Below are 107,511 nucleotides of genomic sequence, written 5' to 3' on the forward strand. Positions count from 1 at the left end.
ACATAAGATAATTTTGTTAATTAAAGTTCTGGCTGGGTGTGGTAGCTCATGCCAAGGCAGGCCGATCACTTGAAGTCAGGAGTTCAAGACAAGCCTGGCCAACATGCTGAGACCCCCCATCTCTACTAAAAATAAAAAATTAGCCAGGCATGGTGGTGCATGCCTGTAGTCCCAGTTACTCGGGAGTCTGAGGCAGGAGAATTGCTTGAACCTGGGAGGCAGAGGTTGACACGAGCAGAAGTCATGCCCCTGCACTCCAGACTGGGTGACAGAGTAAGACTCCATCTTAAAAAACAAACAAACAACAAACAAAAACAAGTAATAAAACGAAGCAATGAAAAAAGATACTTTCACTTTAAAGGCTGATCAATATTCAGAATTCCTGTGGCACTTTATAACAAGAAAATATTACTTGGATGAAACTGCAATTTGTTAAAAATATTTAAAAATAAAATAACTTAGGTTTTCCTAAATAGACATTGAGAGAAAAGATGCAATGAAGCAAGTATAAACTTTTTAATCATAGTTTGTAATGCTCTCTAATCCAATTAGTGAAGAAAGGGCAAGCAGCAATAACTTAAGTTCCTATTTCCCTTCCCTGGTCCCCTTGGCTTTCATTAATGAGTATGTAACAAAGAACCATACATAGGTTTGGTACTTGAAAAGTAATATTCTTCAGCAGTTTTAAGTTTGTCCTCAGTATCTCATCGTTGTTTGCACAGAAGGGCTGCAGTCCATTCTTGGCCAAAGCTGCACAGTTTGCTTCCATAAGACTATAGGCACTTCAATGTCATTACAGTATGTTTTCCTGGAAATGATAGTGCCATGCCTCATCATGCTCAGCATGCTTCACTTTGCAGCACATGGTACAGAAAGAAATGCAATGCTGTTTGCTACACATACAAAATCTATATTTTTTTTACAATACTTAAATGGTGATAACTTTGATGGCTGGAAGTTTGGGTAAAGGGTAATTTAGAAGCTTCTCTTTTTTTTTTTTTTCCAAATCAGCTTCTAAAAAACAGATGAGTTTCAATAATAAGTATATTTCAGAGATGCACACATTTTCTACTTTCTATGTTATAGTGCAATCCTCTGTGCTGTTAGCAGAGCTGAGGTCTTCCAAAAGACAACACTACAGAATAAGGTGAACCATCTGCTTATGTAAGAAACTTTGTGTGATGGACAAACCCAGGACAGATACAGAGATGCAGAAAGAGAAGATGTAAGACATACAAATGGACCACAACAGAGAATTCTATTCAGAGAACTGTTTGCCTAAATGTCATAGCATTTTTTCATAATTCAAAATACATAGATATTTACATTACGGATATATTTATGAATGATTGTAAATAATCTAATGACATATTGTCAGATATGATTTGCTAAATATTTATCTGTGACTATAGTATGTGTGTATATATATTCATGAATATATATATTCATATAAGTTCACATATTTATAAATGAGACTCGGGTATAAGTTTCCTTTCTCAAAATGTCCTTGTCAGGTTTTAGTATCAAAGTTATACGGGCATCATTAAAAAGTTGTTGAATGTCTCTAATTTTCTCAAAGAGTTTGTAAATTGGTGTCTTAGCTTATTGGCTGCATGCAGTTGATTTATTTAGGAAGTGATCTCAGGTAACAGAAGAAACGGAAAAATGAAACTAGGAAATAACAAAAGCAAACAGAAATGTGATGGGGACAACTGAGGCTTAATTCTTCTGGAATCTCTCTTATAGTGATATAGAATGGACTACACTGTCCAATCAAAAGAAAGAAAGGAGCAGCAACCAGTTTCATGCAGGCGTAACGTGACAGCACCTCCCCGCATATATTTCACTGTCTACCCCATGGCTTCTCTGACCTGTGGGAACCTCCTTACCAATACCCACTTAGACATTTACAACCTGAAAATGCAAGGGAGTTAACACCCCAAAGACAAATATTTATCAGCAGAAGACAGGAAACTGTAGATAAATTCTTCCCTGCCCTGGATTAAAAGGCAAACTGGCAGAATGTGTGTTTGAGCATAAAATTGTTACAACTGGCAATTGTTTTTTCTTCAATTGTTTGGCACAAGTCACTGGTAAAACATGAACAGTACATAATTTGCCTATGTTCTTCTTGTGGGAAGATTTTAATTACAAATGCAATTTATTTAAAAGATACAGGTCTATTCAGATTTCTATTTCTTCTCGTGTACGTTTTAATACATTGTATTTTTCTAGGAATTTGCTCATTTTATCTGTTATATTTTGGTACTATAAACTATCTTATTGTTATTAATTGAATTATAACATATATACAGAAAAATGAACAGATTATAATTTACAGCTTGATGAGCAATTCTCCTGCCTCAGCCTCCTGAGCATCTGGGACTTCAGGTACATGCCACCACACCCAGCTAATTTTTCTATTTTTAGTAGAGATGTGGTGTTACTATGTCTGCCGGGCTGGTCTCAAACTCCTGACCTCAAGTGATCCGCCCATCTCTGCCTTTCAGAGTGCTGGGATTACAGGCGTGATCCCCCATGCCCAGCCTCTCCACATGGTTTTGGTTTGCTTCCCTAATAATTAGTGATAGTGAGCATCTTTTTATCTGCTGATTGGCCATTTGCATCTCTTATTTGGAGGTCTGTCTATTCACGTCCTTTGTGCATTTTTGAACTGCCTTAGTTGGGTTTTGTTGTTGCACTGTGAGAGTGCTTTATCTATTCTACATGGGAACTCTTTCACATGTAATTTGCACATCTGTCCTGTCATTCCGTAGGTTGCCTTTTCACTCTGTTAATAGTATCCTTCGATGCAATCCAATTTGTCTACTTTTCCTTTTGTTGTTTGGGCCTTTGGTGTCATATCCAAGAAATCATTGCCAAAGGAAGCTCTCCTTCTATGTTTTAATCGTTGGCAGCTGGGAACGGTGGCTCACACCTATGATCCCAGCACATGGGAAGGCTGAAGCAGGTGAATCATGAGGTCAGGAGTTCAAGACCAGCCTGATCAAGATGCCCCGTGTCTACTCACTCCCAGGTACTGGGATGGGGTTTAATTTCCAGTGACTGGCCCAGAGCCTTCCCAGAGGAAGATCTCAAGGGAGGCTATTGAAGGAACAGCATGCAACTTGCCTGCCTGCACTCGTTCACACAGAAGGTGGTGGGGGTTTGAGAAGGTGGGGGGGGCGGTTGTGTGGATCAGCTTCATTCACAGCTGTCTGGTTTCCTATGGGATGTGACCATATAACGGTCAGGCAAGAAGATGACTTAATTTATCTTCTTGGAATCACTGCTTTTATCCTCCCACCGTTGTCACTGGATAAAAGGCTGGGCCATAGGAGGCTGGATGAACTTCGTTTTGGCCAGGTAAGCAGAATGGAAAGTAAGGAGGAAAGTAAGCAGTGAAGTTATGCTCACCTGAGCGGGGAGGGGGGTCACGAACATCGCTGGCCTGCCCCAGCTCTGCCTTTGGCCCTGTGGTTACAAAGCTGCCCCACCAGGAGCAGCCCCCCACTGGCAGCTCTGGCCCTGGGGACTTGTGAGTGTTTGGCAGGGGCAGAGTGTGGAAAGGCCAAGTCCACACTGTTATCTAACCCTAGTTCAGCTCAGGATTCAGCTTTCCCCAGCCCCTTCTTCTCAGGGTCTCAGCTTGGGCCCTCAAGGCAGCAGGAAAATGGGCTTTCCTCACCCCCTAGGTCCCCTGTCCTTCTTTACCCCCTACTTCAGACACAGCTTCACCTAATCCAGCCACAAGGAGAAAAGAAGGCAAATCACTCAGGAAGGGAGGCACCTGAGCCCCTGCTCTACCCAGACAAGGCACCCTGTGCGTCTCCCACGACTTACCACATCTACCTGGGACTCGAGGAAAGGGCCAGAGAGCCGAAGGTGACACCGGAGTCTCCAGCACCACCTTCCAGAGCCCCCAGGGAATCTCTCGCTCTGTGGGGTTGGAAGACTGGCTCCCCTGGGGATGTGTGTGAGTGTGTGCTCCGCAGGGCACGCAGAGGTCAGGGTCCTCTACATTCAGGACAGCAAGGAGAGAATGGCCTGGAGTGAGAGGCCCTAGGGTTGGGGGCTAAAGCAGTACAGGTAGGGAAACAGGGTGCCGGGGTGGTTAGAGGGAACCGGTAGGGAAGACTTGGAGTCTTGCATGTGCCTAGGGGAGCTGCGGTGGGGAGGCAGCAGGGGGCCTCTCCTGCCGGATGGGGTTTTCTGAGGCCGCGATCCCTGAGGGTTCCTTGCTCTAGCGTTGCCTCCTACAATTGCGGTGGTGGAGGGGGTCGAGTGAGTAGGGCACAGTGAGGCGGCCGTGGCACGGTGGGAGCCTCGTGTTCAACGGCTCTACCCGTGGGACCAGACCCCTGAAGCTCCCCAGCCAGCAGGGCCAGGACTTGCCTCGGGAATCTGAGTGCTCCCCAGGGCCCGGGGCATTCGGGGGCGACGTGCCTTCCAGTGTCTGAGCTCCAGCCCCAGTCCGGGAGACCAGACCGGCGCACCTGGGTCCAGGTACACCCGCCCGCCCTGACTACTGTCCCAGTGGGGCCAGGGAGCCAGGGCCTCGTGTATGCCAGGCTCCGACGCATCTTTGTATTTCATATCTTCCCGCCGCTCCGTGTCTCCGGGAAGCGTTTCCCGCCCCAGTAACCCAACAGAGGGTGAGGCGAAGTGAGTGGTTGGGGGGCGTGTCCCGCAGGCTCAGGTGAGTGCGCGTGCTCTGGGTAGAGGCGGCCCTGCGCGCTTGCCGTATGTCGCTTCCGGGACGCGCCCAGTGGCTACTCTGGTGCAGAAAGCGTGTGCGGCTCGGTGCGGACTCGCTGGGCAGGTCGGCTTCGCGGACGCAGTGGGCTGCGACTCCGTGGGACGGGAGCGCGCTGGAGCAGCCCCGCGTCCTGGCCAGGTAAGCTGCAGGACCCGGGCTGCCTGACTCGCTGGTGGCAGCCTGCGACCTCACGGGGCGCCGCAGGGACCGGGACGAGTGGAGGGAGGCGCGTAGGTGGCTGCCCTTGTGCCCGGAGCCCTACCCTCGCTCTCGGAGCGCTGCCCTCTGGACTCCACGGGGTTGCGGGACGGCTGTTGCTGGGATCTAGGGGTGCAGCCCGGCGGCCCCACTCCTCTCCTACGGCCACTTCCTCCTCCCAAGATCCACAAGCGGGTGCAGCGAGGACAAGGCTGCAGCTGTCGCGTCCCGCGCGGGGGGGCTCTGCAGTGACAGGCCACTTGGCTGCGGCTACAGGCGCTGTCTGGTGGGGGTGGGGGTAGGGGTAGGGGAGGGAGGGTGTCCTCTCCGGTCCCACCAGGCTGGCCGTGCCGCTGGTGCGTTCCGTGGCCGGAGAACCCGAGCCCGGATCTTGTCCCATTTCCCCTTTCATTTTATAGTAAGGTCCAGAGGGAAAACCTTCTCAATTAAAAATCCCAAACCCTGTTGCTCCTGGGCCACAGGCTCCGGGTTGGGTGTGTGCGGCTGGGCACGGGCTCACTGAGGAGCTCGGCTTCGCAGCCGGGCGGGCGGCGGCGGAGTGGGGACTGAAGCGCGCTGAAGCAGCCCCTCGCCCTGGCCAGGTAAGCTGGAAGGCTTGGGCTGCCTGACTCGCCGGCGGTGGCAACCTGGGGCCTCCCGCGGCTCTGCAGGGACCCGGATGCGTGTTGGGGGAGGGGCGGCCGGAGGTTGCGGCCCCAGTATTCCAGAGCGCTGCGCTTTGGACTCGGCTGGGCTGCGGGGAGGCTGTTGCTGGGATCTGGGTTTCAGCGAGCGGCCCCATTCTCTTCCTACCGGCCACTTCCCTCTCCCACGACCAGTTGGTGGGTGCAGCGGGTACTAGGCGGCGGCTGTCGCATCCCCAGGTTGGGTCAGGGTGGGGTCTCACAGCCAGTGGCCACTAAGCACCGGCTAGAGGCGCTGTCTGAGGGTGGAGGGGCACTGGGGTCCCGCCACCGGGCTGGGCGGGCTGCTGGTGCGTTACCCCCATGCGTTCCCCCGTCCTCACTTGGCGCTGGCAACAAGTCCTGGTGCCGGGCAGCAACTGGGTTGGGGTCACCTCTGGGTTAGCTGTCCCCAGATATCCCGAGCCTGGATCTTTGCCCCCTTCCCTTTCCCTTTATAATAAGACCCAGAGGGAAAAAATTCTCAATTAAATACCCCACACCCCATTGCCCCTGGGCTACAGGTGCCAGGTTGGGGAAACGGAAGGGACCTGCCCCTGGGCGAGGCCCCTTCCCCAAGGCAGGCACTGCCTGGAAAGGCTGCTGGTGGTAGATCTGTCTGCAGATGGTGAAGGAGAACATTGAAGACAGTTCCCCCGACTCTTGGCTGTGCTGAGCCCATCTGGAGTGTTTTTGGTTCAGTTTCAGTACAGCTTATAGGTTCATGTTAGTGATGAACTTGGGTGGAGATGGTGACACAGTTTGTTCTCTCCTCCTAGGCTTTTAGTGTGCTGTATTGGGATGCGAGATTAAAATAATTCACCAAGACAAAAGTATGCCAAATTGCAGGGTCTTTATTGCCCTCGAACATGGAGGACTCACGTCTCTCTAACCGGCGACCCCGAAGGGAGGGTGCCAAGACTTTTTATACCCGAAAAACCACCTTGGGAGTGGTATGAAGGGGCTTGAGACATTCCGAGGGCTGGTGGATTCTGTAAACCACCTCCTGGGCAGGGACGAGGGTGGGGGCCTCCAGACATTCCGAGGGCTCCGGGGCTTATTGTCACTCTAATTGCTACCTAAGTGATTTGCAGAAGTGAAGAAAAACGTTAGTTTACACATTGTCTGGGTAGCGGTGGAATTTAGAGATCTTAGTTCACAGGGGCCAAGATGAAATTAGCTTGGGCCACGTATCCTGATAAGCAAAAACCAAAGTCAGCAGTTATTGCAAGGAGAATGGGGCAGTTATTATAACCCATTTTTGGAGACACAGCTTTGTCTTACAAAATGGCATTGCTCAGGTTCTGGCTCTAGGCCAGCTGTAGCACATTCCACCCTGTTCTTTTTGTGCGACCCCGGTTGTGGGACCCCGACCCACGGAGGCAGGCAGGCACTCGACCGACACGAGGCAGGAAGCGTGGTGACCAGTACCGACTTTATTGGGATCTCCGGGCGACTCCGGCGGGCAGGGAGGAATCGCGCGCGCTTTCTTTGTTCAATCTGTTTTATAGGGGCAGAGGGCCTGGGGCGGTGGGAGAGCTGATCTGGCAGGTAGTGATAGGCTAGGGGGAGTTGACCTGGCGGGTAGTGATTGGCCAGGTTGGTTGCTAGGCAGGAAACCTGCCGGGCGGGAGTTTGTGGGAGGGGAGGTTACGGGAGAGCTGATGGGGTGGATGGTGATTGGTTCAGTGACCGGCTGGGCGGGAAGGTTGCTGGTCTTGGGCCGGGCCTGGATGGAATGAGATAAGGGCCCCTCCCTGCAGGGGAGGAAGGGCTACCTTTGTCGGGAATTAGGCCCTTTCCACATGGCTGGGGAACGGGGCCAAAAGTCCCCTACCAGACATTCCCAACTCCTTAAAGAGGGAAAAGGGGCGGCGGCTGTCCTTCTGGCTACTTCCTGCTGACTTTGGGGCGGCGAAAGGGTGGGGGGTAGGAGTTTAGGCTGTCTGGAGAGGAGTATGGTGATATTCCGGCCAATGGAGGTTAGGCATTGGCTGGAGCATCATCTGGTGAATGGTAACACGTGTAAGCTCCTGGAAGCGCTGCCGCAGGTACTGCAGGAAACAAGGAGCAATGAGTAAAATTAAACAGACGATTACCAGGGGCCCGATTAATGGGGATAAGAGGGTATACATAGAGGAAGACCACCACGCTGTGGCGTCAGCTGAACAGGGGAGGTACCCTCCTAAGGGAGCGGCGTCAGGAGGTGGAGGGGTTGAGAGCAGGAAAGGACGGCCGTACAGCAGCTCAAACGGGCTGAGCTGTGAGGGGCCCCGAGGGGCTGCTCTTAGTCAGGCGAGGGCAATGGGAAGCAAGGTTACCCAAGACTGGCGAAGTTCTAGCATGAGTTTCGTTAGCTGCTCTTTGATGAGGCCATTGGCCCGCTCTACCTTACCGGAGGACTGTGGGTGGTAGGCGGTGTGTAATTTCCACTGGATTCCTAGGGCGGTAGAGACAGCATTAGTAACTTTGGAGACAAAGGCCGGACCGTTATCAGACTGGATGGTGGCTGGGAGTCCGAAGCGAGGTATGATGTCCTGGATTAGATGGGTGGTAACTGTTTCTGCAGACTCAGACGCGGTAGGGTAAGCCTCAATCCAGCCTGAAAAGGTATCCACAATGGTTAAAAGATATCAGTACTGCTTGTGTTCAGAAGGCCTGGGTAACCGTGCCCTGGGAAGAGAGCGGTCCTGTGGGGGTGTCGGATGCAGCCTGATACAGAGGTTTGGCTAGGGCCGCATAATTAGGTACCCAGTGGTGGAAAAACCCAACCAAGCCCAAAAAGGAGGGTATTTCCTGGGCTGGCTGCAGGGGCTGGAGAGTTTTAAGAGCCTGTAGCCAATCAACCGTGATGGACTTTTTCCAGGGTGTTAACTGTAACCCCAAGTAGGTGACTGAGGATGAGGCTATTTGGGCCTTACTAGGGGACACCCGGTACCCCTTGCCCCCTAGAAAGTTCAGGAGAGCAGTGGTGGCCCATATACACTCGGGGCGGTTGGGGGAACAAACTAGCAGGTCGTCCACATATTGGAGAACTGACGAGGGTGTAAGGTCACAATTGAGTAGGTCATGGGCTAGTGCCTGTCCAAACAAGTGGGGGCTGTCCCGAAACCCCTGAGGGAGGACCGTCCACGCGAGTTGCTGGGAGATTCCCGTAAGGGGATCTTCCCAGGTGAAGGCAAAGATGAAGTATGAGCTTGGGTCAAGAGGAATGGTGAAGAATGCATCTTTAAGGTCTAACACCGAGAAGTAGGCAGTGTCCAGGGGGATGTGTGAGAGTAATGTGTAGGGGTTGGGAACAACTGGGTGTATGGGAATAACTGCCACGTTGACAAGACGTAAGTCCTGGACTAACCTATACTGCCCTGAAGGTTTGCGGACAGGAAGGATAGGGGTGTTACAGGGGGAGTTTATAGGGATTAAGAAGCCACGGCTTTTAAGCTGCTCAATGATGGGTCTGAGGCCAATGCGGTGAGCCTTAGAGATGGGGAATTGAGGACGGCAAAGGAACCTAGGGGAGTGTTCTTGGAGGAGGATTTTAATGGGTTGGTGGTGTGTTGCCACCGTGGGACTGTCTATATTCCAGACCTGGGGATTAATCTCGGGGAGGAGGGCACGTAGACTGTCTACGGATTGTGGATGTTCGGGAGCATAGGCCAGTAAGAGGAAATCACCCTGAACGGTTGGGGAGAAGGCAATGCTGGCGTTTAGTTTGGAGAGGATATCTCAGCCCAGTAAAGGCACCGGGCAAGATGGAATTACCAAGAAGGAGTGAGTAAACTGGGTAGGGCCATATGAGCATGTAAGTGGCAAGGTTTGGCCTGGTCAATCCCCATAATAGAGACCTGGGAAGGAATGATTTGTCCAGAAAAAAGTGGGGAGCACAGAATAGGTAGTAGCCCCCGTGTCGAGCAAGAAGGAGACACTTTTACCCGCTACCTTGAGTATAACCCTGGGCTCGGCAAGGGTAACCGGAGTTGGGGAGCCAGGGCCCCACTATTCGTCCAACAGCCCCAGTAATTCCGGGAACGGGGAATTCTGGGTGCCTGCGTCTTGGGTTGCATGACCAGGTTCCAGGCTCCCAGCGGCTGCCCCCTGCTGTCCAGTGCGCCGACCTGGAGGGGCCGGGACCCTGGGCAAGTTGGGGCAGTCCGACTTCCAGTGTCCCATGAGCTGGCAAATAGGGCAAGGCTTAGTGGGCAGATGAGGCTGGGGGCAGGTCGAGGACCAGTGTCCCTCCTTGCCACACTTAAAGCATGCTCCAGGAGGAGGACAGGAGTTGCTTTTTAGCTTTGGGTTCCCTGGCTTTGGGTTTCCTGTCGGCCTCAGGGCGGCAGCAAGCAAGGTGACCTTCTGCTTCATTTGGGCTTGGCGGGCTGCCTCAGCTGTGTCCTCCCTGGCATTAAAAACTTTAAAGGCCATGTTTACCAGGTCTTGTATGGGGGTTTCCGGACCCTCCTCTACCTTTTTAGTTTCTTCCTGATATCAGGGGCAGACTGGGAAATGAAATGGGAAGCTAGGACTGTGGCATTGGAATTAGGCAGAAAGAAAGAAGGATAGGATTAAAAGTATAAAGCAGTCACCATCTTAAGGGCGAGGCACAGGATAGGATTAAAAGTGTAAGGCGGCCACCATCTTAAGGGCGAGGCACAGGATAGGATTAAAAGTGTAAGGCGGCCACCATCTCAAGGGCGAGGCACAGGATAGGATTAAAAGTGTAGGGCGGCCACCATCTCAAGGGCGAGGCACAGGATAGGATTAAAAGTGTAAGGCGGCCACCATCTTAAGGGCGAGGCACAGGATAGGATTAAAAGTGTAAGGCGGCCACCATCTTAAGGGCGAGGCACAGGATAGGATTAAAAGTGTAAGGCGGCCACCATCTTAAGGGCGTGATACGGCCACCATTTTGGGATATAGGGTCTAGTCGAGTATATCGGACTAGAGCTTCTTGTAGGCGGCCTAGGAAAAGAGCGGGACTTTCATCTGGGAATTGGGTGACCTCTCTTAATTTATCATAATTGACTACCTTGTTCGATACGGCCTCCATTCCCCGAAGGAGGTACCGTATCATGCGGTCCCGCCTGGGTATATCAGAGCCCCGTCCTGCCTGATAATCCCACCGCGGGTCCTCATTGGGGACAACTTCAGGGCCTAAAGGAATTTGATTGTCTATGGCATGATCTTTGTCTGCCTGGTGTTGGGTGGCGGCCAGAATACGCTCGTGTTCCTCGGCCGTTAGGGTAGAGGTGCAGATGACCCTAATGTCATGCCAGGTGAGGTCATAAGCTTGAGTGAGGTACTTAAACTCTTTTATGTATGTAGATGGATCGGCGGAAAAGGATTCTAAGCACTTTTCTATTTGTGCTAGATCTTGAAGGGAGAAAGGGACGTGTACCCTAACCAAACCTTCCGCCCTGGCCACCTCTCGAAGCAGAGCCAGGAGTGTGGGCTGCTACCGGGGAGGTAAGGCAGGGTGCGGTCTCCAAAGGAGGAGGCACAGAGGGAGTGGAGGAAGGGCGAGGCGAGGCCTCTGAGGCAGGAAGTGCGGGGGGAGGAGACAGATGTTCAGGCAGCTCTTCCTGTGTTGAGTAAGGTGGGGGAGAGGTAATGGAGATGGTGGAGGAGGTGTTGCGAGGGACCTGGGCTAAAAGAACCTGATGAGTAGAGCAAGTGGAACAAAGGTCCGGGTGGGTACAGAGATCCCAAAAAGCCTTCACATAAGGCACCTCGCGTTCTTTGCCGGTGCGGCGGCAGAAATTATCAAGATCACGAAGGATGTTGAAATCGAAAGTACCAGTCGGGGGCCAATGTGACTGGTTATCGAGCTGGTACTGAGGCCATGCCACTTGAGACAAGAAAATAAGTTTCTTTTGCCTCAAGGTTTGCGAGTATCCCAATTTGGAAAAATTTCACAACAAACACCCAAGAGGAGTGTTAAGGGGTATTTTGGACTCTGCATTCCCCATGGGTGGCGCGGCAGTGGTTCCCTACCAACTACCGAGTAAATGTAGGAAGAGGCGTCCCCCAAACACTACAAATACCCGGAGAATTGGAGAGAGGAAGAGTCAGAGAGGGCGTCCCCTGTCCGGCGCTTCCAAAAGGCTCCTGGAGCCTGGTTGGAGGATCGTACTCGGGCCGGCTGGCGCTTGGCGAGAGATCCGTGGAGTTGGAGTTGGGAGGGACTGCCGTGCACCCCACGGGGAAGGAAAGGTAAGGCAGGGAAAGAGTAATAAAATCGGTCCTACTTTACTCAGAGCGTAGATCAGCCAGATCCAGAGAGGTCGCCGGGGGAGGGGGGCTGTGGGGAGCCCAGCAGCCCGAACCTCCCGGGTTTCGGCACCAGATGTGCGACCCGGTTGTGGGACCCCGACCCACGGAGGCAGGCAGGCACTCGACCAACACGAGGCAGGAAGCGTGGTGACCAGTACCGACTTTATTGGGATCTCCGGGTGACTCCGGCGGGCAGGGAGGAATCGCGCGCGCTTTCTTTGTTCAATCTGTTTTATAGGGACAGAGGGCCTGGGGCGGCGGGAGAGCTGATCTGGCAGGTAGTGATAGGCTAGGGGGAGTTGACCTGGCGGGTAGTGATTGGCCAGGTTGGTTGCTAGGCAGGAAACCTGCCGGGCAGGAGTTTGTGGGAGGGGAGGTTACGGGAGAGCTGATGGGGTGGATGGTGATTGGTTCAGTGACCGACTGGGCGGGAAGGTTGCTGGTCTTGGGCCAGGCCTGGATGGAATGAGATAAGGGCCCCTCCCTGCAGGGGAGGAAGGGCTACCTTTGTCGGGAATTAGGCCCTTTCCACATGGCTGGGGAACGGGGCCAAAAGTCCCCTACCAGACACTTTTAACATGTATTAAATCTTTAATAGGTTTCCTCCTCTTGACACAAGGGCCCATAGTTGGATCTTAGGACCATTAACTTTACCGAATCTATTCTTTCCTGGGTAAATTTGAGGAGGATGTTTAAAAGGCATGGTCCAAATATTAACCCTAGGACCATTAGCACCAAAGGTCCTGCTAATCCAGTGAGCAGGGATGTTAGCCAGGGGGACCAAGAGAACAGTGTTTGATACCAACTTTCTGAGGTTTCTCTAAGGCACTTTCTTGTTTCTACATTTTGTCTAACCATTGCAAGGCTGTCTCGGATGATTCCAGAATTATTTGCATAGAAACAACATTGTTCACCGAGAGCCACACACAGTCCTCCTTCCTTCAAGAACAATAAGTATAACCCCCTTCTATTTTGTAATACCATCTCAGCCAATGAGTCCACTTGTTCAGCTAATTTAGCGATGGAATTCTCCAGATGGGTAATATCTGTATCTATTTGGTGTGACAGAGTTTTATAATTTTGGTCCCCAGCGACTAAGGCAGATATTCCTATAGCTGTGGACCCTGATATTCCAAGTCCCACTAACAGGGGTATAATTATGGGGGCCCATTTCCAACATTTGTCGGTATCGGGCGCTATGAGAATCTCACCTTGGGGTCCATCATAAACATTTACCCGGGGCAATATATATACGGGGGTACAAAGAATGGGTTTTGAGGAGTTGCTGAACTGGTAGGTGCATATGCAGCTCATCAGGCCAAAAGTACAGGTGAACCAAGCAGAGTCTGGTGCAGTGTAGTAAAAACTGGTCTGGCTATAACTCAAAATGAGGGTGTTTTTGCAAAAATGTCAGTATGGGGAGCTGGCACGATTATAGTTAGGGGAATGGTAACATCTGCCTTCTCCCTCTAAATCCCCTAGGATTATGTGGAACTATCTCTCAGTACGTGAAGTACTTGAGGGGGCTATATTGGGTTGTGCTGCTAGGCCTATGTAAAACGGTGGCTGTGGATTTAGGCATAGCCAGCAGTCTTTATCTAGGTCTGGGTTTGTCTGGTTGAGCAGGTGGTGTGTGGAGGACATGTTCAGAAGGTTCAAGCCTTCTGTGTCTAGGGGGGGCTTCTGTGAACAGGTTAGGAATGGAGGTAGTAGAGCTAGGAGTGGAGGGTAGGTTGGGAGTAGGGGTAGTCGAGCTAAGAGTGGGAGCTATTTGGATCTTGGGGAAGGTTTGTGGGGGTTTTAGGACCTCTGCTACGGGCCCCACTGGGCGGTCGGGTCTGGGCAACGGTATACACTAGATGGTAAAGATGTTTCCCATGTCCTACCCACTCATATATACTCTGAGGCCCACGTGCGTCCTGTAGCCCACCTCCCATCTGGATACAGGACTGTTATCTTAAGTGGGTTACAAGAACCAGTGGAGCAAGTGTTTAGGGGAGAGCCTAGGGTGAACGAAATGAAAGAATCCCTTTTTATAGTATATCCTGATATAGTGGAGACAGACTCACAGCCCCAATAGGGGCAGAAGAACTCATGCAAGTCATTACAATTCCATCTTTTATCTGGTGTGGACCCTGGGCACAAATGTCTCATCCTCTGAAGTTGTCGCTCTGCCCCTGAACTGCTGCACCCAGCTATATCTCCACTTGTTCTGAAATTTAGGTTGGGGCCCAGGAGGGCACAGAGGTCTAGGGAGAAGGTAATGGGGATCTCTGGAGTGTACTCCAGGGTTAGGTTGACTAGGGTGGATCCCTTTCCAGTTAGGGAACTAACATGTGCTCCAGTGGAGCCCTTGATGATGGCCCATCGGCAGTAGGTGGGTGCCAAGGAGGGTCCCTTTTGGAGGGTGGTTGCAGGAATCAGGGAGATTAGGATGATGACTGAGAACAGCGCAATAGTCTTAGCTTTAGGAGGTCCATTGAGGATGGAGCCGCTTCCCATCTTGCATTGGGGTGGGGGGGCAGTCCTGACATGTGAGTGGTGAATCCAGGCAGTCAGTCCATCCACCTTGACTGCCGTGGGGGTGACCAGGATCACGGTGTAGGGTCCTTTCCAGTGAGAAGTTAGGCTGGAAGCGGTGAATCTCTTTACCAGGACTTTGTCCCCGGGCTGGAAGGGGTGTACTGGCTGGTCAGTGAGGTCCACTGGGGTAGGCTGAGTCTCCCTGATGAGCGTGTGCACCTGGGACTGAACAGACTGGAGTGCCTGCAAGAACTTAAGGAGTGTATGGTTATGGACTTTAGCATGTATGGCGTCCGCAAGTTTGGGGAGTAAGGGAGGGGGTCTCCCAAACATAATCTCAAAAGGAATGAAGCCTTTTTTTTTATAGAGAGTACATCGGGTATGGAGGAGAACAAAAGGAAGCAGGTTGACCCAGTTTTCACAGGTCTGTAGAATGAATTTTGTTAAAGTTTCCTTTATGGTCCGGTTCATCCTTTCAACCTGCCCTGAACTCTGGAGGCAATAGGCACAGTGTAGTTTCCAGGATATGCCCAGGGCCTTGGCCAGGCCCTGAGAAACCTGTGCTGTAAATGCAGGGCCATTATCTGATCCCAGTGGCAGGGGCAAGCCAAATTGAGGAACCAGGTCCTGTAACAATCTTTTTGTTACTACTAATGCAGTTTCTGACCTAGTGGGAAAAGCCTCGACCCATCCCAAAAAAGTGTCTATGAACACAAGGAGGTATATGTAGCCACACGCTGGGGGCTTTATTTTAGTAAAATTTGCTTCCCAGAGTTCCCCTGGGCTAGATCCCCTAAGCCTTATCCCTGCCTGACTAGACCTACTGCCTCCTGGATTTACCCAGGCACATACACTATAACGAGTAGTAGTTTTCCTAACAATCTCGTATAAATGTGGAATGTAGTATTTGGCCCTCAGCAGCTCAGTTAGTTTTGTTTGCCCTAAGTGTGTGGCCTGGTGTGTGTCCTTAACTAGAGTCCATCCTAGAGCCTGGGGGAGCACAATCTTTGAGTCTGGTAGAATCCACCATCCTGTGGAATCTTGTTGTCCCCCCTGTTCTTTAGCAAAGTTTTCCTCATCAGGTGAGTATATAGGGGTAGAGGGCAGGGTTGGGGCCGGCAAGGTCACGAGAAGAGTTAGAGGTTTCACCGGTCCTAAGGCTGCCTGTCTGGCTTATAGGTCCCCTGCCCTATTTTCCCTTGCCTCTGGTGCATCTCCTTTCTGGTGTCCTTTGCAGTGTATTACTGCCACTGCTTTGGGCTTCCATATAGCTTCTAGTAGAGCAAGGATTTCTTCTCTGTTTTTGATAATTTTTCCTTCTGAGGTAAGCAACCCTCTTTCTCTATAAATGGCTCCATGTATATGGGCCGTAGCAAAGGCATACCGGCTATCAGTATATATGTTGACAGTTTTTCCCTCTGCCCAGCTCAAGGCCTTTATCAGAGCTATGAGTTCTGCCTTTTGAGCTGAGGTTCCATGTGGAAGAGCCTGAGCCCAAATAACCCGCTCTAGGGTGACCACATCTGCCCCGGTGTACCTGACTCCATCGACCATGAAACTGCTGCCATCTGTATACAGTACCTCTCTGGGTTCTGCAGGGGGACTTCGGTGAGATCCGGCCATGCAGCATGGAGGACATCTATTGTCTGTTGGCAGTTGTGTAAGGGGTCCTCTGGCTCGCTGTCAGGTAGCAATGTGGCGGGGTTTAAAACTGTGGTTTTTGAAAATTTTATGCGGGCTGGTCCAAAAGTAAGGCTTGGTATTGGACTACGTGGGCATTAGACATCCATTTTCCCGGAGCTCCATGGAGTAGTGACTCCACCGCATGGGCTGCCACTAAGTTTAACCCCTGCCCCAAAGTCAGCTTTGACTAATAGGGCTGTGGCTGCCACTGCTCTCAGGCACACTGGCCATCCGGAGGCTACTGGATCAAGTACGTTCGTTTTTCCAGTGTCCCTTTCGTCAGCAGAGTGCACATTGGTTGTGCCCTAATCTGGGCCTTTGTTCCCCGAGGCCTCTCTGCTGGTCTCCTGGTCCTCGTGAGATAACTCCGGTGTCCTGGAGTGCTGCTATCATTGCCTTAGTAACTCTCTTATCTTGTTTAGCCTCTAAGGTGTCTCTATTGTTAAAGACTTTTTGGGCAATCTCCAACAACTGAGTTAAATTCATTCCCTGGAACCCTTTTAATTTTTGCAATTTTCTTTTTATGTCTGGGGCAGATTGGGAAATGAAAGCCAAGTTGATGGCCTGCTGATTCTCCAGGGCCTCAGGGTCTATGGGGGTGTAGGTACAGTAGGCATCCTATAGGCACGCTAGGAAAGTGGCTGGGGACTCCTGCGGACCTTGGGTCACGGTCCCTACCTTGGAAAGGTTGGTAGGTTTCTGGTCTGCCCCTCTAACCCCCTCCAACAAGTACCGGTGAAAATTGTTCAAAGCCTGCAGGCCCTCTGAGGTGTTTGGGTCCCATTGGGGCCTGGTGGAAGGGAAAATTTCATTAATTTGCTCCTCACGGTCTTCTACTGACCCTCCCCCCATCCCAAGTATTGCTTTATGGGTTTCTTGTCTAATTCTACTTCTCTCCTCTGTGGTGAACAGAATCAGTAATAATTGTTGGCAGTTGTCTTAAGTGGGGCGATGAATCTAGAGTACAGACTCTAAGAGCCATGTCAAAGCCTGCGGCTTCTCAGAGAATGGGGGATGTTGAGCCTTCTGATGGAACTTACTCTATTGTAAAACCCCGACACCGCCTTAAGTTCCCCAGCCTCCTAGCACAACCCCCTCCCAGGGAACATTTCATCTCAGCAGGTTTCTAACCCTCCCCCTCTCGCCATCTTAGCAGTTCCCCAGCATGAACCCCTCCCAGGAACTATTAAACTCAGCAGTTCCCCAGCACCTCCCCCCCTGCACAGCCTCTCACACTGGAGGCATCTGCTGGCTTGCAGGCCATAAAAATCCCCTTTGCCACGCCACGGGTGCCGTGCACCAATTTTTGGTGCAGCCTGGCAGCTTTTCCCTTACTCTTAATAAAGCTTGTGCCAGCACTTGGTGTTTGGCCCTTTCTTTGATTTCTATCACTTTCCAGTTATACAAATCACTACAGGAAAAAGGGATATGAACAAAGAAGGGGCTGCCCCAGCTGCTGCCATCTGCGGGAGGTGCTTCCTGGAGGGGCAGCAGCTTTGGGGGGTGTGGGGTCCCGCTTCGAGTGTGGAGAGGAGACAAGGGCCGATCATTAGTACTGTCCGGAGAGGGGTGTCGGGACCCCATCCCCAAGGGCTTAGAATATGGTGGAGGCATCTCTTGGTCCTTGGCAAGGGCTGGAAGAATAGCTGGTGCTGAGGGGCTCTTCTTTGGGCTTGCTAACATGAAGTCCAGCCCGTTTTGTACATTTTTAAGCCAAGGAGGAGGGTGTTGGATCAATTCTAGCCATTGATTAATGTATGGAAATTGATCGGGGTGGCCCAGGGACCCTGTCACGATGTCTCAGACAGCCTGAGTTATTTTGGGGTCGTATGTCCCCGTATCTGGCCAGCCTACCCCAAAGGCTGGCCACTCTAACTCACAGAGGGTCCGAAGCCTCTGTAGGGTTAGCTTAACACCATACTGGCTAGAGAATGCTGTTTTAAATTTTTCCATCATGCATCAGAGAGGGGCATGGTCGGGACTGTTAGGAGCCCATTTTGGTCTTTCTCGGGGTCCTGGAACCTGTTTTAATTATTCTTTGTTGGTTTGTTTGTTTGTTTAAGCTAATTTAGATGGAAAAGTTTTGTTGTAGAGAGCCAATTTTAAGTAAGACAAATTATGCTAAACATAAAGTCCTGTAGCCTTTAGCTTTTGAATTTTTCAAGAGGCTTTTTCCTTTTTGTTAGGCTGGCTCCACTGAGGATTTGACACAGCAACCTTGCCGTTGCGGGCCCCGCACCTTAATGACTGTGCTAACAAGTCACTTGCTTTACATAGGGTTAGAAAGCCACTAGGCCAGCTGAGAGATTCCCGCCCCTGAGGCTTTTTGGTCGCCTTCACACAGGGACCCTAAAAAACATTTTCCCTTCTCTCTCTCTCTCCTCTCCTCTCTTTCTCCTTTCTCTCTCTCTCCTCTTCTCTCTCCTCTCTCTCTCCTCTCCCCTCTCTCTCCTCTTCTCTCTCCTCTCTCTCTCCTCTCCTCTCTCCCTCCTCTCCTCTCTCCTCTCTCTCCTCTCCTCTCCTCTCTTTCTCCTTTCTCTCTCCTCTCTCCTCTCTCTTTCCTCTCCTGTCTCCTTTCTTTCTCTCTTCTGTCTCTTCTCTTTTTCCCCTCTCTTACTTTCTTGTCCTTTCTCCTCTCTCTTCTGTCTACTTTCTCTCTTTCTCTCTCTTCTGTCTTCTTTCTCTCTTTCTCTCTCTTCTGTCTACTCTCCTCTCCTCTCTCTTCTCTCTCTGTGATGCACCGTTGGGCACTGCCCATAACAACATTGGACACTTTTCTGGCAGGATAGGCAGTTACCAGTTTTTCCACCCCAGCCTGAGAAAGAACACTCATAGACTCTGATCTAGGGCTTTGTTTCCTACGACCCCAAAGAAACTACTTCCGAGGTGTCAAGGGCACAACTGCCTCCCCGACATGGAATCAGACCCAGCATGGGTACAGGTACTCTTTTCCTGGGGGAGGTGGCTGGGAGAATTTACAGGCCACAATGATTATAACAAGGAAGAGAATAAAGACAACTAGAGTTAGGTCTATCTGCCACATGGTGAAAGAAGAAAGAGTGAGGCCTCAGTCATAGAAGAAGATGAGGAAGAAGGAAAAAAGAGTAATTTCTGCTGGGGTGTAATTAATAAAAGTTCCCTGCATCCAGAGGTCCATCAACCACTGTAAAACATCCTCTACCTCAAGGGAAGATGGCCTAAACCAGTGTATGTCTGCTAGCAGGAGTCTAATAAAACTGACAAACTTACAGACAGGACAGGACCACATACAAGAGCGACAGACAAAGGGTGGGTGCCCCCCAGATGGGAGACCAGTCAGATGCCTGCCCGGCCACGTTCCCAGAGGAATGTTTCAGGGGTGTCTTAGCGAAAGATGTACCTGTATAATCCCTAGGCCTGGTCACCTCAGGATGAAAGTCCGAGTAGGACAGCTCTGAGGTGAATCACTGTTATGCCTTATGACACCCCTGTGGAACCACAGGTGAAGGCCCACACAAGCCCCGTAGCTTTTCAGCCATGGGACTACATATATACACACTCACTCTTTCACTCACACAGAGGTTATGGAAAACAATCAAATGCTGATACCCACTATATCAGCTACCAGAAGGCTGATACCCACTGCACCAGCCACCCGAAGGCTGACACCCACTATGCCAGCTACCAAAAGGCTGATACCCCCTGCACCAGCCACCTGAAGGCTGACACCCACTGTGCCAGCTACCAAAAGGCTGATACCCCCGCACCAGCCACACGAAGGCTGCCACCCACTGTGCCAGCTACCAAAAGGCTGATAGCCCCTGCACCAGCCACACGAAGGCTGACACCCACTGTGCCAGCTACCAAAAGGCTGATACCCCCTGCACCAGCCACCAGAAGGCTGCCACCCAATATGACAACCACCAGAAGGCTGGCACCCACTGTACCAGCTACCAGAAGCCTCAAGCAACATCTCGGTGAGGCTTGCCAGGTCAGAGTTGCAATGACTTGTCAGTCCCCTGACTCAGGCCCTTACTTTGAACTAGTGCCCAGACCAAACTTAACCTCCGGACGTTTTTAGGACCCTGAGGAATTTTGGGTGAATGTCGGCTGGGTGGTCGCTTTGCCTCCTCGGTGGCACTCCGGGGCCCTGAGAGAGCTCCGGGGCGCCTCCCCTAGAGGTCCCCGAGGCAGGAACGGCCACCCGGGTGAGACTCTGAGATGGTTTTTGTCTGGTGATGAGAGAATATCTCGCTGGGGCCTCCAGAATGCTGTATTGGGATGCAAAATTAAAATAATTCACCAAGACAAAAGTATGCCAAATTGCAGGGTCTTTATTGCCGGTGACCACGGAGGACTCACGTCTCTCTAACCGGCGGCCCCGAAGGGAGGGTGCCAAGACTTTTTATACCCGAAAAACCACCTTGGGAGTGGGGGTGATGAACGGGGAGGGGGATGAAGGGGCTTGAGACATTCCGAGGGCTGGTGGATTCTGTAAATCACCTCCTGGGCAGGGACGAGGGTGGGGGCCTCCAGACATTCCGAGGGCTCGGGGGCTTATTGTCACTCTAATTGCTACCTAAGTGATTTACAGAAGTGAAGATAAACGTTAGTTTACACATTGTCTGGGTAGCGGTGGAATTTACAGATCTTAGTTCTCAGGGGCCAAGATGAAATTAGCTTGGGCCGCGTATCCTGATAAGCAAAAACCAAAGTCAGCAGTTATTGCAAGGAGAATGGGGCAGTTATTACAACTCATTTTTGGAGACACAGCTTTGTCTTATAAAATGGCATTGCTCAGGTTCTGGCTCCAGGCCAGCTATAGCACAAGTGCATCCAGGATCCTGAGCTGCCAGGGGCCTGGCCACTCCCACTCGAAGCCCTGCCTTGGCTGAGCTGGTCACCGCTGTGTTTCCCGGACTGGGCCTGCCTGTCCTCTGCAGTGCACAGGTATGCATGTGTGCACATATGTACCCATACCACACACATTCCATGCCCACCTCTCACACACCACACACATACCCCATACACACCACACACAACAAACATATCTATCCACCTCACACACCACAGACTACATATATGCTATGCCCACCTCACACACTCCACACCCTTAACCCACATGTAGCACACACACCACACACATACCATGCCCACCTCACAGATACCACACCCATACCCCATACACACCATGCACAACACACATATACCCACCTCACACACCATACACTACATTATACACCAGGCCCACCTTACACATCCCACACATTGAATTTGTATGGATACACCACATATATCACAAACATACTGTAACCACCTCACACACACCATACACATACCATACCCACCTGACACACCAGGAACATGTCATATCCACCTCACACACACCATACACATACCCCATACACACCACACACAACACACATATCATACACACCTCACACACCACATAACATTTATAAAACATGCCCACCTCACACACCCCACACATTTAACCCATATACACCACACACACATCATTCCTACCTCACACACATATCCCATACACAACACACATACCCACCTCACACACCACATATATACCATGCCCACCTCACATACACCACACACTTAACCCATATATGGCATACACACCACACATATACATCATACCCACCTCACACACACCACACACTTAACCCATATAGGCTACACACACACTACACTGATGTCATACCCATCTCACATCCACTACACACATACCACACCCACCTCTCACACACCAGACTTAACCCATATACACTACATACACACCACACACATGATACCTCACGCATACCACACACACCCCATATACACCACACAGACACCACACACATATACCCATCTCGCACAACACACACCATATATATGCCATGCCCAGCTCACACACACCACACACTTAACCCATATACACCACACACATCATACCCACCTCACACACCACATACATATCATACCCACCTCACACACACCACACATGTATTATACTCACCTCACACACACCACACATATCATACCCACCTCACACACACCACACACGTATTATACCCACCCCACACATGCCACACACATATCATACCCACCTCACATACACCATACACATATCATACCCACCTCACATGCCACACACATATCATATCCACCTCACACGCATACCCCATACACACCACATGCATATTATAACCACCTCACACACACCACATAGATACCATGCCCACCTTATACACACCATGCACTTAACTCATATACACCACAGACACCATACACATATTATACCCACCTCACACACACCACACACTTCACACCACATGTACACCATGCCCACCTCACACACTGCACACAATGAACCCATATATACCACACCCACAACACACATACCCCATACACACCACATGCATATAATCCTCACACACACACCATATATATTACCATGCCCACCTCACACACACCATGCACTTAACCCATATACACCACAGACACCACACACATATTAAACCCACTTCACAGACACCACACACAACCCTTATACACCACACACATATCATGTCCACCTCACAAACATTACACACATGCTTCGTACACATCATGCACTCTTCACACATACCACACATATAGCACATACACACCACACACATATACACACAACACACACCACACTCACCACATACCATACATACACCATATACATTTCATACACACCACACACCGCATACATGCCACACACACACAGACACTTCATAAATACCACATACACAGCACACCACACTCCACATACATATTACATCACCCATACAACACACCACATTCCACACAGACAACTTATTCACACTACACAAATAACACACACCACACAATATCATACATACATACACCATACACACCTCATGTACACCACACACACCCCATGCACAGCACATATACTACACACACCTCATACAACCACAGTTACACACACCCCATACATACCACACACCGCAAACACTACACCATGCACATAAAACATACATACATACTCAACACTACATCATACTCCACACATATATCACATTCACATCACACATATCCCATACCACACACCATACACAGTACACTCCACACACCACACCCTCCAGGACTCCCTGCCACCATACACACACACACACAGAGCACACTCCCTACTCACCACACCACACACACTGTATCTCATGCATACACCACACACCCCCGCCACACACATTTGTATGCAAACTACTCGTTTTGCATTCAAAGTATTGAACTGAACGATTTAGTTTTTCCCAAATTAATACTGCCTGTCTATGTGCCCCAGCTATGCTGGCTGGCACATCCCCTGGTCCTGCCCTCCCTTGGGTCAGCACCCCCTCCTGTGTTTTGGGTGTCTCTGGCTGTGCCCTGTGGAGTACTCATGTCTGGATCTCATGGGAGGCTGGCCCCTCTACTCCGACTGCTTTCCTGGAGGAAACTGGCCTGTTTGCCACCTCTGCTGATGCCCAGAGCAGCAGCTGGTGCAGGAGGTCCCACTTCCTTCCCTTGGTGTCTGCCCTTCCCCATGGGACATTCTATCTCAGTTCTGACATCTCTGCAGCTAGAAGAGAGACCCTCAAAGGTGTGCAGGTCGATTTGATTATAATGCTGGTGAACAATCAATGCATTTTGGTAAAACACTCAACCAGTACATGCATCTTTAATAAAGTAAAATGTGCACAGCCCCTCTTCTCCCACCTCTCTCCCCCTCGCCTCCCCTCCCCTCCCCTCCCCAGAGGACATGGCTGACAAGCCATTGGGGTCTCCCCCTTTCTGTGTGCCTTTGCGTCTGCGTATGGGCTGGGGAGTGTGTGTGTATTCTCTAGCCATCTTGACAGAGCTGGAACTGGGATCTACACACGTGTGCTCGCTGTAGCTCACTTGCCATTTTCCATCCAAAACAGGCCTTTAAGATCCCTCACTGTAGTGTATGTTGTCCTGCCTCTTTAAAAATGCCATCGACTCTTAGAGCGCGCAAACTCTGCCATCATTTATTTAACCATTCTTTTATTTATGGGTACTTAGGTCATTTCCAGTTTTTTAAAAGAATGCTGCAGCGAAAATCTCAGCTGTCATTTTTCCCATTGCTGTGGGAGAATGTGGTAGGAGGCACCATGGGGGTGAGTGACCCCATGTATGACCAGGCTTTGTGAGGTTTTGACTCTGTCCTTCCCAATGTTCCTCCTACAGTGGTTGCCCCTGGGTGATGATAGCTGCATGAGTGCCTGCCATGGCCCACTGGAAATGTGAGCGCATGGGGAGCAGCATGTTGAACCACAGGGTGAGGCCAGGCCATGTCTCCCACGGCCAGGAGTGAGAACATGGAGCTACCCTAGGAGGGCTGTGTGCCCGAGGGCCAGGAGCTGGCTGTCCTATGGCCAGCGATCCCCAAGCCCAAGGAGCAGGAGTGCCACTACCACAGCCCCGATGGGGACTCCAGCTCCGACTACATGAATAACACCTCTGAGGAGGAGGAGGACTATGACAAGGGCCTGTCCGAGGAAGAGGGCATCACCTACTATATCCACTACTGCCCTGAGGATGACAGCTACCTGAAGAGCATGGACTACAACTGGGAGGAGTACCTGGCCCATGGTGTGCACCCTGTGGACACCGACGAGTGCCAGGAGGCAGTGGAGGAGTGAGCAGAGGGTGGACTCCGTGGGCCTGCACCCTTATGGCCACGGGGCTGAGGGAAGCCAGGATTACCTGGGCAGCCACCTGCCCATCCTGGAGGATGAGCCCTCTGTCCTGGAGGCCCATGGCCAGGAAGAAGATGGCCACTACTGTCACAGCAAAGAGGGCTACCAGGACTGCTACCCCATGGAGGCCAATGGGAACACCAGTGCCTCCCCCTACCACTTGAGGTGTGGGGATGGGGACTTGGAGGACCAGGAGGAGGACATCAACCAGATCATGACCCTGAGCATGACCAGCATCACTAGCACTAGTGAGGCCAGCATGGGCTTGAGCTGGGACCTGGGGAGTTGCAGAGGCCTGCCTTCCCAACAAGGCCAGCTGCAGCCCCAGCAGGCATGAAATGAGGCCCAAGTCACTGAACTTCCCTCCCAAGGCCAAGCACTGTGGAGACCCCCAGAGAGGCTTCAAGCCCAATATCAGGACCCCAGAGGAGAGGCCAAAGTGGCCCCACAAGCAGGTAGGACTCTGGATGTCTCAGGGAAGGGAGCAGAGGGGCCCAAGAGCAAGAAATGTCCCAGTACAGTCCCCACAGATGCTGAAGTGAGGCAGTGGGAGGGGTTGCGTGCCTTGCAGTTCTTTGTTGTTGTTTTGGTTTTTTTTTGTTTGTTTTTTGCCTTGCAGTTCTAATGGTGGCTGAACTCTTTATTGGTCCAGTTGCCAGGCATGTTGTGTGGCTGCTGCAGCCACTCTTATGCTCACCCCTTAGACGCAGGAGTAAAATCTTGTTGAGGGCTGATTGGCAACTAGTTTTTGGCAGAAGATGCCCCTCCTCCCACCTAGAAGTGGTTCGATATCTCCCCCACTGCCCTGGGTTTGCTCATAGTGGGGCAGTGTCTGTGGGAGAGCCCCTCGATCCTCAGGGGCATACTTGTTCCAGTGGGGCAGTGGCAAAGATGCGGCCAGTGGTGGGTGGCTTGGTGGCTGGGGTGGGACCTGGAGTGTATTTCACAGTGGACAGGTCTCTGAAAGCCTGGGGGCCTTGGCGTGATAGGCAGTTAGCTGTGAATAACTATTCGGAAAAGGATCCTGCAGATCTTACCTTGCAGGATTGTTACATAGGTATACACATGCCATGGTGGTTTGCTGCCTCCATCCCCCCATCACCAACATTAGGTATTTCTCCTAATGAGAATGATGGTTTCCAGCTTCATCCACGTCCCTGCAAAGAACATGAACTCATTCTCTTTTATGGCTACATAGTATTCCATGGTGTATATGTGCCACTTTTTCTTTATCCAATCTATCTTTAACGGGCATTTGGGTTGGTTCCAAGTCTCTGCTATTGTAAACAGGGCCACAATGAACATAGATGTGCATGTGTCTTTTTAATAGGTCGATTTACAATTCTTTGGTAATATACCTAGTATTGGGATTGCTGGGTCAAATATACAAGAAAAAAAAAACCCCATCAAAAAGTGGATGAAATATATGAACAGACACTTTTCAAAAGAAGACATTTATGAGTCCAGCAAACATATGAAAAAATGCTCCTCAGCACAGGTCATTAGAGAAATGGAAATTAAAACCACATTCAGTTACCATATCACGCCAGTTAGAATGGCAATCATTAAAAAAATCTAGAGACAACGGATGCTGGAGAGGATGTGGAGAAATAGGAACACTTTTACACTGTTGGTGAGAGTGTAAATTAGTTCAACCATTGTGGAAGACAGTGTGGTGATTCCTCAAGGATCTAGAAATTGAAATATACATATATAATTCTTTAATATACCATAAGCTATATCTTAGAATGTAGAATATAACTCTTTAATATACATAATCTATATCTTAGAATATATTTATAAATATCAGACATAAGACATGCAGATATTTTCTTTTATTCTGTGGATTGCCTTTCCACTCTTTTGAACATATCCTTTGATGCAAAAGAATTTTAAATTTCAATTAAGTGTAATTTATCTACTTTCAATTTAATTGCCTGTGTTTTTGGTGTTTCATCTAAGAAAGCATTGCCAAATCCAATATTACAAACCTTTCCATTCTGTTTTCCTCTAAGACTTTAGTACTATTAGCTATTGCATTTAGCTCTTTGATCCAATTTGAGTTAATTTTTTGTATATGGTGTAAGGTAAGCATCCAGCTTTTTCTTTGGCATATAGATAACCAGTTTATGCAGGATCGCTTTTATTCAAAAGACTGTCTGCTTGGTCTGTGTGTTTTTGTTCCCCTAAAGTTTATATGTTAAACCCTAACTCCCTTGATAATGGTATTAAGAAGTGGGACCTTGGAGAGGTGACTAGTTAGGTCATAAAAGTTTCATCCTCATTAATGGGATTAGTTCCTTTATGAAAGAGGATAAGGCTGGGGGCAGTGACTCACTCCTGTAATTCTAGCATTTTGGGAGGCCAAGGAGGGTGGATCACCTGAGGTCAGGAGTTTGAGACCACCCTGGCCAACATGGTGAAATCGTGTCTCTACTAAAAATACAAAATTGACCAGGTTTGGTGATGTGTGCCTGTAATGCCAGCTTCTCTAGAGCCTGAGGCAGGAGAATCGTTCAGAACTTGGGAGGCAGAGGTTGCAGTGAGCTGGGATAGCACCACTGCACTCCATCCTGGGCAACAGAGAGAGACTGTCTAAAAAAAAATAATACATAAAGAAGCCTGTTTACCCATTCTGCCATGTGAGAACACAACACATAGAAGGTGCCATCTGTGAGGAATAGGCCCTCATGAGACACTGAGTATGCTGGTGTCTCGATCTTGGACTCCTCAGGCTCCAGAACTGTGAGCAATAAATCATGTTGTTTACAAATTGCCCAGTCCAAGTTTTTTTGTTATAGAAGCCCAAATAGTTTAATACACAGTCCTTTCCTCATTGAGTGATAGTGCCTGTGTCAAAAATCAATTGATTATAAATATGATGATTTATTTTTGGAGTCTCTACTATATTCCATTGGTATATGTGTTTTCATGCCAGAACACACTAATGTGATTATTGTACCTTTGCAGTAAAATTTGAAATCAGAAAATATGAGGCATACAACTTCATTCTTCTTTATCAAGATTATGTTGGCTACTCAGGATCCCTTGAATTTCATAGGAATTTTTTATATTTTTTTCTATTTCTGGAAAAACTTTTGGGATTTGGATAGGGATGAACACTTTGGGTTATATTGACATCTTAACATTACCTTTTCCAATTCAAGAGCAAAGTTGTCTTTCCATTTATTTATATCTTCTTTAATTTGTATCAGCAATATTTTATAGTTTTCAATGTATTAATCTTTACCTCCTTGATTGTATGTATTATACTTTATTATTTTCAAAAAAATTATTTTCTTGTTTTCTTTTTCAGATTCTTCAATGATAGTGTATGGAATTTTTTTTTTTTCAGTCCCTGATGTAGCCATCCTGGCAATTAATTTTTATGTGGTAGTTTTTTTAATCCTGCTCCTTGGTTTAATTTATCTATTGGTTGTTTTTTTTTTTCTTGCATTTTAGGTTTTGGGGTACATGTGAAGAACATGCAAGATTGTTGCATAGGTACACACATGGCAGTGTGATGTGCTGCCTTCCTCCCCATCACCTATATCTGGCATTTCTCCCCATGCTATCTCTCCCCAACTCCCCACCCCCACTGTCCCACCTGTTTTCCCCCCGACTGACCCCAGTGTGTGATGCTCCCCTCCCTGTGTCCATGTGTTCTCATTGTTCAACACCCGCCTATGAGTGAAAATATGTGGTGTTTGATTTTCTGTTCTTGTGTCAGTTTGCTGAGAATGATGGTTTCCAGGTTCATCCATTTCCCTGCAAAGGACACGAACTCATTTTTGATGGCTGCATAGTATTCCATGGTGTATATGTGCCACATTTTCCCTGTCCAGTCTATCATCGATGGGCATTTGGGTTGGTTCCAGGTCTTTGCTATTGTAAACTGTGCTGCAATGAACATTCGTGTGCATGTGTCCTTATAGTAGAATGATTTATAATCCTTTGGATATATACCCAGTAATGGGATTGCTGGGTCAAATGGAATTTCTATTTCTGGGTCCTTGAGGAATCACCACACTGTCTTCCACAATGGTTGAACTAATTTACACTCCCACCAACAGTGTAAAAGTGTTCCTATTTCTCCACATCCTCTCCAGCATCTGTTGTCTCCAGATTTTTTAATGATCACCATTCTAACTGGTGTGAGATGGTATCTCAATGTAGTTTTGATTTGTATTTCTCTAATGACCAGTGATGATGAGAATTTTTTCATATGTTTGTTGGCCTCATGTATGTCTTCTTTTGTAAAGTATCTGTTCATATCCTTCGCCCACTTTTGAATGGGCTTGTTTGTTTTTTTCTTGTAAATCTGTTTTAGTTCTTTGTAGATTCTGGATATCAGCCCTTTGTAAGATGGGTAGATTGCAAAAATTTTTTCCCATTCTGTTGGTTGCCAATTCACTCTAATGACTGTTTCTTTTGCTGTGCAGAAGCTGTGGAGTTTGATTAGGTTCCATTTGTCTATTTTGGCTTTTGTTGCCAATGCTTTTGGTGTTTTGGTCATGAAGTCCTTTCCTATGCCTATATCCTGAATGGTTTTGCCTAGATTTTCTTCTATGGTTTTTATGGTGTTAGGTCTTATGTTTAAGTCTCTAATCCATCTGGAGTTAATTTTAGTGTAAGGTGTCAGGAAGCAGTCCAGTTTCTGCTTTCTGCACATGGCTAGCCAGTTTTCCTGACACCATTTATTAAACAGGGAATCCCTTCCCCATTGCTTGTTTTTGTCAGGTTTGTCAAAGATCAGATGGTTGTAGATGTGTGGTGTTACTTCCGAGGCCTCTGTTCTGTTCCATTTGTCTATATCTCTGTTTTGGTACCAGTACCACGCTGTTTTGATTACTGTAGCCTTGTAGTATAGTTTGATGTCCGGTAGTGTGATGCCTCCCACTTTGTTCTTTTTGCTTAGAATTGACTTGGCTTTGAGGGCTCTCTTTTGGTTCCATATGAAGTTTAAGGTGGTTTTTTCCAGTTCTGTGAAGAAGGTCATTGGTAGCTTGATGGGGATAGCGTTGAATCTGTAAATTACTTTGGGCAGTATGGTCATTTTCACAATATTGATTCTTCCTAATCATGAACATGGAATGTTTCTCTATCTATTTGTGTCCTCTCTTATTTCGTTGAGCAGTGGTTTGTAGTTCTCCTTGAAGAGGTCCTTTACGTTCCTTGTTAGTTGTATTCCTAGGTATTTTATTCTCTTTGTAGCAATTGTGAATGTCAGTTCGTTCTTGATTTGGCTCTCTTTAAGTCTGTTATTGGTGTATAGGAATACTTGTGAGTTTTACACATTGATTTTGTATCCTGAGACTTTGATGAAGTTGCTTATCAATTTCAGGAGATTTTGGGCTGAGACGATGGGGTCTTCTAGACATACAATCATGTCATCTGCAAATAGAGATAATTTGACTTCCTCCTTTCCTTTATTTCTTTTTCTTGCCTGATTGCTCTGGCTAGAGCTTCCAGTACTATATTGAATAGGAATGGTGAGAGAGGGCATCTTTATCTAGTGCCAGATTTCAAAGGGATTACCTCCAGTTTTTGCCCATTCAGTATGATATTGGCTGTGGGTTTGTTGTAAATAGCTTTTATTATTTTGAGATATGTTCCATCAATACCTAGTTTATTGAGGCTTTTTAGCATAAAGGGCTGTTGAATTTTGTCAAAGGCCTTCTCTGCATCAATTGAGATAATCATGGTTTTTGTCTTTGGTTCTGTTTATGTGGTGAATTATGTTTATAGACCTGCGTATGTTGAACCAGCCTTGCATCCCTAGGATGAATCCTACTTGATCATGGTGGATAAGCTTTTTGACATGCTGTTGCAATTGGCTTGCCAGTATTTTACTGAAGATTTTTGCATATATGTTCATCATGGATATTGGCCTGAAGTTTTCTTTTCTTGTTGAGTCTCTGCCAGGTTTTGGTATCAGGATGATGTTGAACTCATAAAATGATTTGGGAAGGATTCCCTCCTTTTGGATTATTTGGAATAGTTTCAGAAGGAATGGTACCAGCTCCTCTTTGTATGTCTGTTAGAATTCGGCTGTGAACCCATCTGGACCTGGGATTTTTTTTTTTTGGGTAGTATGCTCTTAATTGCTGCCTCAACTTTAGACCTTGTTATTGGTCTGTTCAGGGTTTTGACTTCTTCCTGGTTTAGGTTTGGGAGGATGCAAGTGTCCAGGAATTTATCCATTTCTTCCAGGTTTACAAGTTTATGTGCATAGAGTTGTTTGTAATCTCTGATGATGGTTTGAATTTCTGTGGAATCTGTGATGATATCCCCTTTATCGTTTTTTATTGCATCTATTTGGTTATTCTCTCTATTCTTTTTTATTAATCTGGCTAGTGATCTGTCTATTTTGTTGATCTTTTTGAAAAACAGCTCCTGGATTTATTGATTTTTTGAAGAATTTTTTGTGTCTCTATCACCTTCAGTTCTGCTCTGATCTTAGTTATTTCCTGTCTTCTGCTAGGTTTTGAGTTTTTTGATCTTGCTCCTCTAGCTCTTTCAATTTTGACAATAGGGTGTCAATTTTAGATCTCTCCTTGCTCCTCGTGTGGGCATTTATTGCTGTATATTTTCCTCTAGAGACTGCTTTAAATGTGTCCCAGAGATTCTGGTATGTTGTGTTTTTCTTGTCGTTGGTTTCGAAGAATATCTTTATTTCTGCCTTCATTTCATTGTTTATCCAGTCAACATTCAAGAGCTGGTTGTTCAGTTTCCATGAAGCTGTGCAGTTCTGAGTTAGTTTCTGAATTCTGAATTCTAACTTGATTGCACTGTGGTCTGAGAGACTGTTTGTTATGGTTTCCATTCTTTTGCATTTGCTGAGGAGTGATTTACTTCCAAGTATGTGGTCAATTTTAGAGTAGGTGTGATGTAGTGCTGAGAAGAATGTATATTCTGTGGATTTGGGGTGGAGAGTTCTGTAAATGTCTATTAGGTTTGCTTGGTCCAGGTCTGAGTTCAAGTCCTGGATATCCTTGTTAATTTTCTGTCTCGTTGATCTGTGTAATATTGACAATGGGGTGTTAAAGTCTCCCACTATTACTGTGTGGTAGTCTAAGTCTCTTTTTAGTCATTAAGAACTTGCCTTATGTATCTGGGTGCTCCTGTATTGGGTGCGTATATATTTAGGATCATTAGCTCTTCTTGATGCATTGATCCTTTTACCATTATGTGATGTCCTTGTCTCTTTTGCTCTTTGTTGCTTTAAAATCTATTTTATCAGAGATGAGAATTGCAACTCCTGCTTTTTTTGCTCTCCATTTGCTTGGTAAATCTTCCTCCATCCCTTTATTTTGAGCCTTTATGTATCCTTGAGTGTGAGATGGGTTTCCTGGATACAGCACACCAATGGGTTTTGGCTTTTTATCCAATTTGCCAGTCTGTGTCTTTTGATTGGGGCATTTAGCCCATTTACATTTAGGGTTAATATTGTTTTGTGTGAATTTGATCCTGCCATTTTGATTCTAGCTGGCTGTTTTGTCCATTAGTTGATACAGATTCTTCATTGTGTTGATGCTCTTTACCATTTGGTATGTCTTTGGAGTGACTGGTACTGGTTGTTCTTTCTATGTGTAGTGCCTCTTTCAGGAGCTTTTGTAAAGCAGGCCTGGTGATGATGAAATCTCTGAGTACTTGCTTGTTTGCAAAGGATTTTATTTTTCCTTCACTTATGAAGCTTAGTTTGGCTGGATATGAAATTCTGGGTTGAATGTTCTTTTCTTTTAGGATGTTGAATATTGGCCCCCACTCTCTTCTGGCTTGTAGGGTTTCTGCTGAGAGATCTGCTGTGAGTCTGATGGGCTTCCCTTTGTGGGTAACCTGACATTTCTCTTTGGCTGCCCTTAGCATTTTCTCCTTCATTTCAACCCTGGTGAATCTGACAATTATGTGCCTTGGGGTTGCTCTTCTAGAGGAATATCTTTGTGGTGTTCTCTGTATTTCCTGGACTTGAATATTGGCCTGTCTTGCTAGGTTGGGGAAGTTTTCCTGGATAATATCCTGAAGAGTATTTTCCAGCTTGGTTTCATTCTCTTCATCACATTCAGGTACACCTATCAAACATAGATTAGGTCTTTTCACGTAGTCCCATATTTCTTGGAGTCTTTGTTCATTTCTTTTTACCCTTTTTTCTCTAATCTTGCCTTCTTATTTGATTTCATTGAGTTGATCTTCGACCTCTGATATCCTTTCTTCTGCTTGGTCAATTTGGCTGTTGAAACTTGTGCATGCTTCACGAAGTTCTCGTGTTGTGTTTTTCAGCTCCATCAATTCACTTATATTCCTCTCTTAGTTGTCTATTCTCGTTAGCATTTTGTCAAATCTTTTTTCAAGGTTCTTAGTTTCTTTGCATTGGGTTAGAACATGTTCTTTTAGCTCACAGAAGTTTCTCATTACCCACCTTCTGAAGCCTGATTCTGTCGATTCATCACACTCATTCTCCATCCCGCCTTGTTCCCTTGCTGGTGAGGAGTTGTGATCCCTTGTAGGAGGAGAGGCATTCTGATTTCTGGTGTTTTCATCCTTTTTGTGCTGGTTTATCCCCATCTTTGTGGATTTATCCACCTGTCATCTTTGTAGTTGCTGACTTTCAGATTGGGTCTCTGAGTGGACGTCCAGTTTGTTGATGATGAAGTTATTTCTGTTTCTCAGTTTTCCTTCTAACATTCAGGCTCCTCTGCTGTAGGATTGCTGAGGTCCACTCCAGGCCCTGCTTGCTTGGGGATCACCTGCAGCAGCTGCAGAACTGTATGGGTTGCTACCAGTTTCTTCTTCTGCTATCTTTGTACCAAAAGGATTCCCGCCAAATGTCAGTCTGAGCTCTCCTTTATGAGGTGAGTCTTTGGATATATGGGGGTCATGGAGCTGCTTGAGGAGACAGTCTGTCCTTTATAGGAGCTCAAGTGCTGAGCTGAGAGCTCTGTTGTTCATTCAGAGCTGCTGGGCAGGTATGTTTAAGTCTGCTGCAGCAGAACTCATAAACCCCTTTTTTGTCCCAGGTGCTCTGTCCTGGGGAGTTAGGGCTTTATTTATGAGTTTCTGTTGTGCTGCTGCCTTCTTTTCTAGGGCTGCCCTGCCCAGCAAGGAGGAGCCTAGTCACTGTCTGCCTGCAGAGGCTTTTCTGAGCTGCTGTGGGCTCCACCCAGCTGCCCTCTCAACTTCCCTGCAGTCCTGTTTATATGGGTGTAGTTAGAGCTGCCTTGGCAATGGTGGCCCACCTCTGTAATGGCGGACTCTCTCTGTAATGGCAGGTTGCCTCGGCAATAGTGGGCTGCCTCAGCAATGGTGGACTACCTCCGTCATGGTGGAGTGCCTCGGTAATGGCAGACACCCCTCCACCACAGAGCTGGCCCTTCCCGGGTTCAGCTGTGCTTGCTGTGAAACTCTAAACCCAGAACGTTTCCAATTGCTGTTTTTTTGCAGGGGTGGGATCAACCAAGCCTGATCACCTGGCTCCCTGCCTCAGAGCCTTTTTTTTTAGTTTAACGGTCAACTCTCTCCCAGGTGTTCCAGTTGCCTGTTGAAAAGGCGCCAGGATCTGTGTGATTTCCCGTGCAGCAACCCACTGTGCTGGCTGAAACAGCGGCGCTGAGAATTGTGGCGCTTTTTTGCCTGGGAATCTCCTGGCCTGGCTCCCTGTTTCAGTCCCCTTTTTAATCAGATGAATGGGCAACTCTGCCTTTCTGGAGCTCCAGTTGCCAGCTAAAAGGGCACCCAGACCCTTGTATTTTGTATGGAGAACTGCCACTCTGGCCAAAACAGCCATGCTTGTGACCCGTGGGGCTCCTCTGCCTGGGAATCTCCTGGTCTGTGGGCAATAAAAATTCATCTGGAAATGCAGTGTCCACTCACCCTCTGTGCTTTCACTCAGAGCTGCAATCCTAAGCGGCTCCTAATTGGCCATCTTGGATCTTCCCCCTCCCCCCCATCACATTCTTTTACAAAGTTATTTTCAGAGACACAGAAGTCAGTGAGCCCACTTTCTCTTCCTCATTGGAGTTCTCTGGAAAAGAGTGTTTTCAGGGACAGATGATCTGACTGGGCCACGGCTCCACCAGTGTCTTTAAGAGGGAAAGCTCTGTCAGCAGAGGGAAACTCAGCCCCAGTTGATCAGGCGACACTAGGCCGGGATCTGTAGACACCAACAGCCTGCCCTAAGGCTCCCAAGTCAGAGAGGCCTGGTTGTTCCCTGTCCTGGCTTTGCTAGCCAGTCTCAGTCCCTGACTTCATCTCTTGGGGGGCTGATGCAATGTTGTTTGTGAGATGGAGCAAATGGCATTGCTCCTACCCCCACCAGGGTGGTGTCAGGGTGAAATTCAACATAGGAAGTGCCCTCCCCCAACCCCCATGGACCAAGAGGTGATGCTATTAGAGTTATATGGGTTTGTGGTTTCCCCTTACTGTTTCCACTTCCTTCCTGAAACCCTGCAATAGGCTTCTTGGGAAAGGAAGGGTTTTTCAGATGCCTGAGTGCAGCTGGGAGTGTCTGTTCTCAGTTAGCCAGGCTGGTTGGAACCCAGGATGAGCTGGCTGGGTTGTGGGTTTGAACCATCAGAGCCACTGAGGCACAGCTGGCACACTGCCAAGTGCTGCCAACCATCCTGCCAATGCCACCATTGCTCATGCCTGGGAGATGTTCCAGCATTGACCAAAAGGGTTGCTGGGTCTTGTCCTGCTCAGGACAGGCCACTGTAGTGATCTATTGTCATACTCTAAGGACAGATCTGGGTCATGTGCCTCCCAGGGACCCCACACACAGAATGTCCATGACAGGACCCCAGCCCATGGGCACAGTCCCTCTTGTTAGTATTAATTTTACACTTATGTGAAATGCACCCGCTCTTGAAGAGGGGGATAGCCAGTGATTAAAACAGTTTAGGGCAGGTCACCAGGCTGTTTCAGGCTCCATTAGGAAATGGCTCTGAGAAAGTTACTTTAGAGCAAGGGAAAGGTCTCCCTGTTGGAGGGGCTCTGTGCCTGGCCAGCCCTTACTTTAAATCCCAGCCTACTCCAGCCACTCAAGAATATTTATTAAGTGGCTCTGAAGTAGGAACTACTACTTAATTTGCAGGGATCAGCACAAAATGAAAATCAATATTTTCAGAAATTAAGATTCAAGTGGGCTGGGCCCAGTGGCTCACCCCTGTATTCCCAGCACTTTGGGATGCCACGGCAGGTGGATCACGAGGTCAGGAGTTCGAGACCAGCATATCCAACATGGTGAAACCCAGTCTGTACTAAAAATACAAAACTTAGCTGGGCATGGTGGTAGGCACCTGTAATCCCAGCTACTCAGGAGGCTGCAGCAAGAGAATCACTTGAACCCGGGAGGTGGAGGTTGCAGTGAGCCAAGATCATGCCATTGCACTCCAGCCTGGGTGACAGTGCAAGACCGTGTCTCAAAAAAAAGAAAAAAAGATTGAAGCAGCAGAGCATTCAAGCAAGTGTTAGGGACCCTGCTGAGCACAGGGCCCTCGCTGTGTAGTTTGTACACTCTCCTAGGTCTGGAGAGAGTGCAAGGCAGCTGGCCTGCACCATGTGGGTGAACCGAGTCACCCTGCCCTTTGTGGGGGTGTATGGGAACCTTTTCTAGGCTGTTGGCCTGGGCAGAGCTGATGACATGAGCAGGGCTTGCCCAGGTCTGGGCTGAATATGATACACTGGGACAAGTTGAAGGGAGGGGGATTGGAGTGGGGTGCTCCAGGGAACATCATGTCCATACAAGAGGAAGTCCCTGAGCTTGGGCATATGACTTAATCATCTCTCACAAGGTTCAGAGCAAAACCCAGAAGGCCAGGCAATGATGCATTGAAATTGTCACTACCCAAGTTAGCATTTTCCAGTATCATTAAAAACTGTTTTATAGATACAAGGTCTCACTGTGTTGGCCAGGATGGTCTCGAGCTCTTGGTCTCAAGTGATCCTCCTGCCTTGGCCTCCCAAGGTGTTGGGATTACACTCATGAGCCAGTGACCCTGGCCTCCAACACTGTTTTAACATTTTTGATATATCTGTGATTTTTAGATTATACCTGTTTTGTTACTTCCATTAGAGAAAATTGACCTGGCCAGGCGAGGTGGCTCATACCTGTAATCCCAGCACTTTGGGAGGTCAAGGTGGGCAGATCACATGGTGTTTGTCCTGTGAGAGTTTGAGACCAGTTTGGACAACATGGTGAAACCCTGCCTGTACTAAAAACACAAAAATTAGCCAGACATGGTGATGGGTGCCTGTAATCCCAGCTACTCAGGAGGCTGAAGCAGGAGAATCTCTTGAACCTATGAGATGGAGATTGCAGTGAGCTGAGATTGTGCCACTGCACTTCTGCCTGGGCCACAGAACAAGACTCTGTCTCCAAAAAAAAAAAAAAAACCTTCAAAAGCAGAATTTTGTCACTGCCAGTTGACCTTACTGATCACTTACAAGGACAAATGAAATGAGAGCAAAATAATTTATGCCTTGTTTTCTTTGCCTTTGACCTTCAGCCCCATGCATTCCTGCAAATGCTTTGCTCACGGCAAACCTTTGAAGACCTTAACTTTTCTGTTTTAAGTGAGATTTCCAAGTGAATTTATGTTGTCTGGAAAGACAGTCCCTTTACTTGAGAGCAATTTGTATTTGAAGAGAATGAGATCAGGTTGCTGAGGGCACCCTTGTTTGCAATTTTTGGTTTATATAAATTATTGGTGAATAAGAAAAATAAGTTTATTCTTTATTCTAGATGGTAAACTGGAAAGGAAGTGTATTATGGGGTAAAGTGAGTCATGGGGTCTGGGAGGCTCAGATGGAACAGGGCTCTGGGACGCCTCTCTTTCTTGGCTTGGTACTTCTAATTTACCTACCAGGCCTCAAATTCAAAGAACAAAGGCTTCTAATCTGGTTGGGTGGGAACAGATAAAATTCCTCTGGGTGGATGGATAGGGGAGGGAAGGAGGAAGTGTGCAGAAACTGAAAGAGGACATTTTTTGGGGAGAGAGGAAGAAATCTCTTGTTTAATTACAAAACCAAAATATCATTTGCAGTGCCTTCCTTCTCCTACCAGTCATTTAAGAAATTGACATGTAATTCACATACCACAAAATGCAGCAATTTAAAGTGTACCATTCTCTGGTATTTGTTTGTTTGTTTTTGAGACAGTGTCTTGCTCTGCCACCCAACCTGGAGTATATGGCATCATCTTTGTTCACTGCAACCTGTGCTCCCAGATTCAAGCTATTCTCCCACATCAGGCTCTCAAGTAGCTGGGGTTAAAGGCACCACCATCATGCCTGGCTAATTTTTGTATTTTTAGTACAGACAGGGTTTTACCATGTTGGCCAGGCTGGTCTTGAACTCCTGACCTCAGGTGATCTGCCCACCTCGACCTCCCAAAGTGCTGGGATTACAGGCCTGAGCCACTGCACCAGCCTCATATTCTCAGTTTTTAATAGTTCCATCAAAGTAGGAAGCCCACATATTACTTATCTATTTCTCTAATATTAATGAGCTTTCTTATAACTAATGTTTACATAGATAGCTTTTATCATCTTGTTGTTTTCATCTTAGCTGTGTTTTTGTATTTAAAGTGTGCCTCTTCTACACGTTATATAGATGGGTCATATTTTTGTTTATGTTTCTTAAAATTCAGTCTCACTATCTCACTTTCACTTGGAGTGTTCAGTTCACTTACATACAGTTCAATGGAGTTTTTAACTTACGCCATTTGTGTTCTTTTTTTTTTTTTTTTTTTTTTTCCTGAGACAGTCTTGCTGTGTCACCCAAGCTGGAGCACAGTGATGTGATCTCGGCTCACTGCAATCTCCGCTTCCCAGATTCAAGCGATTCTCCTGCCTTGGCCTCCCAAGTAGCTGGGATTACAGATGTGTGCCACTGTGCCTGGCTAATTATTTTTTTGTATTTTTAGTAGTGAGCCATCGTGCCTGGCCTATTTATCTTTTGGCTTTTGTTCTTCCTTTCCTGCCTTCTTTTGGATGAATGGAGTGATTCTTCACATATCCTTTCATCTCTAGTGGCTTTTTGGCTGTATCTTTTTGCTCTATGTTTTTAGCTATATATGCTTTCTTTAGCAATTGTTCTAGGGATTACAACACACACCCTGACTTTTCACAGTTCACCTGCAGTGCTTATGACACCACTTGGGCAATAAGACAGTGAAAAGGAATGAAGCACAGACATGGGCCACATGTGGGTGAGCCTGACACTGTATGCCAAGTCCAAGCAGCCAGTCACCAAGGGCCACATGCTGTATCATCCCATTTATATGAAATGTCCAGATGGGAAAATCCAGAGAGACAGGGAGCAGATTACTGGTTACCTAGTGCTGGGGGTGGAAGAAAGAATTGGGAGGGGTGATGACTTAAGGTATAACAGGGTTCGTTGTTGGGGAAATGAAAATGTTCTAAAATCGATTGTGGTGATGGATGCACCATTCTGTGAGTACGCAAAGAGCCACTGATGTTGACACTTTATTTTTATTTATTTATTTGTTTGGAGACAGTCTCACTCAGTTGCCCAAGGTGGAGTGCAGTGGCATGATCTTGACTCACTGCAACCTACACCTCCCAGGTTCAAGTGATACTTCTGCCTCAGCCACTCAAGTAGCTGGGATTACAGGCATGTGCCACCACCTATTTTTTTGTTGTTGTTTTTTTGAGACAGAGTCTGGCTCTGTCACTGAGGCTGGATTGCTGTGGCGTGATCTCAGCTCACTGCAACTTCCACCTTCCAGTTTGAAGTGATTCTCCTGCCTCAGCCTCCCATGTAGCTGGGATTACAGGCACCTTACACCACATTGGGCTACTTTTTTGTATTTTTAGAAGAGACGGGGTTTCACCATGTTGACCAAGTTTGGTCTCGAACTCCTGACTTTAGGTGATCTACCTGCCTTGTCCTCCCAAAATGCTGGGATTACAGGCCTGAGCCACTGCATCCGACTCCATAAAGTAAATTTATATTTACCTTTTAAGAAACTGCCAAACTGTCTTTTGGAGTGGCCATGCTGTCTTATGTTCCCCCAGCATGTGTGAAGGCTCCACTTCCACACACACCCACTTGATATTGATAGTGACATGTTTTTATTTGTTTTTTGAGATGGAGTTTCACTCTGTCACCCAGGCTGGAGTGCAATGGCGCAATCTCAGCTCACTGCAATCTCTACCTGCAGTATCAAGCAATTCTCCTGCCTCAGCCTCTTGAGTAGCTGGAACTCCAGATGCAGGTCACCATGCCCGGCTAGTTTTTTTGTATTTTTAGTAGAGACAGGGTTTTGCTATGCTGCTCAGGCTGGTCTCAAACTCCTGACATTGTGATCTGCCCACCCTGGCCTTCCAAAATGCTGGGATTACAGGTGTGAGCCACCACATCTAGCTGTGATATCTTTTCAATGTTGAACCTTTCTTGATAACATGTGCAGTGTGGCTTTCTTTGCATTCAAAGTGTTTCATTGAAAGATTTCTTCACATGGATTGTGTGTGCATATTTTCGCATGTTTATTTCTGAGAGTTTTGGTGTTTTTTTTTTTGGGTGTGCTGTTGCAAATGGGATGTTTTCTTCTCTTTTCTAACTGCTTGTTTGTACATAGGAAGACTGTCTGAAGCCAGTCTTAGTGGCTCAGGCCTGTAATCCTAGCACTTTGGGAGACTGAGGCAGAAGGATTGCTTGAGCCCAGGAGTTTGAGACCAGCCTGGGCAGCATAGTAAGACCCCATCTCTATTTGTTTACATTTTTTGAGACAGGGTCTTGCTCTGTCACCCAGGCTGGAGTGCAGTAGTGCAGTTCTGGCTCACTGCAACCTCCAACTCCCAGGTTCAAGCAATTCTCATGCCTCAGCCTCCCGAGTACCTGGTATGACAGGTGTGTTTCACCACACCTGGCTAATTTTTGTATGTTAGTAGAGTCAGGGTTTTGCCTTGTTGGCCAGGCTAGTATCGAACTCCTGGCCTCAAGCAATCCACCCGCCTTGGTCTCCCAAAGTGCTGGGATTACAGGCATGAGATGTGCCCGGCCCCATCTCTATAGTTTAAAAATTAAGAAAAAGGAAGGCTGTTAAGTATGTTACTTTTGTACCTAACTTCTTAGCAGAATCTGTTTGTCTCATTTTTCAGAGTAAATATGACTATTTCATCTTCTGCTTTTTTCTTTAATGTCTTGCTTTCCTCCTTGCCTCGTTTCATCAGTAGGGCCTCCAGAATAATGGTAACAGAGGGCATTCTTTTGTTTCAAAGGTTGATGGAAGCTTCTGTTGCTTTCACCCCTTACAAATGATGCTGGGCTTTGGCTTGATGGGTGCATGTCTGGGTGTAATTTCCTTTTATTGTGTGTAATTTTAGGAAGTATCCCTCTTTCTAATATAATAAGTTCATTTTATAAATTTTGTAGTAAATTCTGTCAAATTCCTTTTCAACATCTATGGTGATTATGATTTTTAACATTAATATAAATGAATGGACGTTCTAATTTTCAGCCATCCTTTTCACATTGTACAAGTCTCACTTGGTTTAGGTAAGTTTTTTTTTTAAGCCCCAGTGGGGTTTATTTGCTAATATTTTATTTTGGATTTTCATACATTGATTTTTATGTAATTGTCTTATCTTTTGTTTTAGAGATAGGGCCTTCTCTGATGCCCAGGCTGGAGTGCAGCAGTGTGATTACACTTTATTGTAATTTTAAACTCCTGAGCTCAAGTGATCCTTCTGCCTCAGCCTCCTGGGTAGCTGACACTACAGGCATGTGCCACCATACCCTGCTAATTTTTAAATTTTTCATAGAGACAGAACCTTGCTATGTTGTCCAGGCTGCAGTTCAGTGTACATTGTAGATGTGAATTTTTTCGGTCTTTCTCCTGGAATCATTCCCTCTCCCATCTGTTTGTCTTTAAATTCTCAGCATGCACACACACTCCACCTGCACTCCCTAACTGCAAAATATTGATGTTGTCTAACCTGTCTTGAGAAGGGAGAACTGTTTTTTTCTCTTTGTATCTCTGCTGGTGTCCAGTCCACTGCTGTGTTTTTGGTATATACTTGACCCACAGTGTGGGAGGCAGGAAGGGAAGGCTTCTACATTTCCTTTGTGGACCTGACATCATGGATCCATTAAGCATATTGGGAAACCAGCAGGTCAGGTGGCTGCACACTCTAGTTGCATCTGACTCTGAATTGCTCAGGACCCCCTGCGTGCCAGTGATTTGCTTTTCTTTGTAAGTTATCTCTTCACTCATATTCCTAGGATGAGTTGCCCAAAACAGTGGCTAGCACAGGACCTGTAACAGTTGTGGGTGTATTTCTGATCTTGCATGACCTGATTTACAGGGTATTTTGAACAGGAGCTACCTATTATGTCTTGGGATATGGCTAAAGTTTACTTGACTTTCTTTCATAAAGTAACTGGTAGAATATGTGGCATAAGGCTATTACTACAAAAGCAGAAGTGGTGGGGGGTGATTGAGCTTGGGCAGCATTGGGAGGCAGACAGGGCCACATCAGCACCATCCTGGCCATTTGTAAGTTATATGACCTTAGTGGAAATCCCTCAACTCTCTGAGCTTTTGTTTCTTCCTTCATTAAGGAGATCATCCATTCCTCATTGGACTATTGTAAGGCTTAAGATCAAACATCTTTCAAGGCACTCGGAGCAGTGCCTGGGTTCCAGGGTCTTTAGGCTGTAACCATAGCACACACTCAGATCCCAGCCACCCTCCCTTCTCTTCCCTCCAGCATGGGAATGTGGAGGACCAACCTGCTCATTCCCATTTACCCTGGAGTTCTTTCTTCTGAACTTCATCTAGCACCTGCTGTGCACCAGGGATTCATGGATGGGGAGGCCAGGGACAGCCAAGTCTGGCATCTGGCCTTCAGCTTGCCTCAGTCCCCATGGCTGACACCTGGCCCTTTGCTCTGGAATCTGGACCCCACAATCTACTACCAAATGCTCAGCCCAAAGAAGGCTCTCCCTATTGGTGAGAAGACTGCAAAATGCCAACGTCTCCCCATCTCCTGATTTGATGATCAGCCCCAGCAATCCAGAGACACATTCTTGGATTCTGCTAGGTTTATTCTTCAGTTGAAAACTCAAAGGAAAAGGTTATGTTCCAAAAGGAAGTAAAAAAACTTTGAATGCTCTAGCCTAGGAGCCTGAGTTCACAGGTGCCCCTACCAAAACAGAGGCCCTCAAAAGCCTTCAGTCTCCCTGTGTCTACCCCAGAGAGCAGCTCTCTATTGGGCTTCTGAAGAGCTATCAGTTCCCCTCAAAGAAGCTCCTGCCTCAGGAGACCCCTGGGTCAGGCAGGGAAAGCCAGGACCAGGCAGCTGAGAACCTGACTTCGTGTCCCCCTGCACACAGTCAGCGTTCTGAAGCGGTGGCTTCCCACATGGCTGTTGAATAAGTTAATAAATAATACCTTGGGCATGAACAGAAGCTGGTAGAGCTCTCTTTGCAGGGCTGGGACTCACTGGCCATGCTGTCTCTTGGTTTACAGTGGAGGTGTGGAGGAAGGGAGAGAATTACCCAGACCAGTGGGAGAGTTTCACGTCCTCAGAAGTATTTTGAGCACAATGGCAAACATATCATTTTCCCTGCTTTCGAAGCACATGTGGTTCTGAGTTTCCCAACATTCCATGCTGGTTATTCTGTCCCAGCCAAGAATCTTGCCCTTGTCAAGGAGCTGGAATTAAGAGTAGAAGGTGAAGGAGTTTGAAGTCTTTGGCGCCTAGTGCTGGCTTGGATGAGATCTCCAACTGAAAAGAAGAGAAGTAAGGCCAGGCTATGGACCCCAGAGGAGAGGGGCCCTTGCTGTTTCCTGAGATAAATTATGTTGGGGCCCCTATTATAGCTCCTGGCCCTCCTTTTTAAAAGGACAACTCTCCATTCACTCCCACCCATCTTCCTCTCCTCTTTCTGTAAGAGCAGCAGGCACAGGTTGATGAGTCTCTACACCTGCCAGGCCTTTGCAGGCAGTGGTATTAGGCCTAGCCTGCTGAGTTCCTAGGAAACTGAACAAGCATCTATGGAGCACTCACTCCATGTCAGGCTCTGCCACCAGCACCCTGGAGACAGAAGACCAAGACATACTTCCCAGCCAAGGGGAGGGTGGAACCTTAGCACACCCTTAGCATTGAGAGCTCGGGATGCATCCAACCCAAAGTGCAGGCTAAAGGGAACTCTCACTGTGTGGGTGGGATCTTCAGTGCAGCTTGCAGTGGAGGCTGCTCTACTGTTTCCCCATCAAGTGTGGTGGGCAAGGGCACAGACTGGACACTCAGAGCTACCAGGGTAAGGAAGCGCTCTTCTACCCCTCATATGCTAGGAGAACTGTTTAAAAGATGGGCTTTATTTAACTTCTTTGAGATGGAGTCTAGCTCTGTCACCCAGGCTGGAGTACAGTGGCTCACTGCAACCTCTGCCTCCCAGGATCAAGCAATTCTGCCTCAGCCTCCTGAGCAGCTGAGATTACAGATGCCTGCCACTACACCCAGCTAATTTTTCTATTTTTATTAGAGATGGGGTATGGTCAGGCTGGTCTCCAACTCTTGACCTCAAGTGATCCACCTGCCTCAGCCTCCCAAAGTGCTGGGATTACAGGCGTGAGCCACTGCACCCTGGTATTTATTTTTTTGAGATGGAGTCTTGCTCTGTTGCCCAGGCTGGAGTGCAGTGGCACAGTATCAGCTCACTGCAATCTCTGCCTGCTGGGTTCAAGTGACTCTCCTGCCTCAGCCTCCTGAGGAGCTGGGACTACAGGCATGAGCCACCATGCCTGGCCAGGAAGTACCCTTCTGTCCCTTATCTGCTAAGAGCAATGTCTAAAAGATGGGCTTTAGGTGGACTTTCTACCATCTCTTTCTACATTCACGTTCTTTTTCAGTGTGTAATTTTCAGTAATTAGTAAATTAGCTTATTGGCTAAATTACTAAACTATAAATTTAGTGATTAGTAATTTTAGTAATTTCTGGTTCCCTGCTGAAATCTATGATCTCTGTCTAATAAGCCTACTATCTGAGTCTTGTGGGTCTGTGTCTATTATTATCTGTCTGTGCTGGTTTTTACACTTAGAATTTTACCTCCCTAAGAGTGTTTTTTATAACTATGGTGTTCATAATTGTATCATCATACCCAGCATGGAGGTGCTCAATAAATATACATTTCCAATGTCAAAAATTTTAAATGTGGTAAAACACAAAAAATTTACCACAACCATTTAAAGTACACATTTCAGTGTAAGTACATTCATATTTTTGTGTATCCAAACTCTGGACCTCATTAAATCCTGCCAAACTGAAACTCTGTCCCCATTAAATAAGCCATTACTGCTCCCTCCCAGCTCCTGGCCGCCACCACTCTACTTTCTGTCTCTGTGAATCTGATTACTCTAGGTCCTTCACATAAGTGGAATCATACAGTATTTCTCTTTTTGTGACTGCCTTATTTCACTTTGCATAACGTCCTCAAGGTTCATCCGTGTGCTAGCATGTGTCAGAATTTTCTTCCTTTTTAAGGCTGAATAACGTTTGACTGTATGGAGAGACCACATTTGATTATCTGTCAGTGGGCACTTGGGTTGCTTCTATTTTTTGGCTCCTATGAATAATGCTGTGCCAAGACCAGCTCAGCCTTGGAGACTCCAACTCATGCGGCACTGAAGGAATTAAGAAACAGACACAGAGATAGCAAAAGGTGGGTTCAGAGTGGAGCACCAGGGGTCTCACAACATTTCCAGCTGAGAGTCCAGAGCAGACTCTGACCTATGTATTTATTCTTGACTTTCCAGTGACAAGTTTTACAAGCGGATGTTCTGTGTTCTTTCATTGGTTAAAGGTAAACTAACCAGGCAGCTAGTGTGTGTTTACTGTAGGTTAAAGATGAACTAGAAAGTGCTCTTTACGAGAGAACAAAGGAAAGGGTCACACGCATCCTGTGTTCAAAGAACTAATTCATCTGGCTTGAGATAATTATATTGGATACTGTTTTATAATGCTTTGAGCAGTTTGCTGCTTTGGGGGCAGTTTTCCGCTTTGGGGGGCTGACTAGGTTTCCCTTGCCAGGGCTCTCAATAGGATTTCTCAGCAAAAAATATGATTTCTCACATATGTCAGAATTTGTTCTCAACAATGCTACTATGAACATCAGTGTATAAATGTGTGAGGCCCTTTGAATTGTAGGGGGTACATACCCAGAAGTGGAAATGCTGGATTATATGGTTAGCCTTTGTTTCGAGACAGTCTCGCTCTGTCACCCAGGCTGGAATGCAGTGGTGCAATCTTGGCTCCCTGCAACCTCTGCCTCCTGGGTTCAAGCAATTCTTAACCCTTAGCCTCCCGAGTAGCTGGGATTACAGGCCTCTACCACCATTCCTGGCGAGTTTTTGTGTTTTTAGTAGAGATGGATTTCACCACATTGGCCAGCCTGGTCTTGAACACCTAGCCTCAAGTGATTCACCTGCCCCAGCCTTGCAAACTGCTGGGAATACAAGTGTGTGCCACCATGCCTGACCTGTTTTTAACTTTTTGATGAAAAGTTTAAACACTGTTTTCCATAGCTGCAGCTCCATTTTAAACTCCCAGTAAGAGTACACAAGGCTTCCAACTGCTCAGCATCCTTGCTAACACTTTATTTTCTGTATGGATTACAGCCATCTTAATGAGTCTGAGTTGGCCTTTCCATGTAGGTCTTCTTTTTTTTCTTTTTTTGAGATGGAGTCTCGCTCTGTCACCCAGGCTACAGTGCAGTGGTGCAATCTTGGCTCACTGCAACCTCCACCTCCCAGGTTCAAGCAATTCTTCTGTCTCAGCCTCCTGAGCATCTGGGACTTCAGGCACATACCACCACACCCAGCTAATTTTTCTATTTTTAGTAGAGACGTGGTGTTACTGTCTGCCAGGCTGGTCTCAAACTCCTGACCTCAAGTGATCTGCCCACCTCCGCCTTTCAGAGTGCTGGGATTACAGGTGTGAGCCCCCATGCCCAGCCTCTCCACATGGTTTTGGTTTGCTTCCCTAATAATTAGTGATAGTGAGCATCTTTTTATGTGCTGATTGGCCATTTGCATCTCTTATTTGGAGGACTGTCTATTCACGTCCTTTGTGCATTTTTTTTTTTTTTTGATGAAGTATTAAAGGATGATATCTATATTTGACTTTCAAATGATTCATGAAAAAAGAATATAAACACATATACATAAAGCAAATGTGACAGTATATTAACAACTGTTAAATCTAGAATGGAGGGTACATAGGTTTTCATTATATTTGTTTTCAATGTTTCTGTATGTTTAAAGACATTACAAATAAAAATCAAAGAGGAAAGTGAATGGAAAAGATTTTTTAAAAAAGGTTTGAGGGAGAACGTTCTAGGCAGAGAGAATAGCACCAGCTAAAGGAGACAAAATCTGTATGCAATTGCCCCCAGCTAAACTGCTAAAGAGAATGAGAAGCACATGGAACAAAACTGGATTCAACATGCAGTTGGGAAATAAGCTGATCTCAAACCTCTCTAGGTTAGCCAACCTCACCCAAGGCCCAGGCTAAAACAGGGCCCAATCCAGTAGGAATCAGAATGAATGTTCATCACTGTATGCCAATGAGTTCTGGCATGTTTTGTTATAGAATATTGCTGTGGCAAAAGCTGATACATGGGGAAATAAGGTATTCGATTTAAAAAGTAACAGAATCAGTCATATTTTGTAAAAATTATTCTGTGCTGAGAATAAGCAGAGAGGCTGGCGGTAATAAATCAGGATATTGCTAAAAGATTTAAAGTTTTTCAATAATAAGAATTCAGAGGTCATGACAGTTAATGGATGTGGAAAACAAGAGAAGAGTCAAAGACAACTTCAATATTTCAACCCTGGGTAAGAATAATTTTAAAAATTACTGTGTATACACACACAGAGTCAGGAAAACAATACAAACCTTTTTTAGTTGAAAGTAATGGCAGGACTGTCAGGTCACTCAAGAAAAACGTTTGCCTCAAAGACATAACTGAAAGTCATTTTTTTTTTTTTTTTCTACTCCTGGGCTCAAGGGATCCCCCACCTCTTTTTTTTTTTTTTTTTTTTAAAGAGAAAGAGAGAGAGAGAATAGGAAGGAGGAAAAAGGAAGAGAAAGAGAGAGAGAGAATGGGGAGGAGGGAGAAGGAAAAGAAAGAGGGAGAGAGAATGGGAGTATTGCTTTCTTGCCCAGGCTAGAATGCAATTTAGTAATGGGTATTGAAAACCTCTTTTGTACTGATAATTATACTTAATGATGTAGTCAGGAAGGAATAAGGGAAGAAGATAAACAAACAGCCAACCAATATTTAATTTAAACCTATGAAATGCTATGCGATTACTGAGGAGTGATTTACTTCCAATTATATAGTCACCTTTGGAATAGGTGTGAGGTGGTAATGTATGTTTTGTGTATTTGAAGTGGAGAGTTCTATAAATGTTTATTAAGTTTACTTGTTCTGGGTCTGAGTTCAAGTTCTGAATATCCTTGTTAATTTTCTATCTCGTTGATCTATAGAATCGTTAGCTCTTCTTGTTGCATTGATCCTTTTGCCATTATGTAATGTCATTCCTCGCCTCTTTTGATCTTTGTTGCTTTAAAGTCTACTTTATCAGAGGCGAGAATTGCATCTCCTGCTTTTTGTTTATTAGTTTATTTTTACTCTCTGTTTGATTGGTAAATCTTCCTCCTTCTCTCTGAGTCTTTGTGTATTGTTGCATGTAAGATGGGCCCGGATGCAGCATACCGATGGGTTTTGGCTTTTTATCCAATTAAAATATATATAAGTTTAATACCGGCGTTTGATGCTAGCTGGCTGTTTTGCCCATTAGTTGGTGTAAATTTTTTATTGTGTTAAAGTTCTTTGCTTTTTGATATATTTTTGGAAAGGCTGATATTGGTTGTTCCTTTATATGTATAGTGCTTCTTTCAGAAGCTCTTGTAAAGCAGGCCTGGTGGTGGTGAACTCTCTAAGTACTTGTTTGTTCGCAAAAGATTTAATTTTTCCTTCGCTCATAAAGCTTAGTTTGGCTGGATAGGAAATTCTGGGTTGAAGGTTCTTTTCTTTAAGGATGTTAAATATTGGTCCCCACTCTTTTCTGACTTGTAGGGTTTCTGCTGAGAGATCTGCTGTAAGTCTGATAGGTTTCCCTTTATGGGTAACCTGACCTTTCTCTCTGGCTGCCCTTAGTATTTTCTCCTTCATTTCAACCCTAATAAATCTGGCGATTATGTGCCTTGGGGTTGGTCTTCTTGAAGAATATCTTTGTGGTGTTCTCTGTATTACCTGGAGTTGAATATTACCCTGCCTTGCCAGGTTGGGAAAATTTTCCTGAATGATATCCTGAAGAGTATTTTCCAACTTGGATTCATTCTCTTCATCACATTCAGGTACACCTATCAAACGTAAATTAGGCCTTTTCACATAGTCCCATATTTCCTGGAGACTTTGCTCATTCCTTTTCATCCTTTTTTCTGCATTCTTGTCTTCTCGTTTCATTTCACTGAGCTGGTCCTTGACTTCTGATATCCTTCCTTCTGCCTGATCAATTCGACTGTTTAAACTTGTGCATGCTTCGCGAAGTTCTCGTATTGTGTTTTTCAGCTCCATCAATTCACTTATATTCTTCTCTAAATTGTCCATTCTCGTTAACATTTCGTCAAACCTTTTTTCAAGGTTCTTAGTTTCTTTGCATTGGGTTAGAACAAGTTCTTTTAATTCACAGAAGTTTCTTATCACCCACGTTTTGAAACCTGCTTCTGTTATTGGAACACACGTGTAATCTATTAAGCCTTGTTCCATTACTGATGAGGAATTGCAATCCCCTGTAGAGGGAGAGGCATTCTGATTTTGAGTATTCTCTACCTTTTTACGCTGGTTTCTTCCCTTCATTATATATTTGTCCGTCTGTTGTCTTTATAATTACCGACTTTCTATCTGGGTCTCTGACGTCCAACTTGTTGATTCCCTGCACCGAAATCTGAGCAGTCCACTGAGCCGGCCAAAACAGCGGTGTTAAGATTGATGGTGCTTTTCTGCCCGGGAATCTCCGGACTCTGCTCCAAGAACTGGCGTGCTAAGGCACCAGCAAAACCGCCACGCCGGCCACAAGAGTCACCCTGGCGACCCGTGGAGCTCCTCCACTGGGAATCTCCTGGTCCATGAGCAACTAATATTCGTCTGAAAGTGTGACGTCCTCTCATTCTTTGCGCTTTCACTGGGAGGTACGTGCCCGAGCTGCTAATCATCAGCCATCTTCCTTTGTGCATTTTTGAACTGCCTTAGTTGGGTTTTGTTGTTGCACTGTGAGAGTGCTTTATCTATTCTACATGGGAACTCTTTCACATGTAATTTGCACATCTGTCCTGTCATTCTGTAGGTTGCCTTTTCACTCTGTTAATAGTATCCTTCGATGCAATCCAATCTGTCTACTTTTCCTTTTGTTGCTTAGGCCTTTGGTGTCATATCCAAGAAATCATTGCCAAAGGAAGCTCTCCTTCTATGTTTTTTTTAATGTTAAAATATTTTTATTTGTATTATTTTTAAAAATTTTAATAGCTTTAGGGGTACAAGTGGTTTTAGTTACACGGATAAATTTTATAATGGTGAAATCTGGACTTTTATTGTGCCCATCAACCAAGCAGTGTACATTATACCCAATAGGTGATTTTTTAAAACCTTACCCCCTCTCCCTTTCTGAGTCTCCAATATCCATTACAGCACTCTGTATGCTGTTACGTATCCAGAGTTAGTTCCCCCTTATACGTGAGAACACGTGGTACTTGATTTTCTGTTCCTGAGTTACTTTACTTAGGATAATGACCCCCAGTTCTATCCAAGGTTCTGCAAAGACATTATTTCATTCTTTTTAAAGGCTGAGTAGTATTCCCACTGTGTGTGTGTGTGTGTGTGTGTGTGTGTGTGTGTGTACAACACACACACCCCCCTCACATTTTCTTTAACCACTTACCGGTTTGATGGGACTCTTAGGTTGATTCTGTATCTTTGCAGTTGTGAATTCTACTGTGATAAACATATTAGTGCAGGTATCTTTTTGATATAATGACATATTTTCCTTTGAGCAGATATCAGAAGTGAGACTGCTGAACTGAATGGTAGATGTCACTTTTAGTTCTTTGCTAAATCTCCATACTGTTTTCCATAGAGGTTGAACTAATTTACATTCTCACCAGCAGTGTATAAGTGTTCCCCATCCTCACCAACATCTATTGTTTTTGAATTCTTAGTGGCCATTCTGATTAGGGCAAGGAGGTATCCTGTTGTGGTTTTAATTTGCATTTCTGTGATGACTACTGATATTGAGGATTTTTCATACATCTATTAGTCTTTCGTGTATCTTCTTTTGAGAAATGTCTGTTCACATGTTTGTCTACTTTTTAATGGGATTATTTATTTATTTTCTTGCTAATTTAAGTGCCTTGTAGATTCTGGATACTAGCCCTTGGTCAGATGTATAGTGTACAAATATTTTCTCCCATTCTGTAGGTTGTCTATTTACTCTGATTATTTCTTTTGCTGTGCAAAAGTTTTTTTAGTTTAATTATGCCCCATTTTATTTATCCAGAATTTTTCCTAGGGTTTCTTCTAAAATTGTTATGATTTCAGGTCTTACATTTGACCCTTTCTGGAGTTATTTCTAAACAGAACTAACATCAGAATTGTCTGAATCATCAGAGTCATCTATTTCAGAAAAATTGAGTTCATCAAATGAAGCTTTGACCAACAACTATTCAAGAACAATGTTAATATCACATGTAGGAATGCTATGTTTTCTAGGATTTGACATTTTCTGTGAGTCAGATTATATTTTGTAATTGGAAATACCACTACTTAAAATGGAGTGCTATAAATAGGATGATGTCTTTTGTTTCCCAAGTTGATATACTAGAGCAACGCAAAAATAATACTAATAGTGTGCTATTTGGTAGCAAAGTTACCTTGGGTAAATACTGCAGCCACAAACACTACTGGCAAGTATTCTCAGAGCAAATGGGAAAAGGGTTAAGTCTTTAATACACCTTGAGTAAATTTTTGTAGCTGGTGAGAGATAGGGATCCAGTTTCATTCTTCTGTGTATGGCTGTCCAATTTTGCCAGCATCACTGAATGAATAGGGTGTCCTTTCCCCCATTGTATGTTTCAGTCTGCTTTGTCAAAGATCGGTTAGTCGTAGGTATTTGGCTTTATATTTGGGGTCTCTGTTCTGTTCCATTGGTCTATGTATCTATTTTTATACCAGTTATCATGCTGTGTTGATTACTGTAGCCTTGCAGTATAATTTAAAGATAGGTAATGTGATGCCTCCAGCTTTCTTCTGTTTTCTTAGGACGGCTTTGGCGATTCAGGCTTTTTGGTTTTATTTGAATTTAGAATTTTCTTTTCTACCTCTGTGAAAAATGGTATTTTTGGCAGAGTATGATGGCACATTCTTGTAGTCCCAGCTACTTGGGAGGCTAAGACAGGAGGCTGAAGCAGGACTATAGTAGTTATCATGAGAGTGGGTTGTTATAAAGCAAATCAGCCTCATCGGTCCCCTCTCTCTTTGCACGAGCCCCTTCCCCTTCCAGTTTCTTCCATGAGTTAAAGCAGCACAAAACCTTTATCAGAGGAGCTGTCCACTCTTGAACTTTTCGGTCATCAGAATTATGAGCCAAATAAACATCTTTTCTTTATAAAACATCCAGCTTCAGTTATTCTATTGTAGCCACACTATTTCAGTTCTGACTCCAATTCCGTTATAAATTCTCAAGTAATTAAAGTGACAAGAATCAGAATCTTCAATGTCAAAGTCACCAAATTTGATGCGAACTCTCTCTCCCATCTTTACACGGATCTCCCATTCACAAACAGTGCTGTTGGGATAGGTTTGTGGGTAGTTTATGGATGTAAGGGTTCCACTCTCAGGGCCTAGCAGTGTGTTCACATCCATCACCTTGCTGGGCTCCGGCGTCCTCGAACAGCAGGAGCAGGACGAGTAAGAGCAGCAGGAACAGAGGCATGGAGAAGGAGGAGGAGGTGGAGAAGGAGGAGGAGGTGGAGCAGGGAGGGAGGGAGCAGGAGAGGGGGAGCGCGGCCCAGGCGGGGGCGGGGGGGGGGGGGCGGCGGCCGCGGCCCGGACTGGGGGACACCGCGGGCAGCGCCCGGCTCTCACCACCGCCCGGCTCGCCATCGCGGCGGCCGGCAGTCCGCCTGCATAGTGCGGGCGCCCCGGGAGCCCCGCGCGCCTCCAGCCGCGGCACCTGACCAGGAGACCTCGCAGCGGTGGGACAGCGAGAGGCAGCGCGCGCCGCGCCCCCACGTCGGGACCCTTCCGCCCCTCACCCCGCTTCACCCTCGCCTCTTCTTTCGTCCCTTCCCCCCACTCCCCGCTCCGAGACCCCAGGCCGGAGAGCAGGGGAGGGGAGGGAAGGAAGCGGAGTGCTCGAGCGGCGGAGGGCGGCTGATGCGCCTCCCATGCCGTGCTCCACTCCCGGTCCCCGCTTGCCGCGCTCTCCCGCGGCTCTGGCTCCTGTGGCAGGCCAGCCGCCCGCTCCCTCGCGCTCCCTCCCGCGCTCGCCGGCCACGCCCCCTCGGCGCCTCGGCCAACCCGCGGCCAGCTCTGGTCCGTCTCCTTCCGCAAAACCCAATCAGCATGCTCACTCCTGGGTCGACCCGACAGCTCCCCTGCCCACTCCCCGAGTGCCACCGCCCCTTATCTGCCTCTGCCAATCCCCTTCGGCCTTTGGAGGCTTCCCTCCCCCCTCCTCCAATCCGGGTCCCGCCCCCAAGCGCCGGAGCCCACGGCCCCCGCCTTGTCAGCTGGGAACAGTGGCTACCGCCTATAATCCCAGCACATTGGGAGGCCGAAGGGGATGAATCATGAGGTCAGGAGTTCAAGAGGTCAGGGGTTCAAGACCAGCCTGACTAAGATGCCCTGTCTCTACTAAAAATACAAAAATTAGCTAGGCGTGGTGATGGGCGCCTGTAATCCCAGCTACTTGGCAGGCTGAGGCAGAGAATTGCTTGAACCCGGGAGCCAGAGGTTTCAGTGAGCCAAGATCACGCCACTGCACTCCAGCCTTGGTGTCAGAGTGAGACTCTGTCTCAAAAAAACAGGAGTTGTATAGCTTCAGATCTTACACTTGGGTCTTTGATTCATTATTGAGCTTTTCTTTTCTTTTTAACATGATATAAGGTAAGGCTTTAACTTCATTCTTTTGCCTGTGGATATCTAGTTTTCCCACACCATTTGTTGAAAGACTGTCCCTTCCCTGATTGAAAAATCTTGGCATCTTTATTGAACTTATTTGACCATATGTGTAAGAGTTTCCTTCTGCATTCTGTATTCCATTCCACTGGTCTCTGTATGTCTTTACTGCTGTACCACACTTTTGACCACTGTAGCTTTTTTTTTTTTTTTTTTTTTTTTTTTGAGACAGGGTCTTGCTCTGTCACCAGGCTGGAGTGCAGTGGCGCAATCTCAGCTCACTGCAACATCTGCCTCCTAGGTTCAAGGGATTCTTCTGCCTCAGCCTACCAAGTAGCTGGGACCACAGGCATGTGCCACCACATCTGGCTAATTTTTGTATTTTTAGTAGAGATGTGGTTTTATCATGTTGGCCAGGATGGTCTTGTTCTCTTGACCTCGTGATCTGCCTACCTCGGCCTCCCAAAGTGCTGGGATTACAGGCTTTAGCCACCATGCCCAGGCCACTGGAGCTTTCAATAATACATTTTGAAATTGAGAAGTAAAAGACTTCCAACTTTGTTACTTTTTCAAGATTGCTTTGGCCATTTGGGATCTCTTGAAATTGCATATAAACTTTACACAATTTATAAGGATGGATTTTTCTATAATTGAAGAAAAAATGTCACTGTAATTTTGAGAGCAATTAAACTAAACCTGTAGATCACTTTGAGTTGTATTGACATCTTAACGAAACTAAGCCTTTTAATACATAAGTACGAGATGCCTTTACATTTGTTACACAACCAGTCTCTGGAACTCAAAATCCTGCCAAAGTCTTTGCCTCCTGGTTGAGTTTATTCCTGTTTTATTCTTTTTGATGCTATTGTAAACTTTTTTCTTTTCTTTTCTTTTTTTAAGATAGTGTCTCACTATGTTGCCCAGACTAGGGTACAGTGTCTATTCACAGGCATAATCATTATAAAAACTGACAGCATTGACCTCCCAGGCTCAAGCGATTCTCCTACCTCAGCCTCCCAAGTAGCTGGGACTCTAGGCATTCACAACCAAGCCAGCAGGAATTGTTTTCTTAATTTCCTTCTTGGATTGTTGACTGTTTGTAGAAATGCAACTGACTTCTGTATGTTGATTTCATAATCCTGAAACTTGGACAGATTATTAGTTCTAACAGTTTATTTTGTGCAGCCTTCAGGATTTTCTACAAAGAAGATCATGTCATTTGTTAACAGAGAAAATTTTACTTCTTCCTTTCCAATTTGGATGCCTTTTCTTTGTCCTTTCTTTCTTAACAGCTCTGACTAGGATTTCCAGTATTATGAAAGCAGGCATCATTGTTTTATTACTCATCTTGGAAAACTTTGTCTCTCATCATTGAGAATGATACTAGCTGGAGGTTGTTCATATAACCTTTATTACGTTGAGGTTGTTTCTATTTCTAGTCAGTATGTTTTTAATCATGAAAGGATATTAAACTTCATTAAATGCTTTTTCTGTACTAATTGAAACAAATTGTCATGTGTTTTCTTTCCTTCATTCTGTTAATGTGGTATCTTACCCTAATGTTTATATGGTAACCACCTTTCCATTCTAGGAATAAATCTTACTTGATCATGTTATATAATCCTTCTATGATGCTGTTGAATTCTCATTAGTATTTTCTTGAGCACTTTTGCATCTGTATTGATCAGGAATAGTGGTGTGTTTTCCTCTGCTACTTTGTCTGTCTTTGGTATACGTAATGCTGGCCTCACAGAATGAGTTTGGAGGAATTCTTTCCTCGGTATTTTGGAAGAAGATGAGCAGGATTGGTATTGATTCTGTAAATGTTTGGTACAAGTCACCCATGAAGCCATCTGTTCTTGTACTTTCTTGTCAAGTTTTTGGTCACTGATACATCTTCTGTTTCATTTATTTCTGTTCTAACCTTTAGTATTTCCTTCCTTTTCCTAGCTTTGGGTTTAGGCTGTTCTCCTCTTTCTAATAATTTAAGGTACAAAGTTAGGATTGCGGTTTGAGAGCTTTTCCTTTTTCTTTTATTTGAGAGAGGGTCTTGCCACTTGCTGAGTTAGTCTCAAACTCCTGTGTTCAAGCAATCTCCTGGCCTCAGCCTTCCAAGTAGGTGGGATTATAGAACAGTGTCACTATGCCTGGTTGCTTCTGCTTTTTTTTTTTTTTTTTTTGGTGGGGGTGGGGAGAACTGGAGTCTAGCTTTGTCTCCCAGGCTGGAGTGTAGTGGTACAATCTTGGCTCACTGCAACCTCCTCCTCATGGGTTCAAATGATTCTCCTGCCTCAGCCTCCCAAGTAGCTGAGATTACAGGTGCTTGCCACCACGCCTGGCTAATTTTATGTTTTTAGGAGAGATGGGGTTTCCCCATGTTAGCCAGGCTGGTCTTAAACTCCTGACATCAGGTTTTCTGCCTGTCTTGGCCTCCCAACTTGCTGGGATTACAGATGTGAGCCACCACCTCCAGCCAGCTTTTTCTTTAATTTAAGTGTGTACAGCTATAAATTTCCCTCATAGCACTGCTTTTGCTGCATCCCATAAGATTTGATATGTTGTTTTGTCTCAAAATACTTTATAATTTTCCTTATTATTTTTCTTTGATCCATAGTTTTGTGGTATGTTGTTGAGTTCCCGTAGATTTGTGAATATTCCAGTTTTCGTTCTGCTATTATGATTTCAGTCCTTTAAAATGTATTAAATCTTGCTTTCAGGCCTAATATATGATCTTTCCCAGAGAACATTCCACATATACTTTGAAGAATGTGTATTCTCCTGCTGGGTGAACTCATCTGTGTATGTCTGGTAGGTCCAATTCGTCTACAGTATCATTCAAGCTCTGTTTCCTACTTGATCTTCCGTCTGGGTGTTGTATCCATTATTGAAAGTCAGTTATTGGGCCAGGCACAGAGGCTCATGCCTGTAATCCCAGCACTTTGGGAGGCCAAGGTGGGTGGATCATTTGAGGTCAGGAGTTCAAGATCAGCCTGGCCAATGTGATGAATTCCTGTCTCTACTAAAAATGTCTGGGCGTGGTGGCATACACCTGTAATCCCAGCTACTCTGAGGCTGAGGCACGGGAATCAGTTGAATTTAGGAGGTTGCAGCTACACTCCAGCCTGGGAAACAAAGATTCTGTCTGGGGGGAAAAAAAAAAAAATTGAGGTGTTGAAATTTCCTACAATTTTCATAGAACTGTCTGTTTCTCTTTTCATTCTGTCAGTGTTTGCGTCATATATTTAGGAGCTCTGAGGTGTGTTGCATGTACCTTTATAGCTGTTGCATCTTTTTGGTGAATGGACTGTTATTATCTCTTACAACAGCTTTTGACCTTAAGTCTATTTAGTCTGAGATTAATCTAGCTCCTCTTCCTTTTTCCAGTACCGTTTCCATAGAGTATCTTTTTTCATCCTATGTGTAAGTCTCTTACTGTCTTTAGATTGTGAAAGTAATTTGCATTTTTAAAGATTATCATCTGATGAAACTCAATAGCCTGGTGGGTGACTGTGCCATGAGGCCCACAGCCAGGGACTAAGGTGAGCAGTTGTTCTGGGAGGACTCCAGCACACCATTTACAGGGCCTCCCTGTGCCAGTCTGTGGATTGTTTTCTGCATGGCTTATGGTTTGTTTTCTCTCTCATTTCCTTCCTTCTGCCTTCCTTTGTGTTTGATTTTTGTGTGTGACACACTTAGAATGCCTTCTCACTTCCTTTTGTGTACATTCTGTAGATATTTTCTTTGTAATTAGCATGAGGATTATGTAAAACATCCTGAAGTTATAGCAATTGATTTTAAACCAGTAAGTTCAATCACATACAAATACTCTACTCCTTGACAGCTCTGCCCCATCCTATGTTGTTGATATTACAAAGTATATCCATATTTTAGAGAGAGAGTCTCATTCTGTCACCCAGGCCAGAGTGCAGTGTCACTGTCATAGCTCATTGTAACCTGAAGCCCCTGGACTGAAGCGATCCTCCATAGCTGAGACTACAGGTGCACGCCACCATGCCTATTTTTTTTTAAATAAATTACATATTTAACATAGGCTTATGGTTACACATCTCTTTTAAGTCCAATAAAATAATTAAAATCAGAGATGTGAATCAAAATTCCAATAATACAGGCCTTTATATGTGGCTTCAGATGTCCACCTAGCATCTTTTTGTTTTGACTTGAAGGACTCTCTTTAGGATTTCTTGCAGGACAGGTCCCAATGTAATGAACTATCTCAGCTTTTGTTTATCTGAGAATGTCTTAATTTCTTTGGTCAGGTGCTAGGTGGAAGGCTCACATGAGGTCAGGAGTTCGAGACCAGCCTGGCCAACATGGTGAAACCCTGTCTCTACTAAAAATACAAAAACATAGTGGTGGACGACTGTAATCCTAACTACTTGGGAGGCTGCACCACTGTACTCCAGCCTGGAGGACAGAGCAAGACCCTATCTCAAAAAGATAATAAAAAAGTGTCTTAATATTCTTTTTTTCTTATGAGAGTTCATAAGATGCCTTTATTTTGTAACTTACAACCACCTTTAAATTTGTCCTTCAAATGTTAACTGTAGTTGGTGACTGCTTTTCTTAAATACTTCACTGGTGTCCAAGAGAGGGGAAGAATTTAGCCCTTGATTTAAAATAAATAAACCCGGCCAGACATGGTGGCTCACACCTGTAATCCCAGCACTTTGGGAGGCTGAGGCAGATGGATCATGAGGTCCAACATTTGAGACCATCCTGGCCAACATGGTGCAACCCCGTCTCCACTAAAAACACAAAAAAATTAGCGGGGCATGGTGGCACGTGCCTGTAATCCCAGCTCCTCAGGAGGCTGAGGCAGGAGAATTGCTGGAACCCAGGAGGAGAAGGTTGCAGTGAGCTGAGATTGCTCCACTGCACTTCAGCCTGGGTGACAGAGCAAGACTCCATCTCAAAAAAAAATAAATAAATAAACCCTAAAAGAAAGACAGAGGACCTTAACTGCAGATAATACTCTATTGTTACCCTGTGGCTATAAATCTTCTGCGTTGTCTGTCCTCCCAGATGTTCTGTTAATCGCTGTAGTAGCTGACAGTTTTGTATTTAAGCGGTCAGAACAATGAGTGCTTCTGCTTGATTCCAGATTCTCCAAGCTTCCCATGGAGCCACACCACCTCCTGTCTTGGCACTTCATGAGTCCAATGCTGCTTCCTGAGAAGATCTGGTTGGTAGATCATCACCTTGATTCCTGCCTCTAAGCTTCACCTTTTTCTCATCAGCCACCACGTTTTTGGCACTAGAACAGTGCTTTTTATAATGCACTCATCAATGGATGCTGAAATTGCAACCTGGCCATTTGGATGTTCAACTAATGCTTTATGCTGCGGACTCCCTGCAACTCACCAACCCATGCCGGAACTCACTGGAGCTCAGGTGTGTAGCACTACCTTGTTTCTCTATGGCTGGGAGTGAAAACATTGTCCATGCATTTATTTCCCATTTTTTACTTTGAAGGTTTTGTTTTGTGAGACAAGATCTTACTCTCTCATGCAGCCAGGAGTGTAGTCATGGCTCACTGCAGCCTTGAACTCCTGGGTTCAAGCCATCTCGCCTCAGCCTCCCAAAGTGCTAGGAATACAAGCATGAGCCACTGCACCTGGCCTGCCTTTGAACTTTGAGTTCTTTATGTATTCTAGAAATGAGTCTCTGGAGATGAGTCCCTGGTCCGATAGGTGGTTTATAAATGTTTTTCCCAATCTGTAGCTTATCTTTCCATCCTCCTAATTGAGTCTTTCAGAGAGCAAAAATGTGGTCTTCGTTGCAGATACTCTGCCCCTGTAGCAGGAAAGCAGACACAGACAGTACGTAAATGAACACATGGATGTGTCGCTTGAGTAAGTGTCCATTTGTGGTAAAGAGATATCTAGATAGATCAGTGCTGAGAGGTTATTTCATTAAGTAATAGTTGATCTGGCTAGAAACTCTAACCTCATGCTTACTTTCTCTTACTCCACTGTCTTCTGTTGCTGCTGGTGAGAAAGCAATTTTCAACATGTTCTTCCTTCTTTCCACCCTCCTCAGTAGCTTTTAGGACTTGTTCTTTGTCTTTTCTGCAATTTTGTTTTGATGGGTCTAGGTATGGTTGGATTTATTGTATTGGGCTTTGTGCCTCCTAACTCTCAAGGGTCCTGGGTCCTGTCTCTGTTTTCATTCTGGAATTTTTCTTGAGACAGACTCTCATTCTGTCACCAGGCTGGAGTGCAGTGGCAAGATCTTGGCTCACTGCTACCTCTACCTTCTGGGTTCAAGCATTTCTCCTGCCTTAGCCTCCCAAGTAGCTGGGATTAAAGGCACACACCACCACTCCTGGCTAATTTTTGTATTTTTAGTAGAGATGGGTTTTCACTATGTTGGCCAGGTTGGTCTCAAACTCCTGACCTTAGGTGATCCACTCATCTTGGCCCCCGAAGTTCTGGGATTACAGGGATGAGCCACCACACCCAGCCTGGAATTTCTTTGAGACAGGTTGGATCCTCTCATTTCATCCTCCCTTTGTTGTATTTTCCGATTGATTAAGTTTTAAATGTCTGTGAATGGCAGCCACTAATTCTGGCATCTGTGGCTCTTGGAAGTCTACTCCTCTTGTTGATACTGACCTCTATGCCCTTTTAGTGGTACTTTGGCTGTAGCAATCACATGGAGCACTGGCTAAAGAATCTCAAGGTAGCTAGTGTTAGAACTGAATTAGAGGTCCACCCTGGTAGTGGGGACAAACCCCCACACATTTGCTCACAGAAGTCATCTTCTGTGTTGATGAAGATTTTTGCGGCATGAGAGCAGAGGGAAAACAGGGGCTGAGCATTTTCTCTAAATGGGAGTGGACATTCAAATCCCTAGTGAGGCTGGGCATGGTGGCTCAAGCCTGTCATCCCTGCACTTTGGGAGGCCGAGGCAGGTGGATCACCATAGGTCAGGAAATCATGACCAGCCTGGCCAACATGGCAAAACAGCATCTCTACAAAACTACCTGACTGTACTTTTGGGAGACTGAAGCAGGAGTATTGCTTGAACCTGGGAGGTGGAAGTTGAAATGAAGCAAAATTGTGCCACTACACTCCAGCCTGGACAGTTCATAAATAAGAGATATAATTGACTCACAGTTCTACAGGCTGTACAAGCACATCTCCAGCATCTGCTTGGCTTCTCATGAGGCCCCAGGAAGATTACAAGCATGGCAGAAACAGGAGGGGGTGCAAAGAGAGAGAGAAGGTGCCAGGCTCTTTATAAACAAACTGCTCTCATGTGAACTAATAGAGCAAAAACTCACGCTTCACCAAACGGAGGGTGCTAAGCCATCCAAGAGGGATATAACCCCTCTAACAAATGTGAGATTTGGAGGGGACACACATCTAAGTTGTATCAGGCTGTAAATGTTTTGTTTTGACTCTTACCTCCTTGAATGACAATTATTTGTCCTCCCTGACAAAAGAGAGAGACGGGTTTTCCCTCCGGCTGGAAGGCAGATGCCAGACAGGGGGCAGAGTGCCAGCCGGCTGGGGTGGCTTACCACACTGTGGAGGAGGGGCCAGGGACACAAAGCCGCAGGCACACAGGTGGACTTAGGCAGCTGCCAGAGTGCAGGCAGGCTGGAGCTCCCGGGTGCCACAGGGGTCCTGCACACACAGGCTAAGGAATGGTGCAGGCTCTACCTGAAATCAGGGCCACCCAGTCACTGTCTCTAACCTAGGCCTCTCCTCCATGCCACTTCCCAGGGTAAATTGGGAAAAGGGCTTTCTGTGCCCCAAGGCCCAGGCTCACACCACCCAGAAGCAGTTCCCCAAGCTGGAGCGGGGGTACTGGAAGAAGGCTGGGCAGGTGGGGCTATGTCCTGGGCAGGCCTGCTGAGTCTTCTCAGTGACCCTACAGTCAGCATCCACCTGGCAGGACAGACACAAGACTCAGGCCTCCCGCTGGACCATTTGGCTTCCCCCACATACATCGGCCTCAGCAGGAGACTCCCACCAACTCTGGGCCTGCAAAGCCCTCTGCAGAGCCAGCAGGCCACCTGCCTCTCCTGGGACTCTGCAGCAAGCAACCCTGAGGAGCCTCAGCCAGAGGGAGGAAGGGCAGGTGCACCTGCTCACCTGCCAAGCCAGGCTGAGCTCCTCCAGGCTGTGGGCCACAGAGCTGTCCAGCAACATCAGATCATTGCCTGCTTCATTGTTGTTGGTGCCCAGAAGGCCAGTGGCTATGTCTGTGTGGAAGAGGGAAGCTGAGGAGGTCCTGAGAGCCCGTGATCCTGCCCCAGGGGAACTGTATGAGAGACGAGCCTGAGGCACATGGAGGGATGATAGAATCCCTCCACCCTGGACTCCCAGAGCCCAGGGCTCTGGCTCCAATCCCTCATCAGAAGAGGGAGAGAAAGCACAGGGACTGAGGACAGTGTGTGTCCCCCCACTTCCCCTCTCCACGTCCTCAGCTCTAGTGGCCGGAATCCAGGCCTGCCCTTTGTGTTCCTTGACAGAGGGACCACAGAAAGGCCAACTCCACCCTGGAGCCGCATATCCCAGGGATGTGGGCAGAAAGCCCTGGGCCTCAGTGCCATCATCTCAACCACAGTGGCCACTTGCAGCCTGGGGATCTGTCGCACTGAAAGCTAAGAATGGTGCATCCCAAAGAGGCTCTTGGTGGTGGGGCCAACCCTTCTGGGTCCCAGACTCACCATGGTGCCAGAGGCCCAGAGTCAGGCTGCAGAGGTGGGCATGTCACAGAAGATGGAGACCCTGTCCTTACTGGCCAGCTCAATCCTGGGGACATCCCTCTTCATGGCAAGAGGCAGCTGGAGGTCTGAACAGCTCTCCCCCAGCAGGGAGGAGTTGTACAGCCTGTAGGCCTGTGGACCAGAGGGGGTGGTCAGGAGGACTGACCCAGAGCCAGGGGACAAGCTTGAAAGAGCCATCTCCCCAGGCAATCTGCCACAGGCCCAGGTCTCTGGGGGAAGCTCGGGCCTCTCCTCCTCACCTGCAGGCTGGGGTAGAAGATGAAGTTCAGGTGGTTCAGCTCCACAATCAGCACCATGAGCCCCGAGCCTGTCCCACTCAGCATCAGGGAGAATGTGTTGTGAGCAGTCTTGGGCCAACAGGATGCTGACACTAGGTGCTGAGGTCCCACATTCAGTTGTCAAAAGTCACCACATGCTGGGCCCGGGCTACCAGGGCAAGGTCTGGGAAGAAGCAGCCCCAAAGGCAGGGTGAGTGGAGCCAGCTCCACCCACCGCAGTGGGAGCCCAATGCCTGCTGGGTACCCCAATGCCTAGAGCACCGGCTTGTCCTGCCCTGAGGCCAGGAGTCCCCCTCCCCTGGTGCAGCAGCCAGAGGCCCAGCGATCCCTCACCTGCTTCAGGATGACATGAGATGAAGGGCTATGGCCCAATTCAGCCCTAAGAAGGAATGGAGTTCCAAGACCTGCTACAAAATTGCCGTGCTAAGTAACAAAGCCTGGCTCGGAGGTTACATAGTCATACTTCTGTTTATATAAGATGTCCAGAGCAGGCACAGCCATGGACACAGCAGGCAGACTGGTAGCTGCAGGGTTTCATTTGAGGATGATAATGTTTTAAAATCAATTGTGGTGAGGCATGCACAACTCTGAATAAACTAGAAGTCACTGAATCATGCACTTAAAATTCACACATCGGCTGGGCACGGTGGTGCTAAGCCATCCCAGCACTTTGTGGGGCTGAGGCAGGAGGATCACTTGAACCCAGGAGGTCAGTGGTGCAGGGGCCGAGATCACACCCCTGCACTCCAACTGTGACCACAGAGTAAGATCTAGTCTCAAAAAAAAAATCATACAAGTCATCCATTTAATCTCAAGGAAGCTACTGTGGGGAGGGACAAGAAACATTGACTGTTTAAGTGGATGGCCAACAGCTCCCTCAAACATGACAGCAGTGTCCTGCACACCTGCCCTGTTCAGGGTAGGGAAGAGATGGCCTGTGAAGGAGCAGGTCTGACCAGTCCAGCCAGCACTGCCCCTGAGCTGTGCCTTGGGAGTGTTCATGCCCATGGCGGGAAAGCATCATCCATCGTGCACAGCCAGATACCTGATGGCCAGGGCCAGCATCCCAAGAGAGGCACTACCAGCCCTGTGGTCAGCTGTCAGAACTGAGGGGCACAGAGACACCCATGGTCACACACACAGAACTTGAAGACCAGACTGTTTTCTACAAGATCGGCGTGCTGCTTAGACCTGACTACACCCATTCTTCTAGGGAGCTCTAGGCCTCCATTTGAGTCCCACACAGATAAACCACTCCTTGCCAAGCCTGGGAACTGTGGCTTCCCCATGGACATGAAGGGCTCCCTCGCACATTAAGAACCATACATGCCCCTTCCACATGTGAGTGAGCCACGTGGTTACCTGCATTTCACAGTGGAGGAAGCTGAGTCCACAGAGGTTAGCAGACTCACCTGAGCCACACGCAAGCTCCCCAGGAGCCCAGAGCTGGTCATCCCAGCACCACCCTTGGCTGCACTACTGGGCCAGGCCTTATAATCTGGAGAAAAGCAGGATGTGCCGCCTCAGCCCTAGTCCCATAAGACCTTAGGAAGTCCAATAAGCTCTGGGCCTGGCACTGTGATGCCACGAGCCCCTGCAGGCTTCCCTGTGCCCCCACAGTACCTGCCCCTGCATGGCCCTGCTGCTGTGCCCACGGGGCAGGGGGCTCCCAGGGAGGAGGGTGGCACAGCCTGGGACCAGTACTCACACTCCCAGAGACCCTGCAGCAGGCGGCATCTGAGCTGGTAGAACTAGGCCAGCATGTTGGCCCTGGACAGCTCTTGGAGTGGCCGCAGCAGCTTCTACTCCACCAGGTAGCTGGTCACCCAGGCCATGTCCAGGGGCTCATCCCCCCGAGGCAGCAATGGCAACATCGCCACACTGAGTAGTTCCTAGAGGGAACACACAGGACAAGTCACTGTGCCTAGCCGAGCCTCACTTCTTTTGGCTGCAGAGGGGGAGCTCACAGGTCCGCAGGAAGAGCTCTGCCATGGAGAGCATTGGGGTGCCTCTCAGGGAGGGGCTGTCCTTGTTCTAGGAAATCCCATAATGAGGTGGAGGAGGACAGAGACCGGCATGACAGCGGAGGTGGGGGATGAGGCTGGGACAGAAACAAGCTGCCCTGTTTCGAGGACACAGATGTCTGATGTCATGTCTGATCTGCCCCCTGGGTCTTGGGCAGCATGGGCCTGTGTGTGCGGATGCCAAGGATAGGAGCTGGAAGGTGAAGGAAATTGTTTTGTTTTTTGAGACAATCTCATTCTGTTTCCCAAGCTCGGGTATAGTGGTACGATCTCGACTCCCTGCGACCTCTGCCTCCTGGGTTTAAGTGGTTCTCCTGTCTCAGCCTCCAGAGTAGCTGGAACAACATGCACTCACTGCCATGCCTGGCTAATTTCTGAATTTTTAGTAGAGTCAGGGTTTCACCATGTTGGCCAGGCTGGTCTCCAACTCCTGACCTCAAGTGATCTGCCCAAAGTGCTGAGGTTACAGGCATGAGCCAGTGTGCCCAATGAACAGGTCTAGGAAATTTCTACAGTTGAGGGGAGGACTGGGACTTTCTCAATATGTAGAGTAGGGTCAAGCCTGTGAGATATGAATGATCAGGGAGATCTTGGCTCACGTGGGGGTGGAATGGGAAGAGGAACATTGCACACTCTGTTGTTGATGGGCCGGTGTGGGGGAGGGGCAGGTAGCCTCACTTACCTTTTAGGGAGCCCAGAGGCCCTGCAGCTGGGGGCAGGAAGCAGCTTCAACACCCTCGCTGCCAGTTGAATCCATTTTTCTTGGCACCCTCACCAGATCCCGTTCACCAGGTAGGCGAATAACCACACACATGATTCTTCAACCAAGCCAATGCCCCGCCCTGGGAGCTCTTCCGTTCCTCAGCCTACATTCTGACCGCAAGGTGGCAGGGGCAGGAATTTGTATTACATGGAGCCTTTTCCCCATGATGCAGGTTTAGTCCCTATTCTACAGCTGGGGAAACTGAGGCACACAGAGCCGCTGCAGAGGAAACCCAGTAAGAGGCAGAGCTGGAGTCCAGATGCTCTGCAAGGCCACCAGCATGGAAGGGGCTTCCCCCTTGCCTGGATCCCAGTTCCTGGTGGGCCTCATGGCTGTAAGGGAAAAAGGCTTTTTGGTCTCCAGGCCCCTGCTCTAGACTGGGTTCCCCACTTCTATCCACCACCCCCGTGTTCTCAACACAGGGACCAAAGGGGCCGTTTGAAGTGAAAGGGTGATCACATCCTTCCTAGGTCAGAGCAGAAGCCAGAGTCCTCCCCTCACCCCCTCAGCCTTGGCACCTCCCAGTCCCTCCCAGTTGCATCAGCCCCACCACCTTGCTATTCAAACAGGCCTGGCAAGGTGGCTCATGCCCATAATCCCAGCACCAAGTCTCTGGAGCCCAGGATTCTGAGACCAGCCTGGCTAATATTGCAAAACCTTGTCTCTACTAAACATACAAAAATTAGCTGGGTATGGTGGAGAATGCTTATAATCCCAGCTACTTGGGAGGCTGAGGCAGGAGAATCACTTGAATTTGAGAGGCAGAGGTTGCAGTGAGCTGAGATCACAGCACAGCACTCCAGCCTGCATGACAGAGCACGAGACTCCATCTCAAAAACAGGCCAGGCACATCCCTCTCCCAGGCCTCTGTGCAGTGGTGCCCCCACCTGGAGCTCTGTTCCCATACTGGCCCCATGGCTCTTGCTCAAACTGTACCTTCTCCTCAAAGCCGGCCATGGCCATGCCATAGGATCCCCAGCCCACCATCTCAACAATGTTCCTTCTCTAGCATTTCCTACCTAATGTATGGCTCAGTGGTGGTAAATGACGGGCAGTGGGCCACACCCAGCCTGTGGTTGGCTTCTGCACAGCCTGCAAGAAAGAAGGGCTTTTATGTGTTTAAAAGACTACAAAACAAGCCAGGAGTGGTGTCTCATGCCTGTAATCCCAGCACTGTGGAAGGCCAAAGGGGTTGCATCACTGAAGGTCAGGAGTTTGAGACCAGCCTGGAGTGGCAAAACCCTGTCTCTACTAAAAACACAAAAAATTAGCCAGGTGCAGTAGTGCACACACCTGTAGTCCCAGCAACTCAGAGGGCTGAGGCAGGAGAATCACTTGAACATAGGAGGCGATGTTGCAATGAGCTGAGATCACACCACTGAGACAGAGTGAGACTCCATCTCAAAAAAAAGATGACTACAAGAAAAGCAAGGAAATGTGACAGAGCAGAATGGCCTGCTTAAGAGGTGACTCTGAGGCTCTCTGTAGGGAGCGGTGCTTACCATGCTGTAGATTTCTTGTGCTTTGTGTCTGTCTCTGAGTAAAACTGAGCTTCCTGAAGGAGGGGTCAGCCTCGCCCACTGTGGTGCTCTGCAGCAGCTCCTAAAATCCTGCCTGCACTGGGACTATGCTCACGAGGTCTCTGTGGAGTGAGGAAGAAACCCCAGCTTCCTCTCCTGTGAAATGGGGAGTGAAGAAGCCTTTGTGTAGGGTGGTCAGAGTAGTCACTGTGTCAGAGAGTGTCGAAGCATTCAGCATTGCACCTGCTATGTGGCAGGAATGCCGGAGGCGCCACTCCCAACCCTGTGTTACCTGGTTACGAGGTCATACAGGTCCAGCAGGGGTTTGCAGAGCTGCTTCAGTGCCCGTGAGAATGTAGCCTCAGCCCAGGACAGCATCTGGTGGGCCACCTGGAGAGGGAGGGGACAGTGAGAGCTGTCTCAGTCATCCTCAGCTGCCAGCCACTCCCCATCCTTGCTCTCACTCTCCAGCTCCAGGGTGTCTTTCACGGCCCCTAGGGCCACCCTGATGGGACTGGGACCCCGGTTGCCCGGCATCCAGGGCACCCAGGCCTGTAGCCACCACATGGCCTTCTCTCCTCACTCCCGCCACGCCTCCTCTAGGGGCCGCAGCATCACTTCCAGGAAGGCGTTCTTCAGTGTGGCCAGGGGCCCTGCAATGGGCAGCCACCACCCACCATGTGGCCTCTAGACAGTTCAGAGGTCCAGCCCAGGCCTCAAGGAGATAGGGCCTGTTCCTGGGATTAAGATGGTGAGGGGAGTAGGGGAAAAGGAATAGAACAGAAGGCACTGAAGATTGCAGGTGAGTTGTTACAGCAGACCCGAGCTGCCTCTGCATGGCCTGCTCATAAGTTGTCTGGGAACTTGGATTAGGGGAGGATTCCCACCAATCCTGGAAGTCATATGAGGCTCTCTGCACCTGAACTGTTTGTACAAACCTGGTTTATGCCGGACCCCTGCTTGCCTCCTAGGAGTCTGACAGTGTGCTCTGAGCCAAGCAGCACCTGCTAATTAAGCAGCCCCACTAAACACCCTGGGTGACATAGTGCTGGGCAGTCAAGTGCATCCTGCATGAAGGTGCAGGGACTGGGAGAGGACACTGGGTGCTGGCCCTGGTTCCCCCTGGACTCTGCCCCGGCCCCCTTCCCTGTGCCGACACTCCTGCCTCCTCTCACTGTAGTCAATGACAGCCACGAACAGCACAGTGTGCCGAGTCCTGGAGCACGCTTCCAAATTCACTGCCCTATGGGTGGCCATGGGACTCTTGCACAGCAGAGAGGATATGGAGGTGACATTCAATGGCCAGTCAGAGGGACACTTACCCTGGCATTGGGCAAGGTCTTAACCCTGGATGGTGGAGAGGCCAGAAGTTCCTAGTCCTGCCAGGAGGGCAGTCAGGGCAGCCGCTGTGAGCGTTTAATGACCACACGGCCACAAAGAGCTCATTGTGGAACCAGAAAGAGACCCTGTGGCAGTGAGCTTCACAGCAACAAGGCTGTACACTCAGAAGAAAGCAGGCAGAAGACTGAAGAAACTGAGGCAGCAGGCATAAGGGATATTAGCTTGGAGACCTTGTAAGAATAAGACAGAAGCCCATGAAAAAAAGAAGGCTGGGTCAGGCACGGTGGCTCACACTTATAATCCCAGCACTTTGGGAGGCTGAAGCCGGTGGATCACGAGGTTAAGAGATCAAGACCATCCTGGCTAAAATGGTGAAACCTTATCTCAACTAAAAATACAGAAATGAGCCAGGCATTGTGGTGCATGCCTGTAGTCCCAACTATTTGGGAGGCTGAGGCAGGAGAATCACTTGAATACGGGAGGCAGAGGTTGCAGTGAGCCAAGATCGTGCCACTGCGCTCCAGCCTGGTGACACAGCGAGACTCCATCTCAAAAAAAATAAACCACCACCATTTGCAGGACTGGATATGAAAAGGAAAAAAAAAAATGTACAAGGTTAAATGCATGCTGTAGAAGAACTACCACCTGTTCAGCTGCTGAACACACCATCATTCCGAACTCAGCAAAAGAACCCCCACTCTGGGAAAAACTAAAAGCAAACTGCTGCTTCCAAAATGCATTTTCACGGTTGGAAATCTGTGTTTCCCAATCCCTCCTTCCAGTCCTTGGCACTGTGACAAGGGTTTCTTACTCCTGGGGACGTGGGGCTGGAGATGCAAAAGGGGAAGTCACCTGTCTGCATCCTTACAGCCAGGGCCAGAGGGCCATGAGGGATTCCCTAGCTCCCACCATCTATGCTGGACTCACAGAGCACAGCTCTGCTGCAGTGGCCAGGCTTACCTCCATGAAGTGATTGCTCAGGTGGGCCCTGAGTCATTCTTGAAGGTCTGGCTGACACAGAGATGACTCCTGTTGCTGCTCTTGTCCCAGTGCTTCCCATAGCTCGCCTCCAGTTCAAGAGATTCTCCTGCCTCAGCCTCCGGAGAAGCGGGGATTACAGACACCCGCCACTACACCTGGTTAATTTTTGTATTTTTAGTAGAGATAGGATTTCACCATGTTGGCCAGGCTGGTCTTAAACTCCTGACCTTGTGATCCGCCCACCTCAGCCTCTCAAAGTGCTGGAATTACAAGCATGAGCCACGTCACCTGGCCTTGTTTTTTTATTTTATTTTATTTATTATTTGTTTATTTTAGAGATAAAAATCTCACTCTTTTCCCAGGCTGGAGTACAGTGGCACTATCTTGGCTCATTGCAACCTCTGCCTCCTGGGCTGAAGCAACCCTGGATGAATAGACATAAGACTGAGGCTGAAATGCCAGCCCTGGATCCATTCCTATATGGCTATGCTATTGGGAATAAGTTCATCTCTTTGGAGACGAGCTCAGGGTACTCAGATCACCACTTGCCAGACTCTGGTGCTCTCTCTGGACATCTCACCTGACCTGGGCACCCACCTTGTGGCTGAAGACTGGGATCTGTGTGCAGTGGAGCTCGTGGCCCAGCTCCAGCCTGTGGGCACCGTCTAAGCTGCTCTCTGTCTGCAGCCTCTGGCCGGTGCTGCACTGCTGCACTGGCTGCTTTGCCTGAGCTGTGAGGATCGATCAAGGGACCCCTGCCTTCCTCTGCAAGGCAGCCCTCCACCAGGGCTCCAAGAGGAGGAGGGCCCAGCCCAGCCTGGCCTCAGCTGTGTCCTCCTAGCTGTGTGGTCTGCTTCACCTGTCACTCCATTAGAACCTGTCCATGGGGAGGTCTTAAGAGATGGATGAGTGTCCCCTTAACAGACACACCTTTTCTTTTTAATGAGCAGGTACTAAGTCCTACTGAGAGCCCACAGAATGACTAATGGAAAATCCTGTGGTGACAGCATATCTTAGCTCACAGAGTCACAGCCGCAGGAAACAGGGCAGGCCCTGCCACCTCCACCTGCCCCGCAGCCAGGCACACAGTGCCTTACCCAGGAGGCTGTACTGGATCCTCAGGGAGTTGGTGCAGAGCCAGCTCTGCTGCTGCAGCAGGCCAAGGGCACACAGCCCTGCCAGTCCTGGCATGAACATCTCGGCATCCAGGGCAGCCACCCACCGTCCATCCTCCTCCTTCCTTTCCAGCAGTGCTGCAGGGACAGAGAGCAGGCAGGTGAAAGGGTCAGCCCCTAGGGACCAACACACCCAGCCCCAGGCAAAGAGGGGACTCAGGATACCCCAGGGGCCTTGGGGACTCAGGATACCCCAGAGGCCTTGGGGTTGGGGGGCTCCTTGAAGAGTCAACACCTGTGCCCTGCACCACAGCCCACAGAAAGGCCTGATCGTGGCTCACTGCAGCCTTGACCTCCCAGGCTCAATCTATCCTTTCACCACAACCTCCCAAGTAGCTGGTACAACAGACATGTGCCACCACCTTGGCTAAGTTTTGTGTGTATGTGTGTGTGTGTTTGTGTGTGTTTGTGTGTGTGTGTGTGTGTGTATATATATATATATATATATTTTTTTTTTTTTTTTTTTGTAGAAACAGGTCTCCCTATGTTGTCCAGGCTCGTCTTGAACTCCTGGGCTCAAGCAATTCTCTTGCCTTGGCTCCCCAAAGTTCTGGGACTATAGGCATGGGACACTGTGCTTGGCCTAAGAATAAAGTAGAATGAGGCTGGGCACGGTGGTTCATGCCTGTAATCCCAGCACTTTGAGAGGCCAAGGCAGGCAGATTTCCTGAGTTCAGGAGTTCTAGACCAGCCTGGCCAACATAGTGAAACCCCGTCTCTACAAAAATACAAAAATAAATAAATAAAATAATCAGGTGTGGTGGTGGGCACCTGTAATCCCAGCTACTCGGGAGGCTGAGGGAGGAGAATTGCTTGAACCCAGGAGACAGAGGCTATGGTGAGCCAAGATTGCACCATTGTATCCAGTCCCAACACTGAGACTCTGTCTCAAAAAAAAAAAAAAAAAAATAGAATGAAACAAAATCAAATAGATGACGAATTAACCACACATCATGGGTTGTTGGGTAAATTTCACCTTCTGAAGCTTCTACTTCTGCAACACTCCGAAGGTCATCCAGAACACACAGGTGGAAATGGGCCAGCTGTTATGACTCCCAAACACCCACATGAGGTGGTCAACAGCCACCTCTCCAAGTGCCCCCAGCCCCAGCTCCTGTCCTTACCTTGGAATCTTTCAGAACACATAAGCGGCACACTCAGGTATCGCCACCCTGGCTCTGGCACAGGGCCAGCCCCTGCTAAGCCTGTGCGTGTGTTTTAAATACCCCGCGTATTTTAGGTCAAAATGTTACATGTGTTTCTTATCATGGGTGCGAATAAAAACGGCCCAAAATCTATTTTAAGGTTTGTGGGGTCAGTTGGAGGTTTTGGGAGGTTCTGGGGGCTCACAGTAAGCCTGTGTCTGTCCTTAGATGGGATGTTGATATTGAGAGGCTGGGGTGATAAGGACCATCAGGAGGCATTTGGCCCACACGCTAGCCTGGCCACGGAGGAGACAGGGCACAAGAGGTCTCATTTCCTACCTGTCACGTGGGCCTGGTCACTCAGCAGATGGCTCAGCGATGCAGAGAGGCCAGCTTGCTGCCTGCCTGCTGTGTGAGGTTCCCTGTAAAGATGACAGGGCTGGCCCCATCACCACTTTCATCTCCAGCTGTGCCTGGGACCACTCAGCCTTGCCGACCATGGGTGGCTGCAGGTCTCTCTGGTCCTGAAAAGGCTGTGGTGTCACCTGGAATGACAGGCTTTGCCAGCAAGCCCAGCCATGATCACACAAGCTGGGACTGGAGAGAGGGCAGGAGACAGCCCAGCTAATGGTTTTCTATGCCGATCTTTCCCCAATTTTCAATTTTTCTTGAGACGGAGCCTCACTCTGTCACTCAGGCTGAAGTGCAGTGGCAGGATTGAGGTTCACTGCAACCTTCGCCTCCAGGGTTCAAATGATTCTCCTCCAGAACTTTGTTGGTCACTGGTGCAGACACTGGCAGGTGGGCCACGGGGACAGCTCATTACATTTCAAGGCCCCACATGGGAGATCCTTTAGAAAAGCCATGAGCAACTACAAATACCATGTTTGATGGCCCTGCCAACCTGCAGACACACCCCACACACCCCTCTGATAACCACTAGCTAGTCAGTTCACCCAAAAGATGTCAGAACAATGCTAATACCAGACCATCACTATTTAATGCTGTGTTTCCCTGATCCCCACTGACGTGTGTGCAGATGTGTGTGTACGAATGTGTGTGCATCTGTGTACAGATGTATCTGTACATGGATGTCTGTAGATGTGTATGTATACAGATATACAGAAATACATATATGTGTGTACAAATGTGTGCATATGGATGTGTGTACAGTGATGTGTACATGCATGTGTCTATAGATGTGTATGAATGTGTGGGTATTCAGGTGTGTATGGATGTGTGTAAAGAAGTGTATATATATGGATGTGTGTATATGAATGTGTGTACAAATATGTCTACATGTGGATGTAGATGCTCGCAGCTCTTCCTGCTGACAGGCACATCCTAGCGCTGGCTTTCTCCAGTGTGTATCAGAGGCTGAGCGGCGGTGTCAGAGCTTCCTCAGGGTGCACGTGAACAGGGCGAGCACAGAATTTCTCTCCCAAACCACAAAACTTTGCAGTTAGAACACTAGTCACAAATGTGTCAGGTCAGCAGGCATAAATTGGGGCTCTCCAGGCAACCCAGGACCCAACCCCTACACACTGGGTAGGGGGTGCCAAACAGAACACTTCCCACACCAACCTTAAATCCCACAAACTTTAAGATTGAGCCCAAGCCTCAAACCCTTGGGCCCAGGGATTCGAGGTTGAACCCAAACTCTGGCACTTTGTATTCATGAGCTCATCTGTCTCCGTTTCCTCATCTTGTATGGGGTTACAAGGAGGACTTGAAGAAGGAACCTCCTGTCTGCTGGAACAGCCTCCAGAAAGTTACAGAGCACAGGCTGTTACTGTCATTTTGATGAGTCTGGGGCAGATGGAACTAGAATTTCTCCAAAGGCAAATAAATATTTCCAGTCCTCAGACAGCTCTATAGGGAGCAGCAGGAAGGTCCAAGGGGAGGTACAGGCAATCTGTGCTTGCACATTTAGCAAATAACAAGATGTTCAAGGGTCCCTGGGAGTTCTGGAAATGAAGCAGAAGTCTCAGCCATCAGACAGGTGGGGCTTTAGGAGGAAGACGGCTCTCCCCTGACATGGGTCTTCTCCCCACCCAGGCTGACGGCAGAGGTGGAAGTGGAGAGAGTATTTATGCAGCAAGACATCCAGCCCTGGCTTCAGATGCTCCACTCCAGCCCTCTGAGAAGACACTGGAAACTGAGGCAGAATCGGGTGATCCACTGCTGTATGTGCCCAGTGGTCATGCCTGGCAGGCCCAAGCCTAAAGCTGCTATTTGTACCCTGACTGGAGTGCAGTGGTGCGATATCGACTCACTGCAACCTCCACCTTCCAGATTCAAGCAATTCACATGGCTCAGCCTCCTGAGAAGCTGGGCCTACAGACGTGCAGCACCACACCCAGGTAAGTTTTGTATTTTTGGTAGAGACAAAGTTTCACCTTCTTGGCCAGCCTGGTCCCAAATTCCTGACTTCATGTGATCCTCCTGCCTCACCTCCCAACATTTGTACACTTTTTGAAGTTACTGATCTGCTTGAAAAGGGGATAGAAGTTTTAAATCTTCTCCCCAGGATCGAGGAGACAGACACAAAACTTCAACACAATGACAAGGGCTTCAAGTGACTAAGTTCTATCCAGGCACCCTTGGGTAAGAACCCTTGAAAAGCACCTACTAAGATGAAAATGAGCCTGGACAACATAGTAAGACCCATCTCCACAAAAAAGAAAAAAATTGAAGGGCATGGTGGCACAGGCCTTAGCCCCAGCTACTTGGGAGGCTGAGGCAAGAGGATTGCTTGGGCCCAGGGGTTCAAGGCTGCAGTGATTTAGGATCATGCCGTTGCATAGAAGACCTTGTAAAATAAAGAGGAAAGTGGGGGAGAGAGAAAAGGTGGGGGAAGAGAGGGGGGAAAGGGAAGAAAAGAGGTAGGACGAGGAAAAAAGGGAATAGAGGGAGGGAGAGAAAGGAAAGAAAAGAAAAAAGGAAGAAAAAAGAAAAGAAATGAGAAAAACATATAAACCTTATGGCCAGGGAATTCCACTGTTAAGAATTTACTCTGCAGAGAGAATGGCGTTCACCACAGAATAATTGTAACAGACGAAACCTGGGAAAAACTCAAGAGCACTTCATTATTAACCTAGCTGAAAGCATTCCATTCCATGGACTATTACATGGTCATTTGCACTACACTGGAGACACTGATTTTTTTTTTTTTTTTTTTACGTGGATATATTAACTCGACGTACTGATTGTGTGCATAGCTCATCTCAGAAAGGAATCACCAAAAAAAACCCTAACAGTGGTTGGCTTTGAGGAGGGGTGGGAGAGCGGCTTTAAGGCTGCACCAGCACCAATCAATAGAACTTTTTGCAATGACGACCATGTTTCCTGGCCATCTGCAGCTGTGGATCACCTGAAATGTGGCCCACGCAGCCAAAGAACCAAATCCTTCATTTTCTTTAATGTTAATTCATTTAGATTTTCTTTTTCTTTTTCTTTTTTGAGATGGAGTGTAGCTCTGTTGCCCAGGCTGGAGTGAAGTTGTGTGATCTTGGCTCACCACAACCTCTGTCCCCCAGGTTCAAGCAGTTCTCCTGCCTCAGCTTCCCAAGTAGATAGGGTTACAGGGGCTCCCCACCACATCCGGCTACTTTTTGTGTTTTTAGTAGAGATGGGGTTTCACCATGTTGGTCAGGCTGGTCTCAAACTCCTGACCTCAGATGAGCCACCTGATTCAGCCTCCCAGAGTGCTGGGATTATAGGCATGAGCCACCATATCTGGCCCAATTAGATTTCAATAAACACATATGCCACTGGCTGCCATATGGGAGACTCGTTTCTATACTCTTTCATAGTTTTTGAACTTTGAATCATTTAAATGCACTGCCTATTTTTTTTAGTTGTAGAACTTAATAGCATAGTATTCAGATTGTACTAATCTAAATGAAATCTACCATAGAATTTAAATTGTACCAGCGAATGCTGATATATAAAAAGATTGCCAAGGTGTGCATTTGGGTGTGTGTATGTATATAAAGTGTGTGTGTATATATATGTATGTATATTTCTTTTTTTTTTTTATTTCAGTCAGAGTCTTGCTCTGCCAACCAGTCTGGAGTACAGTAGTATGAACTTGGCTCACTGCAACATCTGCCTCCAGGGTTCAAGTGGTTCTCCTGCCTAAGCCTCCCAAGTCACTGGGATTACAGGCACACACCACCACTTCCAGCTCATTTTTGTATTTTTAGTAGAAAAGGCATTATACTATGTTGCCCAGGCTTGTCTTGAATTCCTGACCTCAAGTGATCCACCTGCCTCGGCCTCCCAAAGTGCTAAGGATTACAGGCATGAGCCAGCATGCCCAGATGCAAATGTGTATTTTTGAGTAAAAAGAACAACGTACAAACAAAAAATAGGGAACAGCTGGGGGTGGTGGCTCATTCCTATAATCCTAGCACTTTGGGAGGCTGAGGTGGGAAGATCGCTGGAGCCCAGGAGGTCGAGGCTGCAGTGAGCCATGTTTGCACCACTGCCCTACAGCCTGAGTAATGCAGCAAGACCTTGCCTCAAGAAAAATTAAAATTAAAAAACCAAAACCTAAGCATGACATTTGGGTTTTCATGCTATTTTATGATATGTACCTTCCTCAGAACTTGTTACGGTATCATCACATCACCCATCTGATGCGAAAAAGAAAAAACCCAGAAACTCAAAGTAAAAATATTTGCAAATCTATAGCGTAATGCATTGTCCTGTGTCTCCTGAAAAGACGCTGACACCCTACGCCGCAGGGTCTGTGGATACGACCTTATTTGGAAATAGGCTCTTCACATGTGAACAAGCTAAGCTGAGGTAATGAGGGTGAATCCTAATCCCAAGTGCCTGCTGTCCTTATAAAAAGGGGATGTGTGGACAAAGATACCTACAAAGTGAAGACAATATCAAGACAGAGACAGAAGACCACCTACAAGCCAAGGAAGTCTGGAGGCTCTGAGAATCCAGGAGCGAGACCTGGGACAGACCCTCCCTCACAGCCTTCACAGGAAAAACAAACAAACAATAAAAAAATCCCTTGATTTCAGATCCTGTCCTCCAGAACTGTGAGAATAAATCTCTGGTTGAAGTCACACAGTTTAGGGTACTTTGTTAAGGCAGCACTGGGAAATGAATGCAGATTTCTTGGGGCATGCATCAACACTTCTGAAGGAAATTTGGGATGTGGCATGCTTGAACTTAGAATTCATACCTTTCCCTACTCTGAATTCTTTTTTTTGAGAGACAGGGTCTCTGTCACCCAGGCTGGAGTGCAGTGGCACAAGCATGGCTGACTGCAGCCTCCACCTCCTGGGCTCCAGCAAACCTCTTGCTCTAGCCTCCTGAGTAGCTGAGACTACAGGCACATGCCACTGTGCCTAATTTTTAAAAAATGTTTTGTAGAGATGGGGTCTTGCTATGTTGCCCAGGTTTACCTGAAACTCCTAGCCTCAAGTGATCTTTCCACCTTGGTCTCCCAAAGTTCTGGGATTATAGGTATAAGCCATTGTAACTGACTTGCCTTTTGTTTTTTTGTTTTTTAAAAACGAATCTTGCTGTATTGCCCAGGCTGGAGTGCAGGGACATGATCTCAGCTCACTGCAACCTCCACCTCCTGGGTTCAAGCAATTCTTTTGCCTCATCCTCCCAAGTAGCTTGGCTTATAGGCTCCTACCACCACACCCAGCTAATTTTTGTATTTTTATTACTGGCGGGGTTTCACCAGTGGGCCAGGCTGGTCTCGAACTGCTGACTTCAGGTGATCTGCCCACTTCAGCCTCCCAAAATGCTATGATCATGGCTCACTGCCACCTCTGCTCCTGGGTTTAAGCAATTCTCCTGCCTCAGCCTCCCAAGTAGCTGGGATTACAGGTTCCTGCCACCATGTCCAGCCAGTTTGTATACCTTTAGTAGAGACGGTGTTTCACCATGTTGGCCAGGCTCGTCTTGAACTCCTGACCTCAGGTGATCTGCCTGCCTCAGCCTCCCAAAGTACTAGGATAATAGGCATAAGCCACTGTGCCCAGCCTACTTCTATTATTACATTGTAATATATAATGAAATACTTACACAACTCATAGTAACGTAGAATCAGTGGGAGCCCTGAGCTTGTTTTCCTGAAATTAGATGGTCCCTTTTGGGGGTGATGGGAGACAGTGACAGATAACAGGCATTGGATTCTCATAAGGAGCACGTAGTCCAGCTCCCTTGCATGTGCTGTTTACAGTAGGGTTTGCACTCCTATGAGACTCTAACAATGCCACTGATCTCACAGGCGGTGGAACTCAGGGGGTGATGCCAGCAGTAAGGAGTGGCTGTGAACACAGATGAAGCCTCCCTCACCTGCCCGCTGCTCACCTGCTGTGCTTCCTGCCCAGTTCCTAACAGGTGACCCGGGTGTGGTGGCTCACACCTGTAATCCCAGCACTTTGGGAGACTGAGGCAGGTGGATCCGCTGAGGTTGGGAGTTTGATACCAACCTGACCAACATAGAGACACCCTGTCTCTACTAGAAATACAAAAATTAGCCTGGCATGGTGGCTCATACCTGTAATCCCAGCACCTTGGGAGTCTGAGGCAGGAAAGTCACTTGAATCTAGGAGACAGAGGTTGCAGAGAGCCAAGATCATGCCACTGCATTCCAGCATGGGCAACAAGAGCAAAACTCTGTGTCAAAAAAAAAAAAATAGGCTGGGTGCAATGGCTCACACTTGTAATCCCAGCACTTTGGGAGAATAAGAAGGGCGAATCACCTGAAGTAAGGAGTTTGGGACCAGCCTGGCCAACATAGTGAAACCCTGTCTCTACTAAAAATACAAAAATTAGCCAGGTGTGGTTGTACATGCCTGTAATCCCAGCTACTCAGGAGGGTGAGGCAGGAGAATTGCTTGAACTTTGGAGGTGGAGGTTACATTTACCTGATATTGCACCGCTGCACAGAGTGAGACTCTGTCTCAAAAAGAAAAACAAACAGGCTACAGACTGGTACTGATCCGTGGCCAGGAGGGTTGGGCACCCCAGCTGTAGACAATATATAATGATCAAATCAGGGTAACTGAGACAGTCATCACCTCAAATATTTATCTTTTGTTTTACGAACACAAAAATCCTTCTATCTATCCTGAAATATTCAAATAAATTCTCATTCACTGTAGTTTCCCTTGTGCACTATTGATTACTGTAACTTATTCCTTCTATCTAGGCCTTCTTGTATTTCATTCATTCCTTTTTAAAATTATTTTTATTTATTTCTGAAACGGTCTCTCTCTTTCTGCCAGGCTACAGTGCAGTGACATGATCTCGACTCACTGCAACCTCCACCTCCTGGGTGCAGGCAATTCTCCTGCCTCAGCCTCCTGAGTAGCTGGGATTACAGGAGTGCATCACCATTCCTAGCTAACTTTTTTATTTTTAGTAGAGATGGGGTTTCACTGTGTTGTCCAGGCAGATCTCCAACTCCTGACCTCAAGCAATCCGCCCACCTCGGCCTCCCAAAGTGCTGGGATTACAGGCATGAGCCACAGCACCCGGCCATTTATTCATTCTTACATTCATTCATTCATTCTATGAATAACCACTGCCTGGTTATCATATACCCCGGCAGGGTTCCAGGCTCTGGGGAAACAGCACTGAGCAAAACAAAGTTGCTGCTCTCTTAATGGATCCATCATTCTAATGAGGGGGAAAGAGATAGGCGATCCATAAACAAACCATTAATGCAGACAGCACATCAGGTGGAGAACGCTATGAAGAATAAATACTAAAGCAGGTACAGTCAGGTGCGGTGTCTCACACCTGTAATCCCAGCATTTTGGGAGGCTGAGGTGGATGGATCCCTTGAGGTTAGGAGTTCAAGACCAGCCTGGCCAACATGGTCAAATGCCATCTCTAATAAAAGTAAAAAAAAAAAAAAAAAAGACCCAGGTGTGGTGGCAGCTGCCTGTAATCCTAGCTACTCAGGAGGGTGAGGTGGGAGGATTGCTTGAACTTGGGAGGTGGAGGTTGCAGTGAGCCTACATTGCATCACTGCACTCCAGCCTTGGTAACAGAGGAAGACTGTCTTCAAAAATAAAGAGAAATCAGGTGCAGGTGTACAGTGCACTAGCACGAGCAGGGGTGGGTGCTGTGGTGGAGGAGAAGGTGGTCAGGAAAGGCCTCTCTGTCAAGGTGATAGACATGAGGACTGAGCCTGGAGACTCCTAGGTACAGCAGCCTGGGAGGGCTCTAGGTGTTGGTCCCATTTATGGTCCTTTTATTTAGTTTTGTTTTGTTTTTGAGAAAAAGTCTTGCTCTGTCACCTAGGCTGGAGTGAAATGGCACAATCTCAGCTCACTGCAATCTCCACCACCTGGGTTCAAGCCATCTCCTCCTCCCAAAGAGCTGGGATGGCAGGCATAAGTCACTGTGCCTGGCCTATGCATCAACATGTTTAAATTCTTCTGAAAGCTGTGCTTTAGGAAGAGTGTTCTGACAGCCATTGGAAATAAATGACAGAATGGCAGGACAAGGATCACGTCAGTGACAGGGTGGTTGTGGACATCTGCTGGCCAGCAGCAGGAAAGCCACTCAGACCCTGGATTCTACCTCTGCAGCCTGCCTGCACCTTAACCCTCCTCCCCACATCAGTAGAAGCCTGGAACTCTCAGAACAGCAGACCTCAGCAGCTGCTGCCACCTTCACCAGAATGATGTGATTAATTTATTCACACAGAAGACAGCAGGAACCCTGAGAGAACAGGATCCAGAATGTGTGGGTTTTGATGGACAGGGTGGTAGGATTTGGGAGCCTCCACCTACCTCACCTCCTGACCCCCACACTCCTTCCCTAGTCCTGCTCAGCATAGAGACTAGAGTGACATCACCAGAAATGTAGACACTTGGAAGGACACCAGTGACATGGAGAAGAGGAGGCCAGAGGTTCACAAGGCACCCAGCTCCTGGCCTCAGATGCCTAGGACTCTGTCCAGAAAGGCTCCCTCCCAGCCAAGGAACTTGATGGTCCTCGAGTTCCTGAGGATGGAGCTGGTAAGCTGGGCCCACAAGTCCTCCTGCCTCATTTGCTCTCCTGAGATTGGAGGGAAGAGAGAGATGAAGACAAGGCTGGTCCAGAATTCTCCCCTGCACCCTGACAGTCACCCTGCAGCAAATCCCACTGATCTTACCAACTGCATCCCAAAGCTGTCTGCCTCTCTGCATCTCTGACCCTCATTCCTGATCCATCCACCGTCATCCTGTGCCTGGACTCCTGCAGGAGCTGACCCATGACCACTGCCCCTGGAGGCAGCTTCTGATGTCCAAAGAACGGAGGCTGCCCCTCAGCCCACCATCAAGAAGGCTACCTGGAGGTGGGTGCCGGAGCTACATCTTTTTTTCTTTCTTTTACATTTTTGGTGGAGTTAGGGTGGTCTCACTATGTTGCCCAGGTTGGCCTCAAGCTCTTGGGTTCAAGTGATCCTCTGCCCTGGCCTCCTAAAGTTCTGGGATTACAGCCCGAGCTACACCTTAAATGACCAGGAGGTGGGTGCTGGACAGGCAGAAGATGAGGGGATGGAGCCAGGAAGAAGGAGGGGAGGCTTTGAGACAGGGGGCAGCAAAAACCCAGGCACAGGGAGCAGCATGATTCAGAGGACACTCAGTGTGGCCAGAGGAGTGCATGGGCAGGGCTACTTGGCACTTTAGGGTCAGGCAGGATTTCAGGATCTCCTGTGCTTCAGGGGAGGGGGTAATCATCAGAAGGCAGCTGCCTGGAGGAGGTTTTTTTGTTATTTGTTTGAGATGGAGTCTTGCTCTGTTACCAGGCTGGAGTGCAGTGGCATGATCTCGGCTCACTGTAACCTCTGCCTCCCATGTTCAAGTGATTCTCCTGCCTGAGATTCTAGAGTAGCTGGGATTATAGGTGCCTGCCACGATGCTCAGCTAATCTTTGTATTTTTTAATAGAGATGGCATTTTGCCATGTTGACCAGTCTGGTTTAGAACTCCTGAACTCAGGTGATCCACCTGCTTTGACCTCTCAAAGTGCTGGGTTTACAGGCATGAGTCACTGTGCCCAGAGGAGGCCACGCAGGAGGCTGGAGAAACAGTCCAACTGACAGATGGACATTGGGACAGCTGGGCCTAGAAAGGAAATAAGTTCCTTCCCTCCATCTCCCTTCCCTCCCTCCCTCTCTCCCACCTTTCTTTCTTTTCTTCCCTACTCCTATCTTCTGCTCTCCTGCCCTTTCTTACTGCACTCTCTCCTTTTTCCCCTCCCTCCTCCCTTTCTTCCCTCCCTCATTCCTTCTCTTCCTCTTTCAACTCTTTCCTTCCCTCCATCTGTCCTCCCCTTTCCTATCTTTCCTTCCCTCCCTTATTTTCTCTCCTCCCCTCCCTCCTTTCTCCCCTCCCTCCCTTGTTCCCTTCCTCTCTCCTACACTTCTCCCCTCCCTCCTTTCTTCTAGTTCTCAAACACTGATCCAGCACCTTCTGCATGCTGAGCACTAACTAGACACTGAGTCTGCCACACGGAGCAGCCCGTGCTGCTGTGGGGCTTCCAGTCTAAGGAGAGCGAGGCCATTAGCCCCTGCCAGGTGCTTCCTACAGGGCCCTTTAGGAAGTGGAAAGTGCTGGGGAAAGCAAAAATGAACTCATTGCAGGCCAAGGAAGGGAGCTGCTGGGAGGAGAGGGATGGGCAGGCCGTGTCCTTGCTGGACGGTGGTGAGGGAGGCAGCCCTGACTGCAGGGGGTGCTGGAAGGGACAAGGGTCTTCTGGAGTGAGGGTGGTCCAGGTGGAGGGAACAGCTAAAGCAGATGCCTGGAGAGATGTGTGAACCTCAGGCAGGTGTGATGATGGGGAAGGGTGGTAGGTGGGAAAGGGAGGCAGATGGGTGGAAGATGAGGCTGGAGGCAATGAGGCAGCTCAGGGCAGGCCTGGTGGGTCACTGTGGGGCCTTTGGCTCAGACCGAGGAAGATGGGGCTGCTGTGGGTCTGAGCAGAGGAGGGTACAATGGATTCAGCTCACACAGGTCTCCTGTGGCTGGAAGTGGAGAGAGTCTGGGGCAGAAGTGGGGAGTGAGCCAGGGCCTTGCTACTGGATGCATTTTCAACGTGACGCCAAGCAAATCTGCTGACTGATGGGGTGCCAGAGGAAAAGACATTGATCTGACCCAGGGCCTTGGGCCTGAACACTGGAGGAAGGAGCCACCGTCCACTGCCATGGGGCGGGGCAGGTCTGCACAATGGGCAACTCACAGAGACAAGAACAAAGCCAGACCCGCCGGCTCCCACTCAGCTCTCCCCTCCCCATCGCCCACACCAGGGCCTGTGTCTCGCTCCCTACTTCCTGCCTGGTCCGTCCCTTCCCCAAAAGCCTAACCTGACAGTGATTCCTCTTCTTGGTGATGAAGAAATTCAGAGGGAGGCAGCTCAGGAAGACAGCGATATTGGAGGAACCCAGGAGCTGGAGACAGAGGGGACAGAACGTCAGGAGATCCGGAGGAGCCCAGCTGCCAGAGGCGTGTGAACCACAGCAGCTCCATCTTGAATAGGAGCTGGGTAATAGGATGCTGACACCTACTGGGCTGCATTTCCAGGTGGTGAAGGCATTCTAAGTCACAGGGTGAGACAAGATGGCAGCACAGGATACAGGTCACAGAGACCTGGCCAGTAAAACAGGCTGTAGTAAAGAAGCCAGTCCAAAACCCACCAAAACCAAGATGGCGACCATAGTGACCTCTGGTTGTCCTCACTGCTACATTGCCACCAGCGCCATGACAGTTTACAGATGCCATGGCAACATCAGAAAGTTTCCCAATATGATCTATAAAAGGGGAGTCGTGAATAATCTACCCCTTGTTCAGCATGTCATGAAGAAATAACCCTAAAGATGGAGACCAGCGCCCTCTGGGCTGCTCGATGGAGTAGCCATTTTATCTTTACTTTCCTAAAAAGCTCGCTTTTTAGGAAAGAATAAACTTGCTCTGTGGCTCACACCTGTAATCCCAGCAATTTGGGAGGCTGAGGCAGGCAGATTACCTGAAGTCAAGAGTTCGAGATCAGCCTGGCCAACATGGTGAAACCCCGTCTATACTAGAAATATAAAAATTGGCCAGGTGTGGTGACATGCACCTGTGATACCAGCTACTCAGGAGGCTGAAGCAGGAAAATCACTAGAACCCGGGAGGTGTAGGTTGTAGTGATCCAAGATTACACCGCTCCCCTCTATCTAGCCTGGGCAATGGAGTGAGACTCCATCTCAACAAAAAAACCAAACAAACAAAAACAAACAAACAAACAAAAATGGGCTTTCACTTTATGGACTCATCCTGAATTGTTTCTTGCATGAGATCCAAGAACCCTCCCTTGGGGTCTGGATCGGGTCCCCTTTCCTGTAACACAGCTGCAGATCCTGAAGAGGGTCAGACTTGGGTCCTAAGATGGGGAGTCAGGGAATGTGATAAGGGCAGCCACCAGGTCCCAGGGATCTGGGCTCATGGGGGTCTGCTGGGTCAGGAGGCGCCTGCTGAAGATGGGGTCCTTCAATGTCAGGGAGGAGAATGGCCCACTTACGCGATGGGGAGAGGGTTATATTCAAGACGGAACATGCACACACAGGAGTCGGGCTACAGAGTGTTCCTAGTCACAACAGTGAAGTTGAAACCTCTGGAATCACGACTGGGTTCAAATCCTGACTCTGATGCTTGTGAGTGTGGCCTTGGGGCAAGTCACCTCCCTAACGTGCAATTCCCTTGTCTGCAAAATGGGAACAGAGTTGTCCTCATTTTGCATGTTTGCTTATTATATTTAAGTATTTGCCTAATCTTCATTTTACCCTCATGAGGGTTGGCAGGCTTAGCAAATCATCATATAGTTGCCAGTTACCTTTGAAGACAAAGAGTGAATAAGGTTTTAGTTTAAGTCTCGCGCATTATTTGAGACATACACTGAGAGTCCGAAACTCACACTTCATTGGATGTCCTGTGTTTTCTCTGGCAACCCTGCTCCCTACCAACCTGGTGCTTTTGGGATAGTTATCTCCCCTCTCTCAGCTTTGGTTTCTATATCTGGAAAATGTGGAAGTGGGAGGTAGAATAAATGATTTTTAAGTTGCTGTGACTTTCTGAGAGTCCTTCACAGGTTACTTGAACCCATTCTCTCACCAAGCCCCACCCCAACTCCACTCTTCATGCCTCAGTTTCCCCTCTCAGTCCTTAGGAATACTATTTTTTTTTTTTTTTGAGATGGAGTCTCGCTCTGTTACCCAGGCTGGAGTGCAGAGTCGCAATCTTGGCTCACTGCAACCTCTGCTTCCCAACCAATTCTCCTGTCTCAGCCTCCCGAGTAGCTAGGATGACAGGTGTGAATCACTATGCCTGGATCATTTTTGTATTTTTAGTACAGACAGGGTTTCACCATGTTGCCAGGCTGGTCTCGAACTCCTGGCCTCAAGTGATCTACCCACCTCAGCCTCCCTAAGTTGTGAGATTACAGGTTTGACCTACCCCACCCAGCTCAAAGAAAGTAGAACACTATTTTCTAATGTTGGGTCAGTTTGTTTCATTTATGCAGCAATGGCGTCACCTGGTGGCTTCATGGAGAAATGCCCTGAGAGTAAACCACCCACAGCAGGGGTTGGAAAAACACTCAAAGGAATCTGACAGGAGATGAGCATCTCTCTCTGGGGGAAAAATGGTTCATTAAACTGTAGCAACCTCAGTATCCACCCCTCCTTCACCAGGATATCATGATGATGTTAGGAGCTGTCTACCAAGTGGCAGAAAAAGTGCACAGGGAAAGTGACACGGTGCATTATCTGCAGATATCTTGGTCTTCTCTCAATTTTTTTTTTTTTTAAGGGGGAGTCTTGCTCTGTCCCTCAGGCTGGAGTGCAGTGGTGTAATCTCATCTAACTGCAATTTACGCCTCCCGGGTTCAAGTGATTCTCCTGCCTCAGCCTCCTTAGTAGCTGGGATTACAGGCACATACAGCCATGCCCGGTTCATTTTTGTATTTTTAACAGAGACAAGGTTTTGCCATGTTAGCCAGGCTGATCTTGAACTCCTGACCTCAAGTGATCTGTCCACCTCAACCTCACAAAGTGCTGGGATTACAAGCATGCACCCCCATGCCTAGCAGAAGGATTGGATTTTCTCATTTTATTTTTATTTTTATTTTTTAGATGGAGTCTCACTCTGTCACCCAGGCTGGAATACAATGGTGTGGTCTTGACTCACTGCAACCTCCACCTGCCAGGATTCTCTGGCCTCAGCCTCTCCAGTAGCTGAGACTACAGGCATGTGCCACCACACCTGGTTAATTTTTGTATTTTTAGTAGAGATGGGGTTTCACTATGTTGGCCATGATGGCCTCGAACTCTTGACCTCCAGTGATCCTCCCACCTCGGCCTCCTAAAGTGCTGGGATTACAGGCATGAGCCACCGTGCCTGGCCATGGGTTTTCTTGAACCAAAGCATATTCCTTGTCATGTTTAACAGAACTGTGCCCCAGCCCTGTACTTTCCTTGATTCATCCTCCTTTGAATAGTGAACCTCTCAAAAGCTGTAATGAACATGGAAGAGCCACTGGCTGGGTGTGCTGGGTGGTGGCAGGGGGTCTGGGGTCCCAGCAGTTGGCATCCCCTTTCCCAGGATGTACATATGGCCTCATGTACCTGTCCTTTTATCTCCTAGGTCAGCTCATCGACACCGTCTGGGTGAAAAAAGGAGACTAGATCTTGTTTACATCCATGTTCGAAGCCAATATCACCACCCACAACATTGCTGTCAGTGCGTGCCTGAGCCACCGGTAGCCTAGAAATATTTAGACCTGGTTTAATAACCATACACCTGCCAGACCCAACCCAGCCAAAACATGAAATTGACTGGATGCAGTGACCCACATCTGTAATCCCAGCACTTTGGGAGGCCAAGGCGGGTGGATGTCCTGAGGTCAGGAGTTTGAGACCAGTCTGGCCAACATGGTGAAACTCCATCTCTACTAAAATATAAAAATGAGCCGGGTATGGTGGTGTAGACCTGGATTCCCAGCTACTCGGGAGGCTGAGGTGGGATAATCACTTCAACACAGGAGGTGGAGGTTGCAGTGAGCCGAGATTGAACCACTGAACTCCAGCCTGGGCAGAGTGTGAGACTCCATCTCAAAAAACAACAGTAACAACAAAAACACAAAATCAAACCCCCTCCCTTTTTGTTTTTTTTTTTAGAGATAGATAGGGACTTCCTGTGTTGTCCAGGCTACAGTGCAGTGGTACAATCATAGCTCACTGCAGCCTCTTACTCCCAGGCTCAAGCAGTCCTCCCACTTCAGCCTCCTGAGTAGCTGAGATTACAGGTGCATGCTACCATGCCCAACTAATATTTGTGTGTGTGTGGAGATGGGATCTCACCATATTGGCTGGGCTGGCCTCAAACTCTGGGCTTCAAGTGATCCTCCCATCTCAGCCTTCCAAAGTGCTGGGATTACCAGCATGACCCTCTGTTCCTGGCCAAAACCTAATTACACATTCATGAATGACCGAGGGCATGAGCTTCTGTGTCCTTTAACAATGAAATGGATTATTCCTTGCGTATAACTTTGCTAGGGATGCTGTAACAAAGTGCCAAAAACTAAGTGGCTTAGAACAAGACAAATTTGTTGTCTCAGGCCAGATGCCATGACTCATGTCTGTAATCCCTGTACTTTGGGAGCATGAGAGGATCTCTTGAGGTCAGGAGTTTGAGACCAGCCAGGCCAACAGGATGAAACCCCATCTCTACTGAAAAAAATGCAAGGCTGGGAGTGGTGGCTCACAACTGTAATCCTAGCACTTTGGGAGGCTGAGGTAGGCAAATCATGAGGTCAGGAGTTCGAGACCAGTGTGCCCAACATGGTGAAACTTTGTCTCTACTAAAAATACAAAAATTAGCTAGGTGTGATGGCTCACATCTGTAATCCTAGCTACTCAGGAGGCTGAGGCAGAAGAACTGCTTGAACCCAGAAGGTGGAGGTTGCAGTAAGCTGAGATCACACCACTTTACTCCAGACTGAGGGACAGAGCAAGAATCCATCTCAGAAAAAAAAAAATTAACCAGGCATGGTTGCATGTGTCTGTGTTCCCAAGCTACTCAGGAGGCTAAGGGGGGAGGATTGCTTGAGCCAGGGAGAGTGAGGCTGCAGTGAGCTGAGATCATGCCACTGCACTCCAGCCTGGGTGGCAGAGTGAGACCCTGTCTCAATAAATTAATAGATAAAAAGTTGTTGTCTCCCAGTTGGGAGGCCGGAAGTGTAAAGTCAGGTGTCTGCAGGTCGGGCTCTCTCTGGAGGCTCTGGGGAAAAATCTGTCCCAGCCTCTCCTGGCTCAGGCATCCTTTGACTTATAGTGGCCGTTGTCCTTCTATGCATGTCTGTCTCTGTGTGCAAATTTACCTTTGGGCAGGCACAGTGGCTCACACCTATAATCCCAGCACTTTGGGAGGCAGAGGCAGGATTGCTTGAGCCCAGAAGTTCAAGACCAGCCTGGGAAACATAGTGAGATACCGTCTCTACATAAAATACAGAAAATTAGCTGGGCATGGTGGAAGACACCTGTAGTCCCAGCTACTCAGGAAGCTTAGGTGGGAGGATGACTTGAACCCAGGAGTTTGAGGCTGCATTGAGCTATGATCACACCACTACACTCCAGCCTGGGTAACAGAACAAGACTGTCTCAGGAAAAAAATATTTTATTCTTTCTTTTTTTTTACTGGCAACAAATTTCCCTTTTAGTAAGGACACCAGTTATATGGGATCAGGGCCCCACCTTCATGACCCATTTTAACTTGATGACCTCTGTATCTACCCGGTCTCCAGATAAGGTCATGCCTGTAATCCCAGCACTTTGGAAGGCCGAGGTGGGAGGATCACTTGAGGCCAGGAGTTCAAGACCAGCCTGGGCAACATAGTGAGACTTCACCTCTACAAAAACAAACAAAAAAAATTAGCTGGGTGTAGGAGTCTGCACCTGTAGTCCCAGCTCCTTGGGAGGCAAGGCAGGAGCACAGAGTGAGCCCAGGAGGTTGAGGCTGCAGTCATCTGTGATTGTGCCACTGCACACCAGCTAGGCAAGAGCAAGACCTAGTCTGTCTCAAGAGAAAAAAAAAAAGGTTTACTGATCCAATGTGGGGTAATTTTTAAAAACTTTAACTCCATATTTTTTCATATTGCTTAGCTTTTCCATATGAACTCTGTGATTATAACCAGAAAATAGCAGTCACATTATTTTTTTTGTGTTTTGAGATGAAGTTCCGATCTTGTTGCCCAGGCTGCAGTGCGGTGGCATGATCTCTGCTCACTGCAACCTCTGCCTCCTGGGTTAAGCGATTCTCCTGCCTCAGCCTCCTGAGTAGATGGGACTACAGGTGCATGCCACCCCACCTCACTCATTTTTGTATTTTTAGTAGAGAGGTGGATGCACCATGTTGGTCAGGCTGGTCTCGAACTCCTGGCTTCAAGTGATGTGCCTGCCTCAGCCTCTCAAAGTGCTGGAATTGCAGGCATCAGCCACCGCACCCGGCCATACTTATCTTTTTATCCACAGAAATGACCAGCAGTTCAATTTTTGTTTGTCTTGTTTTGTTTCTCTTAGATGAAAACAAACTGGCAGTTATAATTGGGGAGGACAATTTGCATTATGGGAATCTGGGAGTCGTGCCAAGTTCTGTAATCAAAGTTGGTAAAAAGAAATGGGTTATGGGGTGGGGGCGGTGGCACATGCCTGTAATCCCAGCACTTTGGGAGGCTGAGGTGGGTGGATCACCTGAGGTCAGGAGTTTGAGACCAGCCTGGCCAACATGGTGAAACCCCATCTCTACTAAAAATACAAAAATTAACCAGGCCCACTGGTGGGCACCTGTAATCCCAGTTACTCATGAGACTGAGCAGGAGAATTGCTTGAGCCTAAGAGTGGAAATGAGACTCTGTCTAAAAAAAAAAAAAAAAAAAATTCATCCTGGGATGCAAGGCTGATTCAACTTACAGAAATCTATAAACATGATTCACCACATAAACAGAACCAAACACAGAAGCCACATGATTATTTCCATGTATACAATGAAGGCAAAATCCTCAATAAACTAGCTATTGATGGAACAGATCTCAAAATAATAAAAGCTATTTATGACAAACTCACAGCCAGTATCATAATGAATGGGCAAAAACTGGAAGCATTCCCTTCAAAATCTGGCACTAGACAAGGATGCCCTCTCTCACCAATCCTATTCAATATAGTATTGGAAGTTCTAGCCAGAGCAATCAGGCAAGAAAAAGAAATAAAGGGTATTCAATAAGGAAAGGGGGAAGTCAAATTGTCTATGTGCAGATGACATGATTATATATTTAGAAGGCCCCATCATCTCAGCCCAAAGTCTCCTGAAACTGATAAGCAAATTCAGCAAAGTCTCAGGATACAAAATCAATGTGCAAGAATCACAAGCATTCCTATATACCAATAACAGACTTAAAGAGAGCCACATCAAGAACGAACTGCCATTCACAATTGCTACAAAGGGAATAAAATATCTAGGAATACAACTAACAAGGAACGTAAAAGACCTCTTCAAGGAGAACTACAAACCACTGCTCAATGAAATAAGAGAGGACACAAACAGATGGAGAAACATTCCATGCTCATGGTTAGGAAGAATCAATGTTGTAAAAATGACCATACTGCCCAAAGTAATCTATAGATTCAACGATATCCCCATCAAGCTACCAATGGCATTCTTCACAGAACTGGAAAAAACCACCTCAAACTTCATATGGAACCAAAAGAGCCCACATTGCCAAGTCAAATATAGGCAAAAAGAACAAAGCTGGAGGCATCACACTACCTGACTTCAAACTATACTACAAGGCTACAGTAATCAAGACAGCATGGTACTTGTATCAAAACAGAGATATAGGTGAATGAAACAGAACAGAGGCCTCAGAGGCAATACCACACATCTACAACCATCTGATCTTTGGCAAACCTCACAAAAACAAGCAATGGGAAAAGGATTCCCTGTTTAACGAACGGTGTTGTGAAAACTGGCTAGTCCTGTGCAGACAGCAGAAACTGGACCCCTTCCTGACACCGTACACTGAAATTAACTCCAGATGGATTAAAGACTTAAACAGAAGACCTAACACCATAAAAGCCCTAGAAGAAAATCTAGGCAAAACCATTCAGGACATAGGCATAGGGAAGAACTTCATGACTAAAACACCAAAAGCTTTGGCAACAGAGGCCAAAATAGACAAATGGGACCTAATTCAACTCCAGAGCTTCTGCACAGCAAAAGAAACAATCATTAGAGTGAATTGACAACCAACAGAATGGGAAAAAAATTTTGCAATCTACCCATCTGACAAAGGGCTAATAATCAGAATCTACAAAGAACTAAAACAGATTTACAAGAAAAAAACAAACAGGTCCTTTCAAAAGTGAGCAAAGGATATGAACAGACACTTTACAAAAGAAGACATACATGAGACCAACAAACATATGAAAAAATGCTCATCATCACTCGTCATTAGAGAAATGCAAATCAAAACTACATTGAGATACCATCTCACGCCAGTTAGAACGGCGATCATTAAATAATCTGGAGACAACAGATGCTGGAGAGGATGTGGAGAAATAGGAACACTTTTACACTGTTGGTGGGAGTGTAAGTTAGTTCAACCATTGTGGAAGACAGTGTGGTGATTCCTCAAGGACCTAGAAATAGAAATTCCATTTGACCCAGCAATCCCATTACTGGGTATATATCCAAAGAATTACAAATCATTCTACTATAAGGACACATGCACACAAATGTTCATTTCAACACAGTTTACAACAGCAAAGACCTGGAACCAACCCAAATGCCCATCGATGATAAACTGGACTGGAAGAATGTGGCACATATACACCATGGAATATTATGCAGCCATGAAAATGATGAGTTTGCATCATTTGTAGGGACATGGATGAACCTGGAAACCATCATTCTCAGCAAACTGACACAAGAACACAAAATCAAACATTGCATGTTCTCACTCATAGACAGGTGTTGAACAATGGGAACACATGGACACAGGGAGGGGAGCACTATACACTGGGGTCTGTTGGGGGGGAGTTGGGGGGACAGTGGGGGGTGGGGAGTTGGGGAGAGATAGCATGGGGAGAAATACCACATATAAGTGAAGGGGAGGAAGGCAGCAAACACACTGCCACATATGCACCTATGCAACAATCCTGCATGTTTTTCACATGTACCCCAAAACCTAAAATGCAATAAAAAAAAAAAAAAGAATACCTTAGGAGTGAGTATATTTTTCATAAAAGAGTACATTGAGAGTGACTATATTTTAAATAAAAGAGTATTTTGAGAGTGAGTATATTTTTTATAAAAGATTATTTTGACAGTATATATAATCTAAATAAAAGAGTAATTTGAGTGTGAGCATAATTTTTATAAAATATTATTATGGGAGTGAGTATATTGTTTATAAAATATTACTTTGAGAGTGAGTATATTTTTTATCAAAGGGTAATTTCCAAGAGAGTATATTTTTTATAAAAGAGTAATTTGAGAGTGAGTATATTATACATAAAAGAGTTTATTGAGAGTGAGTATATTCTAAATAAAAGAGTGCATTGAGAGTGAGTATATTCTAAATAAAAGAGTGCTCTGAAAGTGAGTATATTTTATGTAAAAGAGTACATTGAAAGTGAGTATATTCTAAATAAAAGACTAATTTGAGAGTGAGTATATTTTTTATAAAAGAGTACATTCAGCCTGAGTATATTATAAATAAAAGAGGTACATTGAGAGTGAGTATATTTTTTAAAAAAGAGTATTTTTAGAGGGAGTATATTCTTAATAAAAGAGTACTTTGAGAGTGAGTGTATTTTTTATAAAAGATTAACTTGAGTGAGTATAAGCTAAATAAAACAGTTCGTTGAGAGTGAGTATATTTTTTATAAAAGGGTAGTTTGAGAGTGAATATATTTTTTATAAAAGAGTAATTTGAGAGTGAGGATATTCTAAATAAAAATTAATTTGAGAGCAGGTATTTTTTTTTAAAAGAGTATTTTGAGAGCGAGTATATTCGAAATAAAAGATTACTTTCAGAGTGAGTTTATTTTTTATTAAGGAACACTTTGGGAGCGTGTATATTCTAAATAAAAGAGTACTTTGAGAGTTAGTATATATTTTATAAAAGTGTATTATGAGACTGAGTATATTTTTTATTAAAGAGTAGTTTGACAGAGAGTATATTCAAATAAAAAGAGTACTTTGATAGTACGGATATTTTTTATAAAAGAGTAAATTGAGAGTGAGTATGTTTTTGATAAAGAGTACTTTGAGAGTATATTCTAAATAAAAGTGTACTTTGAGGGTGGGTATATTTTTATAAAAGTACATTGAGAGTGAGTATCTTCTAAATAAAAGAGTAATTTGAGAGTGAGTATATTTTTATAAAGGAGTACTTTGAGAGTGAGTACATTCTAAATAAAAGAGTGCTTTGAGAGTGATTATATTTTTTATAAAAGAGTATTTTGAGACTGAGTATTTTTTACTAAAGAGTAGTTTGAGAGTGAGTATATTCAAAGAAAAATAGTACTTTGAGAGTGAGTATATTTTTTATAAAAGAGTACCTTTGGAGTGGGTATCTTTTTCATAAGAGTACTTTGAGAGTGAGTATATCCTAAATACAAGAGTATTTTGACAATGAGTATATTTTTAATGAAAGATTACCTTGACAGTGAGTATACTCTAAATAAAAGAGTAATTTGAGAGTGAGCATAATTTTCATAAAATAGTATTTTGAGAGTGAGTGTATTTTTTATAAAATAGTACTTTGAGAGTGTGTATATTTTTTAAAAAAGAGTAGTTTGAGAATGAATATATTCTTAATAAAAGACAACAATGAGAGTGAGTATATTTTTTATAAAAGAGTACTTTGAGAGCCAGTATATTCTAAATAAAAGGGTACTCTGAGAGTGAGTATATTCTAAATAAAAAAGTACTTTGACCGTGAGTATATTCTAAATAAAAGAGTTCTTTGTGAGTTAGTATATTTTTTATAAAAGAGTACTTTGAGAGTGAGTATATTCTAAATAAAAGAATACTTAGAGAATGAGTATATTCAAAAAAATGTATTCTGTTGGTGAGTATATTCTAAGTAAAAGTTATTTGCAAGTGAGTATATTTTCTATAAAAGAGTACATTGAGAGTATTTATTTTATAAAAGAGTATTTTGAGAGTGAGTGTATTTTTAATAAAAGAGTACTTTGAGACTATTATAAAAATGTACTTTGAGAGAGAGTATATTATTTATAAAATAGTATTTTGAGAGTGAGTATATTCTAAATAGAGGCGTAGTTTGAGAGTGAGTATATTTTTTTATAAAAGAGTACTTTGACAGTGTGTGTACTGTAAATAAAAGACAATATTGGTAGTGAGTATATTTTTTATAAAGAGTAATTTCCGAGTGAGTATATTTTTCATAAAAGAGTAATGTGAGAGTGAGTATATTCTAAATAAAACAGTACTTTGAGAGTGAGTATATTTTTTATAAAGAGTAATTTCCGAGTGAGTATATTTTTTATAAAAGGGTAATTTGAGAGTGAGTATATTCTAAATAAAAGAGAATTTTGAGAGTGAGTATATTTTTTACAAAACAGTATTTTGATTTTGAGTATATTCTAAATGAAAGACTAATTTGAGAGTGAGTATATTTTTTGTAAAACAGTATTTTGAGAGTGAGTATATTCTAAATAAAAGAGTATTTTGAGACTGAGTATATTTTTTATAAGAGAGTATTTTGAGAGTAAGTATATTCTAAATGAAAGAGTACTTTGAGAGAGAGTTTATTCTAAATAAAAAGTACCTTGAGCGTGAGTATATTCTAAATAAAAGAGTTTTTTGCAAGTGAGTACATTTTTTATAAAAGGGTATTTTGAGAGTGAGTATATTTTTAACAAAAGAGTGCTTTGAGAGTGAGTGTTTTTTTTTATAAAATGGTACATTGAGAGTGAGTATATTTTTATAAAGAGTACTTTGAGAGTGAGTATATTCTAAATGAAAGAGTATTTTGAGAGTGAGTGTATTCTAAATAAAAGAGTATTTTGAGAGTGAGTACATTTAAAGTAAAAGAGTATTTTGAGAGTGAGTATATTTTAAATAAAAGAGTATTTTAGAGTGCATATATTTTTTATAACAAAGTATTTTGAGAGTGATTATATTCTAAATAAAAGAGTACTTTGAGAGTGAATATATTCTAAATAAAAGAATACTTTGAGAGTGAATATATTCTAAATAAAAGAGTACTTTGAGACTGAGTATATTCTAAATAAAAGAGTCCTTTGAGACTGAGTATATTCTAAATAAAACAGTATTTTGAGATTGAGTATGTTCTAAATAAAAGAGTAACTTGAGAGTCAGTATATTCTAAATACAAGAGTATTTTGAGGATGAGTACATTCTAAATAAAACAGTACTTTGAGAGTGAGTATATTTTTTATAAAAGAGTACATTGAGAATAAGTATAATCTAAATAAAAGAGCACTTTGAGAGTGAGTATATTCTAAATAAAAGAGTATTTTGAGAGTGAGGACATTCTAAATAAAAGAGTAATTTGAGAGTTAGTATATTCTAAATAAAAGAGTACTTTGAGTGTGAGTATATTCTAAATAAAGGAGTACTTTGAGAGTCAGTATATTCTAAATAAGAGTACCTTGAGAGTGAGTATATTCAAAATAAAAGACTACATTGAGAGTGATTATATTCTAAATAAAAGGGTAATTTGAGCATGAGTATATTCTAAATAAAAGGGTACATAGAGAGGGAGTATATTCTCAATAAAAGAGTACCTTGAGAGTGAGTATATTTTAAATAAAAGAGTATTTTAGAGTGAGTATATTTTTTATAAAAAAGTACTGTGAGAGTGACTATAGTCTAATTAAAAGAGTACTTTGAGAGTGAGTATATTCTAAATAAAAGAGTCCTTTGAGCGTGAGTACATTCTAAATAAAAGAGTACTTTTAGAGTGAGTATATTCTAAGTAAAAGAGTATTTTGAGAGTGAGTATATTCTAAATAAAAGAGTATTTTGAGAGTGATTATATTTTTTATAAAAGTATTTTGAGACTGAGTATATTTTTTACAAAACAGTACATTGAGAGTGAGTATAATCTAAATAAAAGAGCACTTTGAGAGTGAGTATATTCTAAATAAAAGAGTGCCTTGAGAGTGAGTATATTCTAAATAAAAGAGTACTTTGAGACTGAGTATATTTTTTATAAAAGAGTACTTTGAGAGTGACTATATTGTAAATAAAAGAGTATTTTGACAGTATATTTTTAATAAAAGTATTTTGAGAGTGAGTATATTTTAAATAAAAGAGTATTTTGGAGTATATTTTTTATAAAAAAGGTATTTGAGAGTGATTATATTCTAAATAAAAGAGTACTTTGACAGTCAGTATATTCTAAATAAAAAAAAGCTTGGGAGTGAGTATATTCTAAATAAAAGAGTACTTTGAGAGTGATAATATTTTTTATGAAAGAGTAATTTCACAGTGAGTATATTTTTTATAAAAGAATACATTTCACATGAGTATATTTTTTATAAAAGTGTACATTGAGAGTGCATATATTTTTTATAAAAGAGTACATTGAGAGTGAGTATATTCTAAATAAAAGAGTACTTTGAGAGTGAGTATATTTTTTATAAGAGTACTGGGAGATTGAGTTTATTCTAAATAAAAGACTATTTTGAGAGTGACTATATTCTAAATAAAAGAGTACTTTGAGAGTGAGTATATTTTTTATAAGACTACTTGGAGATTGAGTTTATTCTAAATAAAAGTGTATTTTCAGAGTGACTATATCTAAATAAAAGAGTACTTTGAGAGTGAGCATATTCTAAATAAGAGTAATTTGAGAGTGAGAATAACTTTGAAAGTGAGCATATTCTAAATAAACGAGTAATTTGAGAGTGAGTATATTCTAAATAAAAGAGTACTTTCAGAGTGAATATATTCTAAATAAAAGAGTCCCTTGAGAGTGGCTATATTCTAAATAAAAGAGTAGTTTGAGAGTCAATATTTTTTTATAGAATCTTACATTAGAGTGAGTATATTTTTTATAAAAGAATACTTTGAGAGTGAGTGTATTCTAAATAAAATAGTACTTTGAGAATGAGTATATTATAAATAAAAGAGTACTTTTAGAGTGAGTTTATTCTAAATGAAAGAGTACTTTGAGAGTGAGTATGTCTTATAAAAGTATATTGAGAGTGAGTATATTCTAAATAAAAGAGTACATTGAGAGTGAGTATATTCTAAATAAAACAGTATTTTGAGAGTGAGTACATTTTAAATAAAAGAGTATTTTGAGAGTCAGTATATTTTAAATAAGAGTATTTTAGAGTGAGTATATTTTTTATAAAAAAGTACTTTGAGAGTGATTATATTCTAAATAAAAGAGTACTTTGAGAGTGAGTATATTCTAAACAATAGAGTTCTTTGAGCGTGAGTATATTCTAAATAAAGGAGTAATTTGAGAGTGAGTATATTCTAAATAAATAAAAGTAATTTGAGAGTGAGTATATTCTAAATAATAGAGTACTTTGAGAGTGAGTATTTTCTAAATAAAAGAGTACCTTGAGAGTCAGTATATTCTAAATGAAAGAGTATTTTGAGAGTGAGTATATTCTAAATAAAAGAGTACTTTGAGAGTGAGTATATTTTTTATTAAAGAGTACATTGAGAGTGAGTATAATCTAAATAAAAGAGCACTTTGAGAGTGAGTATATTCTAAATTAAAGAGTATTTTGAGAGTGAGTAGATTCTAAATAAAAAAGTAATTTGAGAGTTAGTATATTCTAAATAAAAGAGTTCTTTGAGAGTGAGTATATTCTATATAAAAGAGTACTTTGAGAGTGAGTATATTCTAAGTAAGAGTACTTTGACAGTGAGTATATTCAAAATCAAAGAGTACTTTGAGAGTGAGTTTTTTTTTTATAAAAGTACTTTGAGAGTGAATATATTCTAAATAAAAGAGGATTTTGGGAGTGAGTGTATTCTAAATAAAAGAGTATATTGAGAGTGAGTATATTCTAAATAAAAGAGTACATTGAGAGTGAGTATATTCTAAATAAAAGAGTACATAGAGAGTGAGTATATTCTATATAAAAGAGTAAATTGAGAGTGAGTATATTTTGTATAAAACAGTACTTTGAGAGTGAGTATATTCTAAATAAAAGTACTTTGAGAGTGAGTATATTCTAAATAAAAGTGTACTTTGAGAGTGAGAATGATCTAAATAACAATACTTTGAGAGTGACTATATTCTAAATAAAGGAGTATTTTGAGAGTGAGTATATTCTAAATAAAAGGGTACATTGAGAGTGAGTACATTTTGTATAAAATAGTGCTTTTAGAGTGAGTATATTTTATATAGAAGAGTACTTTGAGAGTGAGTATATTCTAAATAAAAGAGTACATTGAGAGTGAGTATATTCTAAATAAAAGTACTCTGAGAGTGAGTATATTCTACATAAAAGAATACTTTGAGAGTGAGTATATTCTAAATAAATAGTACTTTGAGAGTGAGTATATTCTAAATAAAAGCGTACTTTGAGAGTGAGTATATTCTAAATAAAAGAGTACTTTGAGACTGAATATATTTTTTATAAAAGTAATTTTAGAGTGAGTATATTCTAAATAAGAGTACTTTGAGAGTGCTATTCCGATATGAAATCTATACATCAAACTTTTCTTGTATAACTAGACTTTTTTTTCCATTTTGTTCTTTTTAATTGTTGAGTATTAATTTTTTATATTGAATTTTACGTGTTGGGGTACATGTGAAAAACATGCAAGATTGTTGCATAGGTGCATACGTGGCAGTGTGATTTGCTGCCTTCCTCTCCTTCAACTATATGTGACGTTTCTCCCCATGCTATCTCTCCCCAACTCCCCACCTCCTGCTGTACCTCCCATTCCCCCCAACAGACCCCAGTGTATAGTGCTCCCCTCCCTGTGTCCATGTGTTCCCATTGTTCAACACTCATCTATGAGTGAGAATATGCAGTGTTTGATTTTGTGTTCTTGTGTCAGTTTGCTGAGAATGATGGTTTCCAGGTTCATCCATGTCCCTACAAAGGACGCGAACTCATCATTTTTGATGGCTGCATAATATTCCATGGTGTATATGTGCCACATTTTCCCCGTCCAGTCTATCATCGTTGGGCATTTGAGTTGGTTCCAGGTCTTTGCTATTGTAAACTGTGCTGCAATGAACATTTGTATGCATGTGTCCTTATAGTAGAACGATTTATAATCCTTTGGATATATACCCAGTAATGGGATTGCTGGGTCAAATGGAATTTCTATTTCTAGGTCCTTGAGGAATCGCCACACTGTCTTCCATAATGGTGGAACTAATTTACACTCCCACCAACAGTGTAAAAGTGTTCCTATTTCTCCACATCCTCTCCAGCATCTGTTGTCTCCAGATTATTTGATGATCACCATTCTAACTGGTGTGAGATGTTATTTCAATGTAGTTTTGATTTGCATTTCTCTAATGACCAGTGATGATGAGCAATTTTTCATATGTTTGTTGGCCTCATGTATGTCTTCTTTTGTAAAGTATGTGTTCATATCCTTTGCCCACTTTTGAATGAGCTTGTTTTTTTCTTGTAAATCTGTTTTAGTTTGTTGTAAATTCTGGATATCATCCCTTTGTCAAATGGGTAGGCTGCAAAAATTTTTCCCATTCTGTTGGTTGCCGATTCACTCTAATGACTGTTTCTTTTGCTGTGCAGGAGCTGTGGAGTTTGATTAGGTCCCATTTGTCTATTTTGGCTTTTGTTGTCAATGCTTTTGGTGTTTTGGTCATGAAGTCCTTGCGTACACCTATGCCCTGGATGGTTTTGCCTAGGTTTTCTTCTAGAGTTTTTATGATTTTAGGTCTTATGTTTAAGTCTTTACCAGTTCCTCTTTGTATGTCTGGTAGAATTCTGCTGTGAACCCATCTGGACCTGAGCTGTTTTTGGGTGGTAGGCTCTTAGTTGCTGCCTCGACTTCAGACCTTGTTATTGGTCTATTCTGGGTTTTGACTTCTTCCTGGTTTAGGCTTGGGAGGAGGTAACTGTCCAGGAATTTATCCATTTCTTCCAGGTTTTCTAGTTTATGTGCATAGAGTTGTTTGTAATAATCTCTAATGATGGTTTGAATTTCGGTGGAATCTGTGGTGATATCCCCTTTATCATTTTTTATTGCATCTATTTGGTTATTCTCTCTTTTCTTTTTTATTAATCTGGCTAGTAGTCTGTCTATTTTGTTGATCTTTTCAAAAAACCAACTCCTGGATTTATTGATTTTTTGTAGGGATTTTCGTGTCTCTATCTCCTTCAATTCTGCTTTGATCTTAGTTATTTCTTGTCTTCTGCTAGATTTTGAGTTTTTTTGATCTTGCTCCTCTAGCTCTTTCAATTTTGATGATAGAGTGTCAATTTTAGATCTCTCCTTTCTTCTCATTTGGGCACTTATTGCTATATATTTTCCTCTAGAGACTGCTTTAAATGTGTCCCAGAGATTCTGGTATGTGGTGTCTTCGTTCTTGTTGTTTTCGAAGAACATCTTTATTTCTGCCTTCATTTCATTGTTTATCCAGTCAACATTCAGGAGAAAGTTTTTCATTTTCCATGATGCTGTGCAGTTCTGGGTTGGTTTCTGATTTCTGAGTTCTAACTTGATTGCACTGTGGTCTGAGAGATGATTTGTTATGGTTTCCATTCTTTTGCATTTGCTGAGGAGTGATTTACTTCCAATTACGTGGTCAATTTTAGAGTAGGTGTGATGTGATGCTGAGAAGAATGTATATTCTGTGGATTTGGGGTGGAGAGTTCTGCAAATGTCTATTAGGTTTGCTTGGTGCAGGTCTGAGTTCAATTCTTGGATATCCTTGTTAATTTTCTGTCTCGTTGATCTGTCTAATATTGACAATGGTGTGTTGAAGTCTCCCACTATTATTGTGTGGGAGTCTAAGTCTCTTTGTAAGTCATTAAGAACTTGCCTTATGTATCTGGGTGCTCCTGTATTAGGTGCATATATATTTAGGAGCATTAGCTCTTCTTGTTGCATTGATCCTTTTACCATTATGTAATGTTCTTCTTTGTCTCTTTTGATCTTTGTTGCTTTAAAGTCTGTTTTATCAGAGATGAGAATTGCAACTCCTGCTTTTTGTTGCTCTCCATTTGCTTGGTAAATCTTCCTCGATCCCTTTATTTTGAGCCTTTGTGTATCCTTGCATGTGAGATGGGTTTCCTGGATACAGCACAACAATGAGTTTTGGCTTTTTATCCAATTTGCCAGTCTGTGTCTTTTGATTGGGGCATTTAGTCCATTTACGTCTACGGTTAATATTGTTATGTGTGAATTTGATCCTGCCATTTTGATGCTAGCCAGCTGTTTTGCCCGTTGGTTGATGCAGATTCTTTGTTGTGTTGATGCTCTTTACCATTTCGTGTGTTTTTGGAGTGGCTGGTACTGGTTGTTCTTTTCTATGTGTAGTGCCTCTTTCAGGAGCTCTTGTAAAGCAGGTCTGGTGGTGATGAAATCTCTGAGTACTTGCTTGTTCACAAAGGATTTTATTTTTCCTTCACTTATGAAGCTTAGTTTGACTGGATATGAAATTCTGGGTTGAAAGTTCTTTTCTTTAAGGATGTTGAATATCGGCCCCCACTCTCTTCTGGCTTGTAGGGTTTCTGCTGAGAGGTCTGCTGTGAGTCTGATGGGCTTCCCTTTGTGGGTAACCCGACCTTTCTCTCTGGCTGCCCTTAGCATTTTCTCCTTCATTTCAACCCTGGTGAATCTGACGATTATGTGCCTTGGGGTTGCTCTTCTAGAGGAATATCTTTGTGGTGTTCTCTGTATTTCCTGAACTTGAATATTGGCCTGCCTTGCTAGGTTGGGGAAGCTTTCCTGGATAATATCCTGAAGAGTATTTTCCAGCTTGGATTCATTCTCTTCCTCACATTCAGGTACATCTATCAAACGTAGATTAGGTCTTTTCACATAGTCCCATATTTCTTGTTGACTTTGTTCATTCCTTTTTACCCTGTTTTCTCTAATCTTGCCTTCTTGTTTTATTTCATTGAGTTGATCTTCGACCTCTGATATCCTTTCTTCTGCTTGGTCAATTCGGCTGTTGAAACTTGTGCATACTTTACGAAGTTCTTGTGTTGTGTTTTTCAGCTCCATCAATTCACTTATATTCCTCTCTAAGTTGTCAATTTTCGTTAGCATTTCGTCAAGTCTTTTTTCAAGGCTCTTAGTTTCTTTGCATTGGGTTATAACATGTTCTTTTAGCTCACGGAAGTTTCTTATTACCCACTTTCTGAAGGCTGATTCTGTCATTTCATCACATTCATTTTCCATCCAGTCTTGTTCCCTTGCTGGTGAGGAGTTGTGATCCCTTGTAGGAGGAGAGGTGTTCTGGTTTCAGGTCTCTTCGTCCTTTTTGCGCTGTTTTCTTCCCATCTTTGTGTATTTATCCACCTGTCGACTTTGTATTTGGTGACTTTCTGATTGGGTCTCTGAGTGGCCATCCTGTTTGTTGTTGATGAATTATTTCTGTTTCTTAGTTTTCCTTTTAACTGTCTGACGTCTATGCTGTAGGACTGCTGAGGTCCACTCCAGGCCCTGCTTGCCTGGGGATCACTTGCAGCAGCTGCTGAACAGTGAAGGTTGCTACCAGTTTCTTCTTCTGCTTTGTCCCAGAAGGATACTTGCCAAATGTCAGTCTAAGCTCTCCTTTATGAGGTGACTCTTTGGATATACGGGGGTCAGGGAGCTGCTTGAGGAAACAGTCTGTCCTTTATATTAGCTCAGGTGCTGAGCTGTGGGCCCCATTGTTCTTTCAGAGTTGCTGGGCCGGTAAATTTAAGTCTGCAGCAGCAGAACTCATAACCCCCTTTTTTTTCCCCCAGGTATTCTGTCCCAGGGAGTTAGGGCTTTATGAGTTTCCACTGTGCTGCTGCCTTTTTTTTTTTCTTCAGAGCTGCCCTGACCACAAGGAGGCAGCCTGGTCACTCTCAGCCTGCAGAGGCTTCGCTGAGCTGCTGTGGGCTCTGCCCAGCTGCCGTGTGAGCTTCCCTGCAGTCCTGTTTATATGGGTGTAGTTAGAACTGCCTCCGCAATGTTGGCCCGCCTGTGTAATGACGGACTCTCTCTTTAATGGCGGGTTGCCTCAGCAGCGGCAGGCTGCCTCAGGAATGGCGGACACTCCTCCCCTACAGAGCTGGACCATCCTGGGTTCAGCTGTGCTTGCTGTGAAACTCTCAACCCAGAGCGTGTCCAATTGCTGTTTTTTTGTTTTTGTTTTTGTTTTTGTGGAGGTGGGACCAGCCGGGCCTGACCACCTGGCTCCCTGCCTCAGAGCCTTTTGTTTTTTAGTTGAATGGTCGGCTCTCTCCCAGGTGTCCTGGTCACGTGTTGAATAGGCTCCGGGATCTGTGTGATTTCCCATGCGGTGACCCACTGGCCAGCTGAAACCACGGCTCTGAGATTCGTGGCGCTTTTTTGCCCGGGAATCTCCTGGCTTGTCTGCCTGTTTCAGCTCCCCTTGCTGGCTAAGTGGGAACACAGTCCCGTTTACTCTGCGCTGGGAGTCGCTGCGCCAGGGCACAGGCAAAAACAGCTGTGCTGGCCAAAACAGCTATCCTGATGACCCGTGGGGCTTCTCTGCCTGGGAATCTCCTGGTCTGTGGGCAATAAAAATCCATCTGGAAATGCAGTGTCCACTCACCCTCTGCACTTTCTCTCTGAGCTGCAATCCTGAGCTGCACCTAACCAGCCATCTTGGAACTCTCCTCAAAACTAGACTTAATATGCCTTATCTTCATCGGCTGAATAAAAAGAAGAGGAAGAAGAGGATGAGAAAAGAGAAGGAGAGGAAGAGGAAGAAGAGAAAAAAGAAAAGAAAGAAGAAGAGGAGGAGGAGGCGCAAGAGGACAAGGAAGAAGAAAGAAAAAGGATGAAAGAATTTCAAGGGTCTAAATTGGCAGTATGGCCAGGTGTGGTGGCTTATACCTGTAATCCCAGCACTCTGGGAGTCCAAGGCAGGTGGATCACCTAAGGTCAGGAGTTCGAGACCAGCCCGGCCAACATGGTGAAATCCTGTCTGTACTAAAAATCCAAAAATTATCCAGGCATGGTGGTAGGTGCCTGTAATCCTAGCTACTCAGGAGGCTGAGACAGGGACAATTGCTTCAACTAGGGGGGCAGAGGTTTCAGTGAGCCAAGATTGTACCACTGCACTCCAACCTGGCGACGGAGCAAGAATAGTCTATAAATAAATAAATAAATAGATAAATACATTGGCACTATACAACAGAAATTTCTGTAATGGTCAAAATGTTTTCTGTGCTGTACAATATGGGAGCCAATGTGCCCACTGAGCATTTGAAATGTAGCTAATATGACTGGAGAACTAACTTTTTGTTTTTTTGAGATGGAGTCTCACTCTGTCACCCAGGCTGGAGTGCAGTGACACGATCTTAGCTCACTGCAACCTCTGCCTCCCGGGTTCAATTGATTCTCCTGCTTCAGCTCCCCGAGTAGCTGGGACTACAGGTGTGCACCACCACACCCAGCAAATTTTTGTAATTTTAGTAGAGACGGGGTTTCACCACATTAGCCAGGATGGTCTCGATCTCCTGACCTCATGATCCACCTGCCTCATCTTCCCGAAGTGCTGGGATTACAGGCGTGAGCCACCATGCCCAGCCGAGAACTTTTAAATCTTATTTAAATTTTAAAAGTCACAGATGGCTAGTGGCTATCATATTGAACAGCACACAGCAAGTAGTTTTCAGTGAATATTTGTGGGTATACAGCAAAGAAGTTAACATATATTTATATATATTTATTTATAAGAAATATATATATTTGAGACAGGGTCTCACTCTGTCACTCAGACTGGAGTGCAGCGGCACGGTCTTGACCCACTGCAGCCTCAACTTCCCAAGCTCAGGTGATCCTCCCATCTCAGCCTCCTGAGTAGCTAGAACCACAGGTGCGTGCCACCATGCCCAGCTAATTTTTTGTATTTTTATCAGAGACAGGGTTTTGCCCTCTTGCCCAAGCTGGTCTCAAACTCCTGAGCTCAAGCAATCCGCCTGCCTTGGCCTTCCAAAGTGCTAGGATTACAGTGCTACGTTACAAAAATTAGCCAGGTGTGGTGGTGCATGCCTATAATCCCAGCTACTTGGGAGGCTGAGGCATGAAAATCACTTGAATCCAGGAGGCGGAGGTTGCAGTGAGCCAAGATTATGCCACTGCACTCCAGCCTGGCGACAGAGCGAGACTGTCTCAAAAAAAAAAAAAAAAATCTCATGAGCAGAAAAATAATGAAGCATAGCAGAAATGAGCTAGCAGCTACCTTCCAATTTATTAATATAGCATGGTACATAAGGGAGGGGGATTCCCTGATAGAAAAGTGAAAAGTCACTGTAAAGCAAACATAAAAAATGCTCTTAAATGTATACATGATGCTGAACTTTATTTATTGAATTAGTGAGGGCCAAGCAAGGCTATGCTGCCATAGTAACAAAACAACTAATACAGTCGTTTGACACAATAAAATCTTATCAGTCATGCAGTCTGATGGGGTTAAGCAGCTTTCTTCCATCTTATATTAAAGTTCTGCTATCTGATCACAGGCTTTCACAGTTGTGGGAAGTGTGGAGGAGGCATACAAACTATTGTTTGTCTTGGAGGGAAGTAATACGACTCCAACGTAAATGTATGAGAGGCCAGGAAACATAGTTTAGTTGTGTTTTCAGGGGGAAAATAAACGATGGTATGCACGTAGCTTTGCCTCTGCCACACTCAGAATGCAAAATAAAAGTAGAGAACAATATCAGTTCCCCCAACAGACTGGCAGATATTCCAAAATTTGATTACATGCATTCCAGAGGGTGTGGATAAACAAGATCTCTACTACTTTGCTGGTGGTAGTGTAAATTGATTCAACCTTTATGGAAGACAATCTGGCAATATCTATAAAAAATTACATACATATGATTTTTAACTCTGCCATTCTACTTCTAAGAATTTATCCTCCAGATGAATAAAGATGTATGTACACTTTTTTCTTTTTGTAATAGCAACAGATTGGAAGAAATTTAAATGTCCATCAATGGGGGCCATATCCAACAAATCATGGTGTATCTACCTGATGGGATACCATGCAGTAACACAAAAAGAATGAAGTTCCAGCCAGGCACAGTGGGAGGAGCTTCCTGTAATCCCAGCCTATAATCCCAGCACTTTGAAAGGCTGAAATGGGCTGGTCACCTGAGGTCAGGAGTTCGAGAACAGCCTGGCCAAGATGGTGAAACCCATCTCTACTGAAAATACAAAAATTAGCTGGGTGTGGTGGCAGGAACCTGTAATCTCAGCTACTAAGGAGGTTGAGGCAGGAGAATGGTTTGAACCCGGGAGGCGGAAGTTGCAGTAAGCCAAGATCGCACACGGCACTCCAGCCTGGGCTACAAGAGCGAAACTGTGTCTCAAAAAAAAAAAAAGAAGAAGAAATTCTTCTTGAGTTGATAAAGAATAAGCACTGAGATACATAACTAAACAAAAAAATCAACAATGTGTATCGTATCCTACCATATGGGAAAATATACATATGTAGGCCAGGTGCAGTGGCTCACACCTGTAATCCCAGCACTTTGGGAGGCAGAGGTGGGAGGATTGCTTGAGCCCAGGACTTTGAGACCAACCTGAGCAACATGGTGAAACCCTGTCTCTACAAAAAATTCAAAAATTAGCCGGGCATGGTGACATGCACCTGTGGTCCAGCTACTTGAGAGGCTGAGGTGGGAGGATCACTTGAGCCTAGGAGGTCAAGGTTATACATAGACAGTCTGAATTCAAGTCCTATAAACTTAAAAGTTTTCATTAGATAATAAATACATTAACATTAAACATTCAAAAGATAAGTATAGGCTCTACAGCTTGAGACCAACCTGGACAACACAGTGAGATCTTGTCTGTACAAAAATAAAAAGTGGGCCGGGCGTGGTGGCTCACGCCTGTAATCCCAGCACTTTGGGAAGCCAAGGTGGGTGGATCACCTGAGGTCAGAGTTTGAGACCAGCCTGGCCAACATGGTGAAATCCTGTCTCTACTAAAGTTACAAAAATTAGCTAGGCATGGTGGTGCAAGCCTGTAGTCCTGGCTACTGGGGAGGCTGAGGCAGAATTGCTTGAACCCAGGAGGCAGAGGTTGCGGTGAGCTGAGATCACCCCACTGCACTCCAGCCTGGCAACAGAGCAAGACTCTGTCTCAAAAAAAAAAAAAAAAAACCCCAAAAACGAAGAACTGAATAATCAATGTTGCTGTGTGAATTACATGCCGATACAGAAATATTAAAGCAGACCGGGTGTGGTGGTTCACGCCTGAATCCCAGCACTTTGGGAG

General features: G+C 45.8%; 1 protein-coding gene and 1 pseudogene across 2 annotated transcripts; both read left to right on the forward strand.

The window, feature by feature from the left end:
* The first annotated feature begins 4,857 nt into the window (after positions 1-4,857).
* On the forward strand, positions 4,858-77,119 carry LOC105727047 (amyloid-beta A4 precursor protein-binding family A member 2-like). 2 transcript variants are annotated; one of them, XM_064378652.1, is made up of 5 exons: positions 4,858-4,897; positions 24,328-25,294; positions 56,762-56,852; positions 59,167-59,456; positions 74,091-77,119. In XM_064378652.1, the coding sequence occupies exon 2, from the start codon at positions 24,730-24,732 to the stop codon at positions 25,174-25,176; it is 447 nt and encodes a 148-aa protein (XP_064234722.1). In that variant the 5' UTR covers positions 4,858-4,897; positions 24,328-24,729; the 3' UTR covers positions 25,177-25,294; positions 56,762-56,852; positions 59,167-59,456; positions 74,091-77,119. The 2 variants fall into 2 exon arrangements, 1 of the variants encoding a protein (XP_064234722.1); XR_010343442.1 differs by lacking the exons at positions 4,858-4,897; positions 56,762-56,852 and having other exon boundaries at positions 24,331-25,294.
* LOC135275979 (small nucleolar RNA U13) lies at positions 76,581-76,678 on the forward strand (annotated as a pseudogene).
* Positions 77,120-107,511: the final 30,392 nt, after the last annotated feature.

This window comes from Aotus nancymaae, unplaced genomic scaffold (assembly GCF_030222135.1).
Source record: "Aotus nancymaae isolate 86718 unplaced genomic scaffold, 86718_ANA_hifiasm-v0.15.2.pri h1tg000019l, whole genome shotgun sequence".
NCBI classification, from domain to species: Eukaryota; Metazoa; Chordata; class Mammalia; order Primates; family Aotidae; genus Aotus; species Aotus nancymaae.

What these genes read in the sequence shown, in the direction of transcription:
- LOC105727047 (XM_064378652.1), top strand. Translation starts at nt 24,730, where the DNA reads ATGGTGTGCACCCTGTGGACACCGACGAGTGCCAGGAGGCAGTGGAGG.